This window comes from Copadichromis virginalis, linkage group LG11 (assembly GCF_057382275.1).
Source record: "Copadichromis virginalis isolate Kocher_CV1m ecotype Utaka linkage group LG11, C_Virginalis_male_GT1.1, whole genome shotgun sequence".
NCBI classification, from domain to species: Eukaryota; Metazoa; Chordata; class Actinopteri; order Cichliformes; family Cichlidae; genus Copadichromis; species Copadichromis virginalis.
Window position 1 is genome coordinate 27,211,647 of NC_140628.1, and position 121,896 is coordinate 27,333,542.

At 37.3% G+C, this 121,896-nt stretch overlaps 10 protein-coding genes and 1 long non-coding RNA gene across 14 annotated transcripts in view; 6 read left to right on the forward strand and 5 right to left on the reverse strand.

The window, feature by feature from the left end:
* Positions 1-1,368, reverse strand: part of LOC146698888 (cell adhesion molecule CEACAM1-like) — a 15,683-nt gene extending 14,315 nt beyond the window's left edge. The window contains exon 1 of the mRNA XM_085472592.1: positions 1,276-1,368. Within this exon, the coding sequence (XP_085328718.1) occupies positions 1,276-1,368 (93 nt within the window). The remainder of the gene's footprint in view (positions 1-1,275) is intronic.
* Positions 1,369-3,070: 1,702 nt separating this feature from the next.
* LOC146698889 (cell adhesion molecule CEACAM1-like) lies at positions 3,071-20,763 on the forward strand. Its single transcript, XM_085472593.1, has 11 exons — positions 3,071-3,116; positions 3,444-3,770; positions 4,293-4,571; positions 4,753-5,019; positions 13,760-13,844; positions 15,910-16,250; positions 16,386-16,643; positions 17,040-17,151; positions 17,340-17,386; positions 17,475-17,500; positions 17,915-20,763. Exons 1-11 carry the CDS (start codon positions 3,071-3,073, stop codon positions 18,140-18,142), a joined length of 2,016 nt encoding a protein of 671 aa, XP_085328719.1. The 3' UTR covers positions 18,143-20,763.
* A 14,525-nt stretch (positions 20,764-35,288) lies between these two features.
* LOC146698890 (uncharacterized) lies at positions 35,289-37,357 on the forward strand. Of its 2 annotated transcripts, none has more exons than XR_014922913.1 (3): positions 35,289-35,304; positions 37,034-37,152; positions 37,235-37,357. It is a non-coding gene; the product is annotated as an uncharacterized LOC146698890 (long non-coding RNA). The 2 variants fall into 2 exon arrangements; XR_014922912.1 differs by lacking the exon at positions 35,289-35,304 and adding an exon at positions 35,873-36,041.
* Positions 37,358-39,785: 2,428 nt separating this feature from the next.
* Positions 39,786-40,900, forward strand: LOC146698891 (uncharacterized). The gene is made up of 3 exons (XM_085472705.1): positions 39,786-39,920; positions 40,350-40,445; positions 40,524-40,900. Exons 1-3 carry the CDS (start codon positions 39,801-39,803, stop codon positions 40,842-40,844), a joined length of 537 nt encoding a protein of 178 aa, XP_085328831.1. The 5' UTR covers positions 39,786-39,800; the 3' UTR covers positions 40,845-40,900.
* Positions 40,901-44,975: 4,075 nt separating this feature from the next.
* LOC146698892 (uncharacterized) lies at positions 44,976-49,277 on the forward strand. Its single transcript, XM_085471761.1, has 5 exons — positions 44,976-45,067; positions 47,277-47,534; positions 48,059-48,346; positions 48,434-48,709; positions 48,791-49,277. Exons 1-5 carry the CDS (start codon positions 45,010-45,012, stop codon positions 48,910-48,912), a joined length of 1,002 nt encoding a protein of 333 aa, XP_085327887.1. The 5' UTR covers positions 44,976-45,009; the 3' UTR covers positions 48,913-49,277.
* Positions 49,278-57,544: 8,267 nt separating this feature from the next.
* LOC146698893 (hemicentin-1-like) lies at positions 57,545-66,679 on the forward strand. Its single transcript, XM_085471762.1, has 15 exons — positions 57,545-57,596; positions 57,813-58,109; positions 58,786-59,067; positions 59,172-59,435; positions 59,655-59,927; positions 60,055-60,306; positions 60,425-60,700; positions 60,815-61,066; positions 61,200-61,484; positions 61,816-62,091; positions 62,668-62,943; positions 64,275-64,526; positions 64,694-64,978; positions 65,101-65,340; positions 65,725-66,679. Exons 1-15 carry the CDS (start codon positions 57,545-57,547, stop codon positions 65,811-65,813), a joined length of 3,651 nt encoding a protein of 1,216 aa, XP_085327888.1. The 3' UTR covers positions 65,814-66,679.
* Positions 66,251-103,498, reverse strand: LOC146698894 (uncharacterized). The gene is made up of 5 exons (XM_085471769.1): positions 103,142-103,498; positions 102,998-103,048; positions 66,931-67,008; positions 66,748-66,801; positions 66,251-66,529 (listed from the first exon to the last, which is right to left on the reverse strand). The coding sequence occupies exons 1-5, from the start codon at positions 103,344-103,346 to the stop codon at positions 66,441-66,443; spliced, it is 477 nt and encodes a 158-aa protein (XP_085327895.1). The 5' UTR covers positions 103,347-103,498; the 3' UTR covers positions 66,251-66,440.
* A 536-nt stretch (positions 103,499-104,034) lies between these two features.
* Positions 104,035-109,673, reverse strand: pafah1b3 (platelet-activating factor acetylhydrolase, isoform Ib, gamma subunit). 2 transcript variants are annotated; one of them, XM_085471768.1, is made up of 6 exons: positions 109,609-109,673; positions 108,575-108,665; positions 107,760-107,849; positions 107,508-107,624; positions 107,220-107,342; positions 104,035-105,900 (listed from the first exon to the last, which is right to left on the reverse strand). In XM_085471768.1, exons 2-6 carry the CDS (start codon positions 108,653-108,655, stop codon positions 105,640-105,642), a joined length of 672 nt encoding a protein of 223 aa, XP_085327894.1. In that variant the 5' UTR covers positions 108,656-108,665; positions 109,609-109,673; the 3' UTR covers positions 104,035-105,639. The 2 variants fall into 2 exon arrangements, with proteins under 2 accessions (XP_085327894.1, XP_085327893.1); XM_085471767.1 differs by lacking the exon at positions 109,609-109,673 and adding an exon at positions 108,943-109,018.
* Positions 109,229-114,812, forward strand: prr19 (proline rich 19). Of its 2 annotated transcripts, none has more exons than XM_085471765.1 (4): positions 109,229-109,313; positions 111,021-112,235; positions 113,936-114,012; positions 114,115-114,812. In XM_085471765.1, exons 2-4 carry the CDS (start codon positions 111,191-111,193, stop codon positions 114,736-114,738), a joined length of 1,746 nt encoding a protein of 581 aa, XP_085327891.1. In that variant the 5' UTR covers positions 109,229-109,313; positions 111,021-111,190; the 3' UTR covers positions 114,739-114,812. The 2 variants fall into 2 exon arrangements, with proteins under 2 accessions (XP_085327891.1, XP_085327892.1); XM_085471766.1 differs by lacking the exon at positions 109,229-109,313 and adding an exon at positions 109,636-109,700.
* A 337-nt stretch (positions 114,813-115,149) lies between these two features.
* tlr21 (toll-like receptor 21) lies at positions 115,150-119,020 on the reverse strand. Its single transcript, XM_085471764.1, has 2 exons — positions 118,950-119,020; positions 115,150-118,351 (listed from the first exon to the last, which is right to left on the reverse strand). The coding sequence occupies exon 2, from the start codon at positions 118,212-118,214 to the stop codon at positions 115,287-115,289; it is 2,928 nt and encodes a 975-aa protein (XP_085327890.1). The 5' UTR covers positions 118,215-118,351; positions 118,950-119,020; the 3' UTR covers positions 115,150-115,286.
* Positions 119,021-120,044: 1,024 nt separating this feature from the next.
* On the reverse strand, positions 120,045-121,598 carry cnfn (cornifelin). The gene is made up of 4 exons (XM_085471770.1): positions 121,464-121,598; positions 121,097-121,207; positions 120,869-121,005; positions 120,045-120,654 (listed from the first exon to the last, which is right to left on the reverse strand). The coding sequence occupies exons 2-4, from the start codon at positions 121,203-121,205 to the stop codon at positions 120,562-120,564; spliced, it is 339 nt and encodes a 112-aa protein (XP_085327896.1). The 5' UTR covers positions 121,206-121,207; positions 121,464-121,598; the 3' UTR covers positions 120,045-120,561.
* Positions 121,599-121,896: the final 298 nt, after the last annotated feature.

A 121,896-nucleotide genomic window follows, 5' to 3' on the forward strand; every position in this document is an offset into this window, starting at 1 on the left:
GTCCACAGCCTCAAACAGTCAGACTCCAAACTCCGCCATGGCCAAGACCAAAGAGCTTTCGAAGGACACCAGGAAAAGTATTGTAGACCTGCACCAGACTGGGAAGAGTGAATCTACAATAGGCAAGCAGCTTGGTGTGAAAAAATCAACTGTGGGAGCAATCATCAGAAAATGGAAGACATACAATACCACTGATAATCTCCCTCGATCTGGGGCTCCACGCAAGATCTTATCCCGTGGGGTCAAAATGATCATGAGAACGGTGAGCAAAGATCCCAGAACCACACGGGGGGGACCTGGTGAATGACCTGCAGAGAGCTGGGACCAAAGTAACAAAGGTCACCATCAGTAACACACTACAACGGCAGGGAATCAAATCCCGCAGTGCCAGACGTGTTCCGCTGCTGAAGCCAGTGCATGTCCAGGCCCGTCTGAAGTTTGCCAGAGAGCACATGGATGATACAGCAGAGGATTGGGAGAATGTCATGTGGTCAGATGAAACCAAAGTAGAACTTTTTGGTATAAACTCAACTCGTCGTGTTTGGAGGAAGAAGAATACTGAGTTGCATCCCAAGAACACCATACCTACTGTGAAGCATGGGGGTGGAAACATCATGCTATGGGGCTGTTTTTCTGCCAAGGGGACAGGACGACTGATCCGTGTTAAGGACAGAATGAATGGGGCCATGTATCGTGAGATTTTGAGCCAAAACCTCCTTCCATCAGTGAGAACTTTGAAGATGAAACGAGGCTGGGTCTTCCAACATGACAATGATCCAAAACACACCGCCCGGGCAACAAAGGAGTGGCTCCGTAAGAAGCATTTGAAAGTCCTGGAGTGGCCTAGCCAGTCTCCAGACCTCAACCCCATAGAAAATCTGTGGCGGGAGTTGAAAGTCCGTGTTGCTCTGCGACAGCCCCAAAACATCACTGCTCTCGAGAAGATCTGCATGGAGGAATGGGCCAAAATACCAGCTACTGTGTGTGCAAACCTGGTAAAGACCTATAGTAAACGTTTGACCTCTGTTATTGCCAACAAAGGTTATGTTACAAAGTATTGAGTTGTATTTTTGTTATTGACCAAATACTTATTTTCCACCCTGATTTACGAATAAATTCTTTACAAATCCTACCATGTGAATTCATGGATTTTTCTTTTTTTTCACATTCTGTCTCTCACAGTTGAAGTGTACCTCTGGTGCAAATTACTGACCTCTGTCATCATTTTAAGCAGGGGAACTTGCACAATCGGTGGCTGACTAAATACTTTTTTACCCCACTGTAGGTGTGAACATCTTCTGCCCTGATAGCAGCTGGGGGAGGACTATCCTCCGCCTGTGAGCGCTTTGGCACGGGCGAGGTGCCCATTCCAGCATCCGCTGCTTGATAAGAGTAGGAGCAATACGTGCTTTCACGTCAAAAAGTCGTCATAAATAAGGCTCCAATAACACCAGAAAAAGTCGCTAAGAGAGTCTGAAAACTTGCTAAATATAACGAAAAAGTCGCTAACTTGGCAACACAGCGACAACCACGATGGGCCGCTATGAATTCTGGGACACAGCTTCTTCTTCTTGGGGGTTTAACGGCAGCTGGCATCCTTGTACATGCAGTGCTGCCATCTTCTGTTTCAGTCAGTTATTACACTCTTAAATCCTACTACTTATTCCTGCGTGTTTTGGGATCTTACAAAGCTTCAAACGACGCGTCGACTATTGAATTAGCACCCACAGGCAGCTAATGGGTGCTAAGCTAAGCAGGCACACATCACATACTTACTTCGATCATTAACGCACACTTCTCAAGGAATGACCAACTCTCTGCAGGTAATCTGGAGCAGTAAAGCTCAAGTGCCGTGACCACGTTCCTCCCTCCCCATTGTCTCTGGCATACAAAGCGGTGGGGTGACCTCTACTTTCATTTATCTGTGTAGCCAATTTAATTAAAAACTTTTCCATAACATTTTGTTTCATAGTGTAATCTTCACATCCTTTACCTAAAGCAGACTCTCTGTTGATTCATCTGCTAATTATATTCACAGTATTCATTCACTGTCTTTAGGGATTAACTTGCTCAGGATAGCTCAACGCACTAATACAATGGCCTCTTCACCAGTCCCTCCTGTACTTTCTTGCTCAGTGTGTCAGATGTTTAGTTACTCCTCAAACCCTTTAGTGATAACTATACTTGTAATAAATGTTTAGAGTCTGGAGGCTAGGATCACTGAATTGGAGACCCAGCTCCGCTCCCTTGAAAAACCCATAGCTAGCCAGGCCTCTGTAGCTGATGCAGCCAGAGGCAGCTTTGTATTTTTATTTAGAATTTTATTTATTACTTCTAGTCTGAACTAGTGTAACTTGTTATTGTCACGATGTCCTCAAAACTCCCAGAACAACGTTCAGTTTATCCAAAATGCTGCAGTGAGAGTACCAACAGGGACTAGGAAAGAGAGAGCATATTTCACCTATATTGGTTTCCTTTCACTGGCTCCCTGTTAAATCCAGAATCAAATTTAAAATCCTTCTGCTCATGTACAAGGTCTTTAAAGTGTCAGTTGTGAAATAATGTTTCTGATCTCGTCTTCTGTAATAGTGTCTTGTTTTTGTTTCTCTGTCATATCACAACTTAGATTATTACACTTTTGAGCCTCTTATGTGTGTGACTCTTAGTTGGATAAGCATTTCAGAAAAGCCTGATGGCTCATCTGGGATTCTGCGAACAACAGTAACAGTCTGCTGGGCCGTTATTAAGTGCTGATCACATACAGTAATTGTATTACTCGGAAAAACATCCTGTGACTCCACGTCAACATCTTTATATTAACTTCAAAAAGTTTATATCTTGCACTAACACAGTTACACCACATGAGGGAGGCATCGTGCAAGTTTTCTAGTGGATCAGCTTATAAAAAAGTCTATGACTCTACTTGCATGTGAAACTGACACTGCACCTTGTTAATACTTAAGGGTTTAAAGGGTTAAGTAGAGTTTCATTTACCATATTGAGTCAGTAGGTTCGTGGTCAGTTTGATAGTTGAACATTCCTAGCTGCACTCTTCACAGATATTTAATTAATGGCTTTGTTACTACAGCTTCTTATTGTCTTAGTGGCATTTGCAGGTAAGTCTCAAAAATTATGATGTTCAGTAGAACTTATTGTCTCTTTACAAAAGGTTATATTTTCCTTTGGATGTTTGCCAAAGACTTAGAGCAGCAGCAATTCACTGAAAGCAACAGCTGGTTAACTGTTTTAATAACCACACGTTTACTGTGTGAGTTCCTGAAACTCGATCAGAAATATGTGCGGTATTATCTGGAAAAGCTCAACCTCTAATGAAAATAAGGTGAACTCCGCAGCTTTGCTGTATTTCATTGCATTTATTCCACAATTGTTTTATTTGTTTGACTGACATATGTTTTATGTACTTTTCTATTTGTCTCCTGCAGTTTTCACTGAAGGAGCTGGTGTGTTGCCTGATGGTCCACTGAATGCAGCTGTAGGAGAAAAGGTGATGTTCACTACAACACTGACTCCAACAGAAACACAGTTTCTAGTTGTGGACTGGAAGTTAAATCTCTCTAAGATTATAATCATCTCAACTAACTTAGCAAACAAGACTGGACCAGAGTATGAAGGCAGGATCACCTTCTTCCCATCTACTGGGTCTCTGGAGCTCAGGAGTCTCACTCTGAATGACACTGGAGAATACAGTGTTAGCATTACACAAGCTGATGGCACAAACCATTTTGGACGTACAACTTTGGAGATACACGGTGAGCAGATATTGAAATCCAACAGTGTAATTTTTTTCTGCAATATTTAAACAAGTTTACATTATATTAAACGTGCAAAAATACCTGGAATTATTAGTACATTTTTGTTATGTGTTGTTCTGCATTCTTGCAATAATTTGTGATATTATTCAGATTGTGATATTACAAACTTTACAAAGTGGCTGTAAGAAACTGAATGGCTTATTTAAATGTAGTATTGACCAGCATATTGTAAAGATTAGTCTGAGGACTCCATTTGTCTAATTTACTCTGTGCAGAATAGTCACTTAAAGGCAGCAGATATTTAAATTATGAGAATGAAAGTATTTCAAGGTTTTGACAGTACTTCTTTAAATGTTTTAATGATAATTTTATTATTGCTATTCTGTCTTTTTCGGTTGGTTTTTATAGTATATACTCCTTGTCTTGACATGGTTTAGCTGGAGTCAGATTTTAATCACTTTAATGCTTACTTTCTATTGTTGATGCCAAAAATAAAACTATTTTGTTTTTCTTTCACAGAGAAAGTCTCCAGTGTGTTGGTAACTTCCAGCAGCACAGACTTGGTTGAGTTCAGTGGTTCTGTCTCTCTGTCCTGCTCTGCCTCTGGATCCTCTCTCTCTTTCCTCTGGTTGAACGGCAGCTCTGAGGTTACAGCAAGTGACAGAGTTCAGCTCACTGATGGAGACTCTAATCTGACTATAATCAATGTGACCCGCTTTGACCAGGGACCATTCAGGTGTAATGTGTCCAATCCTGTCAGTTTTGGCACCAGTGATCCAGTAAACCTCTCCATCAGCTGTGAGTTACTAAAGAAAATGCTCAGTCTGAAAACGTCTGCATCAGAGTTTTTTTCTGGTGACATGATGTGGAGTAATGTAGCTGTGTTAAATAATTTTACAAGTACACAAGAAAAACTGAATGTAATATACTTATACATTTTTTATACAATAAAAATTTTCTCTGTTCCTTCTATATTTAGATGGTCCAGAAAATATAAATTTGATATTATTTCCATCACAAGAATACTTTGCTGTGGGGTCAGACATCAGCCTCACCTGCTCAGTTGGATCCAGACCTCCTGCCCAGTTCAAGTGGTTTCTGAATGGAGATCAGCTGCTTGATACTGGATCAGATCTCAGACTGATGAACATTCAGATGAACCAGAGTGGAAACTACAGCTGCCAGGCCTTTAACAGCAAAACTCTGAGATATCAAGCATCTCAGCCTTCAGCCATCACTGTACTGGGTAAGTCTGTTTTTAAATAATTTATTATTTAAAATTTTATGATTCAAATTCATATTTCTCAAATTTTCTATACTCAGATAATACTTTCATATATATATATATATATATATATATATATACATACATACATACATACATTTGTGGAGAAAATAAAATACAAAAATCCCGTTTTTAAACACGAATGGTCTCTCAGATACTTTTGACTTTGGACATTTTTCCTTACGCAGAAGAGAAATGAAGCTGATAGAGAAAGCTTAAACAGAATGAAGATTTTAAAATACAGGCAAAGAAGTACCCTTTAAAAGAAAGAGTAATGCTTGTTGTTTGTTGACCATGTGGCTGTTATGATAACAAGGTTGGTTAGAATCTTATATTGTGAACTATAATGAGAAGCCTAACATCACTGGATGTTTTCATAGATTCTCTTTGTTTGAGTTTGTAAAGTATGAAAGTCTCCTTTCAAGATGGAAGGAAGGGATTTTATTTAGGCTATTTTGTAGAAACGATAAAGTGATGCACAAATAAACTATTAAGCACTTCACCGTAAAACAAATTTGAACACATTTTCACTGTAGGACAAGTCCACATTAACTGTGATGATTTTACTATTTCATGTAAAGGTGGACGTTTGCCTATCAATTAACAAGTCAAGTAAGCTACTGACTTAAGAATTGGGGAAAGTGGCATTTTGTTGAGTTAACTTTGTGATTCAGGATTTTACAATTGTTGCTAAAACAGCAAAGCTAAAGTATCAACATGTTTATCGTAAATAATGACAGTTTGTTTGTTGTTTGAGTTGCCCTTCATAGCTCCCTGCTCATAATATGTTGACAGTTTGGGAATCATAAGTTGACCATATGGTGGCTAGTGGTCTTCAGTTTGAATAAATATTACCATAAAATGTAATAGAACCCTGTAACTGACTAGCGACCTGACCAGGGTTTACCCCCTTTAACCCTATGACAGCTAATATAGGCTACAGTCCCCCCTGTAACGCTGAACCAGATACCGTATTTTTCGGATTATAAGGCACACTTAAAATCCTTTAATTTTCTCAAAAATCGACAGTGCGCCTTGGGTATGAATTCTGGTTGTGCTGACTGACTTCGAACCGATTTTATGTGGTACATGGCTCTTAAAAATCTGTCAAAAAATGTTTTACTACAACTTTGGTAAGCTATGAAGCCGCACTGCTTGATAGATTGTCGGAGTTTTACAGCTACCATAGTCAGGAGCCTCCCCGAGAAATCTGGGTCCAAAACTCCATCCACTTCAGGTCCCAAAGTCAAACGAACACTGTGGCATCACTGAGAGTTTAAAACTGTCTAAATTCTTTCATCTTTAATAAAATGATCAGCGTTGCTGCTTTACCCGGTGTAACAATTAAGTTTAACATCCAGGCATCTATGAAAACAGAATTTATGAAATTTATGAGTTACAAGTTAGCAGGAAGTTAGCTCGCTAGTTTTCACCTAATCATGATGTACCATGTTCTGACTCAGGGATTTCTGAAAAATTAAAACGTACAGCTCTGCCATCGCTTCCAACATAAATGAAGACAGAAAACTAAACAACAGTGACTTTTGTAGGGTTACTGAAGTTGGACTAGCTGGTATATAAAGATGTGCTACGTGATCGCTAGCGACACAGCTATGTTAGCATAATATAAACACAGTGACGTTGGAGGATGAACGCTAACTTTTTTCCACTCGATAAATGTTAACGTGAGGGTTTCCGATGGTTAGGGACAAATGCAATCGCATGGCAGGATGCTGTAAATGGACCAAACTCCAGTCAGGAGAACAACGGAGATAATCCAGCAACAATATGAGGTTAGTCATTAATATACTGCAACAACATGAAAATAGTGCAGCTGTGAGATAATTCAACATTAATGAATCAATGGTACGGAAGTGGAGGAAGCAAGAAGAATGAGTTGAGTAAAGTTTGACTTATCTGACTGTTTTGTTTTGCTTAGTGCACCTTATAGTCCGGTGCGCCTTATGCATGAAAACAGACCCGTTCATCGTCAGTGTGCTTTATAATCCAGTGCGCCTTGTGGTCTGAAAAATACGGTAAGTGAAAGAGAATGGATGGATTGATAATTTGTTTTTGGCTTGTATGTGAATTTGGTTTTTAATTGTGTGAACCATAGATTCCATGGAATCTGATCTTTTCACAGGTCCCAAAGTAAATCAAAGATTTGATTTACTTTCATGGTATTACTGCTAGTCCTCTTCGTCCCATATGAGACATAGGGATGTCCATGGTCTGTCATCTTGCTATGCTGCACTGCGTGGAGGGCCATGGGTGCCAAAATGAATTAAATAAGTACACAATTAAATAATTAATTAAATTATTTATTAATTATTTAAAATCTGAGTTATTTAATTAATTAAATATATACATGATTAGTTAAACTTCCATTCATTTCATTTATAACATTTAATAAATTATTTATTTATGTATTTCGTATTTTAATTTAGTTTAGTTTATTTATTTATATAGCACTTTTAATTACAACAGTGGTGCTGACTAAAGTGCTGTGCAAACATACAAATTTTATAATAAAATAACACAATAAAATAACAATATCAATTAACATCAATGCCAAATAGCTAATAACAAATAAATAAGTAAATAACTCTCATGCAGTATTAAAAGACAGTGAGTAGTGTTTTAAGATAGGATTTAAAAAGATTGAGGGTAGGAGCCTGTCTGATTTGGAGAGGCAAATCATTCCATAATTTAGGCACCACGACCGCAAACGCATGATCACCTCTAAGAACCAGCGTCGATCTTGTGTGGCCAAGAGCAAAAGATCACCCGATTTAAGAGCTCTAGGGGGCATATAAGGCTGCAGTAGGTCTGACACATACCCTGGGGCCTGTCCATTCCGCACTTTATAAGTCACCAATAAGATTTTATAGTTGATTCTAAAACGTACAGGGAGCCACTGAAGCGAGGCAAGCACCGGGAAGATGTGTTCATTTCTCTTCATTCATGTCAAAAGACGAGCAGCAGCATTCTGGACCAGCTGGAGCCTTGCAAGAAAAAGTCTGACTTATGCCTACATATAAAGAAATACAGTAGTCCAGTTGGGATAGAATGAAAGCATGAATTGCCCGTTCTAGTTTTTTAAAAGACAAAAAAAATCTCACCTTGGATAAAAGCCTCGGTTTAAAGAAAGACTGCTGTACAAATAAACTAATCTGTTTCTAAAAGGTGAACTTATTGTCAAATATAACCCCCAAATGTTTAGCATGCAATTTGATAAAAGGTTTTAAACTGCGCAAATTAAAATGGTTCTGGAGGTTCTGGAATTGCAATTTGGTCCAAAAACAATCACCTCGGTTTTATTTTCATTGAAATTAAGGAAACTAGCAGCCATCCAGGCCTTAACTTCGCAGAGAAACTGAAATAAAGGTTCCAGCGAGGCAGAACTATTTCAGTGGCTAGTAAAAGACCGTTAAGAACTTTTAAAAGTGCAGTTTCGGTGTTATGAAAAGCTTTAAAACCAGACTGAAACCTCTCAAGAACATTGCGACCATATACAGGGAGTGCAGAATTATTAGGCAAATGAGTATTTTGTCCACATCATGCTCTTCATGCATGTTGTCTTACTCCAAGCTGTATAGGCTTGAAAGCCTACTACCAATTAAGCATATTAGGTGATGTGCATCTCTGTAATGAGAAGGGGTGTGGTCTAATGACATCAACACCCTATATCAGGTGTGCATAATTATTAGGCAACTTCCTTTCCTTTGGCAAAATGGGTCAAAAGAAGGACTTGACAGGCTCAGAAAAGTCAAAAATAGTGAGATATCTTGCAGAGGGATGCAGCAGTCTCAAAATTGCAAAGCTTCTGAAGCGTGATCATCGAACAATCAAGCGTTTCATTCAAAATAGTCAACAGGGTCGCAAGAAGCGTGTGGAAAAACCAAGGTGCAAAATAACTGCCCATGAACTGAGAAAAGTCAAGCGTGCAGCTGCCAAGATGCCACTTGCCACCAGTTTGGCCATATTTCAGAGCTGCAACATCACTGGAGTGCCCAAAAGCACAAGGTGTGCAATACTCAGAGACATGGCCAAGGTAAGAAAGGCTGAAAGACGACCACCACTGAACAAGACACACAAGCTGAAGCGTCAAGACTGGGCCAAGAAATATCTCAAGACTGATTTTTCTAAGGTTTTATGGACTGATGTAATGAGAGTGAGTCTTGATGGGCCAGATGGATGGGCCCGTGGCTGGATTGGTAAAGGGCAGAGAGCTCCAGTCCGACTCAGACGCCAGCAAGGTGGAGGTGGAGTACTGGTTTGGGCTGGTATCATCAAAGATGAGCTTGTGGGGCTTTTTCGGGTTGAGGATGGAGTCAAGCTCAACTCCCAGTCCTACTGCCAGTTCCTGGAAGACACCTTCTTCAAGCAGTGGTACAGGAAGAAGTCTGCATCCTTCAAGAAAAACAGGATTTTCATGCAGGACAATGCTCCATCACACGCGTCCAAGTACTCCACAACGTGGCTGGCAAGAAAGGGTATAAAAGAAGAAGAACTAATGACATGGCCTCCTTGTTCACCTGATCTGAACCCCATTGAGAACCTGTGGTCCATCATCAAATGTGAGATTTACAAGGAGGGAAAACAGTACACCTCTCTGAACAGTGTCTGGGAGGCTGTGGTTGCTGCTGCACGCAATGTTGATGGTGAACAGATCAAAACACTGACAGAATCCATGGATGGCAGGCTTTTGAGTGTCCTTGCAAAGAAAGGTGGCTATATTGGTCGCTGATTTGTTTTTGTTTTGTTTTTGAATGTCAGAAATGTATATTTGTGAATGTGGAGATGTTATATTGGTTTCACTGGTAAAAATAAATAATTGAAATGGGTATATATTGGTTTTTTGTTAAGTTGCCTAATAATTATGCACAGTAATAGTCACCTTCACACACAGATATCCCCCTAAAATAGCTAAAACTAAAAACAAACTAAAAACTACTTCCAAAAACATTCAGCTTTGATATTAATGAGTTTTTTGGGTTCATTGAGAACATGGTTGTTGTTCAATAATAAAATTATTCCTCAAAAATACAACTTGCCTAATAATTCTGCACCCCCTGTAGAAAAGATTGCATCTGAACAAACACAATCTTTTCTAAAATTTTTGACAGAAAGGGAAGCTTTGAGATATGTTGTGTTATTTTTGTGCCACTATTCTGAGTGCACGTAAAAAAAAATTTAGCGCACATAAAAAAAACCAAACAACTGCATTTTGAGGAGAATTTTATTTTGAGCGAAGAAAAGCTAAATTGAAGTGAACAAAATTCATTGCTGCATGCAAAAAATGTATTTTAGTGTTTCCTATTATCCATATACATACACAATAGCAGCCCCTGTCGCTGAGTTGTTGCATTTGCGTTTGCTCGCAATGTGTTGCTTGCGCTCTCAACATTTCTGTCTGTGTGCGTTCAACTCTTTCTGTACACCGTTATATTTGCTCCACAAAACCAACCATTCAAACTTGGATGCAAAAAAATCTGATTGGCTATTTTGGTTTCCAATCAGCTCGAAATTAAGAAATGTAATATCCCAGATTGCATTTCGTCCAAAACTCAAACGAGGCAGTAGCGGAGGAGCGCAGAGTGGCGGAGTTTGAAATATTACTCTTTCTGGATCACAAAATAGACTTTTAAGATATTTTCAGGCGAGAATGGGGCTGTGTAAACTTCAAATATCTGCTCGATTTATCAAGACATCACATGTTTGCAAAAGTGCTCTATCGTTTTCGGAGATGCCTGTTACCCACCAGCTGACCGCACAGCTGGACTGGCCATTGGGCATACCGGGCATTTACCCGGTGGGCCAATGGTGATTTTTCATTTTTATGTTTGTTTGTTTGTTTGTTTTTGTAACGGCATAAACAATGAAAGGTGGTGGATTAGCCAATTGGTCATGATCAACTTTGGGCTGGACCAATTACAATACATCTGTATTTAGGTGAAAAGGAACGCGATTTGTTTATCGCCCATTTTGCGGCAGAAAGAACATCAGCTGATACTAGAAAGTAATATTAAATAAATTCTAACAACAGCTTAGCAAGCTTAAACGTGCTGGTGTTGTTTAGCGCAACATCTGCGCTAAACAACAGTTCCATGATTGAAGTAGCAACAGGAGAGAGAGGGGGATAGAATGAGAGAAGAAAAGGCAGCTGAGCAACATAAAGACACAGAATAACTCCAGCTCCAGCCAAAGTAGGAGCCCCACCTATCCCCACAATCCTATCTTTTTCAAAATATTTATTCAACTGTATTCCAAACACCATTGTTATGGAAATTTAATCAGCAAATATACAGATACAGTGAGCAGTAGTTAACACCTTTAATCCCGGGAGAGAGATGTTCAGCAGGGCACTGACGGCCATCGCTAAAAAATGAACAGCACAGCCCTCTTCTTTAACTACAGGGCCCCAAAGGGAGAGAGAGTTTAACAACCCTTATCTCCTCTTGCAGTGTTACAGTGGGGTAAAAAAGTATTTAGTCAGCCACCGATTGTGCAAGTTCCCCCACCTAAAATGATGACAGAGGTCAGTAATTTGCACCAGAGGTACACTTCAACTGTGAGAGACAGAATGTGAAAAAAAAATCCATGAATCCACATGGTAGGATTTGTAAAGAATTTATTCGTAAATCAGGGTGGAAAATAAGTATTTGGTCAATAACAAAAATACAACTCAATACTTTGTAACATAACCTTTGTTGGCAATAACAGAGGTCAAACGTTTACTATAGGTCTTTACCAGGTTTGCACACACAGTAGCTGGTATTTTGGCCCATTCCTCCATGCAGATCTTCTCGAGAGCAGTGATGTTTTGGGGCTGTCGCAGAGCAACACGGACTTTCAACTCCCGCCACAGATTTTCTATGGGGTTGAGGTCTGGAGACTGGCTAGGCTACTCCAGGACTTTCAAATGCTTCTTACGGAGCCACTCCTTTGTTGCCCGGGCGGTGTGTTTTGGATCATTGTCATGTTGGAAGACCCAGCCTCGTTTCATCTTCAAAGTTCTCACTGATGGAAGAAGGTTTTGGCTCAAAATCTCACGATACATGGCCCCATTCATTCTGTCCTTAACACGGATCAGTCGTCCTGTCCCCTTGGCAGAAAAACAGCCCCATAGCATGATGTTTCCACCCCCATGCTTCACAGTAGGTATGGTGTTCTTGGGATGCAACTCAGTATTCTTCTTCCTCCAAACACGACGAGTTGAGTTTATACCAAAACGTTCTACTTTGGTTTCATCTGACCACATGACATTCTCCCAATCCTCTGCTGTATCATCCATGTGCTCTCTGGCAAACTTCAGACGGGCCTGGACATGCACTGGCTTCAGCAGCGGAACACGTCTGGCACTGCGGGATTTGATTCCCTGCCGTTGTAGTGTGTTACTGATGGTGACCTTTGTTACTTTGGTCCCAGCTCTCTGCAGGTCATTCACCAGGTCCCCCCGTGTGGTTCTGGGATCTTTGCTCACCGTTCTCATGATCATTTTGACCCCACGGGATGAGATCTTGCGTGGAGCCCCAGATCGAGGGAGATTATCAGTGGTCTTGTATGTCTTCCATTTTCTGATGATTGCTCCCACAGTTGATTTTTTTCACACCAAGCTGCTTGCCTATTGTAGATTCACTCTTCCCAGTCTGGTGCAGGTCTACAATACTTTTCCTGGTGTCCTTCGAGAGCTCTTTGGTCTTGACCATGGCGGCGTTTGGAGTCTGACTGTTTGAGGCTGTGGACAGGTGTCTTTTATACAGATGATGAGTTCAAACAGGTGCCATTCATACAGGTAACGAGTGGGGGACAGAAAAGCTTCTTACAGGAGATGTTACAGGTCTGTGAGAGCCAGAGATTTTCCTTGTTTGAGGTGACCAAATACTTATTTTCCACCCTGATTTACGAATAAATTCTTTACAAATCCTACCATGTGGATTCATGGATTTTTTTTTTCACATTCTGTCTCTCACAGTTGAAGTGTACCTCTGGTGCAAATTACTGACCTCTGTCATCATTTTAGGTGGGGGAACTTGCACAATCGGTGGCTGACTAAATACTTTTTTGCCCCACTGTAAGTAAAGAGTTCTCCCCTCTCTGAGAGATGTAAGAACTGGGTGTCTCTGCCCAACTGTGTGTGTGCAATGAAGTTGAAACTTTTGTGTCACTATTACCGTATTTTTTGGAGCATAAGGCGCACTAAGCGAAACAAAACAGTCAGGTCAAATTTTACTCAACTCATTCTTCTTGCTTCCTCCACTTCTGTACCATTGATTCATTAATGTTGAATTCTCTCGTAGCTGCTCTATTTCCATGTTGTTGCAGTATATTAATGACTGACCTCGTATTGTTAATTGGTTCTTCTCAGTTGTTCTCCTGACTGAAGTTTAATCCTCACGTTAACTTTTATTGAGAGGGAAAAAAGTTAGCATTCATTCTCCTGCTTCACTGTGTTTATGTTATGCTAACATAGCCACAAGGCCCACCACACTACCTGCCGGTGGCTGATGCCCTCAGCAGTTGACAAATAGGCTGTATTTTAACAAACTGACCAGATATGTGAATATTCTAGAACAACATTAAAAGTGTAGCTGGTGATAGACAAACAGGGTATTTTAAAACTTTACTTAGTTTAGAGCACCGCCACCATTGCCACGTGTGATTTGAAATGCATTCTTGGATATCTTGGCTGCCCCAGGTCCACACTACCACCAGTTCATAGAAATCAATTATCTGGGATTGACCTGTCTTGACTTACTGTGCATCGATACTGAATTTGATGGGTAATGAATTTGATGTAAGAAGGTAGACCATGCTCACCCCAACTAAGGAGTCGGCAACGAGTTAACCCCTTCCCGTAAAACAACACTGTGTTACAGAAATTGTTCTGTTTTCATATGTTGTCCTAAATAACATACTCTCTTATTTATTTCATATTTTGTAATGTGACCTCAGACTAAACTCTCAAATTAAAAATCATACAAACTTTATGTCACTTAAACACCTGTACATAGTTAAAACTTGCCATTCAGATCCCGATACTTTAGATGGGATCTTTTTCTCTAAAATCATTTATGTCATAATACCATAACACATGGGTAGGGATGGGTATCGAAAACCGGTTCTTGTTGAGAACCGGTTCCCACTGTTTCAATTCCTTGGAATCGTTTGCCACTTTTAAAAACGATTCCCTTATCGATTCCAGTCGCCCCGAATGACGTCATCACGTTGAGTGGCGTCTTTTACCCAGTAGGAAACACGGCGCCTGAGCGGCACAAACGCTCAAAAGTTTGGTTACACTTTATGAGAAAGGATGACAACAGGGCAACGTGCAATACTTGCAAAGTAGAGATTTCATCAAAGGGAGGAAACACTACGAACATGCAAAAGCATTTGCTCAAATAACACGCGATTGCTTTCAACGAATGTCGTGTTTTTGATCCGCTCCGGACTAGCGAAGCTAAACCCAGCAGCAGCGGTAGCGTTTCCACGTCCTCTCCCGTTAATACTGCAGGTAACTAATCAATTAGCATTGCATATTATGTTAGCGCGATCTGCCTTATTACAAAACCTGCTATTACTGTGCGTTGCATTTAGATAACCATGATGAGACAGACAGAGTCTGGCTCAGATGCTGGCAGTTCTCGCTGCAGTCTACCGGTAGCGTCTCCTTTCAGGCCAGGATAGACAAATGTCACCGAGCAGTGTCTAAGTTTGTGGTCAAAGGCTTGCACCCATTTGCCACAGCAGATGCCCCCGATTTCACTTTGGTAAGTGAATGTGTTTAATTGTAGGCAGGGACATTACTGGATATTCTTGTGTAATTGCTACAGAATAATTTATGTTAAACTTTGTTATTGCTACAGGAGAATATTTATTTTATTATTTTACATATACATTTTTTTTCCTGGGGACCCTGTGACACCCCATTCAAGAGCCGTAGGCTGGATCTCTTAAGATCTCACTGTTGGGTTTGTAAGGCCATGTTACTCCTAAATTTCTATCTTGTTCAAAGAGAAGATATAAAACACAGTTCTAAGCTAATCGACCTTAGTGTTCTCCTTTTTAAAAAAAAAAGAATCGATAAGAGAATCGATAAGGAATCGAATCGTTAAACAGAATCGAAAATGGAATCGGAATCGTTAAAATCTTATCAATACCCATCCCTACACATGGGTCCAAATTTGCATTTGCATTAACCTCCACATAGAAGTAGCACCACAAAAAGTTGTAAATAAACAAAAGTCAAAAATGAAAATCATCTTCTTGGAAATTTTTAGGTTATTGGTTGTATTCAAAAAATGTAGAAACGAAAAAATCAATTCAGCTTAAGTGTCTGCGTTATACTTGAGTCTTGAACTGGTAAACTGTTTCCACAAATTAATATCAGACACCTTTAAATATCATATCTTGACCTTAAAAGTCAATTGTGTGAAAATGTCATATATGTATATGCCTTACATTACTTTTAGTGTTGGCCATTAATCCTTTTGTTAGTCCAGAGAGAATTAACCCACATGTGAAGAGTTGAATTCAACTCTTAGGTTTTATTTGGTGTTTTTAATCTCATTATCTGCTGCGCAGATAGCTGCCCCTCCCTGAGCCTGGTTCTGCCGGAGGTTTCTTCCTGTTAAAAGGGAGTTTTTCCTTCCCACTGTCGCCAAAGTGCTTGCTCATATGATTGTTGGGTTTTTCTCTGGATGTACTGTACAATATAAAGCGCCTTGAGGCGACTTTTGTTGTGATTTGGTGCTATATAAATAAAATTGAATTGAATTATTTTATTTTTTTCAGCACTTTTTTTTAATCTCACCATCACTAAACTTAGTTTATGATTTTGGCCCTTAGTCACTTGTATATTTTTGTTTATATAAATATTATTTTTTCTTTTCAATCATTTATCTTTTGGCAAACAGAGAAAATATCAGACCCTTCTGTCAAACCATCACCAAACCTGCCAGTCGAGGGGATCTCTGTCAGCTTAACCTGTGAAGCTATTGGCTCAGCCTTTACAAGGAACTGGATGAAGAATAACTCTGAACTGACCCCGACTGACAACATGATCCTTTCTGACAATAACAGAGTGTTGACCTTTAACTCTGTGAATAGGAAAGACAATGGAGAATATTTTTGTAATATCAGCAACCCTGTCAACAGTGAAGGAGCTAAATACATCATGATTGTTAATTGTAAGTAATATGCTGTTCAGGCATACAGTTACAAAATATTGAAGAACAAATGACAGTACTGATATGTTTTCTTAGAAGCCATTTAATACCCATTTGATATTTTTATCATTTACTTTACAAATACCTGTTTTTCAGATGGACCAGAAAAAGTTCAGCTCAAAGGTCCAAATGAGATAAATTTCAAAAGCACCTTAAAACTGACCTGTTCTGCTGAATCCACACCATCTGCCAGATTTAGCTGGTTGCGTAATGGTGTAGAAATCCTCAGTAATTCTGCTGAGTACGTTAGAGAAGAGGTTGAACTTTCTGATAGTGGCAACTACACCTGTCAAGCATGGAATAATATAACTGAGAGAAACTCATCATCAGTGGTGCATGAATTGACTGTAACAGGTACCTGCATGTGTTGATTCTCTTGGATTTTCTAGTCAGCTGATAGACTTCTGGAGGTTTTTCCTTAAAGATCTTTTATACTTATAAATTGAAGATTAATTTCAAGCTCATGAGACAATTGTGTTTTAAATACAGGACTCCATTTAAAGATAGAAAGATGTTTGCCAAAGCCACATGGTGCCTTGATAGTTTTGCCATAACATTTAAACATTACAAAATATTCTCCATTCAATGATTTCTGCACCTCTTCTGTGTAATAAATTGTCCAATAAATTGACACTGAAACCTGTCCAATGACAAATCAAGCAAAGGAGGACGTTTTTACATGACTATGAGATGATGGAGAAAATCTATTCAAAACAATTGATATGGAAATATTTTTTCGTATTTATACAGTCCCAGAACCATCATCAGGATTATCTGCTGGTGCCATCGCTGGAATAGTAATCGCATGTTTTGTCCTCGTGGCTGCAGCTGCTGGTGGTGGATACTTCTTTTATAAGAAAAAGTATGTTGGATATTTTTCTCATTTGTGAATGTGTGCTATCTGTGTATTTCTAGCCATGACACTAGTGGTTATTTAACAAGTCTTTGTTGTTGTTTTCCAGGGGAACATTGCCTTGTATTACGTTATTACATTATTGTTTTTATGTGGACATTAAATGCAAACTAATGACTCATTATCCCTCTCAACAGAGGACCTCTGAAGAAATCTACAAATAGAGACACTTCCACTACAACAGGTTTGTGTGTTTGTGTGTGTGAGTGCACATCTGCATGTTTATATTTACTCCCTAAATTCAATTACAAATCTTCTTTTTATTTTTTAAGGAGGCAATGCAGCTTCCTCGAGTCAGGTAAATTTTTTTAGTCCTTTGCAATGATCATAGATTCATAATCTTTGAGTTTTATACATGCAAGATACTTTTATAACTGTTGATATGTATTAGTGGCTACATGGTTTGTGAAAAGGACAGTTTGGGCTGATATACAGAGCCTTCCTCCCCCATCTTTCTATCTCAGCTAACACTTACTTACCATAGTGCTCAAATTCAGACTTTGAACCTTGTCAGACTCTAACTTAAATGTCATGTAATGGATTGATATCAGTAATGTTTTTTGATAATATTAACCAAAATACTGTATATGTTTAATAAATACATTTCATTTATTGTGATGTAACTGAATAAATGTTTGAACCTAAAGTATATAAAACAAAAAGATAAGATACCCTGTATTTCACAGTTTTCTACTCTCTGTTTTTTCTGTAGGAATTAAACTATGCAGATGTCCGTTTTTCCCCAAAGAGAAATGACGAAAGAGTTCAGATGGGGTTACAGAATGAATCCTCAAATCATGCCCAGGTTCAGGCAAACAACAGGGCTCCTGCAGCATCCTCCCTCCCTACATATGACGCTCATGTGCACCGAGTGAGGAGGCCCGCCCCTCAGCCTGATCCTAATGCTTCAGAAACCTATGCTCAGGTTCGTGTACGCTGAGTGTACTGGATCTGATAGATTCATATCCAAGCAGGCCAGAAGCAGTCAAACGTGCATGTTGCTCTCACTCCATTTATTGCGGGCTAGCTTGGACTTGAACTCCTGAGTCAAAGCACTTTAAAAGTAGTCAATAATCAACCAGCTCTGAAATTTATTGCCATGGGAACAATGTTTCCTTATTACTTTGAGTAAACAGCATATCATAGCTTCCCGTCCTTATGTTCAGGATTTTCTTTGTACAGTGCAAAGTTTAGTTATCTGAGCAGTGATATTCTTTTTATTTGATTCAGATATTTATCTGTAACAGGTTTGTTGTAATATATTATCATGTGATTTCATACAAGATTCTTATATGTGGCTAAAAGTAGTAGTGAAGTAGTAGTTCCAGCAGCACTCCTGGATGCTACTTAATGATCAGTTTGACAATTCATTAATATGTCAATGTGTGTTACCTTAGTTAGACTTAAGATTACTTACATAGATTGAAATAAAATCCACTTTCTCATCCCTGCAAATGAAAGGTCAGGAGTGACAATAACCAAAAATATTTCTGTTTTAAAATAATTGAAAAAGAGTTTGAATGATTCCAGACTTTCAAACTTTTTCTGGTGCTATTGAGCAGGTTTAGGGAAACCATCCATTGCACACTAGACAACAGCCTGGATCACATTTCAGAATAATACTACGTCTTTGTTTAGTTACTCTGATAAATAATAATAAGTGCTTCAACATACTTCCATATCATTTATTATAAATGTCATGACTTTGGTACAAAATATAGGCACATTTTAAACACAATATTATCTTTATCAGGGGACTGTAGATATTTTCCTGGCACAAGTGAACGTGTGTGATGAGTATAGTTATTGATATGTATAATAAGAATGAGCTACTTCATCATTTGAATTCCTTCAAAGTGCCTAGATGACTTGTATCATCTTCAAAATCGTTCCCATGTTTCTCTTGTATAAAAAACAATAACAGATATAATAGATAACTCTGCCTAAATGCACAAAAACAGACAATCAACATTAGCTGTAACACAACAAGATTTAAATACATCATCTCTTTGATAAAAAACAAACAAACAAACAGCTTATTATTCTACAGTGGTCTTCCAAAAAACAAACAAACAAAAAAAACCTGAATGAATAAATAAAATCTAGAAGCAGGTCATACAAACTGCAATGTATATCTCATATTATTTCTAATGGGTAGCCAGTCTGTTCTCGTGTAATTATTCTTGCACTATTTCCCACTTGAGTCAAAAGTGTTAAGTGCAAATAAAGTACAAAAATAAAAAAAACTGTACTGTAACTGTTTGGAAACATGCTTTCACTTGCTTTTTTTTGCTGCTTAGCTGGAGTTATTTTTTTAATAGAGAAGAAATGTATTATCTTAAAAGCTGCATATTAAGAGATTTGCTAAATTATTAAAAAATGAAAATGTAATGTATAATGTGCTATGTGGGAATTACAGGGATTTTTTTTTCTGTCCTTTTGTTCCTGTTTTCCATTCTTTTCTGTCCGTGTATTTCCATTTGTGTCTGAAGTGTTCCTGCCATTTAATTCTGAAAAACCCAGGAAGTAATTTTCTACACAAAATTGTCTACTAGTTGTTCCTCGCTAATTGCTTCCTCTGCCAATATATATATCTCAAAAGTGCAAACATAAACAGTGCTTAATGATACTATAGCGTGTAATGTGACAGTAAAGGCATTAGATGCAGTAGAATTGCACTGACACATTTTAAAGTGTCTTTTTAATAAAGCAGAATATCCCACTTGAGAGTAATATATGATTAGAGAGTTTTACTACAGATTTAAAGTTCTTTCCTGTTTTTTAATGTTGAATGAATTGAAAACAACAGTCCACAACTAGACTTCAGGTTTAGGAATTGTAAATGAAGTGACGAAATCATATAACAGAACATATTTTACTTTGTGCTGTGGCTGCTGTGGAAATATATAATAATTTTTTCCTAATAGTGTGTTTCATATACTAAACTGAGTCATTTGCAAGTAGGCACTGGATCCTAGCAGGTGTTGATAAGGATTTTGTTTGAAATCATGCAAGCAATAAACGTGTGACGGAGATGACATTTGTCCTTTTCTTTAGTTAACAAATAAGAGTAGTTTGCCTTAACTCTGGCCTTAAACTCATTCATTTTTTAACTCTGGACCAACAGAGTTTTTCACCTTTTCTATTCAATTCAGTTAAAATCAAATGTATTAATTCTGACTGTATGTGCAATCTGTCATTGTTGGTCCTCTGTGTGAAATAATAACTTAAGTTTAGAGGACATGAAATCATGAGAGAAGACCCCCCTCCTATCTTGAGTGTTTGTCTAGTGGTTAACTGAGTTAGCCCTCCCCCCATTAGTTACCCATTACTGAAGATCAAGCTACATTTGCATTTTCCCTGTAAGTGTTTTACATCCATTGAAAGCTTATGTCTTTTTTTTTTCTGCCCCATGCTGAAATTAAAGTGTAATAAATGTGTGACCAGTTTGCACCTGTTCACTAAGCAGTGCAATGATGATAGCTGCAGGTTATTTTTTTATGTATCTGTAATAATATATTTGCTTCTTCAACTGAATAAAATACTTTTTCAATTACTGAAGTTTACAGAGCATGTTCTGCTTTAGTGACCCTTTTGCTTCTTTCTTAAAATTCATGCATAAGTCACATGTGTCTCTTTGTTTGTTTTTGTTTTTCCAGAGATGAAATGACACAGTAGTTGTGGATATCTGTTGTTTAAAATTTCACAAGAAAGGAACTGTAACTGAAAAAATAAAGAAGTTCAGAACAGGAACATGAATATCTTCTTGTTCGCAAGACCCAAAGAGGGCTGCAAATGAAGAGCCAAGTTAAAAGCGTGACTATACTGTTTCTCTGATGTTTGTGTACTTAGTTAAAAGTTATAAAACAAAAGACAGAGAATATATTAGAAGTGTAACTGAAGGAGGAAGTAGTTGTAGCCTAATTATACAAAATTACAGTTCCAGGAATGACACTTTGTTTTTCCTGCAGCAATAAATTCAAAGGTCATTCTGTGTAAAATACGTTGCCTTGCCAACTAATGTCATTACAGCAATAAAATCAAATAACAGTGCAGTAAAAGTACCTGTTAATGAACACATGATGTTGGTTACATATTACACATGTACACATGTGTTTTTACTTAAATTTGAAAGTTGAATTATACCACAAACTGACAGATTACTGAGTATTTCATGGTTAGCCCTTTGTGTTTTCTGAAAAGTGCTACCTATTTGAACACATATGATATTTAACAACTTATCTTAGTGTCTGACAGCTGGGAAAACTTCTCTACTAGCAACAGAGAACTTTTACTTTTAATTAGATGAGTTTCCTAGTTTGTAGTTTATTTTTTTTGTAATTAGACTTAAAATTTAAAGTCATGGAGGGAAATGATACCTCACACATACGGACACACACAGTGAGGTTCAGAGAAGAAAAAATTGAGCAAGATTTGCAAAAAGAGGATATACAATGTGGAGTTGCTTCATTACCGTATAATCACCAGTGTCGGGCTTACTGATAACTCTTTATAGCCAGAAATTCAGGTCATTTTCTGGTCATACATTTTATGAAGACCTTATTTAGAACTAGAGGGAACCAAAAGTAATAAAAGACTCATGTGAGACAGTGCCATCTGGTGTTTTGAGGAATGTGAATAGCAATTGTGCGCTTTTTGCTGGTTCATACTATCCTTTTAATAATATTGGCAAATCCATACATTCATAGAACAACAATGAGCACAGCATCATCTCAAAACTAACTGTAACTAACTCAATGAAATATGCACATTTGCTCTATCTCATCATCAAGGACATTAGGTAGAAAAATAAAAACATTTGGGAAATGTGGGTGTGACTGTAATGTGCACTGTGTTAAAAACTTTATATGAGAACATTAATAACTGATAAACACATTAATGTGCTGCTATCATTGTGGAAATATTTAACACATTCAGCTCATATTAAACAAATAAATAATAAATAAACATTAATAACAAATAAGCTGACAGGAGGATTAAAATGCAACATAAATAATAACGCTGCACGCAAGAAGACGGAATGCGCTGTAAATTTTATCTGTTAATTAATAACCCGGCCAAAAGAAAGAATATAGATACTTCCCTGTTTCTATTAATTATTTAAAAACCACAGGTATTTATTTACTTATTTTTCCTGCAATTTTATACTTCATATATTTTTGCACGATCAAGTAAAGTAACAAGTTTGTGGACAGTTAAAAATCATATTAGACGTAATGGTTTAGTTTTACAATTTAAGTCAAATCAGTGTCATTAGGTGCTGATAGTGTCTCAGTAGAGCCAAAATGGTAAGGCTATAATAAAACAAGCTTTAACAAAATAGCCTGTTGTTTTCATTTTGTATGTTAAATGAACTTCTCAGTTTATATCACAGAGGTTACAGTATCAGAATCCAAGTCAGGACCCCTCAAACCCTCCCAAGAGGAGGACATTCAGTGCTGCATTTGTGGTGGCCATTGTGCTCAACTTAACTTTGTCTAAGTAAATTAGCTTATATGCCACAAACGTTTGTTTAACTAAATATGGTTTCTACTGTAAATAATTTACTAACAGGACCAAGAACTGAAGGAGCCAATGAGCATGGACAATCCAGCAGCAGCACATGAGGAAGTATCAGTGGAATATGGAAGGTAACATTAACTGAATGACTTTGGCCACAAACTTTTGACCAATTTAATAATGAGTGAATGTGTTTTGTCAGTGAAGTCTTCTGGTGCTTCCTCCACATGAGGTGAAAATAAACAGAGTGAGTGATAATGGTACAGATGAACACTGTGCTCATGTCTCTTGTTTTTCCTACAGACGCTTTATAACACAGAGAACCGTGGCAGCAAGTGTCGCTTTTGCTGTGGCTGCTGCACCCCTGTATCTGCAGAATTTGCTGCAAATTCTGAGGCTTCCTCCTCCAACAACCAATAAATATTAACTTGTTAAGCTTTTTCTTATTATCAACATACTGTATTTATGGAACAAAGTCTAAGACCGTATATCTGGATCTGGTGACAAATTCATGGTACTGCTTAGCATTGCAATGTTATAATAAGTAGTGATAATATTGAAGGAACAGAGGATACTCTGTTTATTTAAAAATAAATACTTGTGGATTCTAAAGTTTAAAACTTTATTTCTTTGCCTGCATCGATGTTGTTGTCATTTCAATTCAGTTTTATTTATAGCTCACCAATACACAATAACAGCTGCCTCGAGGCACTTTATATTGTAAGGTAAAGATCCTATAACAATACATAGATAACCTCCAGAATCACACGACTCCTTTGAGTAAGCACTTGGTGACAGTGGGAATCAAAAACTCCAGCAGAACCAGCCTCAAGACCACTACTATGTCATAGTAAGACATATTAGTGGTGGACAAGCCGAGGAAGACGGCCATACTGATATATGTAGCGATACCGAATGACGATCATAACATCAGGAAGAAGGAAGACGAAAAGCTGGAGAAGTACCAAGGGCTCAATGAAGAGCTTAAAAAGATGTGGAGGGTGAAGGTAACAGAGTGGTAATCAGAGCACTGGGTGCAGTTACCCCCAAATTAGGCGAGTGGCCCCAGCAGATCCCAGGAACAACATCCGAGATCTCTGTCGAGAAGAGTGCATCTACCAAGGTGATGCTCTGTCCCCACTGCTGTTATGCATAGGCCTGAACCCCCTCAGTGAGATCATTAACAAGACTGGCTACGGATACCGACTACGGAACGGAGCAGTTGTCAGCCACCTCCTGTACATGGATGACATCAAGCTATATGCCAAGAGTGAACGAGACATCGATTCACTGATCCACACTACCAGGCTATACAGCAATGACATTGGAATGTCGTTCGGACTGGAGAAGTGTAGTCGGATGGTAACAAAGAGAGGGAAGGTAGTCAGAACTGAGGGGATTGAACTACCAGAAGGCAACATTGCAGACATAGAGGACAGTTACAAGTACCTGGGGATCCCGCAGGCGAATGGGAACCATGAAGAGGCCGCTAGAAAAGCTGCAACCACCAAGTACCTGCAGAGGGTCAGGCAAGTCCTGAGGAGTCAGCTGAATGGTAAGAACAAGATCTGGGCCATCAACACGTACGCCCTGCCCGTGATCAGGTACCCTGCTGGGGTAATAGGCTGGCCAAAGGAGGAGATAGAAGCCACTGACATAAAGACAAGAAAGCTCCTTACCATGCATGGAGGGTTTCACCCCAAGTCCAGCACCCTGAGGCTGTACGCTAAGCAGAAGGAAGGGGGCCGGGGACTGGTGAGTGTCAGCACCACAGTCCAGGATGAGACAAGGAACATCCAAGAATACATTGGGAAGATGGCCCCAACTGACCGAGTGCTCAGTGAATACCTCAGGCAGCAGAAACCCAAGAAAGAGGAGGGAGACGAGGAACCATCATGGAAGGACAGGCCCCTGCACGGTATGTACCACCGGCAGATAGAGGAGGTGGCTGATATCCAGAAATCCTACCAGTGGCTGGACAAAGCTGGACTGAAAGACAGCACAGAGGCACTAATCATGGCAGCACAAGAACAAGCTCTGAGCACAAGATCCATAGAGGCTGGGGTCTATCACACCAGGCAAGACCCCAGTTGCAGGCTGTGTAAAGATGCCCCAGAGACAATCCAGCACATAACAGCAGGGTGCAAGATGCTAGCAGGCAAGGCATACATGGAACGCCATAACCAAGTGGCCGGCATAGTGTACAGGAACATCTGTGCCGAGTATAACCTGGAAGTCCCGAGGTCAAAATGGGAGATGCCCCCAAGGGTGGTGGAGAATGACCGAGCTAAGATCCTGTGGGACTTCCAGATACAGACGGACAAAATGGTGGTGGCTAACCAACCGGACATAGTGGTGGTAGACAAACAGAAGAAGACGGCCGTAGTGATCGATGTAGCGGTTCCGAATGACAGCAATATCAGGAAGAAGGAACACGAGAAGCTGGAGAAATACCAAGGGCTCAGAGAAGAGCTCGAGAGGATGTGGAGGGTGAAGGTAACGGTGGTCCCCGTGGTAATCGGAGCACTAGGTGTGGTGACTCCCAAGCTAGGCGAGTGGCTCCAGCAGATCCCGGGAATAACATCGGAGATCTCTGTCCAGAAGAGCGCAGTCCTGGGAACAGCTAAGATACTGCGCAGGACCCTCAAGCTCCCAGGCCTCTGGTAGAGGACCCGAGCTTGAAGGATAAAACCGCCCGCATGGGCGTGCTGGGTGTTTTATATATATATATAATAGTTCACTTGAAATAATTGAACGTGATGAATTGCAATAGAGAAATTAGTTTATCATGTGAGCTCAGTTAATTAGTAAAATTTCAATTTTCTTTGAGAGTGTTTGTACAAACACATTTTCACCACAGGAGGGACACCTGTTCCAGGTTTTCAGGGGAAAACTGTGGCCTGCAGTAGGCTTGTAAATATTCACTTATGATAGGGAGTGTCAGGTTAGGGGTCAGTCTGACCTTTGAAAATTCATCTTCTGTGCACCTCATGAAACTTTTTTTTAACTTTTTATCTATTAAAGTTTTCATCATTTTCATCATCACTTTATCCTGTTGTTGGCCAACAGACCTTCAGTCTGGAGCACATACTGTGTCACTTCAACCCACAGTTATTTATTGTCTTTTGAAAATTTTTATTTTAAATACTTTAAATTTATCTGCCTCAAAGGTGAAGACGAAGACTGATGCTTTGATGATTTTTATTAAAAGAAGCTGGTGTGTTGTGATGGTCCTCTGAATCCAGGAGTAGGAGACACAGTGACACCATTTGTGTGTGTGACCTGAAGATTATAGATACTGTAAACATAATTAAATAAGACCATCAAGGCAGGATCACCCTTTTAACATCTGTTGGCTCTCTGGAGCTAAGTCTCTTAATAACACTGGAGAACAAACTGTTTGCATTTTACCTGCTCGTAAACAAGATAAGACAATTAAGTGCTTTGCCACTTTCTAAGATCATCAGCAAATCAGTTGATTGTTTACTGCAGCCTTTACATTACTTTCTGCATTTTTTTTATAGTTAAGCATTTTGCCAAAGTGCTTATAAATTTTCAGTAGCCTATTTTTTAAGAATATTGGTAATTGGTAATATTAAGCACATGCTTGAGTTGAGCTTAGCCATGATGTCAACAAGTACACAATGGTGTCTGCTGCATCCTCCTGTCCTCCGAAAGCTGTAATCTAGTTACTTTGCAAACTGTGAACTAACAATTTTGCAAGAACAACCTTGTTGTGGTTGTGTATGGGATTCAATGAGTCCTCTTTTTATCAAGACTATTCAAACAGCAGATTTAAAGCAAATCAACACAGCTGTTATTCACTGTGAGAATAACACCCCCGTTACCTTACAAGCAATACATTGTAATACAAATGTTATGGTGATGACTGACAGGCATCATGGGAAGTTTGTTAGACTTGCTACTGTAACAAAAAAAAGGTGACCTATTTGATTAAAAGTGTAATGTTTTGTTAAATGTTGCTTCGAAAGTATCGTTGTAAAAGATTGTGCTCTCAGCTTGAGATTTTTTTAATGCAAGTTTCTATAAAATATAGATGAAAATGAATGAATAGGCTTCTTTCAGTGCTTGTTGGACCGGTGTACAACGGGCCTTCAATTGACTTCAATAGATCTGTCCAAAACTTTGTCGGTCCACTGAGCAAATGCCCGCCATGCCAGATGTCCAGCCCTGGAACAGAATGATCCCTGCTGGACACATGACTTTCGAAATGCACTACACTGTTATATATTATTTACTCCAGGTGTAATGTAGTGACCACTAAGCTTTTGGACACAATGATCCCCAACTTCAATTCAGGTCTGCAACTTTTATTTTCTGCTGTATTGTTTTGCCAGCTTAAAATAAGATAGTCGGTGGTAACTGATAAGGATGTGTTGAAATTTCATTTGAATGGTAAGAGAAGTGAACTTTAATTTTGTATATTTCTTATATTTTCTCCAATATTAGTAAACAGACCCTTTTCATTTTAAATAGTCTGTCTGTTTAAGAGCATTTGCTTGGTGTAGTTTGGTTACAGGTTTGTCATTAACCCTAATTTATTCTCAATTTGTGTTGATTGTCTGGGGGTACTTTGGTGGAAATAGTGGAAATTTTCACTATTATCTGTTATTTGCTTGTAGTGCTATTCCTCAGTGAAATATGATACTGACTTTACATGTCTGTTTTTCCAGACATGTGGAGGACCCACCCTCTCCAACGTTCAATTTGAGGTGATTCAAGTTCAAGATTCAGCTTGGCACTATGTTCATATTTTTGGTTTGTTTATTTATTTATTTTTTTATGATGTGTTCTACAATATGTGTCAATTTATTCACTTCTGCAGTAAAATATTTTATACAAGAATTAATTTCATATATGAGAGACCTTAGAGAATGTGAAATAAACCCCAAACAGTTGTACTTTTTTTCTACCACCGAAGTGGTATCTCCTGGACAAAAACATTTTTATAGGGTCATCCCTATATAGCCTATTTCTCCCTTCTTGACACTGTTTGTTTGTCTTTAATTTTTTGAGAATAAAATGACACAAGTAAATGCACTGAGGAATAAAGGAGATCAGAGCAGGAGTTCGAATATGTCTTTGTTAGTTTCTTAGAAATGCAGCAGTCACACAGAATATCTTATTTGTGGGAAGAGCAGAGGGAACAAAAGTACATAGGGCTGTCAACGTTAACAAGTTAACACTGCACGCTCTCATCAAGATTAAAGCGATTAAATAATTTAACGCAATTAACCCATCTGGAGTGCAGAATGGACAAACTTTGGACAAACTGCACAAAATGCGTTGACAGAGACATTTCAGATATTTTGAGTCATTCTGCGATCCAGATGGGTTAATTGCGTAAAAACTTTTAATCGCGTTATATGTGATTCCTGACCATGATTCTGGTCATGATCAGGTGCTTCCTGAACATGCATGGAAGGTTGTCCCAGCAAATAAAAACGCTGGGTCAAATGACCCAGAACCTTGATGGGTATGTGTCCGTTTCTTTACACGGTAAATGTATAAAAAGAAGTGTATCAAAAGTTCTGCTGCTCAATGGCCAAACTATCCTGTATTTATAAAACAATACAGTTTTTGTTAATTCAAGGACTTTGTTTTTAACTTTGGACCTACTATAATAAAAATACTTTCCACAGGAAATAGTGGACAAACAAGATCTTTTCTGTCTTTTAATTGTTTATATATTATGTCACTACTTTGGTGCAGTATGAATGGCAATCCAGGGAAGTCTTTATCAATAGAAAAAGCTGCAAAACTTGCATGTCTGAAAACACAGCTAAAAGTTCAAACTCTTTGCACTCCTTCACATTTTCCAGAGCTTTCCAGTGGACCAGATTGGTCACTATCTTTATGTGGGAAATTTGCAATACACCTTGTAGGTAGAGCTTTAGTTTAGGGCTCTTGATCACCTTCTGAACAACTCAATAAACAAATGTCTGTGTTACTGTTGATTGTCATCTGTGCGACTTTTACAGGTAAAAATCTTAAAATTAAGCTGTTCGTTCAAAACTTTGTGTCATAATCGTTGTGAAATTCACTTCACATGACTGTTTCTTTGTTGGCCAACGGGAGTCATTAATAAAAGTAAAAAGCCACAGAAATCACAGTTGGTTAACAGTTATTATGATCACCAATCATTTAGTCAGTGCTGTTTGCCAAAAACAGACATTAAGTCTTGAGTACAGACTTCATGTGATTTTCCTACCACTAAGGCAGACAGTATGAGGTCATCTTCATGTCAGAGTTATTTTGACTACCACATGTTCATGACCCCCTCCTCCAGGTTTTATAGGGGGAAATGATGCGGTCTCACCAGATGAACCAACTATGGCAGGACATACAAGTGTGAACATAAACGGTGAGCAGGTGTTGAAGTATAATATCATCATTTTGTTTTGTATGTGACTCTTTTTGAATTTTTTTTTTAACAATTTTATATTACATTTTTTATTATGTCAGCAATCAAACCATTTTGTTTTTCTTTCACAGAGTCAGTCTCAAATATATTGATAACCAGCAGCAAGACAGACTTGGTTGAGTTCAACAGTTCTGTCACTCTGTCCTGCGCCTCCTCTGGATCTCCCACCTCTTTTCTCTGGTACAACGGCAGCTCTGAGGTTACAGCAAATGACAGAGTTCAGTTCACTGATGGAGGCTCCAATCTGACTATAATCAATGTGACCCAGTTTGACCAGGGGCTGTTCAGGTGTCTTGTGTCCAATCTTCTCAGTAATGGCACCAGTGATCCACTGAAGCTCTCCATCAGCTGTGAGTTACTAATCAGTAACTTATCTGAAAGCATCTGGATGCAAACAACAGAGAGAGTTTAGAAAGTAGTTTAGATTTCAGAACATTAGATATTCCAAAACACATTTCTCAGTTTAATGGGAATACATTTAAAAATGGCTTCTCTAACAACACCAACTAGAGCCACCCCATGACTGTGGTTAAGAAACTGGATGGCTTGATGGGACATTATCACAAGTTACATCAGAGTGCCAGCTAAACTGCATGGCAAAGTTTAATTTATAAGGTTTTCTTTGAATGTATTAAATTGTACAGAGATTTGTTTTCCTGGTAACTTGATATGAAGTATTATTATTTACTAATGATCTTACACCAAACTGAATACAACATACTGGCAAACTTTTCTATTTTCCCTTTACATTTAGATGGTCCTGAAAATATAAAATTGAGAGTAAACCCATCAAAGGAATATTATACAGTAGGGTCAGACATCTTCTTCAGTTGCAAAGCTGATTCCAAACCTCCTGCAAGGTATCACTGGCTTGTGAATGGAGCCCCGGGGTTTACAGGTGGAATAGGTTTTGGTGTGATTGATGCTCGCACAAGTCAGAGTGGAAACTACATTTGTCAGGCCTTTAACAGCAGAACTCTGAGATATGAAACATCTCCGCCTTTATCCATCACTATAGTGGCTATAGACCCAGTGGGTAAGTTGGTATATACATTATAATTACATTTATGAAAATGGATGTAATTTCTGACCAGTTGATGCAATTATTGGTTCAGAATTAAAGCTGAATGTTTACATTTTTCTACACATTTCAGTTGTTTGATTTAAAATCTGCTTCTCTGCATCACCACAGTCGAACTACAAAAACTGTGTCTTGGATGCAAAAATCAAATAAATCTTTTTTGCATATATCTTATTTAATGATATATATCTTGCATATATCTTGTTTATGTTGTTTAATGATACACCCCACAGAACCTAAGCTTTTCAGTTGTTATTCAGTAAACTTTTATTGTACAACCTGATTTAAAAAAAAAAAAAAAAAGGTTATACTCTGTGTAAAACGAGAATATTTCTGTATGTGTTGTTAACTGTGAGTTTCACAATATTCAGCTTACACTACCTGTTTACATGGACGTAGCACTATGCAGAATACATACATTTATTTTTTGTTTATTTTCAGATTATATATTTATATTGTCAGTGCCTATGCTGAAAGCTGAGTCACCCTCTGACCTCTGTATGACCTCTGTAGGATCCTGGGCACACATGGGTTTACAGTTTCACAGTTTCAAGACTCCCTGACCCAACTTTCTTTGACTTGACTCACACTGGTGAATCTCGTAGCCATCTGAACAGATAACTGTCTAATTTGACTCTGAAGGTTTAAAATTTAGAATCAGCTGTACAACAGTATAATATATAGAGTCACCAAATTACAATTACAGGGTAAAAGTCAGGTATTTAGGGTATTTTTACTGGTATCAACCTTTAAAATGCATCTAATATGACCCGAACAGTATGTAAAGGTTAAAAGCGTTGATTTATCTGACTGTGGTCAGATTCAATGATTGTGGTTGTATTATTTATTTTGTAAAAACATTGAGGCTCTATAGCTGTTTTTATTATGTGACAAAAGGTCAGAGAATGCTTGTGTTGTAATGAATAGTAATGACCTTTTAACTCTCTCAGCAGAAGACATCTGAACCAGTCCACACACACAGAAACTACCACTGCAACAGGTAAGATTCAAATAAATAAATAAATAACATGTGATCATATAAATACCAGTACGGTTTTTGGTGGAGCTGCTTTAATTTAAATGCAAAGGAAAACACAAAATCAGATGGTGTGTAATACAGGTAGCGTCCCATTTGTTCTGTGATGTTTCCACATAATTCCTCTCCAATTTTCACTGTTAGTATGTCTGACAGCCAAGATTTACTTTTCTGGCCTGTTTGTTATGTTTGGCTGCTGAGATAGAACGTGTAGCAAGTTGACAGCTTTGCTTTTTTGTGTTTCTGTGCGTGTTAGTATTGTTTCCCTAAATTATTTGTTTATTTTTAAAGCCGCTGAAGGCCAGGATAATCCAGCTTCCTCCATTCAGGTAAAAGTTTTCACTTCTTTTATGTTCACCTATGTTTGCAAACTGTTTGGCAAAATCATGGTCTTTATAGTTTTGTGTGAGTGGCTACAGGGTATTTGACCAGGACTGCATGGGCTGATTAATGATTATGCTAACTCCATATCAGTTCAATATTTTATCCAATACGATGGAACAAAATAGAAGTTATCCCCATATGTTAGTTCTGTTCATCTGGACGTAGCGTTTTCAGTGGGAGAAACATTATGTCACCCACTCAAAACGCTATGTCCAGATGAACAGAATCAACTCTTGGGGATTTACTTACCTGGATGATTGAGGATGCATCAAGACATAAATGGAAGTTACATCTTATAAAATCTAACACAAAGACAATAAAATCCTGTGTACTTTACATCTGTAATGTTTCTGTTGTCTCTTTTTTGTATTTGTATTTTTTGTATTTGTATTTGTAGGAGCTGAACTTTACAAATTTGAGGTTTTTCCCAAACAAAAATATACATAGTGACTCTGCACATTATGCATCCTCCCCTCCTTCTTATGATGAAGTCATGCAGGAAGTGAATAGATTCAAATAATACCAAAAGCAGTGAAACCTGAACTTCTCTCGTAGTTCATTCATTGTGAGCTTGTCTGAACATGGCTTTCCGACTTTCCTTTAAAATGTGATTAACAACCAACCAGCTCTGAAATTTACTGTCACTGGAAAACTGTTTCTATTTATTACTTTGATATTTCTTTAAATAACTGTATATCGTGTTTTACAGCCCATGTAAAATGCAGTTATCTAAGCAGTAATATTCTTTATATTTGATTCAAATGTTAATCTAGCTAATGTTTGTCACAGGTGTGACATAATGTAATATCATGGGATTTCATATGAGATTCTAGTGTTTATTTGTTAAAGGTAACACTCCTGGATACTACTTAATTATCAGTTTGATGAATGATTAATGTGCCATTACCTTAGTGAACTGTAAAGGCGCTGCACTGTTTGAAAATTTTGAATTAAATGAAATGTCACAACAAAGAAAATGCTAATGGTGAGTTTTTAAACTTTCAAAAATTCTCAGTTATTAGGTTGTCAAGTTTAGAGCGAACATGCATTGCTCACTAGATAATACCCTGCACTGCATTTCAAGGTGTTACATCTCCATTTACTAAAAATCTGTATTCAGATTTTTTGCTGCTTAAAACTGCTTAAAAATACCATTTGTCATTTTAGGGTGGGGGGAATATTATTAGTTTGTTTTAAAATATATATATATATAGTCACACAAAAACCTTTGATTTTTTTTTTCCTGGGAGAAATAATTTCCACACACAAAGTAATTAGTAAAGTTATAGTTTTATTATCCCTTCAAAATGCTTATTGAAATGAATTAGGCCATTCTGGATTAACTTTTCTAAAGTAAAGAACAGACATTGCACTTACAAAATAACAACATGCTCCCTTCCCTCTGTCAGCATATTTCAGTAGTGTAACTAGAAGGTATCAGTACGCAGTCTGTGTCTGTGTAATACAACCGAATACAAGTTGTCAAGCCTGGAATTCTGTAACAATATCAATTCATTAAATTGCAACACTTTTTGTACCAATAAAGGTATTAATTACATTGAATCCATTTATCGAATCCCGTATATACATTAGTATCAAAGAATGGTCTTTGAACATCCTGATTGAGAGAGTCGTTCATTATAATTATTTATAATTCACTAAAATGTATTTTTCTTAATGTTGAGCAAATTGAAGTGTTGACAACCAACAACCCAGAAAACCCTCGAAGGCTCTGAAGGGAAGTGGATAAACTTTTGCCCTCTGTGTAAAGTAATAACTTTAGTTTATAGCACATGAAGCTCTGGGAAACGACTTTCCTATCTCATGCACTTGAGTGCTCGTCTACATGCTGAGATGAATGTGTCATAAGTGTGTCACCAGTTTACATTGTTCTTCTAAGGAGTGCAAAGAATGCAACCTCAGAAACTGTGTTTGTAATAATATGCATCATTTTTCTAATCAACTTTTTGTTTCTTCTGCTTATTGACATTTCTGACTTCTTCACACCTGATAAATCACATGGGCCCTTTTTTTAAATACAGACTTACACATTTATTTGTCTTTGATTTTTCTGAGAATTAGATGTTGCAAAGAGGAAACGTAAATGCACTGGGGAATAAGGAAGAGGAATAAATATAAGAAATATCAATATATTTCTGTCACTCCATGTTTCTCAGAAATGCAGCAATCATAAAGCATATCTGTGGTAACACCCAGAGAGGAGGAAATGAAAGAAAACATGTTACTCCTCCTCTTGCAAAAAGAACTTAGAAGGATGTAGTTCAGGTATATTGCTAAATTTTTATGCTTTTTTGTTTTTCTGATGTTAGTGTATTTGATATACACTCAACATAAGGTTATAGCCAAACAATGCAAGATTTAGAGGAATGACACAGCATGAAACTGCAGCAATAAATTCAAAGTTCAGCCAATAAATTATATTCCGGTTATCCAACCTGTTATCACAACAATGCAATAAGATAACACTGTACCAAAAGTACCGGTAATGTGTTGTGACAAAGCCTGCTAAATTTACTAACCACATTGCCAAATATATACTGTCAAGGCAAAAGTGACAGTTCACCAAGCAAACAGACTCAGAGATGTTCTTTTGGAAAGTTTTCTAAAATGGATGACTCAGCTTTTCTTGTGCTCTTCTGAATAGAGACCTCTGACGTTGTGCCTGGAATCTGCTGGAGCTAGTCCCTCAAGTTTAATGGTCACAGCTCACAGTATTCCTTTTACCTCTGGTACCACTGTGGACACACATCCCACTACAATGTGCTGGATAGTCTCCAGGACATCTTTGCACAGTCAGCCTATTTAGTTCTGTCAGTTGTGTTAGACTCCTGCCTCCATGGATCTGGTGCTTAGGGCCCATCATTGTGCTGCCGTGATTAGTGCCTCTGTGCTGTCCTTTAGGCCAACCTTTTTTAGCCACTGCTTGGATTTCCTGATGTCAGCTACATCCTATGTTATCATTGGTACATCATATCCAGGGACTTGATCATCCATGATTGTTTCTCCTCATGTTCCTCATCACCATTTGCCTTCAGCCACCTAAAGTACTTTTGGAGAAAAATTCTCAGGGAACCAGATGAACTTCTTTAAGAACATCATCCTGATCATAGAGCCTCAAGGTGCTGGACTTCAGCTGGACACCCCAGTTGTGTCCAGCCCCATTGTGAGGAGTTTTTGTTTGTTGACATAAGTGACATATATCCTCTTCTGTGCCCATCTCTGACCATTAGGATGTATGTATTCACTGTAAAAAATCAAACTTGCAGTTGTTGAGCTTACAGTCATTTCTTTCACAATTCAACAATAAAAGTTCAGTTGGCCCATAAACTCAAATACATTAAGGGTTTCAACTAATCATTTAACGTTTTGGAGCAAAAGTTGGTCTCAGATGAAATTTATTGCTGGCAAAATGAATGAATTCAAGTTTTACATGAGTTGAAGCTGTTGGCGCCTTTCTGTGCCTGAGTACGCATGCGCATCTCATATTTTTGGATGCTACGGGGTCTACTTTGCGCTTTTGCAAGGACTGAAAGCCACCTGCCCGTCTGCCTTAATGAGAACGTGAGGCTTTTTATACCAGGAGCTGGATAGATCGTTCGTCTCAAGTTTCTAAAGGCAAGTAATGTTTCTTTTATTATATCAGACAGTATATGTTTGAACAGTCTCAATTTGTCTTTTAGAAATATCACAACTGAAGTTCTTCGTATTTTTCCGAAACTTAGCATAGCATTACTTTCTTGGCTAAGAAGCCTTGTGGCTTACTATATCATTTAAGATTCCATGTCACAAACTACGTGCCATGTCACAAAAGAATGAAAATCCGACAAACTTCGCTACTGAAGAGGTGCGCTCATATCTGACAAGCCTCCGCGACACCCCCTATGCGTATTTCATGAAGTGCAGTCTGTGGCCGCCATACCACCTAACGAAACAAAATAGGCTGGCTCACTCATGACCAACGGCAGCAACCTCCCGCCGCTATTTAAATAAAATAAAATAAAATAAAATAAAGTTCGGGGGCGCCTGCTGCCATGTCGTTTAATTTGTTCAAATCACATTTAGCCAATAAAATGTGTGCTTTAGTTTCTGTGTGAACGGGGTGGTGGAGTCCTCATGGCCAGCGAGCTCCACTAAATGAAATATGAGATGTGACAATATCGTTTATATCGATATAGTCTATGTTACATTATAATTATACTCGTGGAGCCGCAAGTTTGCCTCTCTTTCGTCCACTTTTGTCTCTACGCTGTGTTACTCCGCCTCTCTCCTTCACTGAACACAACTCCCCCTCCCCCATCGCTTCACCTGCAGGCAACGACAAGATGGACACGGCAGCTATCAAAGAGGAGCTGGTCGGTAAAAAGAAAACATTTGAAGATTACTATTTTAGTGCTGTCAGCGTAAAGTCAATGCCATAACTGCATTAACGGGGCACTAGTTACCGCGGATCACCCCGTGCGTGGGGCTGGGTGGCGTTAGTGAGCTAACCGGGCTAACGCGTTGACATACGGCCTAAAATCCTTTCATCTCAAAAATCGACAGTCTGCCTTATGTATGAATTCTGGTTGTGCTTACTGACCTCGAACCAATTTTATGTGGTACACAGCTTAAAAAAATATGTCAAAAAATGTTTTGGTACGACTTTGGTAAGCTATGAAGCTGCACTGCTTGATGGATTGTTGGAGCATTACGGCTACCGAGGAGCCTCGCAGAGTGATACTACTCTGCTTCAACGTAATATTACCATATTATGTGTGTAAGGACCATAAATGGCGCCTGTAAGAGACACGGTTACAAAGAAGATTTCAAACTCCAGGCTGTCAGTTGCGCAGTAGAACTTGGAAACAGAGCAGCTGCAAAATCTGTCTTTGTTATTATGCTCAGCATCTTTTATTTTACATTTTGACTGCACAATTGTGAGCTTTTTGTTATGCACAAAACAACATTGTTTTGGTTTATTTATGGAGCACCATTAATAAATGCACTGATAATTTAAACAGATGTTTCAGGAGTTTTATCCCACTCATACTCTCAATCCAATGTTTGTCATTCTAAGTTGTAAAACCAATCACACAAAATTATCCTTGGCTTACATAATACATCCCAGTATACTGTTGGTGCATTCCATGTAGAATACAATTTGTTAATAATAAATTAAACATTTGATGTAATGTATGTTTTGTAAATTATTTGTTTTACTGTGTTTCACATGGCATTTTACAAGGCAGAATCATTTCACTTTAGTGAGCCAAAAAAATTAGGACAGGAGAAAAAAATTCTTAAGTAATGTCAGGAAGCTGGTATTTTATTTTAAAACTAATTGCTATTTTTTTTTTTTATTTAGAGAATTAAAAGCCAACTCCAGACCACTGCTTGTCCTGATTTATGAGGGACTGATGAGGAGTTGGTAAGGAGAGGAATCAGAACAGGAGTGCCTGCCCCCCGCCCCAAACACATTATCAGGTAATGTAACTTTGGTAATTTGAGATTAATTCAGGTTTCTTTTGAATTGTTGACACTGTCCTCTCCTCTCTTCTCATTATAGCTTTTGTATGCAGTGCCAGTTCTGCTCTTTTGTCTGTTCAAGCCAAGAAGTACTCTTAAGACATCACCAGCTACGACATAGAAGAGGATTTCATTTGCCCTGTGTTTACAGTGACTGCGTCTGTTCGTTTAGGACACGAGGGGCGTTGAAGTCTCACCTCAGCAGATCACACAACAGGGCTAAGAAAAGGCAGGAGATCTCAACATTTTTTTGTGAATTTAAGGAAAACTGCTCACAGCATACATTTATTTCACATATTTTAAGGCACTTAAAAAAAAAAAATCAGACTGTATCCTGTCCTTTCCAAAAATGTGACTATGCTACCAACAATTTATCAACCTTTACGGCACACACAAGCAGAAAGCACAAAAACTCAAAAGATATAAAAAAACTGTATTAGACTGATTTCTCATGCAAATGCATGTCCTAGTGAAAGTAGCTCCCCTGATAAATCCTTAAATACCTCTCAGGAGCCAGAGACATTACCAAGTGGTTCAGGTGTAGCATCAAGTGATAAAGAGGACAATGAGTTTGTAGATTACCAATGTCTTGAACATAAAATAGCTAGACTTTTTCTATGCATGCAAACATTGTTACATGTTTCTAAAAGTGCTTTGCAGAGAATTATTGAGGAAATTAGTGACATTTTAAAATTTTCTCAGGTTCATTCATTTCAAAGAATCAAACAGGTGCTTGCTAGAAACCATTCAAACACCATTAGATTCCTCATCTTTTGGACATGACTGCTTCTATTTTTCTCATTTTTAACATTTATATTTTTAATTTTATTCAACTTTTTTCAACAAAAATTTCCCATGTATTTCAATGGGGAGACCCTTCAAATTCTCATTCAATTTACTCATTTTTAAACTCTTACTACTTCCACATACATTGACATAGAGCCACCATTCAAACTTTAAAACGAAGACAAGACATTCAACTATTGAACTTGTATTTATCTTTTCAATATCTATTATACTTTTTCTTCAGTTCCAGTTTAAGTTTCATGATGTTTTTTCACCCGTTTCAGAGTTTATAATGGGTGTGTATGGGACGGAATGTTGGGGCTAGAGTGAGGCAGCTCAACTGCTAGAGTGAGAGGAGCAAAAAAATTAATCTTAAAATCTTTTTTAAAACTGCTGCTGTGTCCACAGCGTTTGCTCTACAGGTATGATTTTACCCTCAAAACGTAGCCATCGTTGTCCTCTTTCATCCAATGTGTTTACTATTGTACTAGGTGTTATGGTTCTTTCATAAATGTCACCAATGCACAGCCTCCTCCCTCCAACTCTTCCATAGACTCTAATGTTAAAATGGCTCAGAAGGTTCGTTTGAAAATCAGAAGAGCATGGTGTCTTTACACTGTCACCACGTCCATATAATAAACTCCACAGGCATGAAAACTGAGAATTTGGTAGACTGGACATTGCTGCCGCTCACGGTGAAAGAATTTTGTCAATACGACCTATACTTTTCTTTTGGGAACGATTTGTTTAGGGCTGACTTTTCTGTTCATTTTAAGCAGCAAAAGTGAGGCGCATGTCTGTGTACGTGTGTATGGAGCCATTGGGTGCAGTCACTATAGCAACCAGGCTCACACCTGCCTGCTTAACGAGCTCTGCCTGCCACTGTGCCAAGATTCATCTTAAACACTTCTCTTTCAACTGCTGCTGTGTCCACAGTGTTTGCTCTACAGCCATCATTTTACCCTCAAAACGTATCCATCGTTCTTCTCCTTCCAACACCGTGTCTTTCAAAGCTCAGACATTTAAACTTTTTAAACTGTGTGGATCAAAGTGGAGGGATCAGATTTGAGTCATTTAGTGATTCAAAGAATATGAACTTTTAATATTAATTCAGATGTTTTATTTTTTGTTTTTCTTAGTCTAAATTTCTTTTCTCATTTCTTAGATTTTTCTAATTTACAATTAAAACATTTTCAGCTATTTTCCAACTTCTGTGTGGTTGTCAGCTTGTAGCAGTTCACCACTTTTGTTTTCAGGTGAAAATTTCTGTATTTTTCATCTCATTCAAAATTTTTAACTTAAATTCAGCAATTAATTCATTTCAGTGAATACATTCAGATTCAAGCATTCACACTGCAGTTTCTTCAGAAAATGCACTTTCTAGTTCTTACTTCATTCCTACATAACTATAAAATTAATGGAATTTTTTCAATGAATTTAAAATACAATTTATTGATTTATTTCTTTTCTGCAATGCATCCTGTAACAATTGAAACCATTATTTTGCCTTATCAACATTTGATTAGGTATTCTATAGACTTACTGTAAAATCTGCCGATCAGATTTTTCTTTTTGTTTTTTTTAATACGTCAGTTATAATTTGTACCACCACTACCACTAAAAGAAAAAAAAAAAATCCAATCAAGGCCTGACCAATAGATCAACCGAGACTAACTAAATGTTTTGAAATTAAGCTCCTTTAACCAAATTTGAAAACAATGGGATTTTTATATAATGTACCTTTAAAAGTTTTCTTCTATATTTTTTTTGTTGCTTTGTGGATTTGTGCGGAATTCTCACGCATTACCACCAAGGATCTCATGGGGACCTTCATGACTGCCCTCGACACTTACTCGCTTCGGCTGATTAAGCTGTATCGAATTAGAAAAGCTGCTTTCCGCAATGACATGGATTCCCTGTTGCAGAAGTTTGATGAACAGGTAATATATAAAAATGTATTTGTGTCTGGTTTATGAGGAACCTGAAGTTCCCACTGTAACGAAAGATACTTTATTAAATATTTACTAAATTGATGTAAAAATTGTTAGTTTTCAAAAAGTGTGTCCTGAATGGGATTATAAGCTAACAAGCAGCGCTGTGTTTGGCAGATTGCAGGTCATGACAGACAGTTCAACTCTCATCCCACTCATGGCACTTTTTGTTATAAATGTTGTAATAACTGTGCTACATTTGTTGCACATCAAAATTACTTAAAAAAAACCTGACAAAAACATGACCAATCATCTGTAATAACTCATTTCAACATCTTATTTCTTAAGGCTGTATTTTGAGCAACAACACTTAATGTGTTTTAAAAACAAAATAGGTTTATAAATGAGACTGAGTCTTGTTTGATTTCCTTGTTTTAGGTCTCAAACATAGTCCAGCATCGACGAACCATCAGTTTGGAAGGGTTACCGATATTTGTTCGCGACGACGAGACCAAACTCTTCTTAACATGTCTGGTGAGTATGCAAATCTACTCAATCTTCAGTTTTGGTTTTCAGAGACTTATATGTACTGTTGTTTTTTATTTTGCATAGGATACAGATCCAGTTGAGAGGGCAACCCGAGGTGTTACGGTGGGCATCCTCACTGTTCTGGAGGACTACGTGGGACCCAACTCGCAGTCCACAGTGGTCAACACTGCCATTGTTTTGGAAGAGGACATTATTCTTGATGATCTGCCAGACCTTCCCACTGCCTTTGCCTACTTGTTTGGCCTACTTTATGGGCTCAACATGGAGTTTCCCAAAGAACTCAAGTACACATTTGAAGCTGTGCAACACATTTTTATGGAGTTGACATCTACCTGTTCCCAGAGGATAAGAAGCTTCAAAACCAAGCTCTTAACCAAAGTCTAACCTATTTGACAACATGTTCAACTCAAATGCAACTTGTGTCAAACAGAATGGCAATTTGTTTTGATTTACAGTTTTTGGGTTTCGTGGCAAGTTGCTCTGAAAATTAATTTCTGTCTTTAAGAAAACGGTAAGGTGCAGAAAGTTCTGAATCAATGTCTTCTGTTCTAACTTTACTTAATGTAGCTTGCATGGCTGATTGCAGATTTCATGTATAACATGTTATTATAAAATGTTGAAAGGTTTTATTCTATTTTTTTTTTTTTTTTTTTTTTTTGCCTGTCCCATTTGGTTCTTTAGCCATCAGAATTGTTGTCTGAAGACCAACAAGGATACCCAATGGATTTACTTTGCCAAATGGATCATCGTGGCATTGCCGTATTGGTCCATTTGGTCGATCTTTGTTTTTATTATTTATTATATTTTATTTTCAGATGTTACAGACGGGACAGACATGAGTGAGGGATAGGAAAGGGAGAAAGAAAGAGGAAGGAAAGGAAAAACAGAAGGGGAGAGGGACAGTGAGAAAGGGGGGGAGAAAAAAAATAAAAATCTCCTGGATCACCTGTTGAGAGAAAAATAGAAAACAAGCAAAAAAAACAAAGCAACATACTAAACACAACACCATCGCATTAATCTAGCTAAGTGTAAATAGCAGTAAATACTAAATATTCAATGTTGTTGTGCAGCACGCAGGACAGATGTGCTTCGAAGTAGCGGCCAAGAAAGGTGTAATTTTGGTCTACGAGCAGTGAACACCCGTGTGCATACCTGTGTGGATCAGCGCGCTTGTATTCCAAAGGTTTCTCCATGTAACGATCTGCTAGGGAGTGTGGGGGGGCCACAGCCCCGTCCTCCAGGGTGTGAAGCGGGTATGGAGGAGATCAAAACTCCAGACATCCATAGGCCCCCAGAACACAAGAGACCAAGGAAGACCAACAGAGGGGCAGCCGCGCCACTGTTCCAGTAAGAGCTGAGGAGAGTCCCAGATGAGGGCTCACTCAGCAGCCGCGGAGCAGAAGCCAGGGGGAGTTGCAGTGACGCGCCCATGAGCTCCGCCGGCCCCCAGCTGTGCCTGAGTGACCGAGCCCCAGGCCAAGAGGCCGGGGGCACCCCACCTCCGAAGGGGCCCGAGCGAGCCCCAGGCTCCAGGCCCCGATAAGCAGCCGCCAATTAGTGAGCCGGTGTGTACCCGGACGCCCACCCCCAGACACAAAGAACCACCAACGCACCGACACCTGAGGGAGTCCGCCACCGGCAGGGGAAGTGGTGGTGGGTGGAGATAGGCCTCCAAACCTTGGAGGGCCTGAGGTGTCCCCAGAGAGGTGGCGTCTGATACCCAACCTGACATATAGACACAGACATACAGGCACACACATATACAAACATCCATTCCCACCCTCATGCTCTCATGTGCACTCACTCCACACTCAACCAACGTGGAGACAGACATAAAGAGACGCTGTACACACGATCACACTCCCCAAGCGTACTCTACAAACCGGGTCTAGGTACCCTTGCCCCTGGAGGGGGGAACTGCACCCAGACCCAGGTGGTGTTACCCTTTTCCCTGCGGTGGGGAGAGGCAGACCACCCCGACTCCGTAGCAGCAGGGAGGCCCCACACCCCAGACCACAGTCGGACGGCCAACTCCTCCTAGCCCTCCCGCTCCAGCAGGCCGCAGAGAACGGGGGTGGGAGAAGACTCCAAACCTCCCTCCACCCGCTCATTGTAGTGTTGATGCATGTGTGTTCTAGGGTGCAATTAAAACCCAGGAGGGCATGGAGCTACCTGCCAAGGAGCAGCAGGTAAGCGCATAGTCCCTCCTGATAGCCCTTAATGTCTAAGTGTATTTAAAATTGAGAGGTGGGCAACGACGCCAGGGGTGAGGTGTACACCCTGATGGTAATTTGGACTCCGTGATTGTGCCCACCCCCAAGATCCTATATGTATGTGTAATGAGAGTGTGAATAATGTGAAAGGTTTTATTCTAACTTGAGCTGTTTTAAACAATTTTTATAATCTGGTTTTAGGTACATTTGTACTAGTTTTATAACAAATGTGGCGCGATACTGAACTTCACAGGAAATTGGAGTGTTGATACCATTACTATTAAAAGACAAGTGGTGGAAAAATTTGTTTGAAAGTTGTTTGCTGTATGGAAACCAGATAGAAGTTGTTCACATCCTGCCATCTGATGTTTTGAATCTGTTTGTTAGTGACTATCTATCAAGATAGGTTTGATATTCTGTCTGACAACACCACCTTTAAAATTGGATGAGTAACATTTGTTACAAAAATTTGACTTTTTTTGTGTTTTTGGAAGGACTTTATTTGTGGCTGAATGTTGTCAGTATGTTAAAAATGGCTAATCTCAAAAGTCAACATTGTCAGTGGTGCAGTTGTGTTTGAACACAAAGTTATTTGAAAATCAACTGTGTAAACATTCATTGGTACAACAGGGAGCACCTCATGAAAACTATGAAAGATACTTTTTCTAAACTTGAGGAAATTGATTGGCAAAACAAAATATGTTGTGTAAACTTTAGGAAATACGTTGCAAAAACAATAAAATATGAGTTGAGAAAAAGGACAATTATTAATTTTGTCAACACAAAAACATTAGCTAAAGCAACTTATCTCCTAAACTTGAAATTATAAGTTATCCATCAGAACCTAAAAACGTAAATGCAGTCGGTTGCCTTGAGTTTTTAAGTTTTAGCAACTTTTTTTTTTTTTTTTTTACAGTGTTGAAGGCTTGCATCTTATCCCTACCATTCCACTGATTTTTGTGTATTTTATATACTGTATTTTGTTGTGGTGTTTTTCCAGACTTGTGCTGTCAGGCCTTCATTGAATAATATTACTGTAGCTTCTTCATGCCTGAAAGTCAGTGTTAGATATCTGCCTTTGTGATGTTGTGATTGTAAAACTTGTTATTTTTGACATTTTTCCTAGATTCAACTAAAGAAATGGGAAGAAATTATGGGTTTTTGACTAAGTGTCTAAAAATAGAATTTCTGATTGGTTCTTTGCTAAGTGTAGTCAGCACTGGGTCATCCTTTGAGTTAGGTGCTTCGTAATGCTGAATGGTTTTTAATTCGGTGGATTAAAAAGTAAACACTCCTTTTAAAAAAAAAAGGTCAGGTACAAGAATTGAAGAGCTCTAAAAGACTTTCAGAAAGCCTGGACCAAGACCACTTTTTAAAAAAGGACAAGACAGTTTGGCTTCTTTGGAAACAAACTATAAAGACGTGAGGGATGACTCAAGATATTGGCACAGTACTGTCTACATGGCATAGATTACAATGTTTTTTTTCTATTGTACTTATACCAGTAACAGACTGACAGCAACTTTTACTGCTTGTCTTTGCCCTTGTTTCAAAAGCCCCACCTCTCTGAGCAATGATAATTACTGAATTATCTTAGTGTGTGACAGCAGGGAAGACTCAACCCCTATGTCATCTGACATAATAAAAAGCTTATCGTTGTGCTGCCATCAGAAGTTAAATTAGGTATATTTCATAATTCATACTCTATCTTCTATGTAATCACATTCAAAGTGTCAATCACAGGACTAATGTTTTAGATTCACGAGGGCTAGAAAAGATAAGATAAATATAATATTAGCTGAGAACAGAAATATATAGTTGGATGTTGCATTATTACTGTGTTACTACCCATCTGCAGGCTTGTTGAGAGAAACCAAAAGGTCCAGGTAATTCTTGGTGAATATTTTTTAATACAGAGGTTATTTAGAGGCAGAAGGAACCAGAATTAAAAGACTCCTGTGAGACAGTGCCATCTAGTGCTTTGAGGAGTGCACTATAGACATCTTCAATTTCACGCAGCTTTTGACTAGTCCATGCATTAATACAAATAAAAACCAAACAAAAAAATAATACATTCAAACAACAACAACAAAATCTAACCCATTCTTTGAACTCTATTTGACCTCTTTCCTCACTTGTTTCAGGGAACTTCCACCTTCTGCTGATTTCATCATCACGGGAATTCCAGTATTAAACAACATCAGTTGTGAAATCAAAGTGTGACTGTAATCTGCACTGTTTTAACAGATTTAGTAAATGATTTAAAACTTCCTCCCAGTAACTCACAGCTGTTATAAAAACAAAGAAGGTAAAGCAACCCTACAGCAGAGTCAAACATGGCGAGTGTTACTGTGACATCCTGTTGGAAGAGTCTTTTGCTGGTGGCACTTATGGGTGAGAACATTTCATTTGTGTTCACTGTTATTATTCTTTTAAATGCTGACTATGAACATGAATGACAATAGTAACAAAGTAACTGATACATAAGGCCCAAGAATAAGGGTCTCTGTGCTTTGATTCATGTTTTATTTTAGCAGATGTTTATCACATTTATCCATACATAACGTCTTCTGAGTGTAAAGATTTTGGATATTGATTTAAAAATACATGGAATGAATTAACTGAGTAAGGACTGAAAAGTAGCTTTTTCTTCATATTATGTGATCCTGTTTTTGAGGTTGTTGTGCCCAAACTGTGCAACAGCCTTCCTCGGTCACTCAGGTCGGCTGACTACGTTAATTAAGTTAAGTGACTGCTGAAAGACAGTTGCTTCTTTAACTTCTGTTTTCATGTAAATTATCATTATTATTTGTATGTTAACAAAGTTTATATTTAACCATACATCTGTGGAAGCAGCAAAACCTTTTTTTTCAAATGTGCTCTTAGAAAAAACGTTTGAATACTGTCGTTCCTTCTATCACATACATGTAGGTTAAGAACTACACTTGACAGCTTTGAGTACCTGCTGATTCTAATATATGTCTTACATCATCTTTTTCTCGCACTTAAACCCACTGAGGCCCTGGGACCATTTTTGTACATTTTAGTTTTTCAGTTACAAGCCATTTGCACTGTGTTGAATGGAATATAGCCAAATTCTCTAAAAACAAGTTTGGCATAATTTCATTTCAAAATTCAGGTCTGACTTCCTTAAATTAGCTTCAGTGGCTAAGCTAACAATACACATCCTCTTAAGGCCCTAGGGGCCGTTTGCGGCCCCATTGACTTCCATTATAAACGCTATTTTTCACTGCAGAATTATTACCGTTAACGTCTTGGTGATTACTTAAATTTCGGTTCCGTTTTGGACTAGGGGCCTTAGAATTGTAATTTTTTTATTTGTCCACTGGGTGGCGCCCTTGCTTCACATTTGACCCCTGCTGGAAAACAGCGGGCTGCTTAGACAGACCTGCGGGAAAGGAAGCCTCATTTCCGGCGTGCAGCAGCGGCTTCGCCCGCTGATCGAGCGGGACCATTTTCGGTCCCTAGGGCCGTGAGAGGGTGCATTTTTTTTTTAGTCAACAGGAAATGACGTATTTGTTGTCACGTGGTATCGGACGTGTGTGCTGTAGAAAGGAGTCCCCGGTGATCGTGCCCCGGTGATCGTCGCGACTTACCCCGGGAAGATGCACTTCTTTCGGCCTAGAGGAGCAGCATTGCCTGCCTGGGGACCATTTTCTGGTCCTGAAAAAAAAAAAGGCGATCGAAATGAATGTTGGTGCCAATCTTTAGTCCATCTAAAGGCCTAATTATAATAACAATTGAATATTACCTCAAATGTTTTTTTTGGAAAATATTCAAGTTTTTTGTTTTTTGGGGCAAAAAAAGCAGTGCGCTCATGTGACGAAACCGGGATATAAAGGGTTAAAATCCGCGAAATGTAATTAAAACTTTATATGAATATTTCAGGGAGAAGTGGTTTTAAAAGACTGACCAATTTAAAGTGGAAAAAAATATGAATATATAAAGTTTTTATAGCACTTTTTGGGGAATTGTCCTTAGGCATAAAGGTGGATGCATTTTTTAAAATCTGCTCCTGCAAAAAAAATAAAAGTGGATCGAAATGAATGTTGGTGCCAATCTTTGGTCCATCTAAAGGCCTAATTATAATAACAAACAAATATTACTTCAAATGGGTTTTTTTTGAAAATATTTAGTTTTTTGTTTTTTGGGGCTAAAAAAACAGGGCGCTCATGTAATAAAACTGGGATTTAAATGGTTAAAACAACGAAAATATAATTAAAACTTTATATGAATATTTCAGGGAGAAGTAGTTTTAAAAGACTGACCAATTTAAAGTGGAAAAAAATATGAATATATAATCTTTCTATTGCACTTTTGGGGCGGGACCATTTTTGGTCCCCAGGGCCTTAAAAGGATGCATTTTTAAGGGCCAGCCAAGTTTGTCTGGACACACGTCTGAACTCCTGTTTAGTTAACTGATACTTATGCAGATAGATATCCATTATGGAGTAATGAATTATATATTATTTAATTCTCAGATTGAGTTATTTTGTGCTTTTAACCAGTATTGTACCAGTATTGACACAGAGTGGCTTTTACTGGTATGTGTTACAGCCATCCTGACTGCTCTGTCCCTCAGGTTTACCAGGTTTGGGGACCAAGGTGCAGATTTCTTGGACTGGCAGGGTGACAGCTGGTTCCCCCACTACTTTCACATGCTCATCTAATTGTTTTCCAAACTGCATCTACACCTGGTCCTTTAAGGCCAGCACAGTCGACGGGAGCACATTAACTTGGACACCAGATGGACTGGATGATACAGTGAAACTGCACTGCACTGTCTTCAATCCACAAACAGGAGTCTACACAAGTACTGACACCATTGTAGAAATTACAAGTGAGTACATCAAGTTAAATGTCACATTAAATAGTGGAAAGTAACAAAGGTACCTTTTATTCTGTACTTCTAAAATGTTTGCCTTGATGACAGGAACAAGGTGAGTGTATGAGTTACACATAATTAGGACACACTACATGGACAAAACTACTTTGCTACCTACAGATTACACCTACCCTGTCATGAGGCCCTGGGCACGTGGTTTTTCAGCTGATGCTAATGCCAAAGGAGGTTTAAAACTCTGCAGCTATTGAGTCAGGAGGGAATATCTAAGAGGAAGGAAATTCCACATACTGATTTTTATCAATGGTGGCATGTTATTACATCTCATTCAAATTCAGTGATGTTTATAGAACAACAGATTCTTCCACAAATATTTGTAAAGGCAGACTGCATGGCTAGGTGCTTGACTTTACACACCTGGGACAACTGAATGCAAAGATTAAGAGGTGTGGCTTAACACTACTGTCCATATTTTTATTCTCACTTTATGAATTAAAAACTTATTTTTTCTTTTTGTACAGATCAAATATCTGTACAAGTCAGTCCGCTGAACACTGTACCATCTCTCAACCAGTCATTAAATCTCATCTGCCATGATGCCAGATTTGGTGATCCACAAGGTCTATCAGACCTGGTCTGGTATAAAGATGGACAAGAGGTGACCCTGCGTGAAAATATGTGGCTTCAGCAAAACAACCTCACACTTCATTTTGACTCCCTGCTGCCCTCTGATGCTGGTTTCTACCAGTGTCAAACATATCTGCCTACATCACAGACAACAGTTGTCAGCCTGGGCTATCTACTCAGCTGTAAGTACAGGGATACAGAGAGGTTAAACCAGAACAAGAAAGGCTGTGTTTTGTCATAACTGCAACAAGCTTTCTAATCTTTTGCAGATGATCAGTGGAACGTCAGCATTAGCGGACCTGACACTGTGTTTCCTGGTCAGTTAAGTGAGTTCACCTGCCTGACTAGCTGCACCTTAAATGTGGAATGCACCGTCAGGTGGGAGTTCAGGGGAGGTTTCCCTGTTGGAACCTACTTTTCAGTTCATAAAAATGAGGTCAGGTGGACTCCTTCACTACCTGGGACTTTTCAAAATTTCACCTGCATTGCAGAGAATAAAGCTGCTGGACGTTCTGCTGAGGCCACCAAGATGGTAGAAGTTAAAGGTACGCACTACTCCTTAGCACTTGCTTGTTTCTATTCTTATTGCTAAATAAATTTCAATTACTTTCTTTTTCTCTCAACAGATATCCCAATCTCTGGATCGGAGGCGATGCAGCTTAGTGGACTTTTTGCAGGAATCCTCAGTCTGGGAATGTGGGTCCTCTTGGGTTGGGCTCTAGAAACAGTATACTTATATTCACTTTAAAGAGACAGTTCACCCCAGCATTAGCTTTATGCCCAAATAAACACATGACTACACCATGGATTATCACAGAATAGTTACTACAACTAAATGCAGCTGATATCTACAAAACTTTTCAACTCAGACTTACACTCCAGAGAAAAACAACATAAATTTGATTTGGGGTTGAACTGTATCTTTAAGTTTTAGTGTGAATATTTTCCACGCTATTTATTTCTGCAGCAGCTTATTCTTTTTATTATTATTCGTGGAAAAGAAACATATGTGATGTCAAATGTTAGAAAAGTAGAAGCAGTGTTTTTTCTTATGAATTTTTGTAAAACATCTGAACTCGCATATGAAAAATAAATTATGTGCATGAAGTCACAGTTGGAGTTGATTCCTATTTAACAATTAAAGTTGACACATGATTTCCTTTATGCTCCTTTATAGTGTACGTTTTAATTACAAGCCATTTGTAATTAAAACGTACACTGTAATTAATTTAATTTAACCACAAGGTGTCACTAACAACACAGAAGCACTGGATTTCAAGGACAGTGGAACATAAAATGTAAAATATTTCTGTGAATGATATTGCAATAAGTACTCTGACTGTTTTGTTTTTTTCAAAAACAAACCTCAAGATTTATTAAAAATTCTTTCACTGGGATGTAACTCCTTCAGTGAAAAATTACTTTTGTAAAGCCAGCTTGATAAACAAACTGTGTGACGTCAATCCTGCGCATGTGGTCAGTGATTCAACAATCTGTTTCATGTTCCTTTGAAAGTGAACAATTAATGCAGAGAAGACAACCACACTAAGCAAACTGAGAGAGACTGAGGTTTTTACCTTTGTTTTTCTCTTTTCTTCTTTTGTCATATCTCAGTTGCTTTGTCAGGCGTAAGAATAGGTGGGAAAAATGAAACTAAAACATCTGCTTTCATTTTGTTGTAAAAGAAACCAACATTTGCATGTTAACCTCATTGTAGTTTCAGTTGAAATGCTGCAAACTCTGTAGTATATGTATATATATCCTGTGTTTAATTATAAACTAGAAAATGTAGGTTGGTGTTTTATGTTATGTCTGTTATGTACTTTCTCTTTTAAATTATTGAAACAAAAAGATATTCAAAAAAAGATTAATTCCAAAATGGACCAAAATGGAACTTTGTGGCCAAAATGCAAAACGCTATGTGTGGCGGAAAACTAACGCTGCACATCACTCTGAACACACCATCCCCACTGTCAAATATGGTGGTGGCAGCATCGTGCTCTGGGGGTGCTTCTCTTCAGCAGGGACAGGGAAGCTGGTCAGAGTTGATGGGAAGATGGATGGAGCCAAATACAGGGCAGTCTTGGAAGAAAACCTCTTGGAGTCTGCAAAAGACTTGAGGCTGGGGCGGAGGTTCACCTTCCAGCAGGACAACGACCCTAAACATAAAGCCAGGGCAACAATGGAGTGGTTTAAAACAAAACATATCCATGTGTTACAATGGCCCAGATCTAAATCCAATCGAGAATCTGTGGCAAGATCTGAAAACTGCTGTTCACAAACGCTGTCCATCTAATCTGACTGAGCTGGAGCTGTTTTGCAAAGAAGAACGGGCAAAGATTTCAGTCTGTAGATGTGCAAAGCTGGTAGAGACATACCCTAAAAGACTGGCAGCTGTAATTGCAGCCAAAGGTGGTTCTACAAAGTATTGACTCAGGGGGCTGAATAATTACGCACACCCCACTTTGCAGTTATTGATTTGTAAAAAAATGTTTGGAATCATGTATGATTTTCATTCCACTTCTCACGTGTACACCACTTTGTGTTGGTCTTTCACGTGGAATTCCAATAAAATTGATTCATGTTTGTGGCTGTAATGTGACAAAATGTGGAAAAGTTCAAGGGGGCTGAATACTTTTGCCCCACAGGGAACGGTTCTGGCTCTGTTTGTCTTCACCATCTACACTGCAGACTTCTCCCACAACTCCATCTTTTACGGTGTGGTCTGCTGAGGTGGCAAGATCTCTGCCGGGAATAGGAAGAGACTGAACAGGTTGATCCGCAGGGCCAGCTCTGTTCTAGGATGCCCTCTGGACCCAGTGGAGGTGGTGAGTGACAGGAGAATGGTGGCTAAGCTGTCATCCCAGTTGGACAACATCTCCCACCCCATGCAGGAGACTGTGACAGCACTGAGCAGCTCCTTCAGTGGGAGACTGCGGCACCCACGGTGTGGGACGGAGAGATTTCGCAGGTCTTTCTTCCCCACTGCTGTCAGACTCCACAACAAAGACTTTTGCAGCTGATCAAACACACAAACCCACACATGTGCAATAACACCAAGTGCAATACTCTTTTCTGACAAAGTTGTATTTTTACTCAGTTGTATATAGCATTTGTATTCTATTTTTAACCTATTGTGGATATTATTTTATTTTATTCTATTGTATATAGTATTTTATTTTAATTTATTCTATATTCTGTGCAGTTGTGTACAGTATATTATTCTTATTGTATTCCAGTGTTCAAATAAAGGTTATCTTATGTTATCCTAGGTTTCCTGCAAGACCTGAGGCATGACTGTAAACAAATATTGAATCTGACTAGGTGTGCCCTCCAAGGATCCATGATCTGCTCACACCTGCTCACACTGGAGTTTTTTTTTTTTTGTTGAGATGAAGTCAGGCCTCCATCAAATGTTTCTGTTTCGTTCCCTTCTTTCCCTTCAGGCTCCGTGCCAAGTAAGGAAGGATGACGCTACCTGTTTATGGGTAAAGTGATTTCTGATAATATGGGTGCTGTAATATAAACTCCTCATATGAGGGTATCAAGCAGAAGCTCTTCCTCTTCCTCATTAACATTTTATTACCATTTTCTACTTATTTATTGTTGTTTTTGTTGTTCTCATTCTATTTACATGGTCTGACATTTACTTTGTTTTTCAGATGTATCATACAATATACTTGTTTTAAAAAGTACAACAGAACTTTGTATATGATGAATTCAAAACATATTACACCAGATATATTAAAGTCACATGATGACAGCGATGTTAAAAATATTAATGCAGAAGTCTGACAGGTAGTTCATTCTTTATTCAAACCAAATAGTGAAACATGATTAAGTACCTAGCTTAGCTTTTAAGTCCATTACATTTGATTGATAGCTAACTATTGGCTATTGGTTATGTCAAAAATTTGTAGATTAAACTACAAAGTATTGCATTCACTGGCTGAAATTAGACCCACCATTTCACCCTTAGCATTAAAATGATGTGTACAAAAACCATTATCAAATGCATGATGCAGCTATACTACATCATATTTGTTTGTAAAAAAAAAACATAAGGTTTTTTATAAAACTCTGCCATGGCTCATCAAATGTTGTTTTTTCTTTTCTAGGACTGTGAATAGTGATCAGCAATAGGGAACTAAAGAGTTAAGACTATAATTTCATGTCAACAGGGCCCCTCACACTTACCTTTAAAATCTACAAATGACCTATACATCAATCACATCTTCTGTTTGGCCAGTATACACAGCACAGGTTTGCTCAGATGCTGAACTTCGTCCCGTCATAGCTCAAACAATACACCCGCTGTTTACTCAGTGCTATTGAGAGGGGCATAATGGTTTGCCTGTGCTTCACATCCAACGTGGGAAAGAGTATTTCTTAGTGTGTGAAAACAATTGGTTGTCTGAAATAATACAGTTTTCTAAAAATTGTATCACCTTTCTGAGAAGTTTGACAAGCATGAAACCCAGATGACCTATAACACCTGCAGATAAGAAGCAAGTGGAAGCAAGCAGGAAAGTTCCTCATCCTTACTTGGCTTGGCCAGGTTGCGTTTTTTACAAATCACAGTAGGAGGGCGTCTGTCAACATCCTCATTGGAGCGCTCACCCTTAGATCCGTCACATCCGTCCCACAACTTAGGGTCAACACTACCCTTACAGTTTTAGGTGAGAACAGATAAGTAAGAGCTGATGTTCAAGGTTGGGAGAACCATTTTTGTAGAATTTCAACTTGTTTATTAATAATGGTTTGAAGTTGGTAGTTTCTCACCAAACATTATAACTGAAACACAAGCATTTAAGGTAAATGTGAAAGCATAAAGTCTCAGGGAAAGGTTGGGAAAAAATATAAGAGCTTTTCCTAAAGTGTTTTTTTATTTGTACTTTTTAATATTAGCATAATTTTTTTTTTAAGTTAATCATTTATTCTGAAACATTTCAGCAAGTCACTCTGACACTTGAACCCTTCACCCTGGCTTTCATGCATTATATTTATTACTCACTTTTTATTTTGGGAATGCTGAAGCATGCTTTGAATAAACTGTGATCAGTGTTGAGTAAATACTATGAGATGAAATGCATGTGGGTTTTACAAAAAATGAAATCATCTTTTGTGGAAGTCCAGTTTCTGATAATGTTACGTAAGGAAAAAAAAAAAGAAAAGTTATCTAACCTTAAATGACTTTAAATGACGCAGCAAATTGTGTAATGTGAGGCAGAACAAAGATAAATCCCATGAGCAAATAAAGGCACCATAATGAATGACATATTCAAAAAGCCAAAGCAAACTTAAAAGAAACTGTGAACACTGGCCATAAATTCTTACAGTTCTGTAAGGTGACCAAAAACATTTCGACACACTGAGGGTAAGCGGGATGGAAAAACTTTAAAAATATGCTGATGGAAAAACTTTAAAAATATGCTGATGGAAAAACTTTAAAAATATGCTGATGAATTGTTTGCACTAAACACTTTACTGGAACAGGTTTCTGTTGTAATGAAAAATGATCCCAAAATAATATTGGAAAAGGTTTAATGGAATTCAGGAGGCCCCTGTCTCGTGGTATTTGGACTAACAACCAGCAAAGAGAAAAACAGCCTGTTCCTTACTGTATGTCTACGTGCTTTTGCCGTTTGTTGTTTTTGGTGTGCTGTTCGTCACGTTGCAGTGTCATCTAGTTTCTGCCTGCCCCCGTGTCTGTCCAAAGTAAGTAAGTATGTTAGTATGCTTCTTTTATCCCAATCGTCATTTCCAGTGTTGAGGAAGTTATATTGAAAAAATAATTAATTATAGTTACTAGTTATTTCTTCAAAAAAGTAACTGAGTTAGTAACTGAGTTACAAGATTCTAAAAGTAAGTAATTACTTGAAAAGTAACTATTGCTTTACTTTAAAAAATGTTTAACCCCCTGGGATCCAGGGTATAATTGGCCATTTTTAACCACATTTTACCTTTAAAAACTGTTTACTTTGCCTTGTTTGGTATCATCCTTTTCAGCACAACCTCACGTGTCTGAATTTACAGTTATGTTTTCATTTTGACATACTGTATTAACACAATTGATATGCAGTAAGCCGAACACAGCTTCAACCGTCTGTTTGTTGACAAATAGTAACGGACCGCATTTTCTTGTTAGCAACTGTAACAGCGTTGTAACGATACTCGTTACTGAAAAAAATAACGCCGTTGCTTGTAACGCATTCCCATCACTGGTCATTTCCATGCAACAAGGTTAATGATACGAATCTGCTCAGAACGCACCTTTTATTTGAATTTACATGTTGTTTGCATCTGGTTATTTGCAGGTGCTCTGGCTTCGTCCCTCAGTCCAAAGATGCCTATTTGGTTAATTGGTAATTTTAAGCATGGGAGGGTGTGGTTGTCTGCGTTGTTATGTTAGCTCTGTCATGACCGAGGGTGTAACCCACCTCTAAGTGAGCTGGGATAGGCACCAGCCAGAACATGGATGAATAAAGCAGAGAACTTCAGCTTGTCACATTGTTTCTGGCTTTTTGTCGTAGTTTAAATGTTCAGATAAAGCAATTTGAGAAACAATGTAGGGTATTTAGACCAAAATATTTTGATACTTATGGCAGGGATTATATATAATATTTTTTTATTAATTATTTTAAGGTAATTAAAGCACAAAAACAAATAATCAAATAATAAAAGAAATATGGCTAAATTCGTGCGTAAAGTTTTTGCTTTGTCTGTATTGTATACTGTCCTAAAACGTCATGGCTAATGATGGTATTAGTTTAGGAAACAATGATGGTGTAAAGCACAGTCATCGTTTAGTTATATTAGTTATATATTCAGATATATTCAGATATTTATAAGTACTGTTTGTAAGTACTGATGTATTTTATCATATTTAATAATTAAAATTAATATAATAAAGTGGTCTAAGAATAACTAGAATTAATATTCATTACAATTAATACACTTTAACTGTATGCTTACTGCAAAAACTCATTGTTATGAAGTACATTTGTAAACATTTATTTTCATCTGTTTGGCTACCACAGAATGAATTATGTGCTGATCAGTGTGAACCTAAGAGTCTGAATGAATTCCGCAGCTCATCAATCATCAAGTGCTCAATTTTATTCTCCTTCCAATCTCTTTCTTTTGGATGAACAGCAGCTTTGAGGTTACTTCCAGTTACAGAGCTCAGCTCACTGATGAAAACGCTCTCTGTGATCAGTGTGACCTGCTGTGACCATGTAGTAAACTTTACCATCAGCTGTGAGTTGGGCAATAGCATATTCACTACTACTGCAGTTTTATATACTAATATAATCATTGAGCTTCAATACACAGTTCTTATTTTTCTGTATGTCTCTCGTCTGCCTAATTGTCATTGCTTTTCTGAGATGGACGAGATAACATAGCGCTCAAAATGAACGGACCGAACATTTTTCCTTTTTAGCTGGATCCAATCTGTCTGCGGTCTGTTCTGCATTCTCCAATCATCCAGCTCAGTTTTAGTGGGTTCAAAGCTGTTACATGTCAGCAAGTGGTCCATATTGCTGTCTGGCCTTCAACAATCACGCCAACATAAGAAACGACATCACCGCAAATGTGCTCATAGCAAGTGCATTTGTTACTATTACAACAGCAACATCAGTACTTCTTGGTTTTGTTCCAAACTAACTTTGTTTTGTTTTTTCTCAACACAAACTGTGTTCACTGTGGAGCACTGCCTCCCTTTGCTTTTCACAGATGATAGCACGTTCACTGTGATGGACCAAGCAGCGAAGGAAACTTAGGTACAGGTTAAAGGGGAAAAAAAAAAAAAAGGATTTTTTTTATTGAACCCCAATAAATAATTGGTTAAATCATGTAAAAAGAATCAAAATCTTGGGCCCATAAAAGAGGTCAAAATAACAGAACTCTACTCAAAGTTGACAAACCATACTGATAACTGAAACAAACTGAACTAACTTAACGAGACAAAGGGGAAACTTAACAATGGCTGATCACCCACAAAAGCACAAAAAGGGGTAAAACACACAAAACCTAACTCCAATTACCCCACATGGTCCTAAATTATGAAATGAGCCAATTTGCAGCTTTCCATCAAGGCTTGTTCTGCCCCTTTTCCACCTGTTGGCTCCTCAATCAAGGGACGGGAGCAGCTCCAACTAAAGTAACTCAGAAAACAAAGATTAAATCATACATAACAGTGTAAACTAAAATGTGCACACTTATTTTAGAATACTGTGTTATGTGGATATGTGAACTAATTCTAAACCAAATCCAGTTATTCATTGTCCTGTAAATTAATTCCTATTTGAAGAAAGACAAATGTGAATGTGATGTTATGTATAAGCCTCTACACTAATATGGTGGCTATTACCACTGTGTGGCTGTAAGTGCAGCCATCACCATTATCTACTAGAAATACTGTCATACCTAAATTAGGATGTGACCTCAGCTAGTGAATGCAACACCCTTGTTTTTTATGTGTAGCGTGATCATGTCTTTGTTTGCCATTTCCTTGCTCTATCAACCCTATTATTGGTTTATTTTCACTTAAAATCGATTCAATGTTTATAGCCTTTAACACCACATGTTATTAGGTGCTCCAAAAAAAAGAAAAGCAGATATCGTGTATATTGAAAATAAAAAATTGAGCTGATTGTGAGAGGTATTTGTGAAACTTATTTATTTATTTATTTTTATTCTAGTCTTATGGGGGAAAGAAAATTGTAATTTTGTTTACAGATGAATAGTGCATTTATCCCGTGTCTCTTTGGTTACTGTAAACAAAGTAGGAGAAGGAGACGATCCAGTATAGTGGGACAGAGAGTCCATTGTCCTCTACAAATTCTTTAAGTTTTGATATTCTGGGTGCAACTCATAACCAAATAATCCAATAAGAAGGCATTTACAGATTTGGATGGATCATCATAGCTGAATCTGCAAATGCCTAACCCCAAATTTGTTTTTATTTTGTCCAATTCAGTGGTTTCCATCTCTATTGTGGGAGGAAGTGACTCATCTTTTTTATGAGAATACTAAAATGACGTTCAGAGACCAAGATTCCACAGATTTGGTTTGCATTCTAGGTACAGAGTCACGTGTTAAAATTATAAACGCTCTCCACATGTTTCCTTGGTTGGAAAAAGTTGCAGAACAACAGTATACAGTAAATGGACACTCATAGGTGTGCACCTGTAAAGCATCAATATAAAAGGGTAAAACAAGGTGTGGTCATGACTTTGAGGTGGTATGATGATGGTGAAGGCAGGGGAAGGCATTTGCATCAAGAACACAGAGAGCTGCAGTGTTACAGAGTAAATATTAGCTGATTTGAAGGCAGGTAGCAGAGAATATCACAGGATTTTATTCATCAAAGCTTAATGGAGTCTCCAGTGGTGTTCATCCTATTCTTGGCTGCAGTAACTTTCACAGGTAAAACTGAATGATAAGTGAAGTTCAATGAGTTTTATTGCCTATTACAATAACTACAGGGTCAGAGAATTAGACAATTTATAGATCCTAATATCAATTAAAATTCTTTAAATATACTACTTTGACATATATCAGTACTTTTGTAACTACTTCTGTCCCAGTGTGTGGATGACAACTACGTGGCGACTGAATATTTTACTTGCTTTCTCTTTCTAGATGTGACATGCAGTCAGACATTATATGCCTCTGAGAACCCCGTCGCAGTGGGAAACAATGTTACCCTTAGCAGCAATTACACTGTCAGCTCAGGCGGATGGCTATTCAACACCCGCCAAATTGTGATAATACTAAATGGGGGTTTTGCTATTTCCAAAACTTGGCGTGACAGAGTATCTTTTAACCAAAGTACTTCATCACTGACCATACACTCAGTAAAATTGGAAGACTCTGGAAACTACGCAGTACAGGATCTAATCAATGAAATTTCTTCTCAGTTAACACTTTCAGTTGAAGGTAAGCGCTCTCTCATTTTTCTTGTTTAGTCACCAGCACAGATTTCAAGAAGATTTCACTTCCTACATTATACTTCTTGCACGATTTCTGTATCATTGTCATTATTATTATTATTATTATTATTATTGTTGTTGTTGTTGTTGTTGTTATAATTAATTAACTTTGTTATGATTTATGAAAAGAGGCATTGTCAGAGTCTCTTGGTTCCATTATGTTAAGGAGAAAAACAACTCACACTATCACATTGTAGACATATCTATCTAGAAAAAAAGGGAAAACAATTACACTATAAATTTAAATAACACTATCAAAAATATGTTGATCTTGATTTTCAACAATTGTTACAACAAAGGTTTTACATCAAACTGATAAAAGTCAGGGTAAATACCAACTCAGAACACGACATCACACCAAGTCATTGTTTAACAAAAATTTTAAGAGGTAAATGCAAATTAAAGTATATCCTTGATGAACCAAAGAATTGGACTGACAAATCAACAGACCAATACTGTCACCCAAGGAGGCCATTTTGTATAAGACTGTTTTGTTTTTATTTGTTTTTATCTTGAACCTGACTTTATTTCAACATATGGGTCACATTTTCATATATATTTGGTGGAGGACACATTTGCTTAAATAAAACATGACAAATGCCTTGCTGTTTTATTCTCCGCAGAGTCTGTTTCAAATGTGACCGTTCAGACAAGCACAACCAACCTGGTGGAGTTCAATGACACAGCAGTACTTATGTGCAGTGTGTCCAAAGGTACATCCCTGTCTTATCAGTGGTTCAATGGGAGCTCAATGATCACGGCCAATGAAAAAGTTCAACTCAGCAGTGGAAACACCATTCTCACTATCATGAACGTGACCCGCTATGATCAAGGACTATACAAGTGTAATGTGTCTAATAATGTCAGTAATGACATCAGCGCCCCTGTGAATCTGACTATCAGCTGTGAGTTCTAACCAAAAGACACCAATACATGCATACAATCTATAAAACAATCTGCTGTCCCAACAATAACCTCTAAAACAATTTATGCCCTGTTCTGTCACCAGACGGCCCAAGTAACACGGAGATGACAGTCATGCCCCTTATGAGTATATACAAAGGCGGATCTAATATCACACTGTCATGCTCAGCGGTGTCCAGTCCTCCAGCAATGTTCCAGTGGATGGTTAATGGAGTGTACCTAAACAAAATTGAACCAAAGCTTGAACTAGAGAAAGTTAACGAGAGCATGTCAGGAAATTACACATGCCTAATTCACAATAATGTCACGTTCAGATACAGCAGCCAAACAGCAACGATCCAGATTGTGGGTAAGTTTGGTTTGGTATCTGTTTAAAAATTTATTTTGTTTTATTTTTTACTTTGCTGCTTAGATCTGCTGAGCTGGTAGACCATTAAGACCAAAGAGAAAGAGTTGTGATTTGTGCCTTTTCCTTTGTACAGTGCAGAGGAATTATCTAGTTGAACATGCCATATTTTTTCAGGTCAAATATTTGAGTGAATTTAAATTACTTACTAAACTCCAACAGATCCTGTGACAGCAGTCGTGGTGAATCTTGCCAAACCAGCAATATTTGGTGAGACATTCTCTTTGAGCTGTGAAGTGATGGGACCTGTTGACATCATTCATTGGTGGAAAAACGATCAACTTATTTCTGCTGACAATAAAACAACGTTTGGCACGGGCAACAGGACACTGACTATTAGTTCAACCCAGCATTCAGATGGTGGAGATTATCAGTGTGAGGCTTTTAATTCTGTAAGCAACCAAACCAGCGACCCCTTCACAGTCACAGTTTACTGTAAGTATTTGTATCATTATTAACATAACGATTATCACTGTGATGTCAGTTCTGTATTATCTGAATGTTTGTAGTCACATAAGCATTTTTCAGTGAAAGTAATTTGTGGTGTTCTTTATGTGTTTAGATGGACCAGAGAAAGCAAATGTCATGGGACCAAATTTGGCAAAGGCAGGAGACTACGTCACATTCACCTGCAATGCAACATCTAATCCTCCCAGCATCTATGAATGGTACCACGAAAATGTTCTGGTCTCCAACAAGTTAGAGTATGTCACACCGTCTCTGACAACCAGCATGAGTGGAAAGTACCTCTGTGTGGCCTTCAACAGCATCAGTGGCAAAAACAGCACTGCAGACATAATGCTTACTGTTATCGGTAAGACTTACGTGACCATTTTTTTTGGTGTACACAAAATAACTTTTCATTCATAAAAAGGAGACAGGTGCCTCGAGGGAGAACTAAAGAGCTATTTTGTGATTTGCTTTGTTTGCAGAGCCGCTGCAAAACATAATAGTAGAAGCACCAATGATGCCTGCCAAAGAAGGTTACTCCTATAATTTAACATGCAACACAAATGTACCTGCTGATTACATTTACTGGATGAAGAATGGGGAGCCACTGGATGAAAACAACAGAATAGTTTTCTACAATGATAACAAAACACTTCACATCAGAATGGTGGGGCGCTATGATAATGCCAATTATGAGTGTATGGCTATTAATGCCGTTTCAGAGAACATGAGCACTCCTTACATGCTCTTTGTCAACTGTGAGTATAATATTTAGAGATTTTATGCAGTTGAGTGTCATGTTTAAATGAACAATTTTTAAGTTTTACATTTATAGTTGTTTAGATATTCATCTATCTCCTCTTCTGTTACAGATGGACCAGAAACACCTTCTGTTTATGGGCCAGCTTTTGCTGAAACAGGACATCAAGCTGTCTTCAGCTGTTCTGCCGAGTCAGTGCCTCCCAGTACGTTCTGCTGGTGGTTCAATGGATCCATCGTGGCCAATACATCAGACTACACAACTGATGTGTTGTCTTTAGGCATGAGCGGAGAGTACAAATGCATGGCCATTAATAATGTGACAGGAAAGAACAGCACAAACTCCACGACACTCACCGTGATTGGTATGAAAACTTTAGGATTCAGAGGAATTAGATGAAACATTTTTAACATATGACTCTGGCTGCTATTGTGTTCCAAGAATAAAGAACACTAAAGACATCTTACCCTCTCAACTCTCATGTTCTGTGTCTACAGAGGCCATAGAGTCAGTGATGATCAAAAGCACGACAATTCCAATCAACACTAAGAACTTTACTCTCACCTGTGATGTTACTGGGCCCTATGACACAATCTACTGGATGAAAGATAACGTGATGCTCAACATGGACCCCTCTAATGACTCACATATCTCCTATAACATTGAAAACAACATGCTGAACTTCATCCCAGTGACAACGTACAATGAAGGGATATATCAGTGTGTTGCTACCAATAAGGCTGGCCAGCGAAAAAGCCCCCAGTACAGACTACTGGTGAATTGTGAGCATGACAGAAAGCAATGAAATGTGTTTTTTCTATTTTTCTGAAAACTAGTTTTATTTAATTTTGTACTCATTTTCAAATGCTAGACACAAATTGTTTTAATATCTACATCCCCGAGAAAATGTTTGCTGTAAGGAAGATCCAAATGAAGAGTCATGATATGTTTTTTAGCAGTATTTAGACATTTTGGGGATTTAAATACTTAACAAAACAGCCAACATGTTTTTGGGTTGATGCAAAAAGTGTATTTAATTTATTTTCCTTCTTAGAAAGAGGAATGGCAGCTAAATAGAGAAATTAAGTGTTATGTGGTTTGCTTTGTTTGCAGATCCAATCCAAAATGTAAAACTAAATGCACCAGTGACCTTTGTCAAAGAAGGTTACGCCTATAATTTAACATGCAATGTAACTGGACCTGCTGACTACATTTACTGGATGAAGAATGGGCAGAGACTGCATGAAGACAACAGGACTTTTTTCCACAAGGATAACGAGACAGTTGAGATTAATCCAGTAAAGCGATATGACACTGGAAACTACTACTGTTTGGCTATTAATGCTGCTGGAAACATGCCCAGCGCTATTTACATGCTCGTTGTCATCTGTGAGTTTGATATTTTAAAGATTTACGCAACTGAGTGATATGATTTTAACATTTCAAGATAATTGTTGCAAGTCAATTATCTGGAGTTCAGATCATTTCAGTTATGTGAAATACCAAAAGTTCAGGCACAGAAAAATTAATTACAAATACATAAAACATATCAATATCGTATGAAACTTTACAGAAGGCAGTAAATAAAAGACAATGCACAGATGTTAAATTATACTTGCATATCTATGTGCATGTGTGTTGTGTGTTTGTCTCATTTCTTCATGCTTTGCGGGTTTTGGAAAAAAAAGAAAGTGTTCCATAGCGTGCCAGTGTGTGATTTATCAATGTTATGTCTATAACCAGAGGGCATCAGGGACAATAGGCTGTTGTGTGGCTGCCGTGGGCCATTTAAAACTCACCGAGATGCGCTAAAGTGCGGTTAACATACCAGTTTTGGAGTATTTGAAGGCTCATACTAAAGGTTAAATGTGGGCACTGTTGGACCTTTTTAACAACAGCTTTGATGTAAGTTACCTTTGTCATGTCTTTCTGACCAAATGACTGTTGCGTTTGTTTTGTTTGCAGATCAAATAGAAAATGTGGAAGTAAAAGCACCAATGATGCCGGCCATAGAAGGTTATTCATATAACTTAACATGCAATGTAACTGGACCTGCTGAATACATTTACTGGATGAAGAATGGGGAGATACTGCATGATGAAAACAGAACTGTTTTCTACATGGAAAATAAGACGCTCCACCTCAGTATGGTGGAGCGCTATGATAATGGAAACTACTGCTGTATGGCTATTAATGCTTTTGGAAACAAGGCCAGCCCTACTTATAACCTCATTGTCAATTGTGAGTATATTAGAATGTATAGAATGTATGCTACTAAATGGTTCAATGTCAATGGTGCATCACCTTAAATTAGGTAAATCAATTGTATTTCGGTTCTTCAGTTGGGGTGGCTGTAGCTCAGGTGGCAGAGCCACTAATCAGCCACTAATCAGAAGGTCGGTGGTTTGATCCCAGGCTGCCTCCTGGCTGCATGACAAATATCCTTGGGCAAGATACTAACCCCATGTTTGCCTACTGGTGGTGGTCAGAGGGTGTCCGGCAGCCTCGCCTCTGTCAGTGCGCCCCAGGGCAGCTGTGGCTACAATGTAGCTTGCCATTGCCAGTGTTTGAATGGGTGAATGACTGAATGTAGTGTAAAGCGCTTTGGGGTCCTTGGGGACTGAGTAAAGCACTATACAAATGCAGGCCATTTACCATTCTAAAACATGGATTCTACAAAAAGGGTCATAATGTTCATAATGTGCAGACTTGCTTCTCATATGCCTAACCACGATTGCCTGATTGATCACTTTTACAAAAAGTGCACCTCAATTTGTATTAGCTTCACATTAATTATAGATTAGTAATTTACTTAATGCAGCAATTTTACAAAGTCAGCTTTCATTGAGAAAGCACTGGTGTTGCATGCTCTGGTGTGGATAGCAATCACACTACATGCTGAACCGTACCCACACAGCTGTGAAAAACATGATGACTTGACACACAGGTGACCAATTTCATGATAAAACTATCAAAGAGTATTTTAGTGTTGCAACTACAATGTCTCTTAAGACACAGGAGTCAACACAATAAATATACAATGAACTGCACAGCTGACCAGAACCTATCCAAATTTGGATAATACTTTACCCAGCTCAAAAGACAAATTTGCATGCTATATAGTCAGGTGGGCTACTCTTTTGCATTAAAGGTAGGACTATGAAATTGCTTCATAATGTTAAATTGCTCGGTGGTAGCTCATACTAACTCAAAGTGTTATCTTTGCCTTATAATACTTATTACTTACTAAATTACTTACTTATTACTTACTTACTAAGTATTATACTTACTTATAATACTCCAGTGTTGCTTGTTGCTCAAAAGTTTAGACAATAAATTTCCTCAGGAGCGGCACAGATATTCAAAACGTCTGTAAGAACATTCATCAGGGACAGGTGTGTCAGTCTCTTTTGCATCATGCTGATCCATCACCACATTTTTAACCGCAAGTTGAAGAAGGATACTTGCACGAGTCCAACATGGGCACAATTTAAAGAACTTTGTAGTTAACAAAAAAGTTAACACTCTAGATTCTTACTGTTAGAGTCACCTATCCTCTTTTGCTGTTACAGATGGTCCAGAAAAGCCCATTATTTATGGGCCAGCTTTTGCTGAAACAGGACGTCAAGCCGTCTTCAGCTGTTCTGCCATGTCAGAGCCACTCAGCCAATTCTGCTGGTGGTTCAATGGATCAATTGTGTCCAACACGTCAGTGTATGCAACTAGCCTCTTGTCTTTCAACATGAGTGGAGAATACACATGTATGGCCATTAATAATGTGACAGGAAAGAACAGCACAAACTCCACTACGCTCACAGTTGTTGGTATGAACACTTTAAGATTTTTGGGAAATTTGTTGCACATGTGGCTCTGAAACTGATCAAATACAAATTCTTATTGTGTTCTTAAAGTCTAAATATTTCATGGGGATGTACTCCAGTCAAGATGTCATGCTCTTTTGTGTTTAACACCTTGTAATTTGTGTCTACAGAGGCCATAGAGTCAGTGATGATCAAAAACAAGACAATTCCAATCGACACTAAAAACTTTACTCTCACCTGTGAGGTTATTGGGCCCTATGACACGATCTACTGGATGAAAGACAACATGAAGCTTAACACTAATCCCTCTAATAACTCATATGCGTCCTATAATACTGAAAACAACATGCTGCATTTCACCCCAGTGACACTGGACAGTGAAGGGACATATCAGTGTGTTGCTACCAATAAGGCTGGTGATCATGTGAGCCCCCAGTACAGACTGTTGGTGAACTGTGAGTGTTTATTGAGAACTAGTTCTGAGTAATCTGCCCAATATTCTTTTGAATTGTGTGCCAAGGAAACACTATTCATAATTTTGCAGTACATTATTCAAACGAAATCTTTCTTTTTCCAGATGGCCCAGTCAGACTGACCATTTCCCGTGCAAGTATGTTCATGCACGTGTCCCTGATATGCCAGGCTGATTCTCGACCAGCGTGTGACTTCTCCTGGTTCTTCAACAATCTGTCAACACCTCTACAGAACACATCTACTATTGTATTCCCTGCAACCAGCCAGAATTTTGGGAATTACATATGCAAGGCATGGAACCCCGTGACTGATATCACAATGTACCAAAATCTTACCGTCACAGGTGAATAAACCACACATCTTATCTCTACTCATTTTTCTTTAACAAGTTCTTTAGTGTTGTTGAGCAACGGGTATTTTACTATAACCTATGACCTCATAAGAAAATTACGGAATAACGTGACATACTTCTATTTTTCTTTTGCCTGGGTGGCAGCTCTACGCTTCCGTAGAAAAATAGAGGTGAAATGTACAAAAGATTTTGAGACGTTAATGCCAAACGACGTCTTTGTAGTGTGGAGCATTTAAAGAAACTATGATGATCGCACCCATCTTTTAAAATTGGCCACAGGCAGTGTTATAAATTTGCAAATATGCTTTAAGCGTTTTTCTTTTTCAGTCCTAACCTCAAACGTGTCTCTTTGCTTGTCATATTTTCCACCCCCAGCTCACGCCCCTGCCATCCACTTCCCATACCAAGGCAGCCTGATGATGATGGTTCTGTTTGCCTTTTCTGCACCTGTGTTGTTCAACTGAGTTCTCCACACTCTTAAGTCTTCTGAGAATGAAAGGCTTCTTTCTCGCTCCCTGTTTTTTGACAACAATCTTCCTGCACAATGATTAAGAAAACATAGCGCAGTCCATAATCCTAATGTTAGACATACACATTATTTAATTAGTGCAATGCCTATTTTTTATGTTCAATATTATATCTATTAACAGTAAAATGTAGTTTCGCTAGTTTTAATACTGTCATTGTAATCACTCCCCTGGAGCTAGTTCAGTGAATAGTTTCATAAAAGGAAAGCAGGGAAAGTGTACTCCTTACAAATTATAATCACTGTGAGCATTTAACCATGTTAATAATATATATACGTAGATGTTTTATTATACCTTGATTCACCTTATTTGATTGATTGATTACTTTTTTAAAAAATGAATAAAAAAAGACAACATAATATATTTTTTGGAGATTTTATTAAGTGGGATATTTAAAATAATAATGGTCCCATTCAGAAAGTTATAGTGAGTTCAAATTCCAGTGATAAAGTTTCTTTTACACTGCATTTGTAAAAAGTATCATGTGTATGCATAGAAAATATGATTGGCAATGAGTCTTACAAAAGCATGCATGTGTAAGAATAGAGGGCTTCTTTATATTGCTCATATGGGCACGGAGGGGTTGAAGGATTTATTAATCCTTTGGCATATCTTCATGTTCTTGAACTTTTCCTTCTTGCAGTGTTTTTTCCCTTGTGGTTTGAATGAATCCAGAAAGATAAAGCAATTGGACACAAAAAAGAAAATTAATGAAAAAATGAAATGAAAAAAAAATGTGTAACTTCTATCTGTAATCACTCTTCAAAGCCATGATAATAAAGAGAATACAATAATTGATTTTATCACTGATTTTTCTCATCATTTTATTCCTTCCCTATTCCAAAAATCTTAGAAGTTATAGGCAACTTACACTTTCCAGTATTCAAGCAGTGGCAGGCTTTGTTCATCACACCCATTTCCTTCCCTGAGTGACATATAATAAAAGAAGAAGAATGGGTTAGAAATACTGTATTTTTCTAAGAGAGAGGATGTACTTACATAAAAGCGATACATGTAAATATCTATACATTCTTTGGTAAAATTCTCATGTCACCTTTACAGGTGCAAGGTCTTTTGTCCTGTCTTTGGATGACTGGACGTGCAGTTGTAAGTAGTTCTTCAACAGCAGATCCTGTAGCACAGTTTATTGTAGAAATAACTTTAAAAGATTTATAATAACAATTTTAACTAGAAAGTGCATTTTCTGAAGAAACTGCAGTGTGAATGCTTGAATCTGAATGTATGCACTGAAATGAATTAATTGCTGAATTTTGAGTTAAAAATATTGAATGAGATTAAAAAAAAACCAAAAAAAAACCCGAATTTAACCTGAAAACAAAAGTGCTGAACTGCTAAAAGCTGAAGGTTACACAGAAGAAGGAGTTGGGAAAAAAACTGAAAATGTTTTAAATGTAAATTAGAAAACCCTAAGAAATGAGAAAAGAACATTTAGAGTCAGAAAACATCTGAATGAATATTAAAAGGTCATATTCTTTGAATCACTGAATGACTCAAATGTGATCCCTCCACTTTGATCCACACAGTTTAAAAAGTTTAAATGCCTGAGCTTTGAAATATACGGTGTTGGAAAGAGAACAATAATGGCGACAATTTGAGGGTAAAATGATGGCTGTAACACTGTGGACACAGCAGCAGTTGAAAGAGAAGTGTTTAAGATGAATCTTGGTACAGTGGCAGGCAGAGCTCGTTAAGCAGGCAGGTGTGAGACTGGTTGCTATAGTGACTGCACCCAAGGGCTCCATACACACGTACACAGACATGCGCCTCACTTTTGCTGCTTAAAATGAACAGAAAAGTCAGGCCGAAACAAATCGCTCCCAAATGAAAAGTAAAAGTCGTATTGACAAAATTCTTTCACCGTGAGCGACAGCAATGTCTAGTCTACCTAATTCTCAGTTTTCATGCCTGTGGAGCTTATTATATGGACGTGGTGACAGTGGAAAGACACCATGCTCTTCTGATTTTCAAACGAACCTTCTGAGCCATTTTAACATTAGAGTCTATGGAAGAGTTGGAGGGAGGAGGCTGTGCATTGGTGACATTTATGAAAGAACCATAACACCTAGGACAATAGTAAACACATTGGATGAAAGAGGACAGCGATGGCTACGTTTTGAGGGTAAAATGGCGGCTGTAGAGCAAACGCTGTGGACACAGCAGCAGTTTTAAAAAAGATTTTAAGATTAATTTTTTTGCTCCTCTCACTCTAGCAGTTGAGCTCTCTCACTCTAGCCCCAACATTCCGTCCCATACACACCTATTATAAACTCTGAAACGGGTGAAAAAACATCATGAAACTTAAACTGGAACTGAAGAAAAAGTATAATAGATATTGAAAAGATAAATACAAGTTGAATAGTTGAATGTCTTGTCTTCGTTTTAAAGTTGGAATGGTGGCTCTATGTCAATGTATGTGGAAGTAGATACAGTTTAAAGAGGAGGAATTTGAATGAGAATTTGAAGGGTCTCCCCATTGAAATACATTATAAATTTTTGTTGAATAAAGTTGAATAAAATAAAAAATATAAATGTTAAAAATGAGAAAAATAGAAGCAGTGTTGTCCAAAAGAATAGGAATCTAACGGTGTTTGAATGGTTTTTCTAAGTTGAACGGTTTTGAAGGAGATAGATTACAAAAAACGTACGGAATACAGAATAATAACTAGAAAGTGCATTTTCTGAAGAAACTGCAGTGTGAATGCTTGAATCTGAATGTATGCACTGAAATGAATTAATTGCTGAATTTTGAGTTAAAAATATTGAATGAGATTAAAAAAAAACAAAAAAAAAAAACGAATTTAACCTGAAAACAAAGGTGCTGAACTGCTAAAAGCTGAAGGTTACACAGAAGAAGGAGTTGGAAAAAAACTGAAAATGTTTTAAATGTAAATTAGAAAACCCTACGAAATGAGAAAAGAACATTTAGAGTCAGAAAACATCTGAATGAATATTAAAAGGTCATATTCTTTGAATCACTGAATGACTCAAATGTGAGCCCTCCACTTTGATCCACACAGTTTAAAAAGTTTAAATGCCTGAGCTTTGAAAGATACGGTGTTGGAAAGAGAACAATAATGGCGACAATTTGAGGGTAAAATGATGGCTGTAACACTGTGGACACAGCAGCAGTTGAAAGAGAAGTGCTTAAGATGAATCTTGGTACAGTGGCAGGCAGAGCTCGTTAAGCAGGCAGGTGTGAGCCTGGTTGCTATAGTGACCGCACCCAATGGCTCCATACACACGTACACAGACATGCGCCTCACTTTTGCTGCTTAAAATGAACAGAAAAGTCAGGCCGAAACAAATCGTTCCCAAATGAAAAGTAAAAGTCGTATTGACAAAATTCTTTCACCGTGAGTGACAGCAATGTCTAGTCTACCTAATTCTCAGTTTTCATGCCTGTGGAGTTTATTATATGGACGTGGTGACAGTGGAAAGACACCATGCTCTTCTGATTTTCAAACGAACCTTCTGAGCCATTTTAACATTAGAGTCTATGGAAGAGTTGGAGGGAGGAGGCTGTGCATTGGTGACATTTACGAAAGAACCATAACACCTAGGACAATAGTAAACACATTGGATGAAAGAGGACAGCGATGGCTACGTTTTGAGGGTAAAATCATACCTGTAGAGCAAACGCTGCGGACACAGCAGCAGTTTTAAAAAAGATTTTAAGATTAATTTTTTTGCTCCTCTCACTCTAGCAGTTGAGCTGCCTCACTCTAGCCCCAACATTCCGTCCCATACACACCCATTATAAACTCTGAAACGGGTGAAAAAACATCATGAAACTTAAACTGGAACTGAAGAAAAAGTATAATAGATATTGAAAAGATAAATACAAGTTGAATAGTTGAATGTCTTGTCTTCGTTTTAAAGTTTGAATGGTGGCTCTATGTCAATGTATGTGGAAGTAGTAAGAGTTTAAAAATGAGTAAGTTGAATGAGGATTTGAAGGGTCTCCCCATTGAAATACATGGGAAATTTTTGTTGAATAAAGTTGAATAAAATTAAAAATATAAATGTTAAAAATATGAAAAATAGAAGCAGTGTTGTCCAAAAGAATAGGAATCTAACGGTGTTTGAATGGTTTTTCTAAGTTGAACGGTTTTGAAGGAGTAGGCTTACAAAAAACGTACGGAATACAGAATAAAATATAATAATAATAAAGATTAGAATAACAATACTGTGAATGCTTTTCAAGCATTCACACTAACTAGAAAGTGCATTTTCTGAAGAAACTGCAGTGTGAATGCTTGAATCTGAATGTATGCACTGAAATGAATTAATTACTGAATTTAAGTTAAAAATCTTGAATGAGATTAAAAAAAAAACCCGAATTTAACCTGAAAACAAAAGTGCTGAACTGCTAAAAGCTGAAGGTTACACAGAAGAAGAAGTTGGAAAAAAGCTGAAAATGTTTTAATTGTAAATTAGAAAACCCTAAGAAATGAGAAAAGAACATTTAGAGTCAGAAAACATCTGAAAGAATATTAAAAAGTCATATTCTTTGAATCACTGAATGACTAAAATGTGATCCCTCCACTTGGACCCACACAGTTTAAAAAGTTTACATCTCTGAGCTTTGAAAGACAAGATGTTGGAAAAAGAACAACGATGGCGACGTTTTGAGGGTAAAATGATGGCTGTAACACTGTGGACACAGCAGCAGTTGAAAGAGAAGTGTTTAAGATGAATCTTGGCAGAGTGGCAGGCAGAGCTCGTTAAGCAGGCAGGTGTGAGCCTAGTTGCTATAGTGACCGCACCCAATGGCTCCATACACACGCACACAGACATGCACCTCACTTTTGCTGCTTAAAATGAACAGAAAAGTCAGGCCGAAACAAATCGCTCCCAAATGAAAAGTAAAAGTCGTATTGACAAAATTCTTTCACCGTGAGCGACAGCAATGTCTAGTCTACCTAATTCTCAGTTTTCATGCCTGTGGAGCTTATTATATGGACGTGGTGACAGTGTAAAAACACCATGCTCTTCTGATTTTCAAACGAACCTTCTGAGCCATTTTAACATTAGAGTCTATGGAAGAGTTGGAGGGAGGAGGCTGTGCATTGGTGACATTTATGAAAGAACCATAACACCTAGGACAATAGTAAACACATTGGATGAAAGAGGACAGCGATGGCTACATTTTGAGGGTAAAATCATACCTGTAGAGCAAACGCTGCAGACACAGCAGCAGTTTTAAAAAAGATTTTAAGATAATTTTTTTTGCTCCTCTCACTCTAGCAGTTGAGCTGCCTCACTCTAGCCCCAACATTCCGTCCCATACACACCCATTATAAACTCTGAAACGGGTGAAAAAACATCATGAAACTTAAACTGGAACTGAAGAAAAAGTATAATAGATATTGAAAAGATAAATACAAGTTGAATAGTTGAATGTCTTGTCTTCGTTTTAAAGTTTGAATGGTGGCTCTATGTCAATGTATGTGGAAGTAGTAAGAGTTTAAAAATGAGTAAGTTGAATGAGAATTTGAAGGGTCTCCCCATTGAAATACATGGGAAATTTTTGTTGAATAAAGTTGAATAAAATTAAAAATATAAATGTTAAAAATGAGAAAAATAGAAGCAGTCATGTCCAAAAGAATAGGAATCTAATGGTGTTTGAATGGTTTTTCTAAGTTGAACGGTTTTGAAGGAGTAGGAGTACAAAAAACGTACGGAATAGATAAAATAGAATAACTAGAAAGTGCATTTTCTGAAGAAACTGCAGTGTGAATGCTTGAATCTGAATGTATGCACTGAAATGAATTAATTACTGAATTTAAGTTAAAAATCTTGAATGAGATAAAAAAAAAACCCGAATTTAACCTGAAAACAAAAGTGCTGAACTGCTAAAAGCTGAAGGTTACACAGAAGAAGAAGTTGGAAAAAAGCTGAAAATGTTTTAATTGTAAATTAGAAAAACCTAAGAAATGAGAAAAGAACATTTAGAGTCAGAAAACATCTGAAAGAATATTAAAAGGTCATATTCTTTGAATCACTGAATGACTAAAATGTGATCCCTCCACTTGGACCCACACAGTTTAAAAAGTTTACATCTCTGAGCTTTGAAAGACAAGATGTTGGAAAAAGAACAACGATGGCGACGTTTTGAGGGTAAAATGATGGCTGTAACACTGTGGACACAGCAGCAGTTGAAAGAGAAGTGCTTAAGATGAATCTTGGTACAGTGGCAGGCAGAGCTCGTTAAGCAGGCAGGTGTGAGCCTGGTTGCTATAGTGACCGCACCCAATGGCTCCATACACACGTACACAGACATGCGCCTCACTTTTGCTGCTTAAAATGAACAGAAAAGTCAGGCCGAAACAAATCGCTCCCAAATGAAAAGTATAGGTCGTATTGACGAAATTCTTTCACCGTGAGCGGCAGCAATGTCCAGTCTACCTAATTCTCAGTTTTCATGCCTGTGGAGTTTATTATATGGACGTGGTGACAGTGTAAAAACACCATGCTCTTCTGATTTTCAAACGAACCTTCTGAGCCGTTTTAACATTAGAGTCTATGGAAGAGTTGGAGGGAGGAGGCTGTGCATTGGTGACATTTATGAAAGAACCATAACACCTAGTACAATAGTAAACACATTGGATGAAAGAGGACAGCGATGGCTACGTTTTGAGGGTAAAATCATACCTGTAGAGCAAACGCTGTGGACACAGCAGCAGTTTTAAAAAAGATTTTAAGATTAATTTTTTTGCTCCTCTCACTCTAGCAGTTGAGCTGTCTCACTCTAGCGGCAACATTCCGTCCCATACACACCCATTATAAACTCTGAAACGGGTGAAAAAACATCATGAAACTTAAACTGGAACTGAAGAAAAAGTATAATAGATATTGAAAAGATAAATACAAGTTGAATAGTTGAATGTCTTGTCTTCGTTTTAAAGTTTGAATGGTGGCTCTATGTCAACGTATGTGGAAGTAGTAGGAGTTTAAAAATGAGTAAATTGAATGAGAATTTGAAGGGTCTCCCCATTGAAATACATGGGAAATTTTTGTTGAATAAAGTTGAATAAAATTAAAAATATAAATGTTAAAAATGAGAAAAATAGAAGCAGTCATGTCCAAAAGAATAGGAATCTAATGGTGTTTGAATGGTTTTTCTAAGTTGAACGGTTTTGAAGGAGTAGGAGTACAAAAAACGTACGGAATAGATAAAATAGAATAATAAAGATTAGAAGAACAATACTGTGAATGCTTTTCAAGCATTCACACTAACTAGAAAGTGCATTTTCTGAAGAAACTGCAGTGTGAATGCTTGAATCTGAATGTATGCACTGAAATGAATTAATTGCTGAATTTTGAGTTAAAAATATTGAATGAAATAAAAAAAAATCAAAAAATCATATTTAACCTGAAAACAAAGGTGCTGAACTGCTAAAAGCTGAAGGTTACACAGAAGAAGAAGTTGGAAAAAAGCTGAAAATGCTTTAAATGTAAATTAGAAAACCCTAAGAAATGAGAAAAGAACATTTAGAGTCAGAAAACATCTGAATGAATATTAAAAGGTCATATTCTTTGAATCACTGAATGAAGAAAATGTGATCCCTCCACTTTGATCCACACAGTTTAAAAAGTTTAAATGCCTGAGCTTTGAAAGACACGTTGTTGGAAAGAGAACAATAATGGGGACAATTTGAGGGTAAAATGATGGCTGTAACACTGTGGACACAGCAGCAGTTGAAAGAGAAGTGCTTAAGATGAATCTTGGTACAGTGGCAGGCAGAGCTCGTTAAGCAGGCAGGTGTGAGCCTGGTTGCTATAGTGACCGCACCCAATGGCTCCATACACACGTACACAGACATGCGCCTCACTTTTGCTGCTTAAAATGAACAGAAAAGTCAGGCCCAAACAAATCGTTCCCAAATTAAAAGTAAAAGTCGTATTGACAAAATTCTTTCACCGTGAGCGACAGCAGCTTCTAGTCTACTGAATTCTCAGTTTTCATGCCTGTGGAGTTTATTATATGGACGTGGTGACAGTGGAAAGACACCATGCTCTTCTGATTTTCAAACCAACCTTCTGAGCGATTTTAACATTAGAGTCTATGGAAGAGTTGGAGGGAGGAGGCTGTGCATTGGTGACATTTATGAAAGAACCATAACACCTAGTACAATAGTAAACACATTGGATGAAAGAGGACAGCGATGGCTACGTTTTGAGGGTAAAATCATACCTGTAGAGCAAACGCTGCGGACACAGCAGCAGTTTTAAAAAAGATTTTAAGATTAATTTTTTTGCTCCTCTCACTCTAGCAGTTGAGCTGCCTCACTCTAGCCCCAACATTCCGTCCCATACACACCCATTATAAACTCTGAAACGGGTGAAAAAACATCATGAAACTTAAACTGGAACTGAAGAAAAAGTATAATAGATATTGAAAAGATAAATACAAGTTGAATAGTTGAATGTCTTGTCTTCGTTTTAAAGTTTGAATGGTGGCTCTATGTCAATGTATGTGGAAGTAGTAAGAGTTTAAAAATGAGTAAGTTGAATGAGGATTTGAAGGGTCTCCCCATTGAAATACATTATAAATTTTTGTTGAATAAAGTTGAATAAAATTAAAAATATAAATGTTAAAAATATGAAAAATAGAAGCAGTGTTGTCCAAAAGAATAGGAATCTAACGGTGTTTGAATGGTTTTTCTAAGTTGAACGGTTTTGAAGGAGTAGGATTACAAAAAACGTACGGAAAAATAAAATATAATAATAATAACTAGAAAGTGCATTTTCTGAAGAAACTGCAGTGTGAATGCTTGAATCTGAATGTATGGACTGAAATGAATTAATTGCTGAATTTTGAGTTAAAAATTTTGAATGAGATAAAAAAAAAAAAAAACAACCTGAATTTAACCTGAAAACAACAGTGCTGAACTGCTAAAAGCTGAAGGTTACACAGAAGAAGAAGTTGGAAAAAAGCTGAAAATGTTTTAATTGTAAATTAGAAAAACCTAAGAAATGAGAAAAGAACATTTAGAGTCAGAAAACATCTGAAAGAATATTAAAAGGTCATATTCTTTGAATCACTGAATGACTAAAATGTGATCCCTCCACTTGGACCCACACAGTTTAAAAAGTTTACATCTCTGAGCTTTGAAAGACAAGATGTTGGAAAAAGAACAACGATGGCGACGTTTTGAGGGTAAAATGATGGCTGTAACACTGTGGACACAGCAGCAGTTGAAAGAGAAGTGTTTAAGATGAATCTTGGTACAGTGGCAGGCAGAGCTCGTTAAGCAGGCAGGTGTGAGCCTGGTTGCTATAGTGACCGCACCCAATGGCTCCATACACACGCACACAGACATGCACCTCACTTTTGCTGCTTAAAATGAACAGAAAAGTCAGGCCGAAACAAATCGTTCCCAAATGAAAAGTAAAAGTCGTATTGACAAAATTCTTTCACCGTGAGCGACAGCAATGTCTAGTCTACCAAATTCTCAGTTTTCATGCCTGTGGAGTTTATTATATGGACGTGGTGACAGTGTAAAGACACCATGCTCTTCTGATTTTCAAACGAACCTTCTGAGCCATTTTAACATTAGAGTCTATGGAACAGTTGGAGGGAGGAGGCTGTGCATTGGTGACATTTATGAAAGAACCATAACACCTAGGACAATAGTAAACACATTGGATGAAAGAGGACAGCGATGGCTACGTTTTGAGGGTAAAATCATACCTGTAGAGCAAACGCTGCGGACACAGCAGCAGTTTTAAAAAAGATTTTAAGATTAATTTTTTTGCTCCTCTCACTCTAGCAGTTGAGCTGTCTCACTCTAGCCCCAACATTCCGTCCCATACACACCCATTATAAACTCTGAAACGGGTGAAAAAACATCATGAAACTTAAACTGGAACTGAAGAAAAAGTATAATAGATATTGAAAAGATAAATACAAGTTGAATAGTTGAATGTCTTGTCTTCGTTTTAAAGTTTGAATGGTGGCTCTATGTCAATGTATGTGGAAGTAGATACAGTTTAAAGAGGAGGAATTTGAATGAGAATTTGAAGGGTCTCCCCATTGAAATACATTATAAATTTTTGTTAAATAAAGTTGAATAAAATAAAAAATATAAATGTTAAAAATGAGAAAAATAGAAGCAGTGTTGTCCAAAAGAATAGGAATCTAACGGTGTTTGAATGGTTTTTCTAAGTTGAACGGTTTTGAAGGAGATAGATTACAAAAAACGTACGGAATCCATAATAATAAAATACTAGAAAGTGCATTTTCTGAAGAAACTGCAGTGTGAATGCTTGAATCTGAATGTATGCACTGAAATGAATTAATTGCTGAATTTTGAGTTAAAAATATTGAATGAGATTTAAAAAAACAAACAAAAAAAACCCGAATTTAACCTGAAAACAAAGGTGCTGAACTGCTAAAAGCTGAAGGTTACACAGAAGAAGGAGTTGGAAAAAAACTGAAAATGTTTTAATTGTAAATTAGAAAAACCTAAGAAATGAGAAAAGAACATTTAGAGTCAGAAAACATCTGAATGAATATTAAAAGGTCATATTCTTTGAATCACTGAATGACTAAAATGTGATCCCTCCACTTGGACCCACACAGTTTAAAAAGTTTACATCTCTGAGCTTTGAAAGACAAGATGTTGGAAAAAGAACAACGATGGCGACGTTTTGAGGGTAAAATGATGGCTTTAACACTGTGGACACAGCAGCAGTTGAAAGAGAAGTGTTTAAGATTAATTTTGGCAGAGTGAGAGAGAGAGCTCGTTAAGCAGGCAGGTGTGAGCCTGGTTGCTATAGTGACCGCACCCAATGGCTCCATACACACGTACACAGACATGCGCCTCACTTTTGCTGCTTAAAATGAACAGAAAAGTCAGGCCGAAACAAATCGCTCCCAAATGAAAAGTAAAAGTCGTATTGACAAAATTCTTTCACCGTGAGCGACAGCAATGTCTAGTCTACCTAATTCTCAGTTTTCATGCCTGTGGAGCTTATTATATGGACGTGGTGACAGTGGAAAGACACCATGCTCTTCTGATTTTCAAACGAACCTTCTGAGCCATTTTAACATTAGAGTCTATGGAAGAGTTGGAGGGAGGAGGCTGTGCATTGGTGACATTTATGAAAGAACCATAACACCTAATACAATAGTAAACACATTGGATGAAAGAGGACAGCCATGGCTACGTTTTGAGGGTAAAATCATACCTGTAGAGCAAACGCTGCGGACACAGCAGCAGTTTTAAAAAAGATTTTAAGATTAATTTTTTTGCTCCTCTCACTCTAGCAGTTGAGCTGCCTCACTCTAGCCCCAACATTCCGTCCCATACACACCCATTATAAACTCTGAAACGGGTGAAAAAACATCATGAAACTTAAACTGGAACTGAAGAAAAAGTATAATAGATATTGAAAAGATAAATACAAGTTGAATAGTTGAATGTCTTGTCTTCGTTTTAAAGTTTGAATGGTGGCTCTATGTCAATGTATGTGGAAGTAGTAAGAGTTTAAAAATGAGTAAGTTGAATGAGGATTTGAAGGGTCTCCCCATTGAAATACATTATAAATTTTTGTTGAATAAAGTTGAATAAAATTAAAAATATAAATGTTAAAAATATGAAAAATAGAAGCAGTGTTGTCCAAAAGAATAGGAATCTAACGGTGTTTGAATGGTTTTTCTAAGTTGAACGGTTTTGAAGTTATAGGATTACAAAAAACGTACGGAATAGATAAAATATAATAATAATAATAATAATAAAGATTAGAATAACAATACTGTGAATGCTTTTCAAGCATTCACACTAATAACTAGAAAGTGCATTTTCTGAAGAAACTGCAGTGTGAATGCTTGAATCTGAATGTATGCATTGAAATGAATTAATTGCTGAATTTTGAGTTAAAAATATTGAATGAGATAAAAAAAAAACAAAAAAAAACGAATTTAACCTGAAAACAAAGGTGCTGAACTGCTAAAAGCTGAAGGTTACACAGAAGAAGAAGTTGGAAAAAACTGAAAATGTTTTAAATGTAAATTAGAAAACCCTAAGAAATGAGAAAAGAACATTTAGAGTCAGAAAACATCTGAAAGAATATTAAAAGGTCATATTCTTTGAATCACTGAATGACTAAAATGTGATCCCTCCACTTGGATCCACACAGTTTAAAAAGTTTACATCTCTGAGCTTTGAAAGACAAGATGTTGGAAAGAGAACAACGATGGCGACGTTTTGAGGGTAAAATGATGGCTGTAACACTGTGGACACAGCAGCAGTTGAAAGAGAAGTGCTTAAGATGAATCTTGGCAGAGTGAGAGAGAGAGCTCGTTAAGCAGGCAGGTGTGAGCCTGGTTGCTATAGTGACTGCACCCAATGGCTCCATACACACGTACACAGACATGCGCCTCACTTTTGCTGCTTAAAATGAACAGAAAAGTCAGGCCGAAACAAATCGCTCCCAAATGAAAAGTATAGGTCGTATTGACGAAATTCTTTCACCGTGAGCGGCAGCAATGTCCAGTCTACCTAATTCTCAGTTTTCATGCCTGTGGAGTTTATTATATGGACGTGGTGATAGTGTAAAGACACCATGCTCTTCTGATTTTCAAACGAACCTTCTGAGCCATTTTAACATTAGAGTCTATGGAAGAGTTGGAGGGAGGAGGCTGTGCATTGGTGACATTTACGAAAGAACCATAACACCTAGGACAATAGTAAACACATTGGATGAAAGAGGACAGCGATGGCTACGTTTTGAGGGTAAAATCATACCTGTAGAGCAAACGCTGCGGACACAGCAGCAGTTTTAAAAAAGATTTTAAGATTAATTTTTTTGCTCCTCTCACTCTAGCAGTTGAGCTGCCTCACTCTAGCCCCAACATTCCGTCCCATACACACCCATTATAAACTCTGAAACGGGTGAAAAAACATCATGAAACTTAAACTGGAACTGAAGAAAAAGTATAATAGATATTGAAAAGATAAATACAAGTTGAATAGTTGAATGTCTTGTCTTCGTTTTAAAGTTTGAATGGTGGCTCTATGTGAACGTATGTTGAAGTAGTAAGAGTTTAAAAATGAGTAAGTTGAATGAGAATTTGAAGGGTCTCCCCATTGAAATACATGGGAAATTTTTGTTGAATAAAGTTGAATAAAATTAAAAATATAAATGTTAAAAATGAGAAAAATAGAAGCAGTGTTGTCCAAAAGAATAGGAATCTAACGGTGTTTGAATGGTTTTTCTAAGTTGAACGGTTTTGAAGGAGTAGGCTTTCAAAAAACGTACGGAATAGATAATAATAAAATAGAATAATAATAAAGATTCGAATAACAATACTGTGAATGCTTTTCAAGCATTCACACTAACTAGAAAGTGCATTTTCTGAAGAAACTGCAGTGTGAATGCTTGAATCTGAATGTATGCACTGAAATGAATTAATTGCTGAATTTTGAGTTAAAAATATTGAATGAGATTAAAAAAAAACAAAAAAAAAAAACGAATTTAACCTGAAAACAAAGGTGCTGAACTGCTAAAAGCTGAACGTTACACAGAAGAAGAAGTTGGAAAAAAACTGAAAATGTTTTAAATGTAAATTAGAAAACCCTAAGAAATGAGAAAAGAACATTTAGAGTCAGAAAACATCTGAATGAATATTAAAAGGTCATATTCTTTGAATCACTGAATGACTAAAATCTGATCCCTCTGCTTGGATCCACACAGTTTAAAAAATGTAAAAGTCTGAGCTTTGAAAAACAGTGTTGGAAAGAGAACAACGATGGCTACGTTTTGAGGGTAAAATGATGGCTTTAACACTGTGGACACAGCAGCAGTTGAAAGAGAAGTGTTTAAGATAAATCTTGGCAGAGTGGCAGGCAGAGCTCGTTAAGCAGGCAGGTGTGAGCCTGGTTGCTATAGTGACTGCACCCAATGGCTCCATACACACGTACACAGACATGCGCCTCACTTTTGCTGCTTAAAATGAACAGAAAAGTCAGGCCGAAACAAATCGCTCCCAAATGAAAAGTATAGGTCGTATTGACAAAATTCTTTCACCGTGAGCGACAGCAATGTCTAGTCTACCTAATTCTCAGTTTTCATGCCTGTGGAGTTTAATATATGGACGTGGTGACAGTGTAAAAACACCATGCTCTTCTGATTTTCAAACCAACCTTCTGAGCCATTTTAACATTAGAGTCTATGGAAGAGTTGGAGGGAGGAGGCTGTGCATTGGTGACATTTATGAAAGAACCATAACACCTAGTACAATAGTAAACACATTGGATGAAAGAGGACAGCCATGGCTACGTTTTGAGGGTAAAGTCATACCTGTAGAGCAAACGCTGTGGACACAGCAGCAGTTTTAAAAAAGATTTTAAGATTAATTTTTTTGCTCCTCTCACTCTAGCAGTTGAGCTGCCTCACTCTAGCCCCAACATTCCGTCCCATACACACCCATTATAAACTCTGAAACGGGTGAAAAAACATCATGAAACTTAAACTGGAACTGAAGAAAAAGTATAATAGATATTGAAAAGATAAATACAAGTTGAATAGTTGAATGTCTTGTCTTCGTTTTAAAGTTTGAATGGTGGCTCTATGTCAATGTATGTGGAAGTAGTAAGAGTTTAAAAATGAGTAAGTTGAATGAGGATTTGAAGGGTCTCCCCATTGAAATACATTATAAATTTTTGTTGAATAAAGTTGAATAAAATTAAAAATATAAATGTTAAAAATATGAAAAATAGAAGCAGTGTTGTCCAAAAGAATAGGAATCTAACGGTGTTTGAATGTTTTTTCTAAGTTGAACGGTTTTGAAGTTATAGGATTACAAAAAACGTACGGAATAGATAAAATATAATAATAATAATAACTAGAAAGTGCATTTTCTGAAGAAACTGCAGTGTGAATGCTTGAATCTGAATGTATGCACTGAAATGAATTAATTGCTGAATTTTGAGTTAAAAATATTGAATGAAATAAAAACAAAAACAAAAAAAACAACCAAATTTAACCTGAAAACAAAGGTGCTGAACTGCTAAAAGCTGAAGGTTACACAGAAGCAGAAGTTGGAAAAAAGCTGAAAATGTTTTAAATGTAAATTAGAAAACCCTAAGAAATGAGAAAAGAACATTAGGGGTCAGAAAACATCTGAATGAATATTAAAAGGTCATATTCTTTGAATCACTGAATGACTCAAATGTGATCCCTCCACTTTGATCCACACAGTTTAAAAAGTTTAAATGCCTGAGCTTTGAAAGATACGGTGTTGGAAAGAGAACAATAATGGCGACAATTTGAGGGTAAAATGATGGCTGTAACACTGTGGACACAGCAGCAGTTGAAAGAGAAGTGCTTAAGATGAATCTTGGTACAGTGGCAGGCAGAGCTCGTTAAGCAGGCAGGTGTGAGCCTGGTTGCTATAGTGACCGCACCCAATGGCTCCATACACACGTACACAGACATGCGCCTCACTTTTGCTGCTTAAAATGAACAGAAAAGTCAGGCCGAAACAAATCGTTCCCAAATGAAAAGTAAAAGTCGTATTGACAAAATTCTTTCACCGTGAGTGACAGCAATGTCTAGTCTACTGAATTCTCAGTTTTCATGCCTGTGGAGTTTATTATATGGACGTGGTGACAGTGGAAAGACACCATGCTCTTCTGATTTTCAAACGAACCTTCTGAGCCATTTTAACATTAGAGTCTATGGAAGAGTTGGAGGGAGGAGGCTGTGCATTGGTGACATTTACGAAAGAACCATAACACCTAGGACAATAGTAAACACATTGGATGAAAGAGGACAGCGATGGCTACGTTTTGAGGGTAAAATCATACCTGTAGAGCAAACGCTACGGACACAGCAGCAGTTTTAAAAAAGATTTTATGATTAATTTTTTTGCTCCTCTCACTCTAGCAGTTGAGCTGCCTCACTCTAGCCCCAACATTCCGTCCCATACACACCCATTATAAACTCTGAAACGGGTGAAAAAACATCATGAAACTTAAACTGGAACTGAAGAAAAAGTATAATAGATATTGAAAAGATAAATACAAGTTGAATAGTTGAATGTCTTGTCTTCGTTTTAAAGTTTGAATGGTGGCTCTATGTCAATGTATGTGGAAGTAGTAAGAGTTTAAAAATGAGTAAGTTGAATGAGGATTTGAAGGGTCTCCCCATTGAAATACATTATAAATTTTTGTTGAATAAAGTTGAATAAAATTAAAAATATAAATGTTAAAAATATGAAATTTAGAAGCAGTGTTGTCCAAAAGAATAGGAATCTAACGGTGTTTGAATGGTTTTTCTAAGTTGAACGGTTTTGAAGTTATAGGATTACAAAAAACGTACGGAATAGATAAAATATAATAATAATAATAATAATAAAGATTCGAATAACAATACTGTGAATGCTTTTCAAGCATTCACACTAACTAGAAAGTGCATTTTCTGAAGAAACTGCAGTGTGAATGCTTGAATCTGAATGTATGCACTGAAATGAATTAATTGCTGAATTTTGAGTTAAAAATATTGAATGAGATTAAAAAAAAACAAAAAAAAAAAACGAATTTAACCTGAAAACAAAGGTGCTGAACTGCTAAAAGCTGAACGTTACACAGAAGAAGAAGTTGGAAAAAAACTGAAAATGTTTTAAATGTAAATTAGAAAACCCTAAGAAATGAGAAAAGAACATTTAGAGTCAGAAAACATCTGAATGAATATTAAAAGGTCATATTCTTTGAATCACTGAATGACTAAAATCTGATCCCTCTGCTTGGATCCACACAGTTTAAAAAATGTAAAAGTCTGAGCTTTGAAAAACAGTGTTGGAAAGAGAACAACGATGGCTACGTTTTGAGGGTAAAATGATGGCTTTAACACTGTGGACACAGCAGCAGTTGAAAGAGAAGTGTTTAAGATAAATCTTGGCAGAGTGGCAGGCAGAGCTCGTTAAGCAGGCAGGTGTGAGCCTGGTTGCTATAGTGACTGCACCCAATGGCTCCATACACACGTACACAGACATGCGCCTCACTTTTGCTGCTTAAAATGAACAGAAAAGTCAGGCCGAAACAAATCGCTCCCAAATGAAAAGTATAGGTCGTATTGACAAAATTCTTTCACCGTGAGCGACAGCAATGTCTAGTCTACCTAATTCTCAGTTTTCATGCCTGTGGAGTTTAATATATGGACGTGGTGACAGTGTAAAAACACCATGCTCTTCTGATTTTCAAACCAACCTTCTGAGCCATTTTAACATTAGAGTCTATGGAAGAGTTGGAGGGAGGAGGCTGTGCATTGGTGACATTTACGAAAGAACCATAACACCTAGGACAATAGTAAACACATTGGATGAAAGAGGACAGCGATGGCTACGTTTTGAGGGTAAAATCATACCTGTAGAGCAAACGCTGCGGACACAGCAGCAGTTTTAAAAAAGATTTTAAGATTAATTTTTTTGCTCCTCTCACTCTAGCAGTTGAGCTGCCTCACTCTAGCCCCAACATTCCGTCCCATACACACCCATTATAAACTCTGAAACGGGTGAAAAAACATCATGAAACTTAAACTGGAACTGAAGAAAAAGTATAATAGATATTGAAAAGATAAATACAAGTTGAATAGTTGAATGTCTTGTCTTCGTTTTAAAGTTTGAATGGTGGCTCTATGTGAACGTATGTTGAAGTAGTAAGAGTTTAAAAATGAGTAAGTTGAATGAGGATTTGAAGGGTCTCCCCATTGAAATACATTATAAATTTTTGTTGAATAAAGTTGAATAAAATTAAAAATATAAATGTTAAAAATATGAAAAATAGAAGCAGTGTTGTCCAAAAGAATAGGAATCTAACGGTGTTTGAATGTTTTTTCTAAGTTGAACGGTTTTGAAGTTATAGGATTACAAAAAACGTACGGAATAGATAAAATATAATAATAATAATAATAATAAAGATTCGAATAACAATACTGTGAATGCTTTTCAAGCATTCACACTAATAATAAAGATTCGAATAACAATACTGTGAATGCTTTTCAAGCATTCACACTAACTAGAAAGTGCATTTTCTGAAGAAACTGCAGTGTGAATGCTTGAATCTGAATGTATGCACTGAAATGAATTAATTGCTGAATTTTGAGTTAAAAATATTGAATGAAATAAAAAAAAAATCAAAAAATCAAATTTAACCTGAAAACAAAGGTGCTGAACTGCTAAAAGCTGAAGGTTACACAGAAGAAGAAGTTGGAAAAAAGCTGAAAATGCTTTAAATGTAAATTAGAAAAACCTAAGAAATGAGAAAAGAACATTTAGAGTCAGAAAACATCTGAATGAATATTAAAAGGTCATATTCTTTGAATCACTGAATGAAGAAAATGTGATCCCTCCACTTTGATCCACACAGTTTAAAAAGTTTAAATGCCTGAGCTTTGAAAGACACGGTGTTGGAAAGAGAACAATAATGGGGACAATTTGAGGGTAAAATGATGGCTGTAACACTGTGGACACAGCAGCAGTTGAAAGAGAAGTGTTTAAGATGAATCTTGGTACAGTGGCAGGCAGAGCTCGTTAAGCAGGCAGGTGTGAGCCTGGTTGCTATAGTGACCGCACCCAATGGCTCCATACACACGTACACAGACATGCGCCTCACTTTTGCTGCTTAAAATGAACAGAAAAGTCAGGCCGAAACAAATCGTTCCCAAATGAAAAGTAAAAGTCGTATTGACAAAATTCTTTCACCGTGAGCGACAGCAGCTTCTAGTCTACTGAATTCTCAGTTTTCATGCCTGTGGAGTTTATTATATGGACGTGGTGACAGTGGAAAGACACCATGCTCTTCTGATTTTCAAACCAACCTTCTGAGCCATTTTAACATTAGAGTCTATGGAAGAGTTGGAGGGAGGAGGCTGTGCATTGGTGACATTTATGAAAGAACCATAACACCTAGTACAATAGTAAACACATTGGATGAAAGAGGACAGCGATGGCTACATTTTGAGGGTAAAATCATACCTGTAGAGCAAACGCTGCGGACACAGCAGCAGTTTTAAAAAAGATTTTAAGATTAATTTTTTTGCTCCTCTCACTCTAGCAGTTGAGCTGCCTCACTCTAGCCCCAACATTCCGTCCCATACACACCCATTATAAACTCTGAAACGGGTGAAAAAACATCATGAAACTTAAACTGGAACTGAAGAAAAAGTATAATAGATATTGAAAAGATAAATACAAGTTGAATAGTTGAATGTCTTGTCTTCGTTTTAAAGTTTGAATGGTGGCTCTATGTCAATGTATGTGGAAGTAGTAAGAGTTTAAAAATGAGTAAGTTGAATGAGAATTTGAAGGGTCTCCCCATTGAAATACATGGGAAATTTTTGTTGAATAAAGTTGAATAAAATTAAAAATATAAATGTTAAAAATGAGAAAAATAGAAGCAGTCATGTCCAAAATAATAGGAATCTAACGATGTTTGAATGGTTTTTCTAAGTTGAACGGTTTTGAAGGAGTAGGCTTTCAAAAAACGTACGGAATAAGAAAATATAACTAGAAAGTGCATTTTCTGAAGAAACTGCAGTGTGAATGCTTGAATCTGAATGTATGCACTGAAATGAATTAATTACTGAATTTAAGTTAAAAATCTTGAATGAGATAAAAAAAAAAAACCCTGAATTTAACCTGAAAACAACAGTGCTGAACTGCTAAAAGCTGAAGGTTACACAGAAGAAGAAGTTGGAAAAAAGCTGAAAATGTTTTAATTGTAAATTAGAAAACCCTAAGAAATGAGAAAAGAACATTTAGAGTCAGAAAACATCTGAAAGAATATTAAAAGGTCATATTCTTTGAATCACTGAATGAAGAAAATGTGATCCCTCCACTTGGACCCACACAGTTTAAAAAGTTTACATCTCTGAGCTTTGAAAGACAAGATGTTGGAAAGAGAACAATAATGGCGACAATTTGAGGGTAAAATGATGGCTTTAGAGCAAACACTGTGGACACAGCAGCAGTTGAAAGAGAAGTGCTTAAGATGAATCTTGGTACAGTGGCAGGCAGAGCTCGTTAAGCAGGCAGGTGTGAGCCTGGTTGCTATAGTGACCGCACCCAATGGCTCCATACACACGTACACAGACATGCGCCTCACTTTTGCTGCTTAAAATGAACAGAAAAGTCAGGCCGAAACAAATCGTTCCCAAATGAAAAGTAAAAGTCGTACTGACAAAATTCTTTCACCGTGAGCGACAGCCAAGTCTAGTCTACCAAATTCTCAGTTTTCATGCCTGTGGAGTTTATTATATGGACGTGGTGACAGTGTAAAGACACCATGCTCTTCTGATTTTCAAACGAACCTTCTGAGCCATTTTAACATTAGAGTCTATGGAAGAGTTGGAGGGAGGAGGCTGTGCATTGGTGACATTTATGAAAGAACCGTAACACCTAGGACAATAGTAAACACATTGGATGAAAGAGGACAGCCATGGCTACGTTTTGAGGGTAAAATCATACCTGTAGAGCAAATGCTGTGGACACAGCAGCAGTTTTAAAAAAGATTTTAAGATTAATTTTTTTGCTCCTCTCACTCTAGCAGTTGAGCTGTCTCACTCTAGCCCCAACATTCCGTCCCATACACACCCATTATAAACTCTGAAACGGGTGAAAAAACATCATGAAACTTAAACTGGAACTGAAGAAAAAGTATAATAGATATTGAAAAGATAAATACAAGTTGAATAGTTGAATGTCTTGTCTTCGTTTTAAAGTTTGAATGGTGGCTCTATGTCAACGTATGTTGAAGTAGTAAGAGTTTAAAAATGAGTAAGTTGAATGAGGATTTGAAGGGTCTCCCCATTGAAATACATGGGAAATTTTTGTTGAAAAAAGTTGAATAAAATTAAAAATATAAATGTTAAAAATGAGAAAAATAGAAGCAGTGTTGTCCAAAAGAATAGGAATCTAACGGTGTTTGAATGGTTTTTCTAAGTTGAACGGTTTTGAAGGAGTAGGCTTTCAAAAAACGTACGGAATAGATAATAATAAAATAGAACTAGAAAGTGCATTTTCTGAAGAAACTGCAGTGTGAATGCTTGAATCTGAATGTATGCACTGAAATGAATTAATTGCTGAATTTTGAGTTAAAAATATTGAATGAGATTAAAAAAAAACAAAAAAAAAAAACGAATTTAACCTGAAAACAAAGGTGCTGAACTGCTAAAAGCTGAAGGTTACACAGAAGAAGGAGTTGGAAAAAAACTGAAAATGTTTTAAATGTAAATTAGAAAACCCTAAGAAATGAGAAAAGAACATTTAGAGTCAGAAAACATCTGAATGAATATTAAAAGGTCATATTCTTTGAATCACTGAATGACTAAAATGTGATCCCTCCACTTTGATCCACACAGTTTAAAAAGTTTAAATGCCTGAGCTTTGAAAGATACAGTGTTGGAAAGAGAACAATAATGGCGACAATTTGAGGGTAAAATGATGGCTGTAACACTGTGGACACAGCAGCAGTTGAAAGAGAAGTGCTAAAGATGAATCTTGGTACAGTGGCAGGCAGAGCTCGTTAAGCAGGCAGGTGTGAGCCTGGTTGCTATAGTGACCGCACCCAATGGCTCCATACACACGTACACAGACATGCGCCTCACTTTTGCTCCTTAAAATGAACAGAAAAGTCAGGCCGAAACAAATCGTTCCCAAATGAAAAGTACATGTCGTACTGACAAAATTCTTTCACCGTAAGCGACAGCCATGTCTAGTCTACCAAATTCTCAGTTTTCATGCCTGTGGAGTTTATTATATGGACGTGGTGACAGTGGAAAGACACCATGCTCTTCTGATTTTCAAACGAACCTTCTGAGCCATTTTAACATTAGAGTCTATGGAAGAGTTGGAAGGAGGAGGCTGTGCATTGGTGACATTTATGAAAGAACCGTAACACCTAGGACAATAGTAAACACATTGGATGAAAGAGGACAGCCATGGCTACGTTTTGAGGGTAAAATCATACCTGTAGAGCAAACGCTGAGGACACAGCAGCAGTTTTAAAAAAGATTTTAAGATTAATTTTTTTGCTCCTCTCACTCTAGCAGTTGAGCTGCCTCACTCTAGCCCCAACATTCCGTCCCATACACACCCATTATAAACTCTGAAACGGGTGAAAAAACATCATGAAACTTAAACTGGAACTGAAGAAAAAGTATAATAGATATTGAAAAGATAAATACAAGTTGAATAGTTGAATGTCTTGTCTTCGTTTTAAAGTTTGAATGGTGGCTCTATGTGAACGTATGTTGAAGTAGTAAGAGTTTAAAAATGAGTAAGTTGAATGAGAATTTGAAGGGTCTCCCCATTGAAATACATGGGAAATTTTTGTTGAATAAAGTTGAATAAAATTAAAAATATAAATGTTAAAAATGAGAAAAATAGAAGCAATGTTGTCCAAAATAATAGGAATCTAACGATGTTTGAATGGTTTTTCTAAGTTGAACGGTTTTGAAGGAGTAGGCTTTCAAAAAACGTACGGAAAAATAAAATATAACTAGAAAGTGCATTTTCTGAAGAAACTGCAGTGTGAATGCTTGAATCTGAATGTATGCACTGAAATGAATTAATTACTGAATTTAAGTTAAAAATCTTGAATGAGATAAAAAAAAAAAAAACGAATTTAACCTGAAAACAACAGTGCTGAACTGCTAAAAGCTGAAGGTTACACAGAAGAAGAAGTTGGAAAAAAGCTGAAAATGTTTTAATTGTAAATTAGAAAAACCTAAGAAATGAGAAAAGAACATTTAGAGTCAGAAAACATCTGAAAGAATATTAAAAGGTCATATTCTTTGAATCACTGAATGACTAAAATGTGATCCCTCCACTTGGACCCACACAGTTTAAAAAGTTTACATCTCTGAGCTTTGAAAGACAAGATGTTGGAAAAAGAACAACGATGGCGACGTTTTGAGGGTAAAATGATGGCTTTAACACTGTGGACACAGCAGCAGTTGAAAGAGAAGTGTTTAAGGTGAATCTTGGCAGAGTGAGAGAGAGAGCTCGTTAAGCAGGCAGGTGTGAGCCTGGTTGCTATAGTGACCGCACCCAATGGCTCCATACACACGTACACAGACATGCGCCTCACTTTTGCTGCTTAAAATGAACAGAAAAGTCAGGCCGAAACAAATCGTTCCCAAATGAAAAGTAAAAGTCGTATTGACAAAATTCTTTCACCGTGAGCGACAGCAGCTTCTAGTCTACTGAATTCTCAGTTTTCATGCCTGTGGAGTTTATTATATGGACGTGGTGACAGTGGAAAGACACCATGCTCTTCTGATTTTCAAACGAACCTTCTGAGCCATTTTAACATTAGAGTCTATGGAAGAGTTGGAGAGAGGAGGCTGTGCATTGGTGACATTTATGAAAGAACCATAACACCTAGTACAATAGTAAACACATTGGATGAAAGAGGACAGCCATGGCTACGTTTTGAGGGTAAAATCATACCTGTAGAGCAAACGCTGCGGACACAGCAGCAGTTTTAAAAAAGATTTTAAGATTAATTTTTTTGCTCCTCTCACTCTAGCAGTTGAGCTGCCTCACTCTAGCCCCAACATTCCGTCCCATACACACCCATTATAAACTCTGAAACGGGTGAAAAAACATCATGAAACTTAAACTGGAACTGAAGAAAAAGTATAATAGATATTGAAAAGATAAATACAAGTTGAATAGTTGAATGTCTTGTCTTCGTTTTAAAGTTTGAATGGTGGCTCTATGTCAACGTATGTTGAAGTAGTAAGAATTTAAAAATGAGTAAGTTGAATGAGAATTTGAAGGGTCTCCCCATTGAAATACATGGGAAATTTTTGTTGAATAAAGTTGAATAAAATTAAAAATATAAATGTTAAAAATGAGAAAAATAGAAGCAATGTTGTCCAAAATAATAGGAATCTAACGATGTTTGAATGGTTTTTCTAAGTTGAACGGTTTTGAAGGAGTAGGCTTTCAAAAAACGTACGGAAAAATAAAATATAATAATAATAATAAAGATTAGAATAACAATACTGTGAATGCTTTTCAAGCATTCACACTAATAAAGATTAGAAGAACAATACTGTGAATGCTTTTCAAGCATTCACACTAATAATAAAGATTAGAAGAACAATACTGTGAATGCTTTTCAAGCATTCACACTAATAATAATAACTAGAAAGTGCATTTTCTGAAGAAACTGCAGTGTGAATGCTTGAATCTGAATGTATGCACTGAAATGAATTAATTGCTGAATTTTGAGTTAAAAATATTGAATGAGATAAAAAAACACAAACAAAAAAAAACGAATTCAACCTGAAAACAAAGGTGCTGAACTGCTAAAAGCTGAAGGTTACACAGAAGAAGAAGTTGGAAAAAAGCTGAAAATGTTTTAATTGTAAATTAGAAAAACCTAAGAAATGAGAAAAGAACATTTAGAGTCAGAAAACATCTGAAAGAATATTAAAAGGTCATATTCTTTGAATCACTGAATGACTAAAATGTGATCCCTCCACTTGGACCCACACAGTTTAAAAAGTTTACATCTCTGAGCTTTGAAAGACAAGATGTTGGAAAAAGAACAACGATGGCGACGTTTTGAGGGTAAAATGATGGCTTTAACACTGTGGACACAGCAGCAGTTGAAAGAGAAGTGTTTAAGATGAATCTTGGTACAGTGGCAGAGAGAGCTCGTTAAGCAGGCAGGTGTGAGCCTGGTTGCTATAGTGACCGCACCCAATGGCTCCATACACACGCACACAGACATGCACCTCACTTTTGCTGCTTAAAATGAACAGAAAAGTCAGGCCGAAACAAATCGCTCCCAAATGAAAAGTAAAAGTCGTATTGACAAAATTCTTTCACCGTGAGCGACAGCAATGTCTAGTCTACCTAATTCTCAGTTTTCATGCCTGTGGAGCTTATTATATGGACGTGGTGACAGTGGAAAGACACCATGCTCTTCTGATTTTCAAACGAACCTTCTGAGCCATTTTAACATTAGAGTCTATGGAAGAGTTGGAAGGAGGAGGCTGTGCATTGGTGACATTTATGAAAGAACCGTAACACCTAGGACAATAGTAAACACATTGGATGAAAGAGGACAGCCATGGCTACGTTTTGAGGGTAAAATGATGGCTGTAGAGCAAACGCTGTGGACACAGCAGCAGTTTTAAAAAAGATTTTAAGATTAATTTTTTTGCTCCTCTCACTCTAGCAGTTGAGCTGTCTCACTCTAGCCCCAACATTCCGTCCCATACACACCCATTATAAACTCTGAAACGGCTGAAAAAACATCATGAAACTTAAACTGGAACTGAAGAAAAAGTATAATAGATATTGAAAAGATAAATACAAGTTGAATAGTTGAATGTCTTGTCTTCGTTTTAAAGTTTGAATGGTGGCTCTATGTCAATGTATGTGGAAGTAGTAAGAGTTTAAAAATGAGTAAGTTGAATGAGAATTTGAAGGGTCTCCCCATTGAAATACATTATAAATTTTTGTTGAATAAAGTTGAATAAAATTAAAAATATAAATGTTAAAAATGAGAAAAATAGAAGCAATGTTGTCCAAAAGAATAGGAATCTAACGATGTTTGAATGGTTTTTCTAAGTTGAACGGTTTTGAAGGAGTAGGCTTTCAAAAAACGTACGGAAAAATAATAAAATATAATAATAACTAGAAAAATTTGCATTTCCTGCGAAAATGCAGTGTGGATGCTTAAAGCTGAAGCTGTATGCAAAAAGTAGCTGAAAAAGCTGAAAAGTTGCAGAAATTGTAAAAACTTTGCAGAAGCAAAAGAAGTTTGCTAAAATGGAATAACTTAGCAGAACTGCAATATCTTAGAGGAAACATAATACTTGGCAGAAATAGCATAGCAGAATTTAGCAGAAATATTGTAACTTACCAGAAACATGATAACTTCTCAAAAATACAAGAATTTAGGAGAAATAGTATAAGATAACAGAAAGAATATATTTAGCCAAAAATACTTAAACATTACAGAAACACTATGATTTAGAAAAATAGTACAACAGAGCAGAAATATTGTGATTTACCAGAGACACCGTGATGAACTATGAATATTGTAATTTTAAATTGAGACTATGTTTTAGCACAAATATTATAATTTGGCAGAAATACTATAATTTAGCAGAAATACTATATTAAGCACAAATCCTATAAAAAGCAGAAATGGTATGATTAAGCATAAATACTACATTTAGTAGAAATACTTTGTTTTAGCACAAATCCCATAAAAAGCAGAAATACTGTACTATGATTTAGTAGAAAAACTATAATTAATCAGAAATACTAAATTTAGCAGAAATACTATATTAAGCACAAATACTATGAAAAGCAGAAATTAAGCATAAATACTACATTTAGCAGAAATACTATATTAAGCACAAATCCTATAAAAGCAGAAATAGTATATTAAGCACAAACTTATAAAATAGCAGAAATAGTATGATTTAGCACAATAGTAATAAGTTAAACAGAAAAATTGGAAAAGCAAAATGGACAGCTGAAAAAATGCTGAACATGCTGAGGGTCCCTCAAATATACTTGTTAAATGACAAAAATCTGCAAAAAAAATTATTACAGCCACACAATCACAAATATGTACACATGAGGAAACACACATGCACAGAGAGACCCACACACAAGATCCAATTCAGTCAACCAGTCTAAATATATTGAATTTAAATCTTAGAATGAGATCATCCCATTAAAAGCCTCTCTCTCTCTCTCTCTCTCTCTCTCTCTCTCTGTCACACACACACACACACACACACACACACACACACACACACACACACACACACACACACACACACACAGGGAGAGAGAAGTAAGTTTCTAGGTCAGCCTGGGAGCTGCTGAATTTGAATCCACCAATCAGAGAGGCTGTGCACTTTTCCCCACCAAAACAGGTGCATCTGTTTACACACGCAGCAGCACAGAGAGACACAGGATTTTTGCAGTCTATTTCTCATAGTGACGACTCCCCTCAAACAAATGACCGTAATTTCCTAACCGTAGGGGCTAGAACGGTCATTCTTACACCGTTTTGTTCAGAAGAGATGGGGGAATCTTCAAGTGTTGACAATTTAATATTAAAATATGAATTTTTAGAGATATATGACATGGATGACTTGTTGACTTAGAAGCCACGAATTCCCCAATATGCAAATTTGAATGCCTGAGACCACATATGTGATTGGCTGGCTGGGAAGCCGTGCAGGCCCTGATTTGTGGATTTGAATTCCTCAGCCCTCAGATATGATTGGCTGGCTTAGAAGCCACGAAGGCCCCAATATGCAAATTTGAATGCCTCAGGACACTTATTTGATTGGCTGGGAAACTGTGCAGGCCCTGATTTGAAAATTTGAATGTCTCAGTCCTCACAGAGGATTGGCTGCCTGGGGACCTGGCAGAAATATATAGAAATACTATTATTAAGCATAAATACTACATTTAGTAGAAATACTATGTTTTAGCACAAATATTATAAAAAGAAGAAAAACTATAATTTAGCAGAAATACTATATTAAGCACAAATCCTATAAAAAGCAGAAATACTATAATTTAGAACAAATAGTATAAAAAGCAGAAATACTATAATTTAGCAGAAATACTATGTTAAGCACAAATCCTATAAAAAGCAGAAATACTATAATTTAGCAGAAATACTATGTTAGGCACAAATCCTATAAAAAGCAGAAATACTATAATTTAGCAGAAATACTATATTAGGCATAAATCCTATGAAAAGCAGAAATAGTATGATTTAGCAGAAATACTGTATTTAGCACAAGTACCGAAAAGTACCAGAAATACTATGATTTAGCAGAATAGTAATAACTTATTGAAACACAAATGCACAGAGGGACACACAAACACAGGCTCTAATCCAGTCAACCAGTCTAACTATGTTCAATTTAAATCCTACAATGACATGCTGTCAAATAAGGGCAGGGTCCTCTCTCTCCCACTAAACACACACACACACACACACACACACACACACACACACACACACACACACAGGGAGAGAGGACTAAGTTTCTAGGTCAGCCTGGGAGCTGCTGAATTTGAATCCACCAATCAGAGAGGCTGTTTACGTTTTCCCGCCAAAACAGGTGCCTCTTTTTACACACGCAGCACAGAGACATAGACCTGCTTCTTTCAGTTTATTTCACATAGTGAGGATTCCCCTCAAACAAATGACCATAATTTCCTAACCATAGGGGCTAGAGCGGTCATTCTTACACCGTTTTGTTCAGAAGAGATGGGGGAATCTTCAAGTGTTGACAATTTATCATTAAAATATGAATTTTTAGAGATATATGACATGGATGACTTGTTGACTTAGAAGCCACGAATTCCCCAATATGCAAATTTGAATACCTGGAGCCCACATACATGATTGGCTGGCTGGGAAGCTGTGCAGGCCCTGATTTGTGGATTTGAATTCCTCAGCCCTCAGATATGATTGGCTGGCTTAGAAGCCATGAAGGCCCCAATATGCAAATTTGAATGCCTCAGGACACATATATGATTGGCTGGGAAGCCGTGCAGGCCCTGATTTGAAAATTTGAATTTCTCAGTCCTCACAGAGGATTGGCTGCCTGGGGACCTGGCAGATATATATATAGAAATACTATGATTAAGCATAAATACTACATTTAGTAGAAATACTATGTTTTAGCACAAATACTATAAAAAGCAGAAATACTATAATTTAGCAGAAATACTATATTAAGCACAAATCCTATAAAAAGCAGAAATAGGATGATTAAGCATAAACACTACATTTAGCAGAAATACTATGTTTGAGCAAAAATCCTATAAAAAGCAGAAATACTATATTAGGCACAAATCCCATAAAAAGCAGAAATAGTATGATTAAGCATAAATACTACATTTAGTAGAAATACTATGTTTTAGCACAAATAGTATAAAAAGCAGAAATATTGTAATTTAGCAGAAATACTATATTAGGCACAAATCTTATAAAATAGCAGAAATAGTATTATTTAGCACAATAGTAATAAGTTAAACAGAAAAATTGGAAAAGCAAAATGGACAGCTGAAAAAATGCTGAACATGCTGAGGGTCCCTCAAATATACTTGTTAAATGAAAAAATCAGCAAAAAAATGCACAGGGAGAGAGAAGTAAGTTTCTAGGTCAGCCTGGGAGCTGCTGAATTTGAATCCACCAATCAGAGAGCCTGTGTACTTTTTCCCGCCAAAACATGTGCCTCTTTTTACACACGCAGCACAGAGAGGCACAGGATTATTGCAGCCTATTTCTCATAGTGAGGACTCCCCTCAAACAAATGACCATAATTTCCAAACCGTAGGGGCTAGAGCGGTCATTCTTACACCGTTTTGTTCAGAAGAGATGGGGGAATCTTCCAGTGTTTACAATTTATCATTAAAATATGAATTATTAAAGATATTTGACTTCTAATGCACCATAACTGAGTAGAGCGAAGCAAAAACTGCCTTGACTTGCCCTCAAACAACGCTTTGTGACTTGAAATCTATTTGGAGTATCGATATCATTCTTTCACCGTAAGAGACAGCAGGCTTTGGTGAACAATCATGGAAATTTTCAGGTCTCTGTGGAAATCCAACAAAAAGTTATGACGAGAGAAAAAAGTGGTTCATTTCCACAGTTTGAAATCTGAAGAAATCTGAGCGAAGGACGAATTTCCTACCCTCAAACAAGTCCAACTCATTTCAGAACGGTAATAGGTGAGAAAGAAATTCTTGAATTGTGAGCGTCAGGGGTGTCTGAAGATATTCGGGGACAAGCCTCATGTCTTAACTTTGCTTCGTTAAGGAGATATGACGATTCGAATATGCCTCTCATTACAGAAATCCAGCGGTGATTTTGAACAAGCTCTCCATTCACTTTATATGGAGAGTTTTCTGACCTTGTGTTAGTCTGAGGAGATTTGCAAAAATTCTATAAATCCCACAACAATGATGGTGACATTTTCTGAAAGCCAGCAAAAATACCTACGTTTTGATGTATAATTTGTGGAAGTTGAGTGAAAATTGAGCAAGTAGCAGGAAGTTGTTCGGACATGAAGTGAAAATTGCAAAACCTTCAGTGGCACACTGGAAGCCAAGAGCATAGCAACCATAACAACACATGTATTTTGTGAAAAATCACAATTTTGCAACTCAAAACTTTAAGAGGCATAAAAGTAAAACAGTAAAAGATTTGAAAAAGCTGAATCATACCTGAATAGCCCAATAATTTGTGAACATTTTAAAGTTTGAATGGTTGTTCTAGGTGAAAATATGAGGAAGTAGTTAAGTTTCAAAAACAAGCAAATTTTAGCAGAATTGCTGAAGTTTCCCATTCATTTCAATGGGACAAATTAAAGGAAAAAAGCTTAATATTTTAAAAAGTATAATAGTTAAAAATAGCAAAAATCGTAGCAGGAATTAGCAAAAATAGCTGAATAGTTTAAAATTTGAACGGTGAAAATCGGCTGAAAATTGTGGAAGTAGTTTAACGGCGAAAAGTGTACGGAAGCAACTAGAATAATAACTAGAAAGTGCATTTTCTGAAGAAACTGCAGTGTGAATGCTTGAATCTGAATGTATGCACTGAAATGAATTAATTTCTGAATTTTGAGTTAAAAATTTTGAATGAGATAAAAAAAAACAAAAAAAAACCTGAATTTAACCTGAAAACAACAGTGCTGAACTGCTAAAAGCTGAAGGTTACACAGAAGAAGAAGTTGGAAAAAAGCTGAAAATGTTTTAATTGTAAATTAGAAAAACCTAAGAAATGAGAAAAGAACATTTAGAGTCAGAAAACATCTGAAAGAATATTAAAAGGTCATATTCTTTGAATCACTGAATGACTAAAATGTGATCCCTCCACTTGGACCCACACAGTTTAAAAAGTTTACATCTCTGAGCTTTGAAAGACAAGATGTTGGAAAAAGAACAACGATGGCGACGTTTTGAGGGTAAAATGATGGCTTTAACACTGTGGACACAGCAGCAGTTGAAAGAGAAGTGTTTAAGATGAATTTTGGCAGAGTGGCAGAGAGAGCTCGTTAAGCAGGCAGGTGTGAGCCTGGTTGCTATAGTGACCGCACCCAATGGCTCCATACACACGTACACAGACATGCACCTCACTTTTGCTGCTTAAAATGAACAGAAAAGTCAGGCCGAAACAAATCGCTCCCAAATGAAAAGTAAAAGTCGTATTGACAAAATTCTTTCACTGTGAGCGACAGCAATGTCTAGTCTACCTAATTCTCAGTTTTCATGCCTGTGGAGCTTATTATATGGACGTGGTGACAGTGGAAAGACACCATGCTCTTCTGATTTTCAAACGAACCTTCTGAGCCATTTTAACATTAGAGTCTATGGAAGAGTTGGAGGGAGGAGGCTGTGCATTGGTGACATTTATGAAAGAACCATAACACCTAGTACAATAGTAAACACATTGGATGAAAGAGGACAGCCATGGCTACGTTTTGAGGGTAAAATCATACCTGTAGAGCAAACGCTGCGGACACAGCAGCAGTTTTAAAAAAGATTTTAAGATAAATTTTTTTGCTCCTCTCACTCTAGCAGTTGAGCTGTCTCACTCTAGCCCCAACATTCCGTCCCATACACACCCATTATAAACTCTGAAACGGGTGAAAAAACATCATGAAACTTAAACTGGAACTGAAGAAAAAGTATAATAGATATTGAAAAGATAAATACAAGTTGAATAGTTGAATGTCTTGTCTTCGTTTTAAAGTTTGAATGGTGGCTCTATGTGAACGTATGTTGAAGTAGTAAGAGTTTAAAAATGAGTAAGTTGAATGAGAATTTGAAGGGTCTCCCCATTGAAATACATGGGAAATTTTTGTTGAATAAAGTTGAATAAAATTAAAAATATAAATGTTAAAAATGAGAAAAGTAGAAGCACACCATTCCAAAAGAAGAGGAATCTAATGGTGTTTGAATGGTTTTTCTAAGTTGAACGGTTTTGAAGGAGATAGTCGGCGAAAAACGTACGGAATAGGAAAAAATAACTAGAAAGTGCATTTTCTGAAGAAACTGCAGTGTGAATGCTTGAATCTGAATGTATGCACTGAAATGAATTAATTACTGAATTTAAGTTAAAAATCTTGAATGAGATAAAAAAAAAAACCCGAATTTAACCTGAAAACAAAAGTGCTGAACTGCTAAAAGCTGAAGGTTACACAGAAGAAGTTGGAAAAAAGCTGAAAATGTTTTAATTGTAAATTAGAAAAACCTAAGAAATGAGAAAATAACTTTTAGAGTCAGAAAACATATGAAAGACTATTAAAAGGTCATATTCTTTGAATCACTGAATGACTCAAATGTGATCCCTCCACTTTGATCCACACAGTTTAAAAAGTTTAAATGCCTGAGCTTTGAAAGATACGGTGTTAGAAAGAGAACAATAATGGCGACAATTTGAGGGTAAAATGATGGCTGTAACACTGTGGACACAGCAGCAGTTGAAAGAGAAGTGCTTAAGATGAATCTTGGCACAGTGGCAGGCAGAGCTCGTTAAGCAGGCAGGTGTGAGCCTGGTTGCTATAGTGACCGCACCCAATGGCTCCATACACACGTACACAGACATGCGCCTCACTTTTGCTGCTTAAAATGAACAGAAAAGTCAGGCCGAAACAAATCGTTCCCAAATGAAAAGTAAAAGTCGTATTGACAAAATTCTTTCACCGTGAGCGACAGCAGCTTCTAGTCTACCTAATTCTCAGTTTTCATGTCTGTGGAGTTTATTATATGGACGTGGTGACAGTGTAAAAACACCATGCTCTTCGCATTTTCAAACCAACCTTCTGAGCCGTTTTAACATTAGAGTCTATGGAAGAGTTGGAGGGAGGAGGCTGTGCATTGGTGACATTTACGAAAGAACCATAACACCTAGGACAATAGTAAACACATTGGATGAAAGAGGACAGCGATGGCTACGTTTTGAGGGTAAAATCATACCTGTAGAGCAAACGCTGCGGACACAGCAGCAGTTTTAAAAAAGATTTTAAGATTAATTTTTTTGCTCCTCTCACTCTAGCAGTTGAGCTGCCTCACTCTAGCCCCAACATTCCGTCCCATACACACCCATTATAAACTCTGAAACGGGTGAAAAAACATCATGAAACTTAAACTGGAACTGAAGAAAAAGTATAATAGATATTGAAAAGATAAATACAAGTTGAATAGTTGAATGTCTTGTCTTCGTTTTAAAGTTTGAATGGTGGCTCTATGTCAATGTATGTGGAAGTAGTAAGAGTTTAAAAATGAGTAAGTTGAATGAGGATTTGAAGGGTCTCCCCATTGAAATACATTATAAATTTTTGTTGAATAAAGTTGAATAAAATTAAAAATATAAATGTTAAAAATATGAAAAATAGAAGCAGTGTTGTCCAAAAGAATAGGAATCTAACGGTGTTTGAATGGTTTTTCTAAGTTGAACGGTTTTGAAGTTATAGGATTACAAAAAACGTACGGAATAGATAAAATATAATAATAACTAGAAAGTGCATTTTCTGAAGAAACTGCAGTGTGAATGCTTGAATCTGAATGTATGCACTGAAATGAATTAATTGCTGAATTTTAAGTTAAAAATTTTGAATGAGATGAAAAATACAGAAATTTGTACCCGGAAAAAAAAGTGCTGAACTGCTAAAAGCTGAAAACCACACAGAAGAAGTTGGAAAATAGCTGATAATGTTTCAAATGTAAAAGAGAAAAATCTAAGAAATGAGAAAAGTAATTTAGACTAAAAACAAAAAAGAAAACATCTGAAGGAATATTAAAAGGTCATATTCTTTGAATCACTGAATGACTCAAATGTTATCCCTCCACTTTGATCCACACAGTTTAAAAAGTTTAAATGTCTGAGCTTTGAAAGACACAGTGTTGGGAAGAGAACAATGATGGCGACGTTTTGAGGGTAAAATGATGGCTGTAACACTCTGGACACAGCAGCAGTTGAAAGAGAAGTGTTTAAGATGAATCTTGGCACAGAGTGAGAGAGAGCTCGTTAAGCAGGCAGGTGTGAGCCTGGTTGCTATAGTGACCGCACCCAATGGCTCCATACACACGACACAGACATGCGCCTCACTTTTGCTGCTTAAAATGAACAGAAAAGTCAGGCCGAAACAAATCGTTCCCATATGAAAAGTACAAGTCGTATTGACGAAATTCTTTCACCGTGAGCGACAGCAGCTTCTAGTCTACTGAATTCTCAGTTTTCATGCCTGTGGAGTTTATTATATGGACGTGGTGACAGTGTAAAGACACCATGCTCTTCTGATTTTCAAACGAACCTTCTGAGCCATTTTAACATTAGAGTCTATGGAAGAGTTGGAGGGAGGAGGCTGTGCATTGGTGACATTTATGAAAGAACCATAACACCTAGGACAATAGTAAACACATTGGATGAAAGAGGACAGCGATGGCTACGTTTTGAGGGTAAAATCATACCTGTAGAGCAAACGCTGCGGACACAGCAGCAGTTTTAAAAAAGATTTTAAGATTAATTTTTTTGCTCCTCTCACTCTAGCAGTTGAGCTGCCTCACTCTAGCCCCAACATTCCGTCCCATACACACCCATTATAAACTCTGAAACGGGTGAAAAAACATCATGAAACTTAAACTGGAACTGAAGAAAAAGTATAATAGATATTGAAAAGATAAATACAAGTTGAATAGTTGAATGTCTTGTCTTCGTTTTAAAGTTTGAATGGTGGCTCTATGTCAATGTATGTGGAAGTAGTAAGAGTTTAAAAATGAGTAAGTTGAATGAGGATTTGAAGGGTCTCCCCATTGAAATACATTATAAATTTTTATTGAATAAAGTTGAATAAAATTAAAAATATAAATGTTAAAAATATGAAAAATAGAAGCAGTGTTGTCCAAAAGAATAGGAATCTAACGGTGTTTGAATGGTTTTTCTAAGTTGAACGGTTTTGAAGGAGTAGGCTTACAAAAAACGTACGGAATACAGAATAAAATATAATAATAATAAAGATTAGAATAACAATACTGTGAATGCTTTTCAAGCATTCACACTAATAATAACTAGAAAGTGCATTTTCTGAAGAAACTGCAGTGTGAATGCTTGAATCTGAATGTATGCACTGAAATGAATTAATTACTGAATTTAAGTTAAAAATCTTGAATGAGATAAAAAAAAACCCGAATTTAACCTGAAAACAAAAGTGCTGAACTGCTAAAAGCTGAAGGTTACACAGAAGAAGAAGTTGGAAAAAAGCTGAAAATGTTTTAATTGCAAATTAGAAAAACCTAAGAAATGAGAAAAGAACATTTAGAGTCAGAAAACATCTGAAAGAATATTAAAAGGTCATATTCTTTGAATCACTGAATGACTAAAATGTGATCCCTCCACTTGGATCCACACAGTTTAAAAAGTTTAAATGTCTGAGCTTTGAAAGACAAGATGTTGGAAAGAGAACAACGATGGCGACGTTTTGAGGGTAAAATGATGGCTGTAACACTGTGGACACAGCAGCAGTTGAAAGAGAAGTGCTAAAGATGAATCTTGGTACAGTGGCAGGCAGAGCTCGTTAAGCAGGCAGGTGTGAGCCTGGTTGCTATAGTGACTGCACCCAATGGCTCCATACACACGTACACAGACATGCGCCTCACTTTTGCTGCTTAAAATGAACAGAAAAGTCAGGCCGAAACAAATCGCTCCCAAATGAAAAGTATAGGTCGTATTGACGAAATTCTTTCACCGTGAGCGGCAGCAATGTCTAGTCTACCTAATTCTCAGTTTTCATGCCTGTGGAGTTTATTATATGGACGTGGTGACAGTGTAAAAACACCATGCTCTTCTGATTTTCAAACCAACCTTCTGAGCCGTTTTAACATTAGAGTCTATGGAAGAGTTGGAGGGAGGAGGCTGTGCATTGGTGACATTTATGAAAGAACCATAACACCTAGTACAATAGTAAACACATTGGATGAAAGAGGACAGCGATGGCTACGTTTTGAGGGTAAAATCATACCTGTAGAGCAAACGCTGCGGACACAGCAGCAGTTTTAAAAAAGATTTTAAGATTAATTTTTTTGCTCCTCTCACTCTAGCAGTTGAGCTGCCTCACTCTAGCCCCAACATTCCGTCCCATACACACCCATTATAAACTCTGAAACGGCTGAAAAAACATCATGAAACTTAAACTGGAACTGAAGAAAAAGTATAATAGATATTGAAAAGATAAATACAAGTTGAATAGTTGAATGTCTTGTCTTCGTTTTAAAGTTTGAATGGTGGCTCTATGTCAATGTATGTGGAAGTAGTAAGAGTTTAAAAATGAGTAAGTTGAATGAGAATTTGAAGGGTCTCCCCATTGAAATACATGGGAAATTTTTGTTGAATAAAGTTGAATAAAATTAAAAATATAAATGTTAAAAATGAGAAAAATAGAAGCAGTCATGTCCAAAAGAATAGGAATCTAACGGTGTTTGAATGGTTTTTCTAAGTTGAACGGTTTTGAAGGAGTTAGATGCCAAAAAACGTACGGAATATATAATAATAAAGATTCGAATAACAATACTGTGAATGCTTTTCAAGCATTCACACTAATAATAAAGATTCGAATAACAATACTGTGAATGCTTTTCAAGCATTCACACTAATAATAAAGATTAGAAGAACAATACTGTGAATGCTTTTCAAGCATTCACACTAATAATAAAGAATAAAGAGAAACAGGAACTCAATAGTGTGGATGCTTAAAGCATCCACACAATAAAGATTAGAAGAACAATACTGTGAATGCTTTTCAAGCATTCACACTAATAATAATAATAATAAAGATTAGAATAACAATACTGTGAATGCTTTTCAAGCATTCACACTAATAAAGATTAGAAGAACAATACTGTGAATGCTTTTCAAGCATTCACACTAATAAATAAAATAGAATAAAGATTAGAAGAACAATACTGTGAATGCTTTTCAAGCATTCACACTAATAAAGTAAGTATTTAGATACAAACCTGTAACTATCATTAAGGAGCTGGTCTTGTCGAAATGTGTTTAGAAAATAATCTCACATACCGTCAGTGAATGCGCTGACAACCAGGCTCTGTTTCTTTGTCTCATGAACACCTTTAACAAATGAAAAGGAAAATAATAGAGAAGGAGACTTCAGAATAGGGTGCACAGGATACAAAAAGATTTTTACGAAGTATCATACTATACCTTGGATGCAATCAGTTAATATTACCAGCCCAAGAGCCAGCGGCAAAAGCACCCTGGGTCCCATGTTGGAGAAAAGGCAATTCAGTGAACTCGGGGAAAGAAATCCTGCTTGTGCACTGACTTCAGTCCCAGAGAAGAAATGATGGGGTTGGTGTTCCGGCTCTTTATAAAGGATGATGGTGATGAAATCATGGCTGCAGCACATTAATCAACTGGCTGAAAAAACAATTTTACGATATGTGGCAGTGACTGACAGAATGATGTACACTTGCCAACAGATAGTGGTTTTGAGTAATGGCTTTTTGCTTTTAGAGAGATTCACAGGGTTACTGAGATGCGGTAAAAGAGCACTTGAATGTCAGATGTGCCCATTTGATAGCCTCTAGTTAAACTTTCCTGATGGGAACCTAATACATCAATAATCTTTTATATGCATTTTATCTTTTTGCTGCCTTTCACTAATTTGATAAAAATTGGGATCAAATTCTGTCTTCAGGATATATCTGTTACTCTCGTTAAAAAACTGGCTGGCGGTTATCACTTCTGTCAGCATGACTGCAACTGATACATCACTGTCAATATTAAATCTTGTTTGCTAATGTCAAGAAGAGCTGTAAGTGCTCTGCTTTTGTTTCATGTGTGATGACAGTTGGAGAAAGGATCAGATTCGTGGTAAAACTCACAAATGGGTGGTATGGACAAAGTTAGACTTGTTCACCTTCCTCAAGTTTCTGAAACGTGCCTCTGCTCACAAAATATGCGTGAGACAGGAACAAAACCAGTCAAGCAAACGTAATAAATCTCTTTTACACATCTAACAATCTATATGTACTCTTGATGAACCCAAGGCCTAAACATGTAGCTCTGCATCAGTGGTACTCAACACACAGATCCAATCTTGTTTTGATATTTAATGCATATCTTTCATCACTTACACAGTTGGCCATCCAATTGTTCATGTAATGTAGCACAGTCGTCACACAAGAGGCCCAGAAGCAGGTTAGTGTGAAGTAAAGCCTTTAAATATTTGAAGGAGCCATTACAAAAGACTTATCTCAATTCACAGACATCTAGATATATCACCACAGCTTCTCGACCTACTCAAACACATCTATCCTTGCAACAAAACAGTCTCTCATATGAATACTCTGTTGCTGTTATGGATAAAGGAAAAGATACAAGGGCATTAATGAGATAACATGATATGCTGAAAAGCAAGTAAACTGTAACGGTCAATTGTTTGCAAGTGCAGACAAGCAAAAAAAAAAACAAAAAAAAAACCCCCCAAAACACTTTGGTCCTTCAAATGAACAGGTACAAAAAAAAAAAAAAAGAAACCAAACACATCAGACATCGCAATAAAGCTATTGCCAAATAAAGGTAACCTGAAGAACAGTGAAATCGAGATGATTTACAAGGATCTTCTAAGAAGGGCAGTTGTTCTATCTTGTATACAGGCATATTTTGGCTTAAACCTGATATATCCTGCATCCTTTTCCAACAAGCTCCTGTTCCTAAAGTTCAAGAAAGTGCAACCTGTTTTTGTGTGTGAAGGATTCATGAGCTATAGCCAAAGGGATAAGATCTGCAGCACAGCAAGCCTTTAACAAGGTGCTGCATTCAGCGGTTTGACCTACAGAATGTCTTCCTTAGAATATAAAGCTGCTGCCTACTTTTGAAATTTATTCATGACCACTGAACATCTGGACTGATGTGTGCTCTAACAGCCATCTCTTCACGTATCGTTAAAGGGTGCTTTATGGTCAGCGCATTAGTCGTGTCATTTGCAAACAGTGATATCACCACAGCAGTCACCATTAATACTGGTGCTTAGGGCTCAGTTACCCGCTACAGCATTTTCTAAAACAAACTGTCATCACTGAGATAAAACCTCCACATCAGCCCTCTTTAAGAGTAGAAGAAGCTCAAACCAGAAGCTGAGTTTTTAAGAAGTCTTTTTGTCAAGCTGTTGCAGCATCTCCCTCTGTATAATTTGGGAATTACCGGCCATGGTGCCAATGCCACCCACACACAGGTAAAAAAAAATTGAGAGGTGTGCGACCGGCTAAAATGACACAAAAACTTGCACCGGTGGATATGACATCACTTTTAGTGAGCGGTGCCAATCATGAGGGTGATAATGGACAGTATAATTAGCTCATTATTATTCTCTTAAACCAGAGGGTCCCTGGATGACAAACAAAATTGTCCAATTGTATTGATTCTTTGTGTCAGAGAAGCTAATGGAACAGGTGCAATATTGGGAATGGAAGTAGGGATTTGTCAATTCATATAAACAAAAACCGTATGGTCACATTGTCTTTAACAGTGGTCACCAACCAAGGCCTTGAAGAGGTCTTCCACAAATAGTTTATGCAGCTCTTAGCCCTCAATAACTGATTCTATCCATCATTACACATCTTAATAATATAAGTGCAATGGTTTCTTGAAACAGGGACAAGGACCACTGTGGTAGTGTACTTTTGTGACCTAGATGCTCAGTTGTCAGTAGGTTCACCTAGCAGGGCCTTGAGATGGGCATGCAAAGGTTCACATACAGCTTGATATCCTTTCGGGGTCAGGTGAAGGTAGTCGTACATGTCCTGGTGGGAGATGCTACCATTGGAGTGAACAAAGCCGGGGTCTACATTGAAGAAGGAGGCACGGGGAAGGGATGTTAAGGTGTCCTTTACTAGCTCGTTCACCTTGGCATTTCTCTCCCGTAGAGGGTTTGGCATTTTTCCTCTGGGCAGTAAACTCTGGAAAACAAACATTAGCATACTTATTTTTAAATGTTTCATATTCCTTATTTCATATGCGTGTTAGCTGAATTTCCAATTAAGTTTCTGCCCCTAGTACATATACAGTAAATTAATACAGTTAAACTTCAGACCTGTCTGAAACAAGTACAGCTTTTTGGCCCCCTAACATTCACCTGACCAGGCAGAGACTCCTCTGGTTTACTTTTAACTACATATCATATAGCACAAAACCTTCTGATCCAAACAATCTAAGATATCCATTTACATACAATACAATATAGCATCAGTTGATTTTCAAGCAGATTTTCTAAGCCGTTGCCGTTTCAGTTTAGTTTTTATTGTCTGAAAATCTCAGTCTTTTTTTAATTACCAGAGTTAACCAGGTTTGCAGCACTTTTTCTAATTCTTCTTTCTGTATTTAGTGGTGACTTGAACAAAATTCTACTGCGGATCCAATTTTCTTAAACCATTAACTTACATATAGGTGACATACATTGAAGATAGCACATGAAACAAACGAAAACTATTAAGTCTTTTTAAAAAAAAACCATAGATGTTAGTGATCTGATGTTAGTTTTGTTCAGACTGGCCAACCCCGTTAAAGAGATCATTATAGCAAGATAAAAAATTCAAGAATTTTGGAATAGTTATTAGAATACATATAACATGTCCTAAATACACGTAACTCATCCCAGTCTCAATAAACATATTCACCACAGGATCATCAGACAACTTGCATTGATAGATTCTACAAAATTGGCAAAGACTCAAGCTGAAGAGAGTTCCTCTGTATTTTCATTTGATATTAGTTTCCAAGGTTCACCAAAAAAGGTTGTTCCAGTTAGCATTAAATTTTCAAAAGTCTCGTTTTATTCTAAGTACCTAAAATATTTCAGTTTCAGTCTCTAACTTTAGTTGCAACAGCATCAGCAGCGATTGCAGCTTCTACACAGCTCCCATCAAGCTGCTATTCTCTGCAGACTCGTTGAAGAGCATGTCTGTAGAGTGTGTGCTGCACTGTTTTTCCAAATGGGCCTCAGAACAAAATACTTCCAAGCCCTTATTCTTATGAGCAATGTCTGCAGTGTATATTTAAAATCCTTGAATATACTACATGAAATGGCTCACAGATAATCAAAGTTCCAGCCTATGAAGAAGCATCCATAACTTTACACTTCACCTCATTTCAGATGCTAAAAGGGGTGACATCGCACTGTACTTTGATGGTTGAATTAACTTCATTAGTCATTTTCAAAAAACATGCGGGTGAGCAGATTAACACCTGATACAAGGAATGCTTTAGGAAAAACACGTACAAGTACAAGCGTGTGGGCATTGGGAAGCTTGTTCTTGATAACTTGGATAATAGCCAAGATGCCTCCACAGATCTGTTCAGGAGTGTGACCGTGATTGTTAGTTCCTACCCACAGCACTACGACCTGCAACAACAAAAGACAAAGCAATGCATGACTGAACAAATGTCGCTGATATTTTTGACCCAATGTACCTGGAAGTGGGATTTTAACACAGAGTTGAGCACAATCAGTCTTTTGTGTGAATAAACAAGCATGATCATGTTATCTATTTCTGGCACTGTTTTGAACCTTTGGGCTGATGTTATCCAGTTCACCGTTGCTCAGTCGCCACAGCACATGTTGTGTTGCATCACCACCCACCCCAAAATTAAGGCAATGGAGAGGTGAGAACAACTGACGCCATATCTGCAGACAAACCACAATAATATTGCATTCACATGTTCCACAACAAGTTTTCACACTTTGAAAACATTTATGAGAAAACATAAATCAGTTACATAATGGACAGAGGCACACATATCAATGCAATCTTTGTTTTACCCCAAACTCGTGCATGAGCTGAACAAGAGAGTCTCCAACAAACAGGACATCAGGTTCTTTGTCTTTGCTGTCGGACACAAACCGATTGTGCTACAAAAAGAAAATGTAAAAGATGTATATATATTTTTACTACAGTACCAACCATTGCACAACATCCGCACATATTGCAAGACAAACTTTTTAAAACCTTGTGTTTTTTTTTAAGAATCAGCATGGTATGTTTCTTTTGATTTTCTGGTGACTACTGACATTTGTGTTCATTTAGAGACATCCTTTAAAATAACTACCCAAATGAATGCCCGATGGCAACGCCAAAAGGCTAACGAGTGGCGAGTCTACTTTCTAGAAGCACTTTGATATCATCACAGTGCAGTATTGAATGTAACACCAGCAATTTCATTTTTACATGGCAAGTCCAGGTACAAAAATGTATTTAGAATGCGCTGTTATGTGGATAGAGAAAACATTTTCTAATGGTTTTTTTTTTAATCAATTAATGAAATATCTATGCATATCCCCATGTGTCTGAAAAAATACTAATTTGCCAAGACTTTTCTCCTTTCTTTCACAATCAATTGCAAAACTGCACACCCCTCACAAGCCATTGCATTTTCATTTATTAGACAGGTTTAAATAATTTATGAAGGCCATTATTGCAACAATATGTACTACAATATGTTAGTAGCTGGCTCTTTTCAACTATGAAGCTTCCCTTTATCTTCACTGATTGCAGAACTAAACATCAGCAACGATGCAAACGGAATAATATAACACCGTACTTTATAAAACCTATAAATAATATAAAAGTCACACACCATAGACATCCATCGTCCATCTCCCTGCGTGTCTTCACAGGGAGTGGGTGTGGCGGCTGGGTTTGGTTCTCCTGCACTCATTCTGCTTTACCTGTGTTGGGAAAACAGTCGCATTGAGTTCTTCACACTTTCAGCAATGTATACAAACCAATTCATAAATAGCCCATAGCTCTGTTCGCTTGAGAGATCTGTGGAAGCTAACAAAGTTAGCTACAATAGCTAGCTCAACATGCTGGAACACATAAGAGATGTAGTTGAACAAAGATAAGAGAAATTGTGAAATTAAATAGGCCTGTGCTCTGCAGAATGGAAAAGGGTAGAGATTAACATAATGACTGCATTAAGAGGTATAACTTATCATAGCATACCACTAAATCAAAAACACTGTTGTCCCCCCGAATCACTTTCCGGAAGTGAGGTTCAGCACAGCAGAGCGTACCATTATCATGAGTAGTCAGCAACATGTATGGTTTTAGATATTTTAATTTTCCGACGTTTGAACATATAAAATTGTAGTGTGCAAAATATGATATGAGAATGTAAATAATAAAGGATTACATAAGTAGAGAAATGGAGCAGAGTTGATACTGTGTAACCCCTCGTTTTGTGAGGGTAGTTTCGTCCAACTCGTGGGCTTTCTTGGGCGTTATCACTGCGTGTAAAAAACGCAACGGCTGCGTGTTGCCGTGCAACGACACATTCGGTGTGCGATAAAATTAAGCGGTTGTTAACGACTTTGGTAAGTAGACACTATGTTTATTAACTATTTTTCCTTTTCATTAATTTTTTTCTCATGTATTTACGGTTTTAACTGATTTACAGTTTGCTAAAGTTGGAAATACTTTTCGCTTCTAAGCAGCTACAGCTTGGACTTCATGCACCGCGTGTCACCTTAACTTAAATTACACCTGGGGATAGTAGGTGCTTGCTAATCTCCAAGTTAGTTTGCTGACATAATTCAGTTAGTTTGCTCGTTTTAGTTAAGTTTTCATTAAGTTTCAGTATTAGTTCGAGCTGATTTGTGTTCAAAATACCTGGGGGTCAACCATCCAAAGCAACGAACAGTCCACACAGGAAGTGGTGAAGAGGTTGTGGACGAGGTGGAGTGAGTGGGCACTAGTGTCAGGTGTGATTGGCGACATAAGCATAGAAGAATGCAAAAGGAAAGTTAAGATGTTAGTAAGACTTGCGATGATGTATGGTTTGGAGACGGTGGCACTGACAAAAAGACGGGAGGTGGCGCTGAAGATTCTAAATTTTTAGTTGCGAGTGACTAGGAGGGACATTGAAGCAAAGTTGAAATGGCTTGGACATATGGTGAGGATGGATAGTGGACACAACGGGCAAAGCATGTTAAAGATAAAGCTGCCAGGCAGAAGGAAAAAGAGGATGATTGCAGAGGAGGTTTATGGATGTAATGAAAGTAGCAGGTTGGTGTTACAGAAGTGGGATGGGGTGAGATGGAGGCAGATGACAGACTGTAGGAATGCCCAACAGGGCAAACAGAAGTATAAGTTCTAACTTTTTTGTGTGCATACAGGATATTGTCCGGGGCTTTTCCCCCCCAGACATTCAGAGTAGAAATAAGTACATTCACATATATTATAAGCAGTACTTTTGACTTGCAGTCATCTCAATACTGCACATATTTTTATTATTATATTTTTTTAATGTTTTTATTTTTATTATTATTATTTTTTTTACACAGGGTTAACAGCAGACCATATGAACTTGACAGGCAACTTTGATGGGTGTAGTCAGCTCAACTCACCTTACTATTCAGTATCTATACAATTACAAACGTTATAAATAATTACAACCATGCATGCACAGAGAAATGTAACCACAGCTATAAAACTGCAAAAATATCTGAAGGGGTACTTAAAGTGCTCAAAGTCTGACTGCAGTTGGCCCATCTGCTCAGTGTCTCTTTTTCGCCCATTTATGTGAAATGTTTTTCTCGAAACCTAGTTTTTAGTGTGTACAGCTGCACATATATGGTGAAACTCTTGTGATTGTGGAACAGGTCAAATAATACATTATATATTGGAATGATTTTGTGTCTGTAGTTTAATATGATTTTAAATGTCATGCAAATTAATTTCCTTACAATTTGTACTGTACATGAAATGATCCTCACTTCAGGGTTTAATTGCACAAATAATGTTAAGGTAAAGGAGACATTTTTCATACTTTATCTATCTCTGCTAAACTATGGCAAGTATGTTACATGCTTTCTTATTATTTTTATGAAGTGCTTAGAAAGTTGTATTATGTGTGGTCTACATGTTCAAGTCAAAGCCCACATTCAAATTTATATTTAGTCAGTTTCACTGAATCATTGGTAAGTTGCTCTTAATTTTAATACTAGAGTCGACCTCAATGAGGTACAACCACATCCTGTATTATCAAGCCTGCTTTACTAACTGTGGTTATTTTTCTACAGAATAGAATGCAGCATGAGCCATGTGTGTGGCAGGACCTCTATAAGAAGGAAAAGTCAACAATTTTCAACAAGAAACAAAAACAACAGATAAAAAGTGTTGCTTTGCAAAAAGATTCAGTGCTCTTCCCAGATATTCAACCCACTACAGTAAGGCAAATGAGGAGAAAAAAATGAAACGACTGAAGACCCGCAAGGAGAGGAGTCAAATAAGAGGTGGCTGGAAAGAGATTTCAAAGATCAAGTCAAATCACCATCATCATCACTACCGTCATTGCCAAAGCAACATAGACATGGCACATTTGCATAACTGCTGTTGTGCTAGTTGCCATTGTTCTTCGAGGAGAAATCCACCATTTCCAAGTGTTGTGCGCTCTGTGCAGGAGCCCAGTATCATCACAGACGGCCGCCTGACAGGACACCATGGCCTGTTTAACCATGAGGTGAAGTCTATTGATTTTGAACGCTTGCTAAGTGAACAGCCAAAACTGGAGGAACAAAGAAAAGAAAAGAACACTGTAATTTCACATTCATCTTCAGCATTGCACAATTCTGCTTCACTGTCCACTGATGCTTTGTTGGGAGCTGATACAGATGTTGGGAGCTGTGTGCCATTCAGAAAAAATACAGACCCTGCTTCAAAAGCCCACACTGACTGCCAAGAGAAGGAAAAGAACAACATCCAGTTTGAGTCAAAGCAGTCAGATGTCACAACAGAAGAGAAACCACAACAACAACTCCCTCTTTCATGTGAAAGTTTTCAAAGCAGCCACTGGTCTAAACACAGCTTCCTCGATGTACTAACAACAGAAACCAAGTGGGCATGTGTCATGTCTGAAAACAGCAGAGAATCACTGCTGACTCCGGTTGTTGACAGAGACAATATTAAGTCTTTCAACACAAATGTAAAGAAACGTGTGATTTCTACTCTTGTGCAAACCCCAAAGAACCAGGAGCCCCCTGTTCAGCAGTTTGTCAGTGCAGTAGCAGCACGTTTGTGTCAACGTTTGAAGCTTCCGTCGATCAGTAGGAGAAACCTGCTGTCAGAGAGCAGGGAGGTCCTGTTAAACTCTCTGAGGGAAACACATGGACCGTGGCTTCAAGAGAACCTCCTTAGACTTCAGCAACATCGTAGCTTTGCTGTGCATCCCACAAAGAAAGACCAAGATCATGATCAAGAGCCAACCAGGAAAAATGAAGAGAATCTCTTTGCCGCAGGTGAGCATTAACCTCTTGAGACTTGAACTCTTCCATGGCATGCATTTTTATTTCTTTTTGATATTTGGGCTCATTGGGACCTGATGAGTGTAAAAACAAAGAATTGCCAGATTTTCTTTACCTGATTTTTGTTTCTGACAAAAATGAGACGCACATATGAGGATATTCGTTTAAAATTTCAATTGAACTGTGGCACTATAATGTCATCGTAAGTGGATATCAGGCCCTTGTAGAGCAAAATTTAGTATTTTGGTCTAGAGCTTAAAATACATGTCCCCCATAATATAAAGGAAAGCGCAGATTTGTTCAAGCTCAACGTTTTTTTTTTTTTTAAAGTAACAACTACTTGTTATACTTTATCTATCACTATCATAGGGGAGATATTCTGGTGCAAGTTTTTAACTGATTATGTCTAATGATCTCTGTTTGACCACAGCCATGCTGGTTGACATGGTAATAATTTCAACTGTGTAACTTCCAGCTGATCAAACATCTGTTTGATAGATGTTATTACATTGTGATACAGATTATATGCTCAAAATTCGTTATTTTAAAAGTGTTTATGGACTATCTTTGCATTCATTGTTACTTATAAGTACTTAGTATAAAAGTGATTGTTAGTAATATATTGCCAAGCTGATTGGTAAGAAATATTTAAGTTCTTACATTTACTTTTGTTTGATAGCTTGAACATTTACACTGTCTTTTTATGTTGGTGTATTTTAACCATTTAGTCATTCAGATTAAATTGAACTAGTAATAGTGCATGCTGCATCCTGTAAGCTCACACACATTATTTTGTTCTTATGCACACAATACAAACACAACTTAAATACACTAATTGCGAATTCTGCACAAAGTGTTTCCCTTAGAGACTGACCATGACCTCCACCTACATCACGTTTACCTGTTGTCACTTTTTCTTCCCGTGTCTTTGTGCTGTCATGTACTATAGAATTTACCGTTGCAGTAATTGTTACTCCCCCTCAGCCTTGTAGACCTTGTGTATTTGGTTCAGATTTAACTTTGGCAGAGAGTTATTGGTACTCCAGCTAGGACCAGCTTCTCTACTATCAGACTTACAGATGTTTAGTGTAAATCTGCATCTGTCTATCTATGGTTTTAGAATAATTAACATTTCTTGCACTTCAATCAGTTGTCATTAACTCACCACTGTCCTCTCTTATACTTGTCTGTCTTTGCGCCACCTCTTCCTTCTGTCAAACATGTGCAAAAACAGTTACGGAAGAGAAGTGAAACACTGAAAAAAACCTTTTTCCCCTTAAAGAATGACTGGATAATGCCTTCTGTGCTAAAATAGTTTTAAAGGTTTATTTACTGTTAAATATCTTTAAACCAACATTTCTGCTGTTTTTTTGTTTTGTTTTGTTGTTTTTTTAAAAGAGAAAACATTGATCTTAACTCCATGTATTGCATGATGAGGAAGATTTTTTTTTTTTTAAAAATACTTTTTTTTTTAATAGGCATCCATTGTGTGAAGATAGGTTTGGATTTTTTGACCTATCCTAAAAAGTGTTTTGTGTTTGTTTTATGTCAGGAGATTAATTTGTGTAAAGAATACAGAAAAGACACAAACCATCAATTTGGTTTTACATCATTTTATGTGGTTATTTAAAAAAAAAAAACAGAAGTAGGCATGACATACCTACATTTTTTCAGTTTTGTTTCCTTATTTTTAGATATCTCTTTTAATATGCCAGCAAATAGCCATTCCAGCTGGAAGACCAGTCTGCAGCAACACTGCAGTCAAAAACAGGTGAGGCCCTCAGTTTACATTGTCACTCTTAAGTTATTTTCAGATTTCTATAATATAAGATTCTCTGATAATAAATAATGATTCCTTATGTTAATTGTCAAGGTTACTGAGTGGCTGGCGAGCCCTGCGGATATGGCTGACAGTGTTTTGGATGATATCCTCAGACCAAGTCTCTCTCCTCCATTGTTCATGAACCTTCAGACCTGTGAAGCTCCAGAAAGCATTTTGTTTGCTCCTTCTACCACTTTATGCCAGAGAGAAGGGGCTTCTGTACCTGAGAACTGGCAAGATGGTTTAAACTGGTCAAAGAGCAAAAATTCAGCTACATTTGGTTCTTTTGAAAATGGCTTCATGGACCAATCCAGCTTACTTGGAAATCAGAGCCTACAGTACTCTGACAGCAACTCCCAGCCTTCTTTTCCTTACCAATCGCAGCTGCCAGATACATACGCAGGAGAGCCAATGCACTTTGCCCAGCAGGAAGACCCATTTGGAACTGATATGTACTCTTGTGTTCCCTCTTTTGCTGCCCCAGTTCACCATCAGAGCAGCCATTTCCAACCTTCAAACAAGTTCAGTCACGCTTCAGCTTGTTCTCTGAAGTCCCAGCACACTGATATTATGCACTACCCTCCGTCATTCATTCTTGAGAGAGACCCTTCACCTTCCCTTTCTGCTTTCCTTAGCCCTGAGCCGTGGTCCTTCCCTCCTATGAGACTGTACTAATGTGTGGTAAAGCTCTCCATACAAGCATGTGGATCAATATTTCTATGACTGATTAAAGTACAATTCTCCCTTAATTTATGCACTCCAAGGTTTTTGTTTAGTGAGTGATAAACATGTTATGTTCCCATATTAATATAACCATAGCATTAAGCATAGATGCAATAGCTATCCTCTGAAGAGTAACCTGTCTTTTTCTATTGTCCTGTTTTTGCTGAGTTAAGTAGCCTTTGATTATGCATCATTTTCAACCTTTTTAAGCATTTATGTTTATTTTGGACTTCTGTACAATTAAAAACACATGTCATAATGGAATATTATTTGTTTGTGAAAGTTGCGCATCCCTTTAAATGCAAAACAGTAATTTAAAAGACATTTTTAGAAATTGCATATATACATAAACACTGCAAAACATAAAATTAACAAAAGCTGCTCTTACATTTATTACACATTATATTGCATATTTACAACATAACTTCATCACAGATAAACACATTTAGACTGAAAGGTTAATTGAGTAAAACCACAAATCACACATTCTTATTTTCTTTCTAAGGTTGCAAGTAAAAGTTTTCATCAGATCTCTCATCCGTAAAGTCTTCAGCTTCTTTGCTCTCACGAGTTGCAGAATATTCTTCTGTCTCTAGTCTGGTCCCTGTTTTTATTCCTCTACGCAGCTGATTCCAGAACAGTTCCTGCGCCTGTGTTGGGTTAGTACAGTCTGAACCAGGCCACTGCAGGTAAGTTTTTTTTAACATAACTTTCCTCATGCGATGATACGAAGACAGCTGCCTCTCAGAGATTGGCTCCAGAAAAACGAGCAGGAGAACATCTCTGTGCTCATCAAAGAGTCTGTAACTGGCAAGCTGGATTTCCAGAGAACACCACTCACTTTGCAGAAAATTCCTGCTCACCACACAAATGGTTTTCCGGCTGCTGTATACAGCAGAAACAATATTGTCCACAATATCACGGCCCAACTCAAAGTCCCTGTGGTGCAGGCAAAGCTTAAAAGATGATCCGCCTCCCTCCAAGTTGGGTAACAATTGGTCCATGACCCATTGTTCATCAGATGAGTTATAGGAAATAAATGCATCATATTTACAATTCTCCTCCTCCTCATGGAATCTGCTCCACTGCTCACTAAACCAGGCCCGAAACACATAGTAGCTGTACTTCATTTTCCAGTAGAGTTTAACATAGAATAAGGGAATGATTGTAAACAAGAAGATTGCAGCTGATGTGTTAAAAAACAGGTACATTCCTATATCTCCGCGACAAACTTTAGTGTCAAAATTGTAAAATTTGAGTTTTGGATTGTGTTGGCATGACAGGTTGTACAGGTACACCACCTGAACATCTGTGTTATTCTTTGTATAATTTTGCAAAGGCCCGTTGTTGCAGGTGCAGCTTACAGGATTATCTCGTATGTCAAGGTAACGAAGCATAGGTAGACTCATTAATGCGTCTACAGAAAGAGTCTGCATGGCATTGCGGTTGAGCTGCAGTAAACGTAACTGTGTAAGATTCCCAAAAACCTCTTTAGAGAAGTTCTGAATGCCCATATTTTCTGCAGCCAATCTGGTCAAATTTCTTAAATTTTTAAAGACCCCTGGTTCTAATTTTTTCACCCCAACACAGCAGTTATCCAGTGTGAGGAAACTTAAGTCTGTTAGGTCATCAAAGGTATCAGGAGCAAGATGGTATATGTTATTGTTGGTGAGATACAAAGATTTCAGCGAGTAGAGGCCACGTAGTAAAGTGCGTGGTAAAACGGTGAGTCCGTTAGGTCGCTGCCGATCTAATTTCAGATCAGTCAGTCTGCTGAGATTCATGAATGGTGACTCATGAGTTTCTGTTATGAAGCAAATCTGATTACTCTGTAAATCTAGCACAGTGAGGGTGTCTTGAAATGCACGATATAAGAAAGGGTCAATTTGTTTTAGCTGGTTTCCATCTAGATAGAGCTTGGACAGGCTTTTTAGTCCATCAAGACCCGATCGCTGAAAATGGGTAATCTTATTACCTCCAAGATCCAGTGTATTTAAAAATGTCAGGTTGAAAAAAGTCCTATTGAAAATGACAGAAATGCGGTTGTTGCGAATGTTAAGAATTTGCAAACTGACCAGATCTTCAAATGTGACACTGAACAAATCAGTTAAGAGGTTATTGTCTAAACGAAGTGTCTCGAGCTTTTTTAGTCCCTTGAGAGCGTGTATATGGAGAAATGCAATACTGTTTATGTTAAGTTGTAGCGTCCTGATATTTGGTGTATGATAAAAAGCATGAGAGTCAACTTTTAAGATGCGATTGTAACGATAACTCAGATTTTCCATTTTTTTAAATTGAAACATTTTTTTACAGTATATTAGGGAGCTGAGATGGTTGTGCTCTGCTTTGAAGTCTTCTATGTATACATGTCTTCTAAGAAACTCAAGGCAATATGCACTCTTTAGGTTGTTGCGGGATAGATCCAAAGCCCCTGTGATATTAGGACAATAGGACAGTGTGTTATTTGTAAGTTGCCTAATTGCATTATTACCCAGGTTCATATTTTTAAGATTTTTCTCTTTCAGCCTTTTTTTCAACAGTATGCATAATTCTTTGAGCATGCTGTCATTGTTCAGTCCTGTACCAGAGAAATCAACATGACTTGGATTGATGTTGCTAATGTTTAAAAACTCCACTATTGTTACATTTGTTGAACGCAAATGCAAATAATTTATAGTGCTCAAATCAATTTGATCAAAGGCTTTTGTAGGCAGCTGAGAATTGTATGACAAATCTAAAATGTTGATAAAGCTGAGAAATGAAGGCTTACATCCCAGCATTAATAGATTATTATGGCAAACATACAAAACAGTGAGGGACTGGGGCAGTGACACATTTGAGTGTCTGAGGGAGGTCAAATTGTTAAAGCAAAGATCCAGTGTCGTCAGATTTGTCAGATGTGCCACAGACTTAGCAATGCCTGAGAAATCTGACAGAAAGTTTTGTCTCAGGATTAAAGTGTGTAGCTTGAGAACAGATGAAAAAATATCCTCGGGCAGCCGCTCCAATGCATTGTTGGCCAAAAAGAGGGAGGTGAGATTCTGCAGGTCCTTAAACAGAGAAGGGTTGAGCGCTGATATTTTGTTTAATGACATGTTTAGATTCTTCAGTTGATACAAGCCTTGGAAAGCTAACTGACGGATGGTTGTCAAGGAATTATTATCAATTCTGAGGTGCTGAAGGTCTACTAGGTTACTAAAGCTGTTGTTAGGAAGGTCCGTCAGAGGAGTTCTTAAAATGGTGAGATTGATGGCAGATGGTGGCAGGTCACTGACAATATCAGAAATATGCATTGCATTCCGATGCATGCAGTTGAAAGTTTTCCCATCAGAATCTGCTTCTGCAATGCAGTTCCTGAAACTGTAACTACTGGTGAGTTGAACAGCTGCAAGAACAACTGTAACTGACAGCAGCTGATGGTTTCCCATTTTGTCTTCTTGCAGTGCAAAGAAATAGTCCTTTAAATAACTTCTGTCGGCTCCTTTTTTTTCGTTTCGTTTGTTTAAATATTAAGTTGAAAACGTCTAAAGGCCTCTGTGTTTTTTCATCAGGTGAATGCAGGGATCTGAAAAGAGAATACTTTCAAATCAGAAAAAAATTCTAATATCAGATTGCAAATTCTCGCTTTAGGTATATCATTGATGTTTTCAGCTGTCTCTTAAAATCTGACAATAATAATAATGTGCTTTTTAAGACCCTCAAAAGCGCTTTACAATTCCACTATTCATTTACACACTGGTGGAGGTAAGCTACAGTTGTAGCCACAGCTGCCCTGGGGCACACTGACAGAAGCGAGGCTGCCATATCGCACCATCAACCCCTCTGGCCATTGCCAGTAGGCGGTAGATGAAGTTGCCCAAGGACACAACGACCGGTTTGAGCTGACTGTCCGAGCTCAAACCGGCAACCTTACAATTCGAAGACAAACTACCAACTCTTGAGCCACGATCGCCCCAAGTACAAGTACATTTAAACATTATAAAGACGTAAATTGACAAACTAGCATTGTATATCTGATAGATTTTTAATCATTTTTAAAATATTGTAGAAACAGTATACAGGACACTCATCATGGTTATTGGAGCCTGCTGCCTTCAACTGACATTTTAATTTAGACTAAATATTTTTATAATTACTTTACTAACCCAAGCTCAGATTCTTACCTTTTCTTGTTGCTGTTACCGTTTCTTATTAGAAGCAGTTGCGAGTCTCTAGGAATAGTCTCAGCATAAAAGAATCTTCTAATCCTGAGGTGTGAGGAGCGTGTCCCCGAAGAAATTTATACGATGAGAAAAACTTTGTTCCTCTTTTCTTATGTTTTCACATCCACTTTCAATATAAATGAATGTTTGCCCTTCTCCTCCTCTTTAGGGTTTCTCACACGTCATTGCGGTCCACACAATGCACAATGTTGAAAAGCAACGAATTCCTAATTGAATACTACAGGAATACAATATATGGCAAAAATCACGATATCAATAATTTTAGAACGATAAAAGAAATGCATAGAAAGAGTTGAGAAATAATTTGGTTCTTTCCTATGTATAATGTTTAATTTTCACCCTTTACAAACATAAATTCTTATGATTTTGCAAATAAGATAACGTTTATTTCCTATCCTTAGACGATCCCAAGAAAACTGAAAATGTCATGATGTGTGAAGTTAATCTAATTTGTACTTACTTAAATTAATGCTGTTTATCCTGCCTTCTTAGACAGCTTTGTTTTTGGTGGCTGCAAAAACATTGAGTCAGAAAGAGGAAGCTGTCTATAAAAATAAAATGTATAGAAAGAGTTGCGAAATAGTTTTCAGAGAGTTTTTTATATAATACGTGCCACTTTTAAGATTCACCCTTTATGAGCATAACTTTATAATATTGATGTCATTCCTCAAACTTCCCCAGGAAAACTGAAAACATGTCCTGATAGTTTAAAGTTATAAGGTACCCTAATTTGTACTTACTCAGATTAATGCTTTTCGCCTCACCCTGTGCCTTTAGACAGCTCTGAAGTACATGGTCAGCCAAAAATAAAACAGTCAGTCAGAAAGGGGAAGATGTCTCCAACGTATTCTTCTTCTTTCATAATCCTTTACAGCTGTGTTCAACTATTTAATCACAACACATTAATTCCAATAGTTTTATTGAAATATTGTTTTTGAGTGGATATACAATTTGCATTCACACATCTATAACTCACGTATTTTTAACACAATTATGTTAAACATTAAAAAAAGAAAAATATAAAATTGTGAACATTATTGAATTGTATTGTAGGTAGTAAAAAAGTTCTCAGAAATGATGATGATAGTTATTTGAGTTTACCACCATAAACTGGTTGATTCTTTTTGTTTTGTTTTGGGGGGTTTTAAGGGTGGTTAAGAGTTACTCGTGCTGCAAATTCCCACATATCCGTCAGATTTTTTCGCTGATTTGTTGCACAAACTTGGTGTCAGCACAATGAGTCGCTGTTGAACTTCGAGTGAAAGATACGGGGGTTTTAAGCCTTATTCTAAGACTCAGAGCTCACATTTAAAATATAACAGATATACTATGTAATCCTATTAAACTATAGAATAAACAAGGAAAAACAAGAAGAAATTGTCAGTTTAGTCCAGTTATCTGACTTTATTTCTTATCAAATCCTTTAGCTTTACTACAATATGTCTATGCCATTTTTTTAACATTTTAATTTAAGATACAGAAACTGAAGAAATACACTTTCACATATTATATTACTTTGATACTTTGAGGATATCATATATTGTATAAATTTTCAGTTTCCTCTTATCTTCTGCTCACGTGCCATCTGACATAATCCACATGCTGGAATGCAGGCCATGACTAACCAGTCGTCACACACAGAGCCCTGAGGAAAAGCACAGTCACAGTAAACTGGTGACAAACATCATAGTTTGTTTTTTTTACAGAACCATATTTAGAGTGCTGGGATTTCAAAAATGTAATATAAAACACCATCTAGATTAGAATTCTAGAGAATTTTCTGACTTCATGATTGAATTCATGATTAGAATTCTAGTCTTCTTGTTTAATAAATGATTAGAAATCTGCACCACACTTACACCAATATTGTATCTGTTGCGTATGCTTGTCCGTAAAGCAATCAGGGCGCCGGGAAGGCAGGCCAGACAGCAGCTTTCATCGCTGTCCTGAGCCACCTGACAAGCCAGGATGCAGGGAACGAATGTTCCACAAAGACCTGGAGGTGAGAGATGTTTTATCATATTTCTGTTATGTTACACTGTTGGTAAACTTCAGCATGTTCCCATAGAACTTATATAGACACGTACAGATGCCGCAGTCTTCACAGCAGTCGCATGCATTTGTACTCCACTCTGACGACCCACGGGAGACAGTCACCTGAGGTTGTGCATTTATCACATTTGTCTGGTATTCCATGGCTGCAAGAAGAAGAAAAATAACTTGGAGCAAATTAAACATGAAGGTCACTTACTTTACCAATTTACTTTCTTGTTTATAGAACCTTTGAGACACTTTTACACAGTTTCTTTATAGCAAATGTTATATATCCAAATCTGTGTTGTGAAAGCTTCTTAAGATTTTATTCCAACCAAAAATTATTAGATCTTTCTTGATTAAGAGTTTACCCCAAATCAGATATGAAGAAAATCAGTTAGTAGGATGAGTTTAAACTACCTTGATTTGTAGGAAAATTTGCAGTCCCCTTCAACTCTTGAAGTTAGTATCTGGCTCCTGAAAGCAAGGTCTGAAATTGAAGACTAGGATAGGGTTTACAACCACAGCTCTTATACCCAATGACACAGTATGCATAGGTTGTAGTTCAGTTTCTATGCTGATATGAGATGGCAAACAATGACCAAGTAAACAGGGCTGAATGCCTTGTAAAGGAAAAAAGGAAAAAATGTTTGGTTTTGGGGCGTATCACACGCCTAAAATGGTGCACCTAGAATTATGTGTGTGTACATAACAGGGGACAAGCTGAAAAAATTAAATGAACTGTGACGCTCAAGCGCATACTCTGTTGACTTTATAAAGTGGCACTCCGTATGTAAATACCAGTGACTCAAGAAAGTACTCAGCACAGAAACATTATACTTGTTTAATACAA

Bases quoted from the DNA above. Each gene is read 5' to 3' on its own strand.
- pafah1b3 (XM_085471768.1), bottom strand. From the start codon at position 108,655: ATGAGTGCAGGAGAACCAAACCCAGCCGCCACACCCACTCCCTGTGAA. The intron at 107,850-108,574 runs GTGTGTGACTTT...TTCTTTTTGTAG, and splicing joins ATGGACGATGGATGTCTATG to CACAATCGGTTTGTGTCCGA. The intron at 105,901-107,219 runs GTACGTGTTTTT...TTTGTTTTCCAG, and splicing joins ATGCCCACACGCTTGTACTT to AGTTTACTGCCCAGAGGAAA.
- LOC146698892 (XM_085471761.1), top strand. From the start codon at position 45,010: ATGGCGAGTGTTACTGTGACATCCTGTTGGAAGAGTCTTTTGCTGGTG. The intron at 47,535-48,058 runs GTGAGTACATCA...CTTTTTGTACAG, and splicing joins CACCATTGTAGAAATTACAA to ATCAAATATCTGTACAAGTC. The intron at 48,710-48,790 runs GTACGCACTACT...TTCTCTCAACAG, and splicing joins CAAGATGGTAGAAGTTAAAG to ATATCCCAATCTCTGGATCG.
- LOC146698891 (XM_085472705.1), top strand. From the start codon at position 39,801: ATGGGGACCTTCATGACTGCCCTCGACACTTACTCGCTTCGGCTGATT. The intron at 39,921-40,349 runs GTAATATATAAA...TCCTTGTTTTAG, and splicing joins TGCAGAAGTTTGATGAACAG to GTCTCAAACATAGTCCAGCA. The intron at 40,446-40,523 runs GTGAGTATGCAA...TATTTTGCATAG, and splicing joins AACTCTTCTTAACATGTCTG to GATACAGATCCAGTTGAGAG.
- LOC146698889 (XM_085472593.1), top strand. From the start codon at position 3,071: ATGGCTTTGTTACTACAGCTTCTTATTGTCTTAGTGGCATTTGCAG. The intron at 3,117-3,443 runs GTAAGTCTCAAA...TGTCTCCTGCAG, and splicing joins TGTCTTAGTGGCATTTGCAG to TTTTCACTGAAGGAGCTGGT. The intron at 17,501-17,914 runs GTAAATTTTTTT...TTTTTTCTGTAG, and splicing joins ATGCAGCTTCCTCGAGTCAG to GAATTAAACTATGCAGATGT.
- LOC146698893 (XM_085471762.1), top strand. From the start codon at position 57,545: ATGGAGTCTCCAGTGGTGTTCATCCTATTCTTGGCTGCAGTAACTTTC. The intron at 59,068-59,171 runs GTGAGTTCTAAC...TTCTGTCACCAG, and splicing joins TGTGAATCTGACTATCAGCT to ACGGCCCAAGTAACACGGAG. The intron at 65,341-65,724 runs GTGAATAAACCA...TTCCACCCCCAG, and splicing joins CCAAAATCTTACCGTCACAG to CTCACGCCCCTGCCATCCAC.
- LOC146698894 (XM_085471769.1), bottom strand. From the start codon at position 103,346: ATGTGCTGCAGCCATGATTTCATCACCATCATCCTTTATAAAGAGCCG. The intron at 103,049-103,141 runs GTATAGTATGAT...CATTTGTTAAAG, and splicing joins ATTAACTGATTGCATCCAAG to GTGTTCATGAGACAAAGAAA. The intron at 67,009-102,997 runs GTATGTGAGATT...ACTGTGCTACAG, and splicing joins TGTCAGCGCATTCACTGACG to GATCTGCTGTTGAAGAACTA.
- cnfn (XM_085471770.1), bottom strand. From the start codon at position 121,205: ATGGAATACCAGACAAATGTGATAAATGCACAACCTCAGGTGACTGTC. The intron at 121,006-121,096 runs GTACGTGTCTAT...TCTCACCTCCAG, and splicing joins CTGTGAAGACTGCGGCATCT to GTCTTTGTGGAACATTCGTT. The intron at 120,655-120,868 runs GTAAGTGTGGTG...GCTTTTCCTCAG, and splicing joins GCAACAGATACAATATTGGT to GGCTCTGTGTGTGACGACTG.
- prr19 (XM_085471765.1), top strand. From the start codon at position 111,191: ATGAAACGACTGAAGACCCGCAAGGAGAGGAGTCAAATAAGAGGTGGC. The intron at 112,236-113,935 runs GTGAGCATTAAC...CCTTATTTTTAG, and splicing joins AGAGAATCTCTTTGCCGCAG to ATATCTCTTTTAATATGCCA. The intron at 114,013-114,114 runs GTGAGGCCCTCA...TTAATTGTCAAG, and splicing joins AACACTGCAGTCAAAAACAG to GTTACTGAGTGGCTGGCGAG.
- tlr21 (XM_085471764.1), bottom strand. From the start codon at position 118,214: ATGGGAAACCATCAGCTGCTGTCAGTTACAGTTGTTCTTGCAGCTGTT.